This window comes from Helianthus annuus, chromosome 1 (genome assembly GCF_002127325.2).
Source record: "Helianthus annuus cultivar XRQ/B chromosome 1, HanXRQr2.0-SUNRISE, whole genome shotgun sequence".
NCBI classification, from domain to species: Eukaryota; Viridiplantae; Streptophyta; class Magnoliopsida; order Asterales; family Asteraceae; genus Helianthus; species Helianthus annuus.
This window is the reverse complement of record NC_035433.2, coordinates 57,865,524-58,009,702: the sequence shown is the minus strand read 5'-3', so window position 1 is coordinate 58,009,702 and position 144,179 is coordinate 57,865,524. Positions and strand designations below refer to the sequence as shown.

Sequence of the window (144,179 nt, the reverse complement as noted above, 5' to 3'; positions counted from 1 at the left end):
TAGAATCAAATCTTCTCTACAAGCGCCAAAAAAAAAAAAAGAAATTGTTCTTATTGCAAGAAACCTAGTCATTACATCAGTGGATGTCAAAAAAAGAAGGTATGTTTTTATATTTATTGATAATTACTAGTTGTCAGTGTAATACTTTTTTAACATCTAAAATTTGTGTTATAGCAGGCAGATGAGGCGGCATTACAAGAAAAGGAAGGATGACATGAGATTGTGTAGGTCGTAGCTTGTCCAATGTATTCAAACAGTAGAGATTTTCTTATTTTGATTGTTAGATTTGAAGACGTTAGACACACTAATGAAAATGAGATATGTTGCTGTCTTTTGATCAATTTTGGGTTAATTATATGTTGTGATGTGCCAAAATATATGGCGAATTAAAGTTAAACGGGTCAAACGTGCGAAAGTATCACGAATTAAAGTTAAACGGGTGGGTCAAAATATAGCGTCGTAAAAAGAAACGGGTCAAACGTGCGAAAGTGTGGTGAATTAAAGTTAACCGGATCAAAAAATAGCATTGTAAAAAGAAACAGGTCAAACGTGCGAAAATGTGGCGAATTAAAGTTAATGGGTGGGTTAAAAAATAGCATCGTAAAAAGAAACGGGTCAAACGTGCGAAAGTGTGGCGAATTAAAGTTAAATGGGTCAAAATATAGCATCGTAAAAAGAAACGGGTCAAACGTGCGAAAGGGTGGCGAATTAAAGTTAAACGGGTCAAAATATAACGACGTAAAAAGAAACGGGTCAAACGTGCTAAAGTGTGGCGAATTATAGTTAATCGGGTCAAAAAAATAGCATCGTAAAAAGAAACGCATCAAATGTGCGAAAATGTGGCGAATTAAAGTTAACTGGATCAAAAAATAGCATCGTAAAAAGAAACGGGTCAAACGTGCGAATAATCAACCCACATGTGTCTCAACAGCAACTACAAGAAAAATCAACGAACCTTAGTTTTTTGAATGAAATAAGGGAGCATTTTATTATTCCAAACAACACCCAAGCTCCCAAGCAAGGTGCTTTAGGGGGCTGGGCTACAACAGCAAAACAGTAGCATACATAAATAAAGCTAAGTTACATTGCAAGCCTTAAGACTACATTCAAGCTAAACATTGACATAATCTAGGGTAACGGTGCTTTAGGAGGCTCCAGCTGTTGTGCGATACTTTAGGCATTCTCGTGATACTTCTTTAACCTCTTCTACTATCTTAAAGACTGAATGAACCACACCTTTGAAAACCTTTTTGCTCTGAGCTTTCCACAATACCCAGCATGTCAATATAAAGACTACATGAATCATTCTTTCTCTAAAGAGAGCAGCCAAAACCATTCGCCAACTGGATAATCTATGTTTTTTTTTGCACTGATGAAACACTGGTTAACACCAAGGTTAACTAGCTGGGTCGTTTCTTATGTGGGTTCAATCTCCTTCTCTGCTCGCCTAAGACTGAGATCCTTCAAAAAAGCAACACCGTTAGCTCGTTAAGAGGGGAATATGGGGGTTTCCCTCTTAACCGGGCTCCGGCATGAGAATAAGTACTGTTCTGAGGAGAAAATAGTGTGTTATAGGTGAAATGTAAGGAGAACAGAATGTTTAACCTGAATGATGAAGGGTCCTATTTATAGTCGGAGGGTGAAAGAGGGAGGAGAGACCTTGCCAGCTGCTATTGGGCGCCAGCTGTCCGACCAAGGGGAATATCCTCTTGGTCTCCTCTGCTGTGGTCAGGATAGTGGTCCACGTGGTGCGCCGTCATTTGTCCATCCAGGAGAATTCATACTGCAGCTGTCGGTCTGCCCCCAGGTTGTGTCGCAGGTCTACATGGCATTCGATTAGTGGTGACACATGTTGTCCTTTTTGTCTGGAGGAGCATCTTCGGTGCCACCTTGACGTCTTCCAGAAGCTTCTAGAAGCTTCTGGATTTGCTTGCTGATGTAGGCGCCATGTAGGACAAGGAAAGTGGTGTGGTCCCTGCCACGTGTGCATGGAATTGGGACCATACCTCTTCAAGTCCCCCAGTCCAGTGTGCCTTCTAGTTGAGTTGATCGTCTAGGAGGGATTCTGGACCTATAAGGGTAGTGGTCTTTGTTGTTTGTCTTTGTAAGGCGCATGATAGTGGCCTTGCGAAGTTAAGCCAAAACAGCGCATGGCGCATGATGGCCGCCTTGCGAAGATGAGCCAAAACGGCGCATGGCGCATGATGGCAGCCTTGCAAGGTTGAGTCAAAACGGCGCATAGCGCATGATGGCAGTCTTGCGAAGTTGAGCCAAAATGACGTATGGCGTATGATGGCCGCCTTGCGAAGTTGAGCCAAAACGGCGCATGCCGCATGATGGCAGTCTTGCGAAGTTGAGCCAAAACGGCGTATGGCGTATGATGGTCGCCTTGGGAAGTTGAGCCAAAACGGTGCATGGCGCATGATGGCAATCTTGCGAAGTTGAGCCAAAACGGCATATGGCGTATGATGGCAACTTTACTTTTTGGCAGTTTCTTCTAAGGGAAGCTTCTTTATTGGGATAAGAACAACTGACATGACTGGCGTGCCGTCTGAGGTGGCTGTCTTTTCGGAGATGAACAGTTGCTTTTTTTGAACCGTCAGGCACGTTTTCGCCGTCTGTCAGGCGCGTGGTGGCCACGCGCCCTAAAACCAAGGTGACGGTTACTCTCTCTCCTGACATGTCAGTTCCCTGTTGGACGTCGTTCTGCCTTCCTGACGGTCCACTACCCATCACATTAAATGCGATGGGTATAAATACATGGCGGTTATCATCTTTCCAATACTTCTTCTTCATTTTTCAAATTTCAAACTCCTTTTTTCTCTCTTCATCTTCCATTGTTTTCTTCTTTTTCATCTTCTTCCTTCTTCCATAATTATGTCTACTGGTGCAAAACCTAGTACCAAAAAGAGGAAATACAGGCCCAGGAATCCTCCAGGTCCGGACCAAGCAGAGATTAACTAGAAAGAAGAAGAACTCCAGAATCTTCCTCAAGACCTTGGTTTCCAATCTGACTGGGTGTTCAATTTCCGCTCCCAAAATCTACCGCGTTGGATGCTCCTCCGGGGTATATGACGTTGTATGCCGACTTTTTTTGAGAAGGGAACTTTCGTCTCCCGATGTCAAAGTTTGTTGGAGAAGTGCTTACCGGTTATGGCTTACATATTTCGCAAATAAGTGCCTTGGGTTTGCCTCGGGTTACTCACTTCGAATTCATATGTAGGGCTAACCGTGTTGAACCTACCTTTGAGAAGTTTAATGTGTTTTATTTCGTTAGTTATACTGGCAGTTTCTATTCCTTTAACTCTAGTACAAGTGGGGTTAGTCCCTGTAGCAGTCACCCACCAAAAAGTCTTCATGTTTGGAAGCAAAAGTTTTTCTATATCCGCTGTGGGGTAATCCCTATTGATATGCATTATAGGGCCGAGAGTGAAGGGGTTCCTCGTGTCAATGTCTCAATGGATTTTGTTGCACAGGATTGGTATAAAGTTCTGACCAAAAAAGTTACCCCTATTATTCAGCTAGAAGAGAGAGCTTTGGTGGCTGCGGGAATGAGTATGCTATGGGCTTCCCCAAACCCTAGGAGTTTCCCGATTTACGGATACCAAGGGAAAGGTATCATTGTTGTTATTACTTCTTTGGTTTGTCCTTTGTTCTTGTTATGTGTCCGTTCATATCTTGTTATATTTTACAGCAGGATACAGTCTGATGAACGTTTTTGACCCTAAGGTCGGTGGTGCCATGGTTGTCGCAATATTACCTGAAGGGAGGCCTTTGTGGCTCGACCAGATAAGGAATAACTTCTTGCACCCTACCAGTGAAAGCATGGCTGCTTATGCCAATGCTGTTTTAGGTGAAGACGGTGGGGACGATATTGACGATGATATTGGCGTTGAGCCTACTCCTACTAGAGGGGGGGTTATCATCCTTTCGAGTGAGGAGTCTGATGAATCACATCCAGGTCTAATCCATCATTCCGCGCATGCAGGTCCGCCACGAGGGACTGTTCACGAACCTGCTGCTGATGATGTTGATCCACCTGCTGCTGATGATGTTGATCCACCTGTTGTGAATCCTCAGGGTGAGGCTGCTGAAGGGGTGGAAACCCGGAAAAATAGGAAAGGAGACAAGAATGAGGAGGAGAAGGCTGAGGCACTAGTGGCGGAGAAACCTCGTAAGCGTCCTTCTAACTCCCCTTTCTTGGACTATGTTATCGTATCTGATACGCTATCTGGTTTAGACGCATGAGGAAAACGGTCGGAGCGCGATCCCGATGATGACACTACTTTGACCGAAATAATGAAGAAGAAGAAAATCCTTGAAGACAAGAAGAAAGAACTCGATGAGCAGGCTGCTACTGCACTTGCAGAGAAAAAGTCCAAACTTCAGAAAGAGACTACTACTGCACCTTCAGAGTCAGAGGTTAACTTGGGTGTTTTTAGTGCAAAAGCTGGTAACCTTCTGGAAAAGATGCATAAGTCAGCTTCTGGTTCTCGAGGTAAAATTCTTTTCGTTTGTGTATGTCTTGTAATTTGCATTCCTTCTTGCTTTTGACTATTATACCTGACCTGTAACAGGTCTGAAACCAAGGGCGTTCGTAAAGTTGATGTGTCCAAGATTACACCTCCTACCTCTCCATCTTCTAGAACCTTTCAATTTGTCTCCTCCACGTGTTGACCCAGACGGAAAAAGGAAAAAGGATGATGTCGAGGTTGAGCAGGTTGGAGAGGGTGGTGCTGCTGGTGGTAGCGAGGGTCGTGGTGGAGGTGCTGATACTGAGGTGGAATCAAGTGAGGCTACTCCTCGCCACACCATTTACACTAAACGTGTACGGAGTTCTGGGGAGGGTGGTGCTTCCGGGACTCGCCAAAGTCCAGAGTATCAACATGTTCAAGGTGGGTCCTAGGATACCCATAATCCTGCTTGCAACGATCTTCCGCATGCGCTGCACTAGAACTTAACTCAGGGTTCTAGGATGAACGATATCGTCAACTGTCGTGAGTTCTACTCTTTATCTCTCCCCCCTGCTGAGAGGATGTTTCAGAAAAAGCGTAACCGACTGGATCTTTTAGACGATCATATCCATGCTGGCGTTAATTTTTACGCTACTTGCCAAGAGATTATGAGAGAGTGGCAGTTGATGGGGGAGGATACCTTAGAGTTTGAGGCTGCCAAGAAAGAGTTGGCTGAAGAGAGGGAGAAATTCAATGCTGAAAAGAAAGGTTTGGCATGGAGGGTGGCGGACGCTGAAGACAAACTTGCTAAGGAAAAACAGTTTAACGATAGCAAACAGAAAGAATGGGAGACTACCTACGAACGAACCAACCGAGAAATGCAAACCGCTCGTGATCAGATTGTCAAGCTGAGAGGAGAGAAAACCAAAATAAGTGATGAGGCCGAGCAAGAGCGTGCTTCGCACCAGAAGAGAGAAAGCGAATATCTTCAACGGATTGCCAAGTTGGAACAACTTGTTACTGAAAGATCTACGGAGAGTCGGGCCTCTGAGATCATAACGGAAGAGGCTAGCGCTGACAGCAAGTGGTTGCTTGCGCGTGGCGTTCCGTTGGTATGTTTTCTTTCGCTTTTTTGGTATATTTCTCTTTGCTTCCTATTTTGTATGCTCATTTTGTTTTCTCCAGATTGCTGATCGCATTGTGAAATCTGAGGAGCTTGCCAAATATATGTTCGAGTTTGGTAAAGCCGCGTATGATCATGGTCGCAAGGATGGTTATGGCGAAGGTAGAGCGGCTGCTGACGCGAAGGAGGCGGTGAGTCATTTCGACTTGTATAAAACTGACTGTGCAGCTCGTTATGCTGAGAAACGGCAAGAATATGAATTTCTCGAATTCGCCATTATCAAAGCTATTGGAAAAGTATCTCAAAAACCTGATGGAGTTGAGTTATTGAAGAAAGCTCTTGGTGATCAAGACCCTGAAGCTGAGGGTACGGACCTAGTCGACAAGGTTGAAGACTTCCGGCTTGCATGCCGTGTAATGGCCTAATGGCCTTGTAGTCATCTGACAATTTCCTGTTGTTCGTGCTTGTGAACAATTTACTTTTACTCTGCTTATGGTTGCTGACACATTTTGACACTATTTTGAGATATATATATGATGTTGATGGCAGGTTGTTAAATTGTGAATTTTGTTTCTGTTACAATATGCGCATGTGCAATTACTTTGATTAGGTATCACGAATGAATGATGGCTGTGACAGGTTGTATTGTGTTAGTCGCCTTGGCTTCGCACTGTGTTGTGTTATGCCTGGGTGACCCTGCAATGTTTTATTTGTTGTTATGCGCATAATTTTATTCGTTTATACGAAGTGATCGCTTTAAGAGGTTATTGTGTTGACCCGGCTGTGTTCAGCTTTGGAGATCTTACATTGTTCGTTTTACCATGCTTACGATGTTTTCGTGTGTAGGTGGGCACGAAGTGGCATTTGGCTTGATAGGCTTTGGTTGTGTGTACTTGACCTGGCTGTGCGCTTAGTTGCGACGAGCCTTGGAGGTCTACAACGTTTCCTATGTCTAAGCCATTGATGTTTTCGTGTATGCCCGAAGTAATATATGCAGTTGTAACAAAAATTCGCAGGAGATATGATAGCCAACACTTCTTGTATTAAAGTTAACTGTGTTGGGCGCGTGGCCATTCAATACAAGGAAAAATAAAAACTATGGCCGACTACATATAGCATTTCCTTAACTGCCGGGCATTCCAAGTCCTGGGGACTTCTTTGTTTTTGAGCGTGCGCAGCTTGTATGCTCCTTTCCCGAGGACTTCATCTATGACATAAGGTCCCTCCCACTTGGGAGCCAGTTTTCCCAGTCTTTCGGTGTTGGACGCCTCGTTGTCTCTCAAGACGTAGTCTCCGCGGTTGAATGTGCAGATTCTGACCTTGCTGTTGTAGTATTTTTCCAGTTTGGTTTTGTATTCTGCCTCGTTGATTGCTGCCATCTCTCTTCTTTCTTCTAGAAGGTCCAGATCCAACCTTCTTTCTTCTTCGTTATTGACAGCATTCATTGACAGCATCCTTGGAGATGGCAGGCCGATCTCCGCGGGTATCACGGCTTCAGACACATAGACTAGACTGAACGGTGTTTCGCCGTTGCTTGTCTTCAGCATAATACTATGGGCCCACAGTATGCTAGGAAACTCGTCAACCCATCCCCTTCGCTGCGTCCCGAGCCTCGCTTTAATACCATCCATGATACTTTTGTTTACCGCTTCCACTTAGCCATTTCCTTGTGGGTGTGCTAACGAGGAAAAGGTATGTTCGATGTTCAGATCTTTAAACCAATTCTGGAGGTCTTCAGCAGCGAAGTTTGTTCCGTTGTCGGTTATGATTCTCAGAGGTAGCCCGAAACGACAAATTATTTGTTCCCAGATGAACCTTCGCACCACTGTAGATGTGGTTGATGCTAGCGCCTTCGCTTCCACCCACTTGGTGAAATAGTCTACTGCGACTATGATAAACTTCACCGCTCCTGGGGCTTCTGGAAAAGGACCAACCATGTCTATTCCCCACTGCTGGAACGGCCATGCCGTTGTTACGGGGACTAGTTCATTCTTTGGGCGCATTGTCTTTGGGGCGTGTCTCTGACAACCACTGCATTTCCTCAAAACCTTGACTGCATCCAGATGCATCCCTGGCCAGTAATAACCCGCGTTCATTACTTTTGCTACCACCATTCTTGGTCCGGCATGAATGCCACAAATGCCCTCATGTACTTCGCGAATTAAATAATTGGCATCTTCTGGATCTACACATCGCAGTAACGGTCCGAGGTACGAATTCCTATTCAGGATGCCATCAGACATTTGGTAATGTTCAGACTTGTACTGAATCTTTCTTGCTTCGGCTTTGTTCTCTGGCAGTATTCCGGACTGGAGATACATGATGATCGGAGTCATCCAGGATGTTGCCCCAAGTTGGATGACGTTTACTTGCCTTAATGGTACCGATGGGTTGCTTAGAACTTCAATGTGCACGCCTTTGGCCAGATGCTGGAAGCTGGTTGATGCGAGTTTGCTCAGTGCATCTGCTGGCTTGTTTTCGCTCCTGTTGATGTGATGCACCTTGTAAGAATTAAAGCTTTGAAGTACAATGCCATGACGTCTCCTTTGGCGTCATACTGACCATTGATCTGTCCTGCTACGAGAATGGAGTCTACGTGCGCTTCTATGTGTTTGACTCCTATCTTGATTGCTAACCGCAACCCAACAAGAAAAGCTTCATACTCGGCCTCATTATTTGTGCTCTTGAAGTCTAACCGGATGGCGTATGTGAACTCATTTTTTTCCGGACTTACCAACCTAAGTCCTGCGCTTGCGCCATCTTCGTTAGATGCGCCATCCGTATACAGCAGCCATGGTTCTTCTGAATGTTGCTTTTCGGCTTTCTCCATTGCCTTGCATTCTCTGTCTTTGTCATCAGGCACCTCTGTCAGGAAATCTGCCAACACCTGTCCTTTGATTGCTGGCCTTGGTCTAAAAACCACGTTATGGCCTCCCAGTTCTATAGCCCACTTTGCTAACCTTTCGAATATCTCATGTCTTGCGAGGATGTTGCCGATGTTGTAATTCGTCAGAACATGAATGACATGGTTAGCAAAGTATCTGCGCAATCGTCAGGACGCGTGAATTAGTGCGAGGACCAGCTTTTCCATTATGGCATATCTTGTTTCTGGGTCATTCAAGGTGCGAGATACGTAATATACTGGCGTCTGCACGCCTTGTCGATCGACCAGTAGAACTGCTCCTACCGCTTTTTCTGAGGCTGACAGGTACATGACCAGCAGTTCACCTTTCATTGGTGCTGTCAGCGTTGGTAATCGTATGAGACAGTCTTTCATTTCCCGGAATGCGTGCTCGGCTTCCGGAGTCCATTGGAACTGGTTCTTCTTTACACAGTTGCGGAGGGTTTTGATAAATGGAAAAGATTTTGCTGTTTGATTGGCAAGGAAGCGGTTGAGTGCTGCTAACCGTCCAGCCAACTTCTGCATTTCTTTTATCGTTGATGGTGAAGGCATCCGCTCTATCGCTTGCACTTTTTCAGGATTGACCTTAAACCCATCCTTGGTAACAATGAAACCCAGGAACTTCCCTTCTTCCATCCCAAATGAGCACTTCGTTGGATTCAATTTAATATTTACCCCGCGCAACGTATCAAACGTTTTTTGGATGTTCACCAACATCATATTTTCTTCCTTACTCATGATGACCAGGTCATCCATGTATACTTTGATGTATTTACCAATGGCGTCGTTGAATGTTTCGTTCATCAATCTCTGATAAGTTGCGCCTGCATTCTTTAGACCAAAGGGCGTTTTATATAACAATACAACCCTGTTGGTGTGCGAAATGCAGTTTTGTCTTCATCTTGGATAGCCATCTGCACCTGATGGTATCCTTCATAACAATCAAGGAAACATTTCCATCTGAAAGACGCTAGTGAATCGATTTTCTCGTCAATCTCTGGTAGGGTATAACAATCGCATGGACATGCTTTTTTCAAATCTTTATAATCCACGCACATTCTCCAACCGCCGTTTCCTTTAGGGACCATCACTGGGCTGGCTACCCAGGTTTGATAACGAACTTCTCTAATGATACCAGCGTTTAGTAATTCTGTGATCTGTTCTTGCATGGCATCGTGCTTTATGTCTCCCAAATGACGTTTCCTGTGTACCACTGGTTTGGCATTTTCAGAGACACTCAGTCTGTGTTCTGCTATGTGCCGTGGAACGCCAACCATATCGGCCGATGTCCAGGCAAACACATCCATGTTCTCGAAGAGCAGCTTCTATAGCGCCGCGTGCGTGAGATCGGACATTGCTGGGCCCAAGGTGACAATTTGCTCTGGATACTTGTTGTTTAGTATCCATTTTTCAGGTTCTGCGCGCGGTGTGGGCTTGCTTGTATTTGCTGGTCTGATTTCATCGGTCGCGAGAACCTCTTTGCTTGCATAAATTATGGCTATCCCTGTTTCTGTTGGAAAACCAACAGCTGAATGTGGCCCTGAACAAATCATGCTAAAATCTCCTTGGGACTCCCTTCCCAAAAGGATATCATGTCTTGAATTTGCTGGTAACACCATGAATGTGACTTCTTCCATTCTTGAATTCTTTCCTTCGGAGAGCAGCACCAGGAACGATATCTGACCAAGAGGGAAAACAGCCTCGTTGTAGAAACCAGTGAGTGGGTAATCCACTGGCTCTAGACGCGCTTTGTCTTCTTGGTCGAGTTGGTTAAAACATTGTTCATAAATGATATCCGCGGTGCTTCCCGGATCTATAAAGATGTAGTCAGTTTGGTAATGGCCGAATACCCCAGGAATGACTATAGGTCTTCGCTCTCTTGGTCCTCCTCGTACCACAGGAAAGACGACTTGCCTTTCGCACCAAGAATCATCTTGGGTGCGCTTGTTGTAGTTCTTCCGTGGTCTTCTTTGACCTCCTTGGATCATGTGAGTTTCCAGCTTTCGGAGCTTTTTGTTATTTTTGTTATTTGGGCCTTCTTCCCTTCTTTGGATCTGACGATTGTCTCTTTTTCCACCTTTTACTAGATGTGTGAGCTTGCCATTTTTCAAAGAGCGTTCTATTTTCTATCTGAGGCTGATGCAGTCATCTGTGAGGTGACCTGTGTCCTTATGGAACTCACAGAAGAGTTTGGGTCTTGCCCCCTCTTATTTCTCATTTGCAAAGGAGGTTTGAATTGATGATTTTCTGTTGACAGGACCTCGGAAGGGGTTTTTGTCAAAAGTGTCCATTGCTTTTCTCTATTCTCTTTTTTAGCTTCTTTGCGATGACTGATCTGATTTATCGTGGCGTGCGCGTCCTCAGCTGGCGGGCTTCGTTCTCTATAACTAGATCTTTTCCAAGGCTGACCCTTGCCCTTCTTATTTCGTCTATCATGCTGGTTATAATTGTACTGACGGCTATCATCGCTGGTCAGTTGTTTGTCAGTTCTTGCAATTGTTTTTGCTGCTTCGATGAAAGTATCCCAATCTTTGGGACCTCCATATCTTCCTTTAACTCTTTTGATCAGATCGTCGCATTTTACAGCCCTTATAAAGTGTGCGCGCTTCATGTTCTCCCCTACATCTCCGATTTCTAGGCACTCCTCATTGTATCTGGTGATGAAGTCTTCAACGCTTTCATGATCTTTCCTCCAGATGTTCAGACAATCTGCTGGGTCTCTGGTGTGCCTGCGCTGTTAGGAGAAATGTGCGAGAAACTTGTGTCAAAAATCCATCCAGGATTTGATTCTTCCTTCAGGTAGGCTGTCAAACCAGACGTGTGCCGCGCCGACAAAGGTCTGCGCGAAAAGATGACACCAAGTGGGTAATGTCCAACCACCTACTAACCCCGCGCCGTTGAAGACTTGGAGGTGGTCATCAGGATTTGTTAAGCCATTGTATTTGCCCACATTGTATGGCAGTTTTGTCTTGTCGATATCAGCTGTTGCGATCTCTCTGATGAACTTTGATTTTTCAGCTATGCCTTCTGGGTGATAGCTTAACGAATAATCATGTTCCGCATTTGGATTGTATCCTGCGCGCTTGTGGGGTTTATACACCTCATGGTTTGGTGGTAATCTGCTGAAAACCGTGCTTTCTCTCTTATACGTCGTGTCATCATCTTCATTGTAACAGTCCCATTCATCGTTTATATTGCGCGGGCCCAGACTGCTGTGTACCGATTTCTTCTGTTGGTGAGTGTGTTGCACATAGTTACTTTCAGTTTCACCATAAGTGTCGCGCGTGTCATGCACGCTTTGTCTTCATATGCTAGGTATTTTCTCATGTTGCTGGTTCCGCGCATGTGTTTGCTGAGGGATATGAGTGCTTGGTGGCTTTTATGGTGTAGTAACAAAGGCAGACTAATTAGCTTGCGCTTGGAGCAAAGCTTGCTGTGCGCTGAGTTGCGCATAGACAAGGTTCAGGGACGCTATTTGCTTGGCATACCAGGAGGCCAGAGTTTCTCCTTTAGGTAGCCCTAAGAGTGCTGAGAAATTCAACTGTGCTTGGCCTGATGGTGCTGAAGGACCAGCCCCATTGTTTGGTGTTGGAACTTCTGGAGGTGGTTGGTTAACTATTCCAGGTGGTGTTTGGAAAGCAGCTCCGTTTGTGGTTTGGTTGATAACTCTGGAAGTGCTTCCAAAGATATCAGGCATTTTGTTGGTCACTTGTCCTTCTTTGATGGGCCCGTTCCCTTGGTGCCTTTGGACGTGCGCCGTGTCCGTAAGCAGCTCAAAGGAAGAGCTTTCTCTGTCCACTTGAGGAGAAGGGTTTGGTTCAGTCATTTAGAAAGTGTTTTTTTGAAGAAAAAGGAGATGAAAATGGTTTGCAAAAGATGCGGTGGACGCCAATGATGAAACACTGGTTAACACCAAGGTTAACTAGTTGGGTCGTCTCTTATGTGGGTTCAATCTCCTTCTCTACTCGCCTAAGACTGAGATCCTGCGAAACAGCAACACCGTTAGCTCGTTAAGAGCGGAATACGGGGGGTTTCCCTCGTAACCGGGATCCGGCGTGAGAATAAGTACTGTTCTGAGGAGAAAATAGTGTGTGTTGTAGGTGAAATGTAAGGAGAACAGAATGTTTAACCTGAATGATGAAGGGTCCTATTTATAGCCGGAGGGTGAAAGAGGGAGGAAAGACCTTGCCAGCTGCTATTGGGCGCCAGCTGTCCGACCAAGGGGAATATCCTCTTGGTCTCCTCTGTTGTGGTCAGGATAGTGTTCCACGTGGCGCGCCGTCATTTGTCCATGCAGGAGAATTCGTACTGCAGCTGTCGGTCTGCCCCCAGGTTGTGTCGCAGGTCTACATGGAATCCGATTAGTGGTGACACGTGTTGTCCTTTTTGTCTGGAGGAGCATCTTCGGTGCCACCTTGACATCTTCTAGAAGCTTCTGGATTTGCTTGCTGATGTAGGCGCCATGTAGGACGAGGAAAGTGGTGTGGTCCCTGCCATGTGTGCATAGAATTGGGACCATACCTCTTCATGCACTCTCCCGTGTAAGTTGTATCTGTAGACAACAAAAAATACAGAGAATAATTAATATCCTACATACCTAACATAAAATATGAAAAGTATTTTTAACAACCTGGTTATACCGTAACAACTATGCCGTAACAACTATGCCGAAAAGTACCAGGACATTTTTGGATGTTTCAGACCAGTTTTAGGCTGATTCGAGGACGTTTTCCCTGAGCACGCCTGGTCGCACCGTGACAACTATGCCGAAAAGTACCAAAATTATATCCGGATATTATCAGTATTTATACTTCAAATACCTAAAATGAGCAACAACCAAAGAAGAGTCTTTAACTTTGAATCAATTCTTGGCAACTAGAGTTTTTTTTTTTCCGGATGCAAGCTATGTTTTATCTCAATCGGATCATTTTAAAAAGTTAAGCAAATAAATGACACTTTCTCTTAAAAACATAAACACTTGAGCTGGAGCAAACGAATGTTATAACAAAAAGAAAAAAAATGACAGCCTAGCAGTACATGTGCAAGTGAAAAAATAACAAAAGTCTGCCTCTGCTTGGATGATCTATGTTCGATGGTCTTAATATTAAGTAGAATATTTGGTTGACCTCCACTTGGTATCCCCAAATTTCAAGGTATGCACTATGCATACTCGACATAACCCTAGAATCCGAATAAAATAATCAAGCCTCAGAGTTTGTCCAATACAAAATCTCTACCTATCGAGATACTGGATAGGATCACTAGATTAGGGAGAAATACGAATGAACCTGCACCACTTTTGAATCATATCCGCTAGATTAGGAGAAATATGAACTCACCCTAGAGTTACGGTTTGGATCGCGCCAGGTTAGGGAAAATGAACCTACACCAGTTTTAAATCATATCCGCTTTCAACTTGCAACACATCAGATCGGCTTAGGAGAAGAAAATGAATTTAAAGATGAACATGATGGAGATCGATTGGGCATAGCTTTAGAATGAGAGCAGGAACCAATTTTTGACATAACTGATGGAGCCATATGAAGTTTGGAAAGGATTTTTAACAAAACTACATAATTTTAGATGGTTTCACATCTAAGCTTAGATGTGAAATAGCCACATATTCACAATTTGATGCCCAAATAGAAAACAAGAGTTTGTAGATGCAAAATTGCAAATATGTATCACAAAAACTAAATTGACAATTTGATGCCACAAAACAGAAAACAAGAGTTTGTAGATGCAAAATTGCAAAAATGAATCACAAGAACTAAATTGACAATTTGATGCCACAAAACCCCGTTCATTTAAGGGGGGATGGGACACTCCGTGGTGAAGGAAGGATCATTCGTGGAAGGCCGTGAAACACCACGGTCGCTGCATTCCATAATGCGTGAAAAGTTGTAGAATATGAGGGAAATTGTTGGGTTGTGAGGGAAATTGTTGGGTGTGGTGAGTGATGGGTATTTCCATTAAAATCCATCACTAGTATAATGCTTGGCGAAACATGATTGGATGTTGTGAGTGATAGAACTCCATCACTAGTGGAGTGCCCCTACCCCCTAATACCCTTTTGTTTTTAGGTTCCAAACAACCCGCATAACATTCCCAAAACAGCGTGTCCATTTGTTGCATAAATGATTTTGAGTAATCTAATAATTTTGCTAATGCGATTTGGTTACTTTCATTACTTCTATCCAAAATCTTTCTTTTTTTGTTTTTTTTTTCTATCTTTAACCAAGTCTTCATGTTATTTTACCATTGAATGGTTGTATGTGTTTTTTAACTGGAGCTTTGACTACAAGGTTTAGTATCTGGGTTCTGCTTTTACAATCCATTTTGGTTTTATGTAGGTTTTTTATTTTCTATTTGTTTTCAGTTACATGCCTCTATTTCCGTAGTGTTCACTCTTACGAGATTTGTTGTTAAAAATATGCATACACTTATAGCCTAAAAATTAGTGGGCTATTGGATTGAAATAACCTCAATTTTCAACTTACTTCCCTCTGGCACTCCCAAACTAACTGAATCCTAATCTAGATAATTTTTTTATTGATGTGTCGCTTGTTTAGTGATCCTCTGGCACTCCCAAATAACTGAACCCTAATCTAGATAATTTTTTATTTATGTGTCGCTTGTTTAGTGACGTGGCAGATGAGTGGCACATATATAGTTATGTGGCATGTGACATGGTTTTTTTAATAACATGGCATTTGATGTTAGCTAACTGGGTTAGAGTTCAGATAGTTTGGGATTAGGAGAAGAAAATAAGTTGAAAGTGTAGGATCAGTTTTGACCTCTCGAGTGAGTCAATCAGAGCTAGTGCTTACTGAAAATGTGGCGGAAACACATTTTCAGCATGATACAAAGAAAAACGTAACAGAATGGAGTAGAAACAGAGAATTCACACTTAAAACACTTTTTCTTCACTTGATAATGCTTGCCGTACGGACAGCAGTTTGACGTGGAATTCCAGACAACGTTTTTAATGAAGACTACACAGGGGGTATTTATAGACTCGGTGGTCCGCTCATGTGACATGTCCACAAGAGCGGTCCTGCTAACTTGGCTGGTTCACTTTTGTGGACACTTGACACAAAAGCGGACCTACAACATAAACTTCATAAATTTACACTTAAACCCCCTGAACTTATACAAAATAACCTATCTAGACCCTATACATTAATCTAGCATTACAAAGACGCATGCTTTAGACATTGTGCATCAACAAACTCCCCCTTGGATGAAGCCGCAGTCTTTGTCTTGAATGTAGGTCTTCAGATAGCTTTGAATTTCTCTTCCTTCGGTTTTGGCTTTCTTCCCAACGCAACTCTGATCTTTTCATTCTCTTTCTTCCTCGCTTTCTCTTCTTTTTCTTGTTGCTTCATAAACTTTCCTCTATTTTCTTCCATCTTTTGATTCTCACGTTCACGTTCACGCTTTGCTTTCTTTTTCATCTTCTCGTCTAAAGACCACCACGAGGATTTCCACTTGTTGTCAGAGTTGATACCTTTCTGAACACACAAAGAAACAACACGTTGAAACTGAAGAGCTTGCTCTTTATCTGCTGGCGAGTAGTGAATCTTGTGAATGAATAGACATTCGATGTCTTTCGCTGAGCAATTAACTAACCACATCGGGTCGTAAACATGTATATCCCTCAGCTCTCCACCAGCTCTGTACGTGATTATTGCTTCGGTCATTCTGCAACTGTAAACCCAATCAATAAATCCTTTATAAAATTCCTGTTCCATTTCTGGCATCGGAATTGTCTTCATTGTACGCGGAGGCTTCACATTCAGAATAATTTATACAGCTCCAGTTTCCGGATCAACTCTTTGAACACGCCTAGGACGATGAGGCTTCCACTTTCGAAATCGCTTTAATTGTTCATACTTGATGTAGCCCCACATCGCGGTATCATTCTTTCTCACCTTGTACTCCAAGACTCTCACCTTTGCTAATTCATCAACGTCCCACCACGGTAATGACATTATGTCATATAAACATGCAAAGTACTGGACGCCATATTCTCTTCGAATAGCATAAGCATTAACTTGCGGAAGAAAACCCCAACTAATAATATCGCCAAGCGAAACATTTCGATCTCGTTGGAAGTACTTCAGCGGCCTCTTGAATTTTCTTTCATGAGAATCTTTAAACCATTTAGAACGATCAATTTCTTCAACATTCGATTGACCTTCTTTATCAACATTAGATTGGCCTTCCTGCTCAGCTTCTTTCCTCAAACATTCAAATACATTATCATTCACTGCTTCAGTCACCTTTTGACGTAATTCATCTCTATTCTCAGCAGCGAAGAACTCCATTAATGTTGGAAGTTTCGAAGTATCTTCAGGAACCTCTTCATTATCCGAACCTTCTTCAACCTCAACTCTATCGTAGATATCAGCATCTTCAACATAATCATACTTATAATCTTGCTGTTTATTGATATCAAACGATTCTAAGTCCTCTTCGAAATCGAAGGGAATTTCAGGGTTTACATCTTTAAGCATCTCTTTATACGCATCTAGACTCATAAACAAAGGCTCATGATGCTCTACAATCTGTGTCTTACTCGACTCCCCCTTATCTTCAGCTTCACCACTTTCTTCATTGATTGTGTCGTTCAACAGATCTTCAACGACTTTTTCATTTGAGGTTTCAGTCACTCTAACACCTGAACCTCCTGCAGCGTCATCATCATCATCACCTTTAGAACTGTGACTGCTAGCAGAATATACAAACTCATCCTCATCATCATCTTCATCATCCTCTTCATCTTCGCCACCAATTAATTTAGGCGTTGGAATTTCTTCTTCGACTATGCCAGGAACTGCAGATATAGGCTCAGGATTATCTATCACCATCGAAGGTACAATAGACATTTCAGAACTTCCTTCCACCCCTTTACCCTTATCTTTCATTTGCCTTTCTAATTCTGCTTGACGTTCTGCACGAAGGTCTTCTAGCTTCAACTCTTCATATTTTTGTTCCACTGATGTCTCTAACATGCTTATCACAACTATATTCAGCATGTAGAACTTATGTTCATGTAGTGCTTTAGCAGCCATAAGTTCTCTATTCTTCAACTTATAGTATTCATTTTCACTCTCTCGACGATTCTTCTCTTCTTCTAATTCAGACACTCGAACTTTCAAAACATCGATTTCCGTCTGATCAACTTCAATTTTCAGTGTCAACACTTTGTTTTCACCTTCCAACCTCTGCACTCTACCAGCAAGAGTCTTTTCTCTATCAGCAATCTTTTTGCTTTCAGCCACCATCTTTTTATTCTCTGCTATCACATCCTCAATTCTCTTTTCCAATTTCAACACTTGCGAATTGTTAGCAAAGTCGAAATCAACGTCTAGCAAATTATCTTGCGGTATCGGAAGACCTCTACTCGAAGAACCAGGTTGTACTTGGGTGAGTGGAGATGTGCCAAAGAGATCTTGCGAAGTATAATATGGTTGTTGTGGAGGTGGTGTTGATTGAAAAATAGGAGATGGTTGTCGTTGTGGAGTAGGTTGTCTGGGTGGTGTTGAGTGTGATGGAGGAGTAGGTGGTCTTGGTGATTGTTGTGGTGTTGGTTGTCTGGGAGGAGATTGATGAAATGGAGATTGTGGAGGTGTTGGTTAACGTGGAGGTGTTGGTTGACGTGGTGGTGTAGAATGCGTTTGCTTGATCTTCTGAGGGCGCTTTGACACTTTAATCTTTGGTGTAGTTCTCTTTCGACCAGCAACTTTCTTTTTACCTCTCGGAGTAGATTGTGACGCTGAAACGTGCTCCGGAGAAGGTCCATAAGGTGCATCTTCTTTCTCTTCCCTCTTCCTCTTTCTAATCAACTTCTCCTGTTCTACCTCTTCTCTCATTCGTCTTTCACGTTCTTTAGCATCTATCACTTCATATTCAGACGAACTAGAAGAACTAGTAGTGTCTTTATCAACGTCGTCACCTTCAACATCATTTAACACCTTCTCTTTTTCTTTTTGAACATCAGAAGTAACCGTTTCCACAACATTATCCACAAAATATGCTTCTGTTGTAAACAAATCTGTCTCACTTACAATGTTTTCAGCACCAGTCGTCTCTTGTTCATTTTCAACATTCATCTCAGAGATATCTTCATCAGATTCATCTACTAACACTGTTGGCGCTTTCTTCTTTTGTTTCTTCTTCGGCTTTGAAGAAGAACCTTCACCTTCAGCTACAGGAGTTGCAAATCTACGTCTGCGTCCTGACTCCTTTACATACCACTCATTCTTGGTTGCTTTGAAACTCTGAAGTATTTTCAACTCTACAGCATACAACGCCTCTTTCATTTCCTCTTGATTTCTCCAATTCTGATGATTTTCCGGATCAGGATCCACATAGTTCACATCTCTAAGCAATCCGAAGTTTTCAATCACTAGATCAGGCTCTGGATGATTAGGATGATACTTGACCAGGTTCTTCAAAGTGTTATTAGACATGTGAGCTTGAACAAGAAGATCACCCTGAATGTTTCTATCAATTCCAGGGTATGCACGATCAATCATCATTTGTACAAAACGCGGATACCTCCAGGTTCTAACATCTGACGTGAGATTCTCCACCATATAATGAAAAACTACGTGCGAAAAGTTGTATTTCTTATTCAACACTAATGCTGTCAACATGTTCATTTGGTAATCCCTCATCTGGTCGAAACTACCCTTTGTATGGCTCAATGTAATCAGAATACAATGAATTAGGAACTTGAAAGATTTTTGAAACTTCGACTTCAAGTAGTTCCCGGTGTTCAAAGCACCTCTGTATCCCATTCTCAGCATACATCCCTTCACCAAATGTTCAGGAAATCTTGTGGGATAGTTGGCCTCGTCAGGAAAATTCATCACTTCACGAACTAACGCTTCAGTCACCAGAATAGTCTCCAACTTTCCATCCACTTCCACCACTGATGATATCACCTTGCTTGCCTCGTCATACTTTTCATTTATCCAAAATCGACTAATATGAGATCTGTACAACGGCCTCTGGTCAGTCATCGCCTTCTTCACTGGAATACGATTCATGTAGTCCAAAATACTGCTAAATTCTGACAGTAACGGACACTTCTCCACATCTAAATCAATGCAGCTGTTGTGTACTGGATCGAATAACACGTTTGGTGATGCCTGCACAACAACAACAGAAACCAAGACTTAGAAAAAATTCACATTTTGAACACTTGACCAAAAAGCGAACCAACATTTTACAGTAAAAGCGAACCTACACTGTGCTACCATAAAAGCGAACCAAACACTTTGCAACCCTATAGGCGAACCACTGTAATGACTAAAAAGCGGACCTACTTAGAAAATACACAAAAAGCGAACCGTCCCTAGCCACATAAGCGAATCAACCCTTTACAGCCTTAAAAGCGGACCTGATATGGTACATATGGGCGGACCTGAAAGTGTTCCTAAAGGCGGACCTAAAATGGTAACAATGAGCGGTCCTACAGATGACTTATGAGCGGTCCTATAGATGACATATGAGCGGTTCAACAGATGACATATGAGCGGTTCAAAATTATCTGTTCGTAAAAGCGATCCAAATTCAAAACCTGTAAAAACTGCTTTAACCCTAAAATTGATTCCAAAATCATAGTCTTCACAACTTTCCGAGACTAGAGGTATCTTTGATTTCTACAAAACATGCCTAAAGAACCCTAGATCTGAAACTGAAACTATGCATCATCGACAAAACACATCAAACACTCAAATTACAGCAATTAACATGTAATACAACTCCTAATATCATCAGACGACACTGAAACAACGATCATTTCAAACAAATATGACATTCAAAGGCTTAAAACGCGATCCGTTTATACGAACATACCGACTGACATGATTTCACTTCAAAAGAGATAAAATTTCAAGAAAAACTTACCTTGCCCATGGTATAATCAGTGGAAGTCTATCAAAATCAAGTGAAAACAGGGCTCAAACAGCAGAAAATCACGAAGAACACGAAGGATCGCTCGAAATCGCCTCAGAGACAACGACGTAAAAGCGGACCAAGAAATGACAGAAAAAGCGGACCCCTGTACCTTTTATATGGGGTCTGGACCGCTTATTCGACATGTTCTCATGAGCGGACCATCTTGTTACTCATGACAGAAAAGCGGACCACAAGATGCCATAAAAGCGAACCTGTCTCCAATTTTTTAGAAATTTATTTTTTTAATCATTTTTCCAACTTTTTCGATTTCACACGCTGACACCCAGTTGACCAAGTCCAAGTTAATGACCTTGGACAACTGTTTGACCTACCAAGTCCAAGTTAATAGCCCTGGATGATCAGTTTTATGAAGTACTCTGTCATTTTGTTTCAAAAACAGTTCAAATTAATGAACTTTTCAACGTTTCAAACAATTTCACATTTTATCTTTCAAACATCATACCAGATCTTTGTTTGCAATCACAGCTTATCCAACCCACATCAGACACTGACATGATCTACACACGGGCTTTGAACTTCCAATCCCCAGTATCAGTTGTCGAAAATAAAATGAGAAAAGAAAATCTTTTTGGGTTTTAAGCTGTACAAACTGAAATATATACACAATATTTTTGCGAGCGTGTTAGGGGATCATATCAGCTGCCGACAGAACACAAGCACCGTTAAGCTTATTTCATTTTAAGCATTAAGCAATTCGCGTTGATTGTCGGTATATTGATCCATTTTAAATTCTCATAAAATTTTCAACCTGTTCGGGATACGTGATTAGTGTTTTAAAGACTTAAACGTTAACGTGTGTTCCCACCTCAGTATATACTCCCGTATCCGGATCCCAGTATTCAGTCTTACAGGTGAATATACCACGGCTGATATCTGTTGGGGGTAGATGCGAAACCGTGAGAGCTCAGGTCAGAACTTCCGTTCAGCAGAGAGATGACGGCTCGACTTTTCGGTGGGTCCCCTTTAGAGGATCTTTTGCATTTCAACAGCAGCGACTATCAATTTTATTGTTTCATCAGCATGCTGAGGGTGAAGCTTATGTTTCAAAGCTTTTTGCGTAAAGTATTATCCGGGGACTAGATCAGTATTTCCATACAGCAGAAGTCCCAGGATAATACCCCAGATATCACCGAGCATAAAGACCTAGTATCTCAGAATACGGGACCTTTCAAAGAGGATTTCAGGGGTTACCTATATATCCTGGAGGTGTTCCCCACGAAAACGCAAGTTAAATTTAGTTTATATCCCAAACTGATTTACTAATTCTGTAAGAACCTACCGGCACATCTTTAGCGAGACTGCTTAATTGCATTTTTACATTACAATTCTTTAGCGTACTGTGCCCGTCTAGCTGATGTACTATCATTTCCCCTATACTACACAGCTCTTTTTGCATTTTTTAATGTTTTTGGATTTTTATGATTTTATCATGTTTTTGTATTTTTCTGCGAATATCTCCCCCTAAAACTAAAACATATTTTTGTGTTTTTGTTTTTAACGAAAAGCAAAAAAAAATACAACTGTACAAACAAAAGTTGACAACTCGATACGGTTCAAGTCAGATCGCCGCCCAGCTCGGCTTCACACTCGATTACCCTCCCAGATTGCAGATTTTTCATCCCATTTAACCTTAAAAGATAATAAAATCTCTTTTTATCAAACGGTTTCGTGTAAAAATCAGCTTTCTGATCATCGGTGCCCACATGTTCAATCCGTATTAATTTCTTTTCGTGACAATCTCGAATAAAATGGTGACGGATTTCAATGTGTTTTGTTTTCGAATGATGAACCGGATTTTTAGTAACATTTATGGCCGCTTCATTGTCCACAAATATCGGAGTATCCAAGAATTGCAGACCGAAGTCGCGCATCTGCTGTTGGATCCAGAGGATCTGCGAGCAACAGCTAGAGGCTGAGACGTACTCAGCCTCACACGTGGAGAGCGCAACTGCAGTTTGCTTCTTGCACTGCCAGGTAACGAGCCAAGTTCCGAAGAACTGGCACCCAGCAGTGGTGGACTTTGCGTTCTGTTTACAGCTACCAAAATCTAAATCAGCGAAACCGGATAAGGTAAAATCACCCGAACGAGGGTACCACAAGCCGATGCTTGGGCAACCCTTCAAATACCATAAGATGCGTTTGACGATCGTCAGGTGTGATTGCTTCGGATTCGACTGATATCGTGCACACAGACATGTCGGGTACATGATGTCGGGACGGGAAGCTGTGAGATACATTAAAGACCCAATGATCGATCGGTATAACGTTTCATCCATCTTCACTCCCAGTTCATCCGGACAAATACCATGATTCTGTTCGAGGGGGGTTGATGCAGGACTGCAATCTGTCATATCAAACTTGTCTAGCACGTCCTTTACATACTTTGATTGGTGAATGAAGATTCCATCGGGCATTTGTTCTACCTGCAGCCCGAGGAAGAACTTCATCTCCCCCATTGAACTCATTTCAAACTTCTTCTTCATTACTCTCTCAAACTCTTTACACAAATCGTCGTTGGTGGAACCAAAAATGATGTCATCAACGTAGATCTGCACGATCAGCAAGTGGCCTTCTTTTTCTTTTGTGAACAAGGTGCTATCTACTGTTCCTCTTGTGAACCCGTTGTCCAGCAAGTAGGTTGAGAGAGTCTCGTACCAGGCTCTCGGGGCCTGGTGTAGACCGTATAATGCTTTATCCAATAAGTACACCTTGTCTTTCTTTAGTGGATCTGCAAACCCCGGTGGTTGCCCCACGTAAACTTCTTCTCGAATCTTGCCATACAGGAATGCTGATTTAACATCGAGTTGATAGACTTTGAAATCTTTCCATGATGCAAAGGCTAGAAATATGCGAATTGCTTCAAGCCTTGCAACTGGTGCGTAAACCTCCTCATAGTCTATTCCCTCATGCTGGCTGAAGCCTTGGACCACTAGACGTGCTTTGTTCCTCACCACGACTCCTCTATCGTCACGTTTACATTTAAACACCCATTTTGTCTTTATCAACTTCTGATTCTTTGGCAGATCAACAAGTCTCCAGACGCCCAACTTCTCAAACTGTTGCAGTTCCTCCTGCATAGCTTTCACCCAACTGTCTTCGGTCAATGCTTCTTTGTAAGTCCTGGGCTCTATCTGCGAAATAAAACATTTGAGTGAGACTTCTTTCTGCATATCAGCAATATCTGAATAAAAACATGTAAAAGCTTGGTCTATCTGATGTCTCGTCCTGACACCACTCTGTAGATCGCCGATAATTTGTTCTGAAGGATGGTAAGACAGTGTCCGTGGCATCACAGTATCAGGCACCACAACTTCCGACTCCAGATTCGATATGTCAAGATCAACGGTTTGATCAACAGCATCCTCTGATATCTCATTTGGTTCCTCGTCAAAGGTAGGAGCGGGTTCCTCCTCTGAGTCGTCAGAAACGTCAAATGACGGAGCTGGTTCCTCTGGTTCCTCTGGCGGTATATGTACGGTTCCACTCGGTCCTGCTTCATCATCGTGAGTACCCACGGTGGGCGAAGGAACATCTAGCGGTCTAGATTCCGGCTCTTGCATCTGACTTTGCTGATACAAGTACATGAGAGCAAGTTCCTCCTCACTCGGCTCGGACGGCAAATGAAATGATTCCCAGAGTTTGTCATAGTCGAACAGGAATCTTTGTCCGGGAAGTTGTTGCGACGGCGTGTGCTTCTGACAATCCACATGATGGACCTGAATCACTTTCCCCAGACACGGTACAAACACCCTTTTTAACGGGCTGGCGTAACCTACGAAAAATCCTTCATTCGCTTTTGCTCCGAATTTACCATCAGCATCTATGAAAGTACACGGAGAGCCAAAAGTTTCTAGGAACTCAAGATTTGGCTTATAGCGATGCAGCAACTCGAAACAAGTCTTTTTATATTTCTTCACTGTCAGAACTCTATTCAATGTATAGCAAGCCGCTGACACTGCTTCAGTCCAGAAGAAAATCGGAAGCTTTGAATCGGCCAACATAGTACGTGCAGTCTCGATCAGGGTTCTATTCTTTCGTTCAGCCACGCCGTTCTGTTGTGGTGTGTACGGCGCACTGAATTCATGTAGTATCCCCTTCTCGTTGCAGAACTCGTACATTTTGTTATTCTTGAACTCCGTTCCGTTATCACTCCGAATTCTTCTGATCGGCAGCTTGTACACCGTTTCCATCTTTTTGAATAAAACCATTAAAGCATCGAATGTTTCGTCCTTCTTCTCCAAACAAACAACCCATGAAAACCTTGTATAATCATCTGTAACCACCAAACAGTAAGAATCTCCACTGATGCTTTTGACGTTAACCGGCCCGAAGAGATCCATATGCAGTCTCTCGAGAGGTAACCGGATGGTGTTGAGCATCTTTGGTGGATGAGACTTCCGTACCTGTTTACCTTTCTTACACGCAACACAATCGTCAGGTAAATGAAAATTCTTAACATTTACACCTTCTACCAAATCGTTGTGCACAAGAAAATTCATTTTACGAACGTGTATATGACCCATTTTTCTGTGCCACATAATCGACTCTTTCTCAGTTGCTTTAGACTTTGTCACAAAACATTGTTTTTGAGGAGTTGTTGGTGTTGCAGTGCTCATGTCTAAAATGTAAAGATCATTAACCCTAGGAGCACGCAACAGCACCAACTCATCAGGGACTTTAAACCCTGGCTTTAAAACTAAACACTCTGTTTTTGTAAAATGTACGCTAAAGTCTTTGTTGCAAATTTGTGAAATACTTAACAAATTGTTCGTCAATTCAACAATATAATTCACTTTGTCAAAAGATATGATGCCGTTTGTGAGCTTTCCCTGACCAACAATCCTGCCACCTTGGTTACCAGCAAATCCAACGTAGCTTCCATTAATTGATTTGACATCATATAATAGAGCTAAGGATCCCGTCATATGTCTCGACGCTCCGCTGTCCATTATCCACCTGGATAGCACATACTTGGGCAGCTCCTGCAATCAACACACAAACACATCAGTTAAACAATGATGCCCACGACTTTTTAACTTCCGACACTGAACCAAAAACTACATTGCATTTCTCAGTTGTTTTCGGAAAGTTAAATGTGACATTTGACTCAATTTCCTTTTTATCCTGTTTCACTTTGTTATGAAGTTTGGGAAATTCCGACAAAAACTGATCAATTTCAGACTCAAACACAGCAACATCATCTTTCACAAACCGTGACTCATTTTTCAACACACTTTCCATCTTTTTGATCTCACCAGATGGTTTAGATTTCGCTACCCATGACTGATTTTCAAAAGTTTTTGCTTTAGGATAAAATTTCGAAGTCTTGAGAGACTTAGAAGACTCGCCAATCTCGAAAGTCGATTTTGGCTTATCCTCCGACTTCAACTTTTCACCCCGTTTAAGAATTCGGATCGGCGAAACCAACACTTGTTTATCTTTTGCAACGACCGGTGATTTTGGTCGAGGTTTTTGAATGATTTGTTTTGAAACATTTTTGTTTTCAACCTTAGGTTTTTCAACCTTCGATTTCTCAACCATTTGTTTGTTAACAGCTTTTACCACAACCGGTTTTTCAATCACTTTCTTACACTGCTTCGCCATGTGGCCGACTTCATTGCAGCGATAACACACACGCTTATCATATTCTACAAAAGTGGTTGTGACAGTTTCCACTTTTAGCTTTTGCGCTGCATTGAAGTCGTCCATAACCTTTTGACTAAAGATATAATCTTTTTCAACATCAGTGCTAGGACCAGCGACAAACACATCATCAATTCTATCTTTCGGTTTGACTACCTGCTTAGTCATTTTCTTCTCAAAACCAATACCTTTATTCTTTAACTGATTTTTCTTGTTTTGGCTTTTACCCACCCCATCTAACTTATCTGAACTAGTGGGACGTGAAGAACCAACTGATTTTTTCAGTTTCGAAAAGAAATCATTTTTCTTGATTTCGTTAACACTCAGTTCAACCAACTTAAAAACTTTCTCAACATTCTCGAATTTGACGTTCTGAAGCGGAAACTCGGTGTTGGAGTAAAGTTTGTCAGACCGAACCATAGTGTAAGCTGTGACAACACGCAATTCGAACCTATTTTGTGTAACGATACATGCTTATGTGAACTTTTATAATTATTGATTATTATGATTTTGTGTTGTGCGTAATGGAATGTTATTTTGTATGTGTTGCATTATGATTATGTGATTATGTTACTTGACCCGAAACCGCACAACATGAACCAATCGCACAACACTACACACAACTACACAAGCCGATTGGGTTTTGCACTAGTAATCGGACAAGGGGCAGCCCAAGTGAGGGCCGGCCCACTTCTCTTGTACGTACAAACACCCAGCTCTAGGGTTGTTCTCCCATTTTGTTACAACACTCATTCACACAAAACCCTAGTGCTTATTCTCTCTCTCACGCTCAAACCGACGGCCACCACCTCGAAGATCTCTTGTTCGTGGTACGGATCATATACTTCCAATCGGTTAGTGTTGAATGATTAATGATGTTATTTTATGTATGATGTATTAATCTTGTATGACAATCTAGGGTCCTAGTTAGCATGATTTATTTTGATGATTAATTGATAATCGGCCGCTATGATATATGTTACGGATTGTTGATCATGTGAAAAGGTGCTAGCCAAACGAATATGTTATTGATTGTTGATTTTCGGTTACCATGATTTGTTGTTAGGATTGAGCATGTAACTGGCCGAATACTCATGAAATCGGATCATGTTGATATACTTGGGTGCTAGGAATGTTGTTTATGATATTGATATATGTTATGACGGATTAGGGTTCATGAGAATTAGAATGTAAAAACCCTCATTTGATCGAGTAGGGGCATGATTTGAAATAGATTAGTTGTTAATTGATAGATGATAAACTTGGAAACTATTGATTGGCATGATTAATGATTGTAACCGATTGGCAAGATAATCGGATGTTCAAAACTGATCGCACAAGACTTCTTGATCATACAAGAAGTCTAATCGCACAAGACGATCCAGTCGCACAAGGTTCACTGGATCGCACAAACTGCAATGATTGGGCCGGATGTATGTTTGGGCTGGTCTGGTCCGATCGCACAACCCATTGGATCGCACAAGTCTTGTCAGTCACACAAGGTGCTCTCACTCGCACAAGGAATTACTGGACCGCACATGTGTTAATGTTGTTAACTGTTGGGCCGGGTGAGTAGAATTGGGCTGGGTAATAAAGCTGATCGCACAAGGAGTAGTTAGTCGGATTGGGCCGGACAAGCCCAAGTCACATCGCACAACCCACCCAGCCGCACAAGATTGTTATTCGTTCATTCGTTATTGGGCCGATATGTTAATTGAACTTGTTATTGTTATTTGGGCCGAAGTGTAGGGGTCGCACAACATGCTGTGGATCGCACAAGGTTGTGCTGATCGCACAACATGTTGGGCCGATTACCAGTGGGCTTATCTAATCGCACATTGTTTGATTGTTAAAGTGTTGCCATGACCTATACGTGTTTGTAACGTGTTAACTTTGTGTGAAACATACGTGCTTTACCTGAACCAAACCTGACTTATACGATAATCCTGTTAGGACGTGATTGACTACTTTTAATTCAAGTAACTTTTGGTATAATCTGCCGAGCAAACCAAGGTGAGTTCATTGCATTTTCTCAAGCATGCGTCCCGGTGGTTTGGGACAACTGGTAAACATTTGGAAGGGAAACATTGGGTAAACAACTTAATCGGTTTTGGTTATTGCCTGGAGGGCAATGGGGGTAATTAGTTGATAGCGCTATTAGGTGGGAAACCTCACACCGGGCCGTAAGGACGGGGGTGAACTAATTATCTGGGTTTCACTATGGTTGTTAAGAGGCACACTCCTCGGTTACGTAAGGGCGTTTTCCCTAGGGTAACTAGCGTGAACAACATAGTGGGTTGCTAAGAGGCACACTCCTCGGTTACGTAAGGGCGTAGTCCCTAGGGTAACTAACATGAGCAACATCGTAACACAACATTGAATCGCATTAACATATATCTGGTAACACAACACGTTAACGAAACCTTGAACTCACCAGCGTAGTCTGACACACTTGTTTGCATGCTTGTAGGTTGTTAAACTTGGAACATGGACTTGCTATCTGGGAATGCTGGAGTGGTCATGGATCGAAGCTATTGGATTACTTACAAATTGATACATTGGTCTTGTGTTTATTTTGAACAATTGCTAAACGACTTATCATATGCTTCCGCTACATAACTTTTTGTGAATTAATATTGTGTTTGACATTTAACCTTGGCCATTAATGACATGTTTTATTTAAGTATTTACTATTGGTTCAATGTGATTGGTGGCTCAGACTCTGATGTGTAACACGCCTCGCGGGGTTTCCGCAGGTGGTATTTTGGGGGTGTTACAGTTTGGTATCAGAGCCACTGGTTATAGTGAACTAGGTTTTAAAACGTTTTGTAAAACCAGACTATAACCGAACAACTTCGAAAATCGATCATGACACTCAGCTCCAGATTGCAAGGTTCGTCTCTCTCTCATTTTATACATTACTTGCTTAGCAGTCACACACTCACAACGTATATGAACTGAAACATTAAACACCATAGTGACTTGATAGTGTGACCCTACTCTTCGACTTATGCGAACCATAGACCTGTGATACCATCTGTTATGTTGTTTGAACGGGGGAAACTTCGAGCGTAAGTTAAGAGGCACTGAGATAAGTATGCAAATTGCCTTATTATTATGGGTGCACACTTAATAATAACGTAAGGTGCATGCAAGTCCCAGTGAGGCTTATCGAGCGTGAGAAGGGTTCTGCCTTATTATGTGTGAACTTGGTAGTACGTAGATATCAACCTGATACTTGATACCCATCTCGTTTCGATTTCCTGAGTTGGTTCATCTCTAAATATAGAATCATGAGTGGACGAGGACACGGACGTGGCAACATCAACATGACTCAGGCTGAGTTGACTGACTTAATCAATACCCGTGTGGCTGAGGCTCTAGCAGCCTATCAAGCTGGTACGGAATGTACCAAGTGCTCTTATACCACGTACACGTCTTTTCATTCCTATAATGTGTTTCCTTCCGTCATTTAGGTCAGCAAGCGCAACCTCAACCTAACCAGCCTGCGTGCACATTCAAAATGTTTATGGACTGTAAGCCACAGACCTTCACCGGGACTGAAGGGGCTGTGGGACTCCTAAGATGGTTCGAAAAAGCAGAGTCTGTGTTTGCTATCTGTAACTGTCCCGCTGGGGACAGGGTTAAATATGCTGCGGGTACCTTGGCTGATGGTGCCCTAACGTGGTGGAACGCCCAGGTACAGTTGTTGGGCATCGAGGCAGCGAATGCCACAACCTGGGAAGACTTTAAGGAACTGATCAGGGAGGAGTACTGTCCTCGGGATGAAGTCCAGAAGTTGGAAAACGAGTACTACGACTTGAAGATGGTTGGATCTGAAGTCGAAGCGTATGTGAAGCGATCGTCTGAACTGGCCGACATGTGCCCGAACTTGTCCCGGCCTATGTCTCGCAGGATTGAGTTATTCATCAAAGGGTTGCCTCCGCGTGTGAAGAGCTTGGTCACTGCAGCCCATCTCAATGATTTGACACAGATCGTTCGTCTGACTCATAAGATTGTGGACCAAGATGTGGAAAGCAATTCGTTACCCCCGCGTATTTCGGCCACTACTGCTGCTACACCCACTGCCACTGCGTCCGCTAATGATAACAAGCGGAAGTGGAGTGATTATGACAAAGCATCCAGTGCTGACCAGACTCAGAAAAGGCCAGACAACAGCAACCGCAACATCAGCCAGTCGTCTTCTGTCAATCAAGGCCAGGGAAGTGGCCACAGCCAGGGTTCGTATGCAGGGAGAAAGCCACGGTGTAACAGGTGTGGCTATCATCATTGGGGGCCGTGTGGTCGGACGTGTAACAAGTGTGGTAAGCCGGGCCATGAGGCCAGGGATTGTAGGACCTCACAACCCAAACACCAGCAACAACAGAACCAGCAAAACCAAAGACAACAGGGGCAACCACCTCAACAGAACCAGGGTTTTAGGAAGGGGTGCTATCAGTGTGGTGATGAGGGCCACTTTAAGCGGGATTGCCCTCAGTTAAACCAGAACGCTAACGACAACAACCGCCCGAATAATAACAATGCTGGAAACAACACCAACAACGGCAACAACGGGGGTAATGGTGCTCGAGGCAGAGTGTTCCAGCTTGGAGCAGGGGATGCCAGGAATGACGGCAACGTTGTAACTGGTACGTTTCCTGTTAACAATCGTATTGCTTCTGTATTATTTGATTCGGGTGCCGATTGGAGTTATGTGTCCCTAGAGTTTAGTCAACGATTAGGGATAAACCCAACACCTTTAGAAGTTAAACAAGTAGTAGAACTAGCAGATGGTAAAACGATAGAAGCCTCGAATGTCCTTTTTGGATGCAAACTAGATCTCGTGGGTCAGGTGTTTGACATTGACCTCCTTCCCGTTACACTCGGTAGTTTTGACATAGTAGTAGGGATGGATTGGTTGTCTAAGCACCAAGCAGAAATTTTGTGTAAAGAGAAGATCGTGCGTATTCCTCTCCCTGATGGGGAGTCACTGTTAGTTCAAGGGCATCGTAGTGGGACGATGGTTGGGATTATCACGGCCATGCGTGCACAGCAGTATCTACAAAAGGGGTATCCAGCAATGTTAGCGTTAGTTACCAACGCTCAGTCTGAAGAAAGTAAGATCGAGGATCTACCAGTGGTGCGAGAATTCGCTGATGTGTTTCCAGAGGAGCTACCAGGGTTACCTCCTCACCGTCAAGTAGAATTTCAGATTGATCTTGCACCGGGAGCGGCTCCAATTGCTCGAGCTCCTTACCGGTTAGCACCAGGAGAGTTACAGGAGCTGTCCAATCAGCTACAGGAGTTGTTGGATAGGGGTTTCATTCGACCCAGTTCTTCGCCTTGGGGAGCCCCAGTTCTGTTCGTAAAGAAGAAAGACGGGTCATTCCGTATGTGTATCGACTATCGAGAACTCAACAAGGTGACCATTAAGAACCGCTATCCGTTACCACGCATCGACGACTTGTTTGACCAGTTGCAAGGGTCAAGTTACTATTCAAAGATCGACTTAAGATCAGGTTATCACCAGGTAAGGGTTAGGGAAGAGGATGTTCCCAAGACGGCTTTTCGAACGCGCTACGGACACTATGAGTTTTTGGTCATGCCGTTTGGATTGACCAATGCACCAGCGGTTTTCATGGATCTCATGAACCGCGTATGTACGCCATATCTCGACGAATTTGTTATAGTGTTTATTGACGACATATTGGTTTATTCCAAGAACAAGGAAGATCACGAGCGTCACCTACGTCTCATCTTGGAACTTTTGAGAAGGGAACAGTTGTATGCGAAATTTTCTAAGTGCGACTTTTGGATTCGAGAAGTGCACTTCCTTGGGCACGTTGTTAACGAGAAAGGGATACATGTGGATCCTGCGAAGGTGGATGCAGTTAAGAATTGGGCGGCACCAAAGACTCCGTCTGAGGTGCGACAATTTCTTGGTCTCGCAGGGTATTATCGAAGGTTCATTAAGGATTTCTCGAAAATCGCGCAACCTCTCACCTCGCTGACACAGAAGAACACAACGTACTCTTGGGGAACGAAGCAGGAAGAGGCCTTCCAAGTTCTGAAGCAGAAACTTTGCAGTGCACCGATCTTGTCCTTACCAGAGGGCACCGAAGATTTTGTGGTATATTGTGACGCGTCAATTCAGGGTCTCGGTTGCGTGTTGATGCAACGCGAGAAGGTGATAGCTTATGTTTCTCGTCAGCTGAAGGTGCACGAGAAGAACTACACGACACACGACTTGGAGTTAGGAGCGGTGGTATTTGCGTTGAAGATTTGGAGGCACTATCTGTACGGTACCAAATGCACCATCTACACCGACCATAGGAGTCTTCAGCACATCTTCGACCAGAAAGAATTGAATATGCGACAACGACGATGGGTGGAATTATTGAACGATTATGAATGTGCCATCAAGTATCATCCGGGCAAGGCAAACGTCGTAGCCGACGCCCTCAGCAGAAAGGATAATGCACCTAGGCGCGTGCGAGCATTGCAACTCACGATCCAGTCCAATCTCCCTTCCCAGATACGAGACGCTCAGTTAGAAGCGTTGAAACCAGAGAACGTTCGAGCTGAAGCCTTACGTGGCTCGAGACAACGACTAGAACAAAAGGGAGACGGTGCTTACTACGTAACCGGACGCATCTGGGTTCCACTCTATGGTGACTTACGGGAACTTGTAATGGATGAAGCACATAAGTCACGTTACTCTGTACATCCTGGATCAGATAAGATGTATCACGACTTGAAAACTACATACTGGTGGCCTAGCATGAAAGCTCACATAGCAACCTACGTCAGCAAATGTTTGACTTGTGCTAAAGTCAAAGCAGAACATCAAAAGCCCTCAGGTCTACTGCAGCAACCAGAGATACCCACATGGAAGTGGGAACAGATCGCTATGGATTTTGTGACAGGATTACCCAGAACTCAGGCCGGGAACGATACCATTTGGGTGATTGTTGATCGCCTCACGAAGTCAGCACACTTCTTAGCAATCAAGGAAACAGACAAGTTTTCTCAATTGGCAGCAATCTACCTTAAGGAAGTGGTTTCTAGGCATGGGGTGCCAACTTCTATCATTTCAGACCGAGATCCGCGTTTCACTTCAGAGTTATGGCAGTCAATGCATAAGTCATTCGGTTCCCAACTCGACATGAGTACCGCTTATCACCCGCAGACGGATGGTCAAAGCGAGCGCACCATCCAGACACTTGAAGACATGCTTCGGGCATGCGTACTCGACTTTGGGAAAGGATGGGAGAAGCACCTACCGCTGATAGAATTCTCCTACAACAACAGCTACCATTCAAGTATTAAGGCAGCTCCGTTCGAAGCACTGTACGGACGGAAATGTCGTTCACCTCTCTGTTGGCATGAGGTGGGTGATAGTCAGATCACAGGCCCTGAGTTTGTTCTCGAGGCATCAGAAAGCATTGTGCAGATCCGAAACCGTATGGCCGCAGCTCGCGATCGTCAGAAAAGCTACGCTGACAAGCGTAGTAAACCGCTGGAATTTGAAGTTAATGACCGCGTTATGTTAAAGGTTTCACCCTGGAAGGGTGTGGTGCGTTTTGGGAAACGCGGCAAACTAAACCCTCGTTATGTAGGACCATTCAAAATTCTGGAACGAATTGGAAAGGTGGCCTACAGGTTGGAATTACCTGCTGAGTTGGGTAATGTCCATGATGTATTTCACGTATCACAGCTAAAGAAGTGTTTGGTTGATGAAACACTGGTAGTACCATTTCAAGAGCTGAAGATAGACGACAAATTGCAGTTTGTCGAAGAACCAATTGAAATTATGGATCGGGAAGTTAAAGTTCGTAAGCACAGCCGCATACCGATTGTGAGAGTTTGTTGGAACTCAAGGCGTGGTCCAGAGTTCACGTGGGAACGCGCGGACCAGATGAAACTTAAGTATCCACATTTGTTCCCCACAGATCAGGCAGAACCTAGCAAACTTAATGTTGATGCAACTAGTGAATTTCGGGACGAAATTCCCATTCAAGTGGGGGATGATGTGACACCCAGGAAAACTAGTGAACAATATAGCTTACGTTAGTGAGTGCATACCAAATTTCGGGACGAAATTTCTTTTTAGTTGGGGATACTGTGACAACACGCAATTCGAACCTATTTTGTGTAACGATACATGCTTATGTGAACTTTTATAATTATTGATTATTATGATTTTGTGTTGTGCGTAATGGAATGTTATTTTGTATGTGTTGCATTATGATTATGTGATTATGTTACTTGACCCGAAACCGCACAACATGAACCAATCGCACAACACTACACACAACTACACAAGCCGATTGGGCTTTGCACTAGTAATCGGACAAGGGGCAGCCCAAGTGAGGGCCGGCCCACTTCTCTTGTACGTACAAACACCCAGCTCTAGGGTTGTTCTCCCATTTTGTTACAACACTCATTCACACAAAACCCTAGTGCTTATTCTCTCTCTCACGCTCAAACCGACGGCCACCACCTCGAAGATCTCTTGTTCGTGGTACGGATCATATACTTCCAATCGGTTAGTGTTGAATGATTAATGATGTTATTTTATGTATGATGTATTAATCTTGTATGACAATCTAGGGTCCTAGTTAGCATGATTTATTATGATGATTAATTGATAATCGGCCGCTATGATATATGTTACGGATTGTTGATCATGTGAAAAGGTGCTAGCCAAACGAATATGTTATTGATTGTTGATTTTCGGTTACCATGATTTGTTGTTAGGATTGAGCATGTAACTGGCCGAATACTCATGAAATCGGATCATGTTGATATACTTGGGTGCTAGGAATGTTGTTTATGATCTTGATATATGTTATGACGGATTAGGGTTCATGAGAATTAGAATGTAAAAACCCTCATTTGATCGAGTAGGGGCATGATTTGAAATAGATTAGTTGTTAATTGATAGATGATAAACTTGGAAACTATTGATTGGCATGATTAATGATTGTAACCGATTGGCAAGATAATCGGATGTTCAAAACTGATCGCACAAGACTTCTTGATCATACAAGAAGTCTAATCGCACAAGACGATCCAGTCGCACAAGGTTCACTGGATCGCACAAACTGCAATGATTGGGCCGGATGTATGTTTGGGCTGGTCTGGTCCGATCGCACAACCCATTGGATCGCACAAGTCTTGTCAGTCGCACAAGGTGCTCTCACTCGCACAAGGAATTACTGGACCGCACATGTGTTAATGTTGTTAACTGTTGGGCCGGGTGAGTAGAATTGGGCTGGGTAATAAAGCTGATCGCACAAGGAGTAGTTAGTCGGATTGGGCCGGACAAGCCCAAGTCACATCGCACAACCCACCCAGCCGCACAAGATTGTTATTCGTTCATTCGTTATTGGGCCGATATGTTAATTGAACTTGTTATTGTTATTTGGGCCGAAGTGTAGGGGTCGCACAACATGCTGTGGATCGCACAAGGTTGTGCTGATCGCACAACATGTTGGGCCGATTACCAGTGGGCTTATCTAATCGCACATTGTTTGATTGTTAAAGTGTTGCCATGACCTATACGTGTTTGTAACGTGTTAACTTTGTGTGAAACATACGTGCTTTACCTGAACCAAACCTGACTTATACGATAATCCTGTTAGGACGTGATTGACTACTTTTAATTCAAGTAACTTTTGGTATAATCTGCCGAGCAAACCAAGGTGAGTTCATTGCATTTTCTCAAGCATGCGTCCCGGTGGTTTGGGACAACTGGTAAACATTTGGAAGGGAAACATTGGGTAAACAACTTAATCGGTTTTGGTTATTGCCTGGAGGGCAATGGGGGTAATTAGTTGATAGCGCTATTAGGTGGGAAACCTCACACCGGGCCGTAAGGACGGGGGTGAACTAATTATCTGGGTTTCACTATGGTTGTTAAGAGGCACACTCCTCGGTTACATAAGGGCGTTTTCCCTAGGGTAACTAGCGTGAACAACATAGTGGGTTGCTAAGAGGCACACTCCTCGGTTACGTAAGGGCGTAGTCCCTAGGGTAACTAACATGAGCAACATCGTAACACAACATTGAATCGCATTAACATATATCTGGTAACACAACACGTTAACGAAACCTTGAACTCACCAGCGTAGTCTGACACACTTGTTTGCATGCTTGTAGGTTGTTAAACTTGGAACATGGACTTGCTATCTGGGAATGCTGGAGTGGTCATGGATCGAAGCTATTGAATTACTTACAAATTGATACATTGGTCTTGTGTTTATTTTGAACAATTGCTAAACGACTTATCATATGCTTCCGCTACATAACTTTTTGTGAATTAATATTGTGTTTGACATTTAACCTTGGCCATTAATGACATGTTTTATTTAAGTATTTACTATTGGTTCAATGTGATTGGTGGCTCAGACTCTGATGTGTAACACGCCTCACGGGGTTTCCGCAGGTGGTATTTTGGGGGTGTTAAGCCACCATAATCGAATCATCATCCGCACTTTTATCCGTTTTTAACAAATAACGATCTAAAAAGTTTCCGTCCTCCTCATAATCACTACCGAACTCCACTGATTTTGCCTTCTCAGATTTCTCACTCTTATCGTCCAACACCTGATCAATAACATTTTTGATAACCTGGGATTCGTTATCAGTGTCAGACGCAGTGAAAGTGATATCAATATTATCAGGCAAATCACTTTCAATAGTTTTCAATTTAACCTTTAAGGCAGCTTCCACCCCATCTAGATATTTCTGTGTATAATGCTTCCACATTGGGGGTGGAACACTGTTGAAGGCAGGTGAAGCATGTGGCTGTTGTGGCACTATTTGCTCTAACACATACGATGACGCCACATAAGTCATCAATTTCTGATCAATTCGGTCATTTTCAATTTTAATCAATTCAAGTTCTTTTCTTAAAGATGCGATCGTGTCAAGATGAAAATTAACTTCTCTTTGTTTATCATACAATGTGGATTAAGCCAACTTTGTTGCTTTATCATTTTCAAGACTCTCTTTTTGTATCATTTTTATTGACCTAGACAATGTGTCGTATGCCTCTTTTACTTGCTCTAAGTCAAACTTCACCAAATCTGCATGTTGTTTCAATTCCTGATACTTAGTGTCTTTTTCAAGACACCCCGTGCATGGTTGTGAACAACTTAGACACGGTGTATCGGGGATTGAAATTTTTTTCAACTTTAATCTCATCCTCACAAACAATTTTACCAACAAGATCTGACTCCGACTCAGACGACTTGACCACGTTGACCTCTATGACTCCAGTTTCCTCTCCTAGACCTGACACTTTATCAACTGACTCCTGGACGTCCGAATCTACCTCTTTTAACTTGCTCATCAGCGCTTTATCTGCAATCTCCTTTAGAGCTTCTTCAGTCATCTCTTTGGAAACGTCGATCACCTCCTCGACTGCTTCTTTCTCTGCTTCAAATCTCGGACACGTTCCAGTTCTTGGCTCTTCAAAATAATCTGCAAAAGAATCAAAGACGTTAGGAGGCAAAATAGATTTCATTGTATAAACAAATTCTTCCTGCCGTGATTGAAAGTTGAGAACTTCAGTCACTGATTCCTCAGCTTTTGCAGAACTATCTGTAGACACCTCTTTAACAACCTCCGGAACCACCTGATCAGCAGCTTCCATAACCTTTTCGATCACAATTTCAGTAACAGAATCAACCATCTTAGTAACTACTTCCTCAACCACCTCAGAATCAGACTCAACAACACTCTCAGAAACTATTTCACCGACATTCTCAGTAACCACCTCATCGCTAACCTTCGACTCTGCAACTGTCTCGGTAATTTCAACTACCTCAGCCATCATTACTCGATCATCCTTTCCTGGAACATACTTGTCCCAACTAAACCCAGACGCAACTTTTTCATCATCTTGGTTTACGATAAGTGCCTTCTCTGGTTTGTTCTCAATCTGAGGCCTTTGAACAGCAGATTGTTGATTTGGTCGATGATATATAGCTTGTCTGTAGTAATCATTTGTGAACGGATTCTGATGATTCTGTACTTCACGATTCGGACACTCACGCTTGAAATGACCTCGTTCTTTGCACTTAAAACAGGTAACTTTTGTCTTATCGAACCCTAATTTCTGATCAGGACCTGACAGACTGCTTCTACCCGTGATCTCCATAAAGCGTTGAGCTCTTCTAACCAGACTCGCCATGCACCACTTTATATCTATCAGTTCCAGTTCTTCGGGATCGATCTGATCGTAATCCTCTTTAGTCATATCGGGATTACCGATCCTACCAGCAACCAAACCTTCATAAGCTTCCAGAACTGATGCTAGTAACGCGATGTGCTGCTTGGCTGCATTCTCGGTGATTTCATTTCCATTCTTGATGTTAACCGCAATGTTACACTGCACACCGGACACAAACGTCTGTTGATTTGACCCTGTAGAACTTTGAGGAGAATTCTGCTCTGAAACTTTGACATTTGGCTCGTAGTTGGCAAATGGAGTCGACTGACTCGACTGATAGGCATTTGGAGCAGCAGATGAAGTGTTGTCTGCACTGAACCCGGTTTGAATCTTCGAACTCTGAACATTAGTAGCTGCTGGACTATTCTTGTAATACAAAGACATCCTGTGGCATATTCGCTGAATTCATCTTCTTGATTTTTACCAACTCCAACTCATGAGCTTCAATTTTCTCTATAAACACGCTCAAACTATAGTTCACGAAATCTGAACTATTTTTCAACATCATCAAGTACGTTCCCCATTCTTCATAGGGAAGTGCATCACATAACTTGTCTATCCACTCCTCATTCGTCTTCTCGATGTTCAACCTTCTCATCTCTACCACCAGGTGACAATACCTCTCGATAAGCTGTTTTGTCGATTCACCTTTAATTCCCGTGAATATATCAAATTCTTTCTTTATCAGTGCCTTTTTACTCTTAATCATCGACGCACTGCCTTTGAATTTCTGTTCTAAAGCTTGCCATATCGACTGTGCACTATCATCGTGCTGTAGCAGAACTAGAATATCCTCTTTTATCGCTTGCTGCGGAATGCTAACCATCTTCTTTTCTGCTTTGAACTCGACCTGTTCCGCCTCTGTAAGACTTGCGATGGTCTTCAACATATTCAACCCGTCTACCGGAGGAACATACTTCCTTTCGATTTTTATCCAGCACTCTAGATGGTTGGCCTGCACCCAGTTTTTGAATCTCTCGGACCATCCTGAATATTCATCCAAACTCATCAATTTAGGAGGTTTCTGCATCGTTCCAAGCTCGTTTTCCAGATTCACATTCTGTATGATGCTAGCAGGACTCTAAGTAACTCCACCACTACCCGCAAACATGTTGTAAAAATCTTGGCTTTCCATTTTCAGTCATAACGAAGAAAGTTTTCAAACAGTTCTGAATAAGCGAACCACGCTGGCTGAATAAGAGAACCACAGTGGCTAAATAAGCGAACCACAGAAGTAACAATGAGCGAACCACCACTGAACTTTGGAGCGGACCAGAATGTTGCCCTTGGAGCGGACCAGGAAACTGACTTTCGAGCGAACCACAAATGTATTCTGGAGCGGACCAGAAATTGTACTTCGAGCGGACCAGAAAATATGTCGTTCAAGCGGACCAGACGAGCGAACCAGCAACGAAAATAGTCATTTCGAGCGGACCAGAACTAAAAACAAGAGCGAACCAGCTTAAACTGTACGTTGGAGCGGTCCAGAAAAGCGAACCAAGAACATGACGTAAGCGCGAACCTATTTCACGAGGGTTTTTGAGTCACTTTTAGGCCGTATTTTGATCTGAATCTTTCGAGGGTTTGTTATTAGTGTATTTCACACCTGTTGTCCAAATTTCAGTCCATTTCCACCGTTCAAACAGTCCAAATCTACAAAAGTCTGTGTAAAAAGCTTCGTATCTAGCAAACTAACTCGCAACTGGCTCTGATACCAATTGTAGGATCAGTTTTGACCTCTCGAGTGAGACAATCAGAGCTAGTGCTTACTGAAAATGTGGCGGAAACACATTTTCAGCATGATACAAAGAAAAACGTAACAGAATGGAGTAGAAACAGAGAATTCACACTTAAAACACTTTTTCTTCACTTGATAATGCTTGCCGTACGGACAACAGTTTGACGTGGAGTTCCAGACAACATTTTTAATGAAGACTACAAAGGGGGTATTTATAGACTCGGTGGTCTGCTCATGTGACATGTCCACAAGAGCGGTCCTGCTAACTTGGCTGGTTCGCTTTTGTGGACACTTGACACAAAAGCGGACCTACAACATAAACTTCATAAATTTACACTTAAACCCCCTGAACTTATACAAAATAACCTATCTGGACCCTATACATTAATCTAGCATTACAAAAACGCAGGCTTTAGACATTGTGCATCAACAGAAAGTTTGGAGTGGCGTGGTACATTTTGTAAGTTGGAAGTTCTACCGTCCATGTCCACGTTGAGACTATTTAAATCCAATAACCCAAAATTAATAGAAAGAGATAGATTGGAAAGGCAAAGACCAAGTTAGAAAAAAGGTAATCAATGCAAGCTTTTACGCATGCAAAATTACCATATGCGTTATGTTTCAACCATCAGTAAGGAAAGGTAGGTGGCTTGATCACGTGATTCAAACTACGATGCTGAAGGTTCCTCATCTAATCTTGTCTTTTACATAGGTCGTCAAATAGTTGCTCAATCGACATATCGCTCATCACATCTTCAGTCAACGAAGCATCTATTTGCTATTGCATGCGGGACAGTAAGGGAGAAAGGGGCTATAGCATCTATTTTAGGAGACTTTAAACTTCATTCTCAAAAAAAAAAAAGTCGTGCGTGGGTTGGCTAATTACGTAAAGGGTAGTTTTAGACACAGGTCAAAAAAGGTGAGTCAAGTCAGTTGACTCGCCAATATTTTGTTTTTTGATCAAGTGCTTTAATAAGTAGTTAATCTCTTAAATATAGTCACAGTAGCTTAACTATAAAAAACAATACACAATTTTTAGTTTTTCTTCCATTACTCCTTATGAGGCGAGGATTGGCATCGAATGACTTCACTTGAGACATAAACTTTTTGTAGGTCCATGGCCGGTCCTGAGAATTTAGGTGCCCTGTCTAAGGCTGGAAAAATGTGTCGCTTAGGCTTTAAAGAAATAGATAATGTAAACTATTTTTTTTTGTTTTTTTGCTGCTCGTTGTTATTATTTCTTTAAACTAAAATCAGTATTAGGCTAATACCTAAGGGGCTTAAGTTTTAAATTTTGAGATTGATAGTTTTCGATAAGCCTTAGATATAATTTACTGTTTTATATGGTTTTCTATTTAAAAAATTTATGTATAACCTAGGTTGTCAAAAACGCAAGGAGTATAGGCCTCGCCCAGAGCCTATGCACAAAGTCCTTGCCTAAGAAAAAAATGGTACATATAAAAGAAAAATAATTGAAAAATATATTATGCTATGGAAATTAATATTGTTCTAAAAATTAATAAAGCTAACAACATTAGAAATTACAACCATGTAACCAATATCAAAAGTTTTGAAAACATTTTAAAGAAATAAGATTGAACTTTAACATAGTAAGATGTATATCTTTTAAAAACATTTTTAAAAAGATTCATTTTAGCCACCTACCAAAAAGAAATTTCTAACACAAAATAAAGAAAGCCTGCAAAAATTGATGAGAAAGACAAAAACGAGAGGAATGCAGTGAAGCTTTTCTACAGCCTTTTCATCAACATGTGTTGTCACTATACTATTGTTGAAAGATTTATTGACTCTTAAATTGTCTTAACCCTATAATGTTTATTAAGGGTACAAAAGTCTCATTTTCTTTCTAGCTATTTTCTCTCAAGTTTTTTTTTTCTTTTCTGCCTCTATCTCTCTTTGCAAAAATGCATAACTTCATATACTTTCAAACTTCAGCTTCATCTTCTTTCTATCTTCAACATATATGCATATATAGGATTTATTAAATGTGCTCCCGGATAAAATGTGCCTTGGCTGGTGGTCCTCCCCTCCCACCCTAGGGCCGACTTAAGTCCCATGGAGATGTTAACGTCCTGGTTTCCTCAAAAGGGCCGAGATCGAGGCATTGTGAGTTAGGGAGCTATAGCCGGGGTTGTTACGAGTTTTTTAATCTCTTTGATCACCCTTGCATTGGGTAGAATGCCTCATCTACTCAAAACTGGTCTGTTTCTAGTATATTTAAAATTGATTTGTCATACTTATTTTTAATTTTATTCATATGTATACTTATTTTTTATTTTATTCATGTAAAAGAGTTAAGTAAAAAATAATTTAGTTATATTAATGTGAAACTTAATAGCAAGTCTAATGGGAAATAAAAACTTTCACCACATGGGCAAGATATTTATTTATTATAATATATATGTTACCACAATAAGGTAAAATTCAATTTTTATAGACAAAGTTCGTTAAAAAAAATATGTTTTTTAAGAACACCCTTAATTTTAACATATATTTTAACGAACGTTATCTTTTTGGACTGAGTTGGCACGTTTCAAAAATGTTGAAGACAGAACTAGCGCAAAATTCTTTTTGGACTAATATGACATTTTCCATCAAACCTAAGTGAAACTAATGAATGTGCCCAAATGTTATGCTTGGGCCCATAATCTAGATATAAAGTCTTAATACCTTAAAAAGTTTCCTTAAACAAACCCTAAATCGTCGCACACAATAAAAAAGATGGCCATCAAGAAAAACCAGATGTTTAAAATCCGATCTGCGCTAAAAGCCGCCCAAGCGGCAGCGGTAGCCGCACAGGCTGCTGCGGAGAAAGTCGCCGCACAGGCGGTGGCGGACAAAGCCGCTGCGACGGCGGCGGTGGCGGAGCTTAAAGCGAAAGTTGAAGGCGGAATAATCACCATGACATTGAGCGGCGGTAAACCTGAGGATTTGAAGAGGTTTCAAGTCACTCAGGGAAAGTCAGCATCTGCCGAAATTGTTTCCGGTGTATCGTGGGCGAGTGCTATGGCCTCTTTGAATTTCATCGCTAACAAGATCCCTTCATGGATCCGCCGCAAGCCAGTGCCCGAAGTCAGCAAAGAAAAACCCTACGGGGTTAAAACCAATGGTGGGGCTGTAGGGGAAACGGTGGTGGTGGAGGTGCCAAAGAAAATGGTAACGGTGGTGCGGGAGGTGGAAAAGAAGGTGGGAACGGTGGCGTGGTAGGCGGCAATGGTGGTAAGGGAGGCGTCAATGGTGGTGGGGAATAGTTGTTATGCGGCGGTAGGTGTTGTTAATTTTGTGATTAACGTTTTTTTCATTTCCAGAAAGGTGTTTTCAACAATTAACTTAGAAATTTTTGTTTTCACCAATGATCTTTGTTATATATGGAAAGATATTATTATATTAGTTTCTTATGATTATGATGTTTGGATATCATTATATATATATGGAAAGATATTATTATATTAGTTTCTTATGATGTTTGGATATCATTATATTAGTTCTTGTGAGATTTGTTTCACTTTTTGTTGAACAAGGTAAATCTTTTTAGTGAAGTCTCATACTCAAATCATTTACATTATTCCCATCTCGGAGGGATGATGGGGATCTTAGTGCCAAATTGCCAACAATGGAGAGAATATGAAAGAACAAACAACTTGTAAATTTCAATAAACAAAATCAACCGACTGTTCCAATTACAAAACCCATCTTAAATAGAAAATAGAGTACTCAAAAATAAGGAAATAAAAAAAGGCAATAAGTGAAAATTAGTTATGATTGCAATCTGGGCGTTGAATGTCAAGGAAGCGGTGTTATCCCATGATGCCCCGAAGAGTCCAATTGAGCTCGATTTGAGTGGGCCAGATCCGTAGTGATCGACTAAGAATGATTGACTTTATGTGTTTTTGCTATAATTGTGAATGATTCTTAGGAGGTGATTTGATTATGTGAAATCCTAAAATTTTAGGTAAATCCTAACCATTAAATGTTAAAAGACTTAGCCAATTGCGTAGATACGTAATAGAACGTGCCTAGGACGCGAATTAGTAAACCGAAGTGCATTACCAAGCAAACTGAGGATAAGCATATGACAAAAACCATGTATGAGTAGGAGATTGCTAAGCCGATTAAGTATCTAATGGTTATTGCATCCATAATGGGAGAATACGTTTCTTCATAGTCAATCCCTTGCCTTTGTGAAAAACCTTGAGCTACAAGTCTTGCTTTATATCTTGAAACCTCATTTCGTTTCCGTACAAAAATCCATTTATGCCCTACAGGCTTTAAAGCCTTAGGTGTAACAACAATAGACCCAAAAACCTTTCGTTTGTTAAGTGAATCTAATTCAACTTGCATAACGCCTTTCCATTTATCCCAGTCATGTCTATTTTGACAATTATTGACAAGTTTTAGTTCAGGATCATCATCTCCACCCATGATGTCACTTGCTATAAAATAAGAAAATATCTTATCAATATTTTCCATTTCATATCGGTTCCATATGATATATGTATGACCATAGTTGATTGATATCTCTTTGCTAGTGTCATCAACATCTTCCTCATGAGAAGTTTCGGTATTCATTGTTTTATCAAGATCATTCTCTTTGTGGTCAATTTCCTTTACAAGTGCTTTTCTTTTTTTTAGGATTCTTATCCTTTGAGCCGATTAGCCTTCCACGTTTCAAACGTTTTTGAGATTCATGAGTTATCTTATTAGCTATTGCCTTACTTTGGATCTCAACTTGAGGTGGAGCATTAGCAGCTGAAGATCTAGAATTTAAATGCAAAATATCACCCCTATCTCTATCCTATTTATAATCATTGTTTGTTGTAGGGATGACCCTCGCTGACGTAAGCTTGCAACGAATATATCTCCAAGTAACGGCTAGTCCGCATTTCGCTGAAACATGACTATCCGATTGAATTTCAACTAGTCATGTTTGGGGGCAATTGTTAGGGATAGAATTTTAATGATTATGGATCACGGATCCTCAGCTCAACCTGGATCAAGGATCCTCAGAAAATGTTGCAGGAAGACTAAGGATCCAGGATCCTCTTTGATATTCTAGAACTAACAATTATTTCCATCACCTTTTAGCTTGTTTTGCAGGTGTATTTCGAAGGAGACTTATTCCAACCGAGATTCCATGGGAATATGCTCTTTGTTACGGCGCGTGCATGAGATGGTGACCGTTGTGGTGATTGTGGATGGCAAGCACAATTTTCGGATAGTTAGTTATCTAGATATTTTTCATTCTAAAAGGGGATAACAAGGTATTTTTAGGAACACAATTGCTCGCATTCGAACTCTCAGAAAAACTCATTGGCGAATACACACACAAACACACTAGAAATCATTGTATTGAGCTTGTTATCATCCAAAGTTGTAACCTTTATTGTTCAATATAGTTGATAGTGATAGTTTTCACTATCCGAGGTTTTTTATGCCGAAGATCATTCATTGATCAAGGGCTTTTTCCTCGTATAAATCCTTGTGTTCATTACCATTTTCATCCAATTCTTGTTTACACATTTGTTCATTTAACCAAGTATCCAACCTCACAAAAATCAGATTTGGTAACATTATCCTTATGTGATTTTTGACCAAAACAATGGGTGTCTTAAATTAACTTTTCAGAATATTTAAAAAAATTAAGATTAACCCAACAAGGCAACAAATTGTGTGACTTTAAGGGTGTACGGGGTGGTCGCGGCAAAGGGTGCGGCAAGTCCCTTTGCCGCTCGGCATACACCGCCGCCAACAAGGTTTGCTTCATGGGGGGGGGGGGGGAGTCTTCTCGGGGAAAGGTTGCCGCATGGGGAATTCAATTTTTGACCTTTGGGACTTGAATCAAACAGCTATATAGCCGTTAGTTATAAAAAAAGGTTTTTTTTTAATAAATCTATTTAAACTACATCCATTTTAAACAAATTCACATCAACTCTTACATTCTCATTTCTCCAAATATATAAAATCTCTCCCCTTATTTTATTCAAAAAATGATGGAAGAAATACCTATTTTATTCCCACCCGATAGCAGTGATTCAACCGATGGTCGCATAAGTTTTTTTCAAAAACTCATCGACGAAGCCGAACTACAAGACACAGACACATCTAATAAGAAACATTATGTTCATCGTGGTCGTGAGGGTGGCCAATATATGAGAGAAGATCACTGTTACCCTATGTTATGCTCGAAGCGGTGGCCTCTCAAGATTTGTGGGTTTGGAATGCTTTTTGCGGTCCACCAGGTGCACAAAAAGACATTAATGTGCTTCAACAATCTCCATTATTTTTTACTGAACGAAATGCAACGGCCCCAAAAATTAGGTCCGTGGTGTATACGTGTATTATTTTACATAACAAGATTTTAAAAGACGACGGAAACGCAATAGCACCGGTACACATTCGGGATCCTCCGGTCGAGCCCGCAATCGATGATAGTGTCTTAGACGAGCTTATGAATGAAGATACGCATTGGACACTAAAGAATGATCTCGTTGAGCATCTCTAAAGAATGGAATTACCCCACCTATTGGTGGAATTCGACGAAGAGTAGTTAATTTAGTTAGTTTAATCTAGGTTATTTTTAAGTATTTTTAATTAATGTAATGTTTTTTTTTATTTTTAATTAATGTAATGTTTTTTTTTACTTTTAATTTAATGTAACGGCTTTTTTATTCTTTATTTATGGTTTTATTATTTATTATACTTTTATTAATTAAGTATTTAAAAAAATAGTTTGTCTAATCTCCCATTTAGACACGCACCCCTTATATTTTTCAGGTATTAGGCAAAAATGAGCGGGGAAATACATGGCACAGTATGATTGGATGGGGGAAGGTTTGCCTAATCTCATTAGCCATACACCACTTACACCCTAAGGCTGGAGGGTGTGGGGGGCTCCATCGTGCCACCTCATCACCTATAGCGCCACCCGGTGCCATACACCCACACCCACCGATTCAACAAGGGGAACTATAGGAGGGGGCTCCATCATGTTAACGCCAAGAATGAGATGTTCAGGTGGGGCCCACTTGATTGAATCCAATGAAATCTTTTTTTTTTAATTTTGTTTAACAGGGGGCTTCATCCCACACCCTGAAAGTTAAAGGGGGCGTGATAAAACTCCTTGGCTGACGTGGATCCTACGTCTCGCTTACGTGTCCTGATAAAGCCTTTAGGGGGCTCCATCTCACACCCTCCTGCCTAAGTGAATGAATTTAATATTGAGCAATGATTTATAATGAAAAAGAAGTCATACCTATGTGATTGACCACTGTTAATGAGTAGAGGTGTTAAACGAGATAAATGATCAATTATAAGACTAATAATTTTTAAAGGGGGTGAAATTTGTAATGTTTTAGAGTAGTATTTTTGTATTGGATGTATGAAAATTAAAAAAATAGGTGCATTTAGCCTACCTCTATATGGAACAGACTGTTGGGCTATCAAGAAGACATGAGCGCGCAAGATGGAGGTAGCAGAGATGAGGATGCTGAGGTGGATGTGTGGTCACACGAGGTTAGATCGTATAAGAAATGAGGTTTTTAGGAAAAGATTAGGGGTGGCTAGTATATCAGATAAGATTAAGGAGGGGAGATTGAGATGGTTTGGGCATGTGAAGCGGAGACAAACGACGGCACCAGTTAGAGTAGTGGAAACTCTTACTGTGGAGGGGAGGAGAGGAAGCGGCAGACCCAAACTGACATGGGATGAGCATATTAGGCATGATTTACTAGAGTTGCATCTTTCTGAGGACATGGTCCAAGATAGGACTGCGTGGAGACGTAGGATTAGGGTTAAGGACTTTTAGGGGATATTGCAGTAAGGTCTTAGGTGTATTTTAGGGACGTAGGTTTTCTTATTCTTTAAGTGACCTTACCGGTGATTGCATTCCTGTGTTCATGCCCAAATGTTGTATGATATTATACATGATTTACATTATATTGTGTCACTCTGATAACTTTCTTGGTATTGGTATGATGTTATTATATTGTATTGATATTATACATGATTTACATTATATTGCTGACTTCTTATTGCTATGTTCTTTGACTTGGTGTGTTGGTATGATGTTTGTTTTGGAGCCGAGGGTCTCTCTGGAAGCAGTATCTCTATCCCTAGGGATAGAGGCAAGGTCTGTCTACATTCCACCCTCCCCAGACCCTATAAGTAGCTTTGCTATTTGTAGGATTTACTGGGTATGGTTGTTGTTGTTATTTAGCCTACCTCTAAAATAAAATAAGCAATTGTCAGTCAAAAAAATGTTACGTTGATGACGCTCCTGGTGGTCCGTAGGATGTGTAACAACTACGTGGTGGAGTAAGACGTGGACGTTGATTTCGCAGGGTGTTTCGTTTCACTTTTTGTTCATTTGTTTTTTCATTCATCTATTTCAACTTTCCTAAAAACTTCTTAAGTATATTTTCCTTTTTTTGTTGACATTGCATCATTAAAAAACTCTAATTAATTTTAACTTTTGATATGTCTATAAAAAGCATGTATTTATAGTTTCATACACCACAATAATATAATTTACAAACTTATTACATTCTCACTCAACTTTTATTCTGGAACAATTATTAATATAGTTTACAAACTTATTACATTCTCACTCAACTTTTATTCCGGAACAATTATAAGACTTACTGAAATCATAAACATTTTTTTCTAACAATAGAGTATTCAAACCTGTGTGACCCAATTTGTCACAATCAATCAGTTAGTACGAGATCCAAACCATCAAACTTTTCTTTCGTAATTTGATCCAACGTCTCACTCATTTCGGTTGTTAGATGTTTCCTCCAGTCTCCAACTTTTCCTTCCCTAAAGAAAGCATAATTCGGTATACCGATACTTAAACTCCCATGTTTATTAACTTTGCTTAAGTTATCAAAACTACATAAACTCACAATATCTTCCACCATACCTTTGGCCTCTTCCTCCTCTGTGAAAGGGTATCCCAAGAACTTTGCGAGGCGCCTCAAATACTTTGGTGTGTCCATTTTCATGTCCTCATATGTTAAAAACATAATCTTTGTTGGTTGTTCCAAACCGATTTTGTAGTACCCTTTCACATGATCCCAATATGGTCCATTTGGTATAACACCTTTAGTAAACATTTCAAAAGCCTCCTCGAATGTCATTACATTCTGAGATTTTCCTCTCAAATTATTTGCAAAGTGAAACAAAGAGACTAACACATCTTTAGGATTTCTACACATATAAACTATGCGACAACGAGAATCAAGAATGGATTGGGGCAATGAAGTGTAAGGCATATGGGTAGCAAAGAGACGGGGTAAATATGCATCAACATAAGTAGGGCTGGTTTTTAAAACTTCACACTCAACAAAAGGCAAACAATTATGAGGGTTAGAAGTTTGTAGCGGATGAGATGATAGAGGCTTGTTTTTGTACATGTTTCTGTTCACAGTAGAAAACACAAGGGCTTTTAGCCATGTTGTGCCTGATTTCGGCAGTGTGGCTAAGTAGATGTCGGTTGGAAGAGCTTGGAAAGTGTCTTGCGTAGCCATCACAGTTTCAACTGAGACAACGTTTTTCGATTGGTGCCAAAAGCCTTGATACTTGTATAGCTCTTCGGTCATCCAACCTTTCTCTTTTGGGAAAGTTGTGAATTTATCCTTGTATTTATCAAAGATCAGGGCCAGATTGGCCTCTTCTTGATAGTCTTCTAAACCAGGTGTAGTTACAAATGACATTAGCAAGATTTTCTTTACTAAAGGATTGCAGTTCTTTGATTCCACGCTACCTACACACATATATATAGGAAAAACAATTTCTATATTAAGCTGGAAAATAACGTTTACACTAATATATATCGTATCTTTAGAACAAAATTTAACACATTGATCACAAATCTATAATCCATTGAAGATATCTTATTTTATAATACCTTAAATTGACCGCACAACAACCACCAATTATTTATTTTGATGTAATTGTTATCATGTCTCATTTTAGTGAATGTTTTCATTAATATAGTGTCAAAATACAAATTTTCTTTCAGATACAAATGAGTCATAACATGAGAAGTAAATCAACATTTTTCTTTTTTACTTTTTTGAAATTGTTTATTCCATTTACTTAAACATGATATTTAGTTGTAAAATATAGTAAAAATCATGTATTTATAGAGTAATAATTACTCTAATAGAGTAAATAGACATTTTTTTTAAATTATAGAACTAAAATACGTGCTTAACAAGATCAGAAAAAAAAAATTAAAAAAGAAATCACTCCTTCTCTTCTCATGTTTTGTATGTTAAGTCATTTTGTGCAAATAAGCTTAACATACTAAACATCATGAGAAGTGAATGAGAGGGATTTTTTTTTTTTTGATCTTTTTTCTCGTCTTGTTAAACATGTATTTTAGTCTTGAAATATAAAAAAATCGTGTACCTACACTAGTAGAGTAATTATGTAATCACTCTAATATAATTGCACATAATTACCCTACTAGAATAAATACACGAAAAAAAAAACATTATTTTTTTTTTACATTTTCAACTAAACATCAGGCTTAACTAGATGGACAAAAAACTTCGAAAAATAATCTCCTTTCATATATCATGTTTATTATGTTAAGACCCATTTGTACTTGATATTATATATATATATATATATATATATATATAGAGAGAGAGAGAGAGAGAGAAAGTATAATGTACAAAACAGCTTAACCTACATTAACGTACGCGACCAAAATAGAACGTGCGTAATTATGATCCATGCGTGATTATCACCAAGTTTTGATCAACTGAACGTGCGTAATAATGTCCCCATGCGTGTTTATCTTCCAAAATCTGATCCCATGCGTAATAATGTTATCAATGCGTGATTTTTGCCCTGATCCTACGGTTACGCGCGTCGCGTACATGAAGTAGGATTAGCCTTTTTGTATGTTAACCTTCCTCTCTCTCTCTCTCTCTCTATATATATATATATATATATATATAGAGAGAGAGAGAGAGAGAGATAGAGAGGTATGGTCAAATAAAAATTTTAATTTTGCTTAAATAGGTTAATGAGGCATTTTAACATTTTATTTTTTAAATCAATGAATAAGATGGAATGTAGAAAAAAAAAGAGTGCAATGGTACTTTTAGAATAGTCAATTAAGTTAATTTTTTTTAATCCTCTGACTTTTAAATATTTATAATTTTTTATATGACATTATTTTAAAAATAAATAAAATTGCACCATAAAATCGAGTACTAAATTGCTATATAAAAATGACAATTAAAAAACCCTAAAAATTGTGTTGTATTTCTTTATTGTATAACATTTTTATGCGTGTTTTTTTGTACTAGATTTTTGTGTTACATTTTTTGTATTAGAATTTTTTGTACTATATGTTTTATGTTAGATTTTTTCTTTTACTAAAATTTTTGGCTAATTTCTTTTGTACAAGATTTTTTGCGTTGTATTTTGAGAAAACCAAAGAGTGAGAGTTTTTGTTTTAGAATGAAAATACTTTTTTAAGCCTACTTACAAGAAGTGTGTGAGATAGAGACCCCACCCACACTCCCGGGTGTGTATATGTGTGTGACATAGAGACCGTAAAAATGATATGGAGCAACTTTGAAAATAAAAAAATATAACACCAAAAATAGTGGATCTTAAGAAGGTAAATTAGATTTAAATAATGCCGGTTTTCTTAATTTTGACCGATAATAATTTCAACTTAGTTATTGGCCGATAATAATCTGAACTGGTACACTTTTGGCCGATAATAATCCGCCGTTAAAAATAGCTTAACGGAGTTAAACTTTTTTTCGAGTTACAAACTGAAGTTTTATGGATTTTGATCAGAACGAGGATACGAGTCGATTTATGAAAAACTTACATCGAAACGATGCTTCAAACGACTTGATTTTTGTTAATTGGAAGTTTAAACACCCGAATTGAAGCACCGTTTTGGTCGTTTGGGGCAGTATTTCGAGGTAACTTTTACATCAATCAACTCATATCCTCGTTCTAATCAAAAGCCCTAAAACATCAGTTTGTAATTCGGAAAAAAACTTAACTCCGCTAAGCTATATTTAACGCAGACTATTATCGGCCAAAAGTGGACCAGTTCGGATTATTATCGGCCATTAACTGAGTTGGGATTATTATCGGCCAAAATGAGAAAGTTGTGATTATTTAAATCCAATTTACCTCTTAAAAACATAGTTGCGTAACATGCCCACGCTCCCGGGATTTTGCCCCTCGGCTCTCTCCCTGTCAAAATCAACTTTAAAAACGTCTACAAAACGTGTGCATTCTCTCTTCCCACTCGCATATAAGTTTCTCACTAGGAATGTTCATCTTCCCTCTCTACTTCGCTTCATCCTCCCTCTTTAAAAACTCTTAAAATCAACTTATGATTCACTTATGATTTAAAATGGTTAGTCGCTCAACATATGTTTCAATGGTCTTCTCATTACTTAACAAATAACGACATATACACTTCGGTACTATTTTTTTCTGGAGTAAAGAAAATTAAAAAAATGCCCTTCCATCTATAATCTATAATAAAACATAAATATACATCATAGTTTGACATTTTGACCATGGTGTTTTGATCAGAATACTTTCATTTAGGTTCTCATTATTAATCATGTTGTGAAAAAAACATCTTTATTTATATGATTTTAGAACGAAAACTTTCTTGTATTAGGCTATCGCACTCTTTAAATTGGAGAGTCACGTTCCTCCACTCCAGTGGCGAAGTATTGTGGGTGCCCGGGGGTGCACCCGCCCACCCCAATGTTTCGGTTAGAAATGTATAATTCTGATTTTTCGTCCAAAAAATTTTAAATTATATAGGATCGCCCTTCAGATTATTTTTCCTAAATTGTATATCCTAAATATTTATAAACTTTGTATATAAGTGATGGGTAGTTTGCTAAATATACACTTTGTTTTATTGGGAATTATTATTATTTGACCGGACTTGAATCGAATAACCAACTCGGCCTGACCCAAAATATAACGATAGGAAAAAAAAAAATTGGGCCCATCACTTTAAGCCTATTCGAAACTTTTGGTCAAGCTCCGCCACTACTCCACTCTCACTAGTACAAAAATATTCAAAAGAGACGGTTCCTAAAATGCTTTTATGTCACTTTGTATGAGGACCGTCATATTTTATATTTTTGTTTTCCAAATTAAAAAAAGTAAAATGTATTGAAACGTTGTATTAGATAAAACCGTCTTTTTTGGTCAAAAATTCAACCGTCTTTTTTGTTTAAAAATTCAACCGTCTTTTTACGTACCCTTTTTTTCACAAATTACAAGCACTTTTTTGATAGGGCTTTAATTAAAACCACCTTTTTTCATTAATTCTTATTTTGATTTTTTTACCTAGGATATATCTTTTTGAAACTAAACCAAATAATTTCTAAGTCAACTCCACACCACTTGATGTGATAATTTAATTAATTCTCATTTTTTAACTCGTCTAATTTGTAATCTATATTGGTTTATTAATGTCTAATGGGGTGGTGGTTCATTGGTAAAGTCAAAGCCTGAAACACCTATGTTGTGAATGAGAAGTTCTTGAGTTTAAGTTCCACAGACGACAGATGATGCAAAGTCGTCATTTTTAGTTTGGGGCAAAAGGAAAAATTTATTTTGAACTGGGGCCAAAAATGTAATTGTAATCTGGGGATAAAATCATAATTTTGTACTTAGGAGGAAACCGTAATTTTAAAACGAATATAAAACAATAAAATGGTTGGTCAAATAAGGAAGTGCCACGCAGCTGCGTGGCACTATTCCCTTAACTTACTTTTGTATACGTAGAAAATTATGTTTGTTAGCGGTAACAATGTATCAATATATCTGCTATTTTTCTTTTTTTTTTTGAAATTTAAACACATATATCATATATCTTACTTTAGTACAAGAAAACTTTTGAAATTACAAATATAAGGATGTTTATCGAATAAACAAAATGTTTCGTAACAAGCTAACAAGCTTATATATTCATATTGCTTAATATTATTTCACAACAACATAGTTCATGGTCATCGTTCACCTACAACAATATTCTTCATTCGGTGTTATATTATATGAATCTTCAACAAGGTAAGGTTATCATAATTAGGTAGATGATCCTGTAAAAAGTGCTCAAAGTGTGAGAAATGTATTATAACACTATATATAATACTATATAACACCATATAAACACCGTATAACAATATGTAACACCATATAATACCATATAACACTATGTAACACTATATAACATTATATAACAAATATAATAATATAGTTTGTCTGATAGCATGTCTATGATAGATATATAGTGTTATATTTGTTATATAATGATATATAGTGTTACATAGTGTTATATGGTATTATATGGTGTTACATATTATACGATGTTTATATAGTGTTATATAGTATTATATATAGTGTCATAATACACTTCTCACACTTTAGGCCATTTTTACACTATCCTTACCCATCATAATTATATGTTTTTAATTTAATTTAAATTAGAGTAAATTACAAAAATCGTCCTTTATGTTTACACCAAATTGCAAACTATATTCTTTGTCTTCAAAAAGTATAAAAAACGTACTTGATGTTTGAAACCCCTGCACGTTATGTCCTTTAGCCACAACTTAGTTCGTTTTCATGGTTAGATATGACAAAGTGGACCCCATATGAGGGTATTTTGGTCATTTTATTGTATATATTTTAATAAATAAACAAAAATAAAAATCACAAACACTCTCTCTCTCTCTCTCCAAAGTATCTCTCTTTCTCTCTCTACAAACTCCCTCTCTACAATCTGGTTATGCAACACCTCCGTCAAATCACCACCACCACCGCAAAACCACCGCCATCACACCACCACCACCACCACCATCATCGCCATCACATCACCACCGCCATCACTACACCACTCTCTCTATAAATTGTCTCTCTCTACAAGATCTAGTAAGTATTCAGATCTAATTCTCTCAAATTGAACTACACATAGATTCAAAATCAAATCTGAATACGAACAACACACATATTCATCGATGTCTGGACAACCTCTGCGTTGTTCGTTCATGACGTTAGAAGTTCCAAAGTTGTGGTGTTACGACGCTGGTGGTGATAAGAAGATTTTTAGGGGTTTTAGGTTGTGTGGGGTGGCAGGTTGTGGTGGTGGTGGGTAGGTAGTGGTGGTTGGGGGTGGTATTGTTTGGTGGTTGTAATAGAAAGAGATAATGTGTGTTTCCCGTAAACCATTTTTTTAAATGCATGATTGGTTAAATACTAGTGGGCCCCACCTTTACACCCTCTCCCGTTCCCCACATGCGACAAGTCTTCACCGCTCAAGCTCCACCCAAACCCTTCCCCGCGCGGCAAAACTTCACGGCGGCACCCTCCACTCGTGGAAGAACTCCTCCCCGCTTCCTTTGCCACATCGACCCTGGACACCCTCATGTTAAAGTAGATGAGAAAAAAAAATTCTAAAATATAAAAAACAAAAATATATTGTTTTAGGGATGGACAAATAGTACCGGGTACCGGTTTCGAACCGGTACCCATACCGAATTTACCAAATCGGGTACGTTTTCGGTACCGGTTTTTATTCTCAAATACCGGTACCGAATCGTACCATACCGGGTATATTCGGTACCGATACCAGTACCCACTTTTGAGGATTTTTATTACCGGTTTAGTACCAAGCTCATCTCTATATTGTTTCACTTCTCATGTTATTATGTCATGACTCATTTGTATTGATCTATACCCTACATGTTATTTTTTAAATATATTATAAGTTGTTAAAAGTTGAAATACTAGCAAGTAACAAAGTAACAATGATTTTAGTTCCCTCCCAAACCCCCTGAATTTCTTCCGCCTAAACCTATCCCCAAATTTAAAACTTGCAACACCAAATTTCTTTTCCACCCTAATTTTGTAGTGCCTCCAGATTTCTACAAAAAAATAACAATATCATATTAAATCCAAACCTTTTCTACGCCATAACCCATTACAAGCTTTTCATCACACATCGTTGATGAAGACGGCGATCGTTGATGGAAACTATTTAGAGGTCAAATACACAATTGATTTAGAGATCTATGATGGATGTAAACGACAAGTTGATTCAGAAATCGTAAGTGCGTCTTTTTTCTGAAGGTTATCTCGGATTGCTTTCTAATCAAGTATGGTATGTCAATTTCCGAGTTTTGACTACTTGTTATGTTTAGATCGGTTGGTGTCATTGTCAATAATGTTTACATTAAGGCTAGTTTTTCAACTGTTTATTGGTACCTTGCAGTAGGGAGGGCAAAAAGCTTAATTTTGTAATGGAATTAGGAATTTCGATTAATTTTTAAGCAACTGATATAGAAACTGATGATTATTTGATTGAGTTACATATTATTCACATCACTTTTGCAACTAACTTTCTATTATCTGGGCAAAATGGATTCTTTAATGACATAAGCTTAGTGCATGCCAGGTGTTTGATGTTTTGTCAAATGAAAACTGATGATTCAACATGATCATACCAATTTGACATATAATATTCACCAGTACCACTAGTTTATAAAAAAAAAACAATCTGAGTCTAGAGAATACCGAAAATCGAATATGGGTAGTTTACTCATACTATAGAGCAAGATAAATATAATTTGGAACAGTTAGGCTTCTTACTATAATTATGTGGATTTAATTATCTTTTTTCTTGTCAACTGTTATCGTAAAACATAGATTCCATATAGTAAAGAGCTGCATTATAAGCTATTTTCTAAATCCAATGCCACACATTTAGTTTCTAAACTTCTAGTTTAATTTATATCAAACATTTGGTGAAGCATTCTCCATGTCGTATGCTTATGCTTCTACTAAGGTTGCTGTTACAGAGGTAACTAGGAAGGGATGCCAGCATGGGGACGTACACACTTATTCTCGGATGTGACTGGTCTTACAAAATGCTTATTTTTGGAATTAAAAACAAAGAGAAAGAAGAGCGAGGTTGTAAAGACTCAGACAACGTTAGGGAAAGCCCTGGTGCATTCGATAGTTTGTACAGCGAACTACCAGAAATCTTGGTAACATACTGTCAAAGTTTGTTTATTATTTTTAAAAATATATTAACTAAAAACTACCGTTTGCAGTTTATTCAAAGATGTGAACTTCTATGTCCTGATAGCCAAGGTGCTCCTACGGTTAGGGGTATAGGCCGTGTTTATCCTACTACTGAGAGGATTATGCATAATTGCCTGATGATAGATGGTTTTGTCAAAGTTCAAGTAGAGTTGAAGAAGGTTGCGGATTGAACCGTCTCTTGCCTGATTCATGTAGTAGACTGTTTGGAAGATGCAAAAGAATGCTTTATTTGCTGGTCTGTTAAATCAATAAAGGTATACTTATATAAATAATAATTGTATAATTATATCATTTATTAATATACTAATATTTTTTTAACCCACAGAGTTTAAACAAAGATTCTCCTCAAAGTGTAGAACCATCTCACCATTCTATGGGTACACTTTATAGACTGCAAGTCGTTTTTAATATATATCATTATTTTTATAAAAAACAATCTGTTTTGCTAATGTTGTTTGAGACAACATCTGCTCACCAACAACAAACGATTCCAGATGAAAGAATTGGGTATCAAATATACTCGTATGCATTACAAGAGGAGGAGGCTTTTAATTGATTGGTAAACACATTATTTGTATATAATTGTGTGTGTGTTTACTAATAGTGTCGTTATTGGTTAATGTAGCTCGCTGATAAACAATTTTCTCATAATACAACCAAGCATGTTCCTTTTGGTAAACTTACCGAGCCGGTCAATGGTTTGTTTAACTACAATGTATATTGTAATCTAATTTTTATCTATCTTTATATTTTAGTTGGGAAATAAAACCTCAATGGTTCGTCAAAGTGAAATTGACGAGTTTGTAGAGTGTACTTTAAAGGCGTCTATTTCAGTTTTGGTGGTTGGAAGGACGACAAGGATGAATGGAGGTAAGTATAGTATGCTACTCTTTTATAATTAATTCTTTTTCATTTTTATAAATATTTGGCTACACTCGAGTGAGCCTTGGAATACAATCGTTATATTCAATATTTTATCAGTTATTACACGGATGGTTAAGTCACTTTGACTTGTTCGCTCATTTGACCCAATGGCCTAGGCGTGCCAAAGGGCTTTTGACAACATAGATCATATATATTATTAGGGGTTCTTAGGAGCGCCAAAGGGCTTTGTATCAATGTTGACTCTAGTTGGCATGACTTATGCATTTCAATTTCCTCCTGATTCCAAACAAGGGGATCTTGCTTGATTTTAATTTTTAATGGTAGCTAATAGACATTTTTCTATGTGTTTTGATTAGTGGCAAAGGAATTCAAGCCAGTGAGTGCTGTTGAGAGCTTTGTGGTTATTGGGGTGGATAAAGGAGGTTGCACAAAGTCAAGGAGTTTTTTGGATGGTTGATTTTATTTGTGCTAAACTGAATGATAGGATGTTTTTTCTATGTTAAATTGAATGTTTTAGACTAATGGGTTAACATGGATGCTTTAGCTATTTATAACATGGTTCATTGTTTGTTATATTGCTTTTATTTATTATTTTTTATATGATTCCGAATAAAATGAATTGAATTTAATAAAATGGTGAATTAATCAAATTAATGGATCTGGTGAAATATATGTTTGACAGCAACCGTCTTATTAGGCAACACATCTAATCCATAAAACCGTCTTATTAGCTACACCAAAACCGCCTTATTAGGCTTGAAAATGACGGTCTTAGCTACACCACAAAACCGCCTTATTAGGATTAAAAATGACGGATGTAACCGTCTTAAAAGGTGAATGATCAAAAATGACGCTATGTTTTATGTCGCTTCCTAAACCGTCATATTTGGTTGTAAAAACGTCATATTAGCTTGTCTTTTTTGTACTAGTGTCTAACTAGACTATGTTATCTTAACCGGGCCCATGCTGGTTTCAGAGTTGGCATGGGCGTTCCTCCGGGAAACCATACCACTGATTGTAATTTGATAGTCGTTGTGTCACCACAAGAGTTGAACACTCTCTGGCGTAACACACGGTAAGACGAAAACCCGGGTGGACTCAAGAAAGAACCTGACACCTCTACAAGGAGGCTATGTTCTATCTATCATTTTCTAATCTATAAAAGTAACACAAGTGAAGATTCAACTTAGATCTCCATTAAAATACGCAAGCCTCCCTACCATATTATGCCAAAATGGTGGATATATTCTCCTATATATTAATAGTACAATGCTTTGAACAGTAAAACCTATAATAGTTTTATTATTTCCTATATATGCTTTGAGCAGTAAAACTTATATAAGTTTTTTTTAATAGTTTTATTATCTTCTTTACTTTTTAAGTTAGATAAGCTTTTGTCAACCAGTACTTGGTATCGAAAATACGAGTACGGTTATCACTACATAAAGGTAAAAACCGACACTAGCCTGATACAGAAAACACTAAATGTCGGTATCGAATTGATTTTGAAAATCTTTTAGTTCGGGAAACTCGGTACTGCTACCCGGTACCATTTGCTTATCCCTGATCATGGGTGTCGTATGAACAACAACGGTATCGTGCAACTTTTTTTTTATTTTCTTCAACTTTTAATGATTTCTTTTTTTAGTTTCAGGGGTAGAGATGAGCTCGGTGCCAACCAATATCGAATCGGTACTGGTACCGAAACTACCAATTACGGTACCTGTATATGAAGGTAAAAAACGGTAGCGAACCGGTACCAGGAACGCCAAAAGTCGTACCGAATTGGTACTTAAGATTTTTCGGTTCGGGAAATTCGGTACCGGTACCCAGTATCATTTGTTCATCTCTAACCACAGGTTTCATACGAACAACATTATTACCATACAACTTTTTTGGTTGATTTTCTTTTGGTTATCTTTTAGTATTTTTTTATATTTTCTTTTTATTCTTGTCAGCAGTTTCCGTGCGCAACGCACTCGTAATGAGACATATGAATAACCTTTTCTTTATAGTGTATTATGTATATATTTATTTTTAATTCGTTCAATAATAGAGAAACCAAACTATATAATATTTTACTATTTGTAGTGTATCTAAAGTAAGTAATAGGTAATAGGTAATCTTATCTCGGTGTTGTTGCAAATCACATCTCTTTAATATAATAACTAGGTTATCACCCGTGAATACTCACGGGTTGTTAATCTATCTTTGTTAACAAAAAACATATATACCAAACGCACATCAAATGTAATGAATGGGTTTAATTTAAAAGCAAAACCAATAGTAGTTGAAATCAGTGCATAAAAAGTGCTAATACCAGCGAATTGCACACTCTTGAAAAATCACATGTTTGTCCTTCTTATGTAGATGATTTAGGTTACATAAAAAAATGATATGAGAACAAAATTTTAATGACAATCGGATTTTAAAATACATCCACTTATCCAATATAGAGTACGGTAGGCGGTACTCCTCTCATCTACACATGAGATCAAAAAAAAGTTCTCGTATTCGGTTACAAAATACTTTTTTACATTGATTGTTTGCAAAAAAAAAAAAAACAAAAAAAAAAAACAAAATCAAATGTTAGTGCAAAATCTAAGAAAATAAAAACTGAAAAAAAAAGAATTAATAAAAATATCTGTTACTTTATTATGTTAACAATTTACCTACACTCATTCATATCCCTTTCTCAAATACACCCTTTTATGTCAAAGCCCTAAGTTCATTCCCAAATCGATTTCAAAGTCGGAAATTCAACCAGAAATCCATTTCACAGTCGGAGAATTCAACCAGAAATCAATAACAGGGTATTATTCCAACTGAAATTCTCACATCATCTACATTTTTAAAACTTAATGTATTATAAAGTTGTAAACTTGAATCGCATAAGAGATTAGGTCGGTCCTAAGGTCGCTCTTCAATTTCGTTTGGTATACTTGATTCGTTTACTTTGTTTAACAGATTTTGTACTGATTTTTGATATTTTATTGTTTTTATAGCTTGAATTTAAGTTTCAGATTGTGTGGATTTTGTTTATAATGTGTTATGATAATAAGGGGATGAAGAAGACTTAATATAAACTTGTATGGTTTTATAGGATAAAAGCTCTGATGTGCGTTGTTAAACTTGTATTAGCGTCATTAGGTTTATTGATATTTCATTCGGTGTGTTTTAGGAGTAGTTTATTTAAAATGTTTAGTTTATTTTTGAGGTTAGTACCTGATCTTGCTGGTTAGTTATGACACACTGTTTATAGGAAAGTTATCCATATACAAACCGTTTCATCATGTATTCACAGGGTTAGTTATATATATGTCACAGATTATTATTTATACCCCTATGTTTTGCTGGTTACTTATGACACACACTTAATAGGAAAGTTATCCATATACAAACCGGTTAATCATGTATTTACAGGGTGTTGTTTATGAATAATGTAATATTTGTGTTAGTGTATAGGTTTTAGAACTCCAGATTCAATTTCAGATTTGTGAATATTGCATCAGAGTTACATATTGGCGATCTTAAATTCGGGGTTTTCTGTAGTGTGATAATAAACATCTAATATTTATCAAAATAATAATATGTAGTCAATGGCAAGTGGTTCAAATCAGCGAAAGAAACAAAAGAAAGAAAAGGAAGTGATGATGGTAACAGATTCGGACTCAGAAGAACCTTTCACTTCGGAATCAATTGACTGGGACGCACCAGAACCAAATATCATTTGGATGCCGTCCTCTTGTTCACGCTTTGTAAGTAATTACTTAGATTATTTGTAACTAACTTAAATATTGGTGTTCTATGGTGTCATTATTCTCTTTATCATTAGAGTCTAAATATACTTTTTGGGCCTTTTTAGCGGATATCGGTAAAGGTCGCAAAAGCCATGGGAATCGATCGCTGCCGTACAGTGACCATTCAAAATATGCGTGGTGTCGAAACCACTTTGAACGTCTCTGCTGAACCAAAAAGAGGAAAAAAGAAAAACAGGTTTACTGTATTGGGATGGGCAGCATGGGTTCGTGAAAACAACATCAAAATTGGTAAACTTTGCGTTTTAGAGTGGTATGAGGATATACCTACACTCTTTGTTAGGGATGTAATCAAAGAATAATGGGGTTAGTACCATAGATGAAAACCATTCAACCATTTTATATGGTAATTTTGGCTAACAAACGGTTTTCGGTATAAGTAGATAAGTAAGTAGCAATGGTTTTTTTGGAACATGTTTAAATATTTTGGTTTATCTTGGATGTTGGAATAGTACTTGATAACCTTTTTTGGTTTATGTTAACTGTTTAAATGTTGTGGTATATTTTACTTGTTTGAATATTTATTAAATTTGAATACTCATGTACAAAATATGACATCAGTTTACGATTATCAGTATTGTTACCTGTTGCAATACTACTTGACAACATGTTGGTTGCAAAAGTTGAAGGTACATGCAGATTATGAGATCTCCAAGAAGCGAAGTATAATTTTCGTTTTCTACGTCTATCTTTTGCCTCATTTTGCATGGTTTTCGGAATAGAAAACTCTAAAAGTTAATAACTATTGAATGAATGTTAGATGTATAAAGGTTAATTAAATAAATATAGATATCACCGCTTGTGATAATATCAGATGGAAGGTGATTATAATATGGTAAACAACCAACACAAATCATTGGATTTCAAACCAAACACATGTGATAATTAAAAAAAATAAAACATTGTTTATTCATAATCAATCAACCGATATAGTGTTCAAAAAAGTAATTTAACACCAATCAAGAAGTAGTACGTAGAAGAAATAACGTTAAAAAGACTAAGTAATATCGAAGTACATAAAAAGGATGATACTTCATCTTAGAGTATCTAGTGTTTTTAAAAGATGTTAGGTATGACGTCCGAAATCAACAAAACTCCATTATTCCTTTCGTAACGAAGCACATACGCACGATCACTAACCAGACCAACTTGACGCATAAATCTCTCCCAGCCTCTGAAAGCATACCTTGTAGCTCCACGTGAACGCTCAGAACGAATTTCCAAAACAACATTAACACCATTCATAGTCTGAACGTTCATCGATTCAACATTATCTAACGGGACATTCTCAACAAAACGCTGTGGGAAACGCTACATCAAGTTTTAAAAAAATACATATCAGTGACAATAAATAAAGTTAAGCAGTAAAATCAACTTATGTTAGAGTACCACTGACTTACAAATCGATAAGTAAGGACCCACTCAATCTCATATACATCGTTGACGGGTAGAGGCGGGTTTCCGTCAACAGGCAGCTCTTCATCATCATATACTTGATTGTCAACATTAACATCATTGTGATAATTAATATCTTCAATCGGAATTTGATCCTCAGTCTGGCTGTGTTGATCACCGACTTCAATATCATTTTCTGCTTGATACTCTGGTTCAGGTATCGATTTTAGTTCAGGCAGTGGAATTCCAATTTCAGCAACTAAAGAACCATCACCGAGTAGACGGAAAACTATGACACTAAATGTGTAAGTTTCAACTCTATGAAACACAAGGAAATCCCACTTAACCAACGACAAATCAGTTGAAATCTGTGAGAAGTCAAGGATGTAGTAATGAATATCCCATAACTTTTTAATCCTTACAGTCCTTTCTTGATTAGGAGCATAACGAATCGTGACATTATTTTCGAGAATATCATCATTGAAATTATGTTCCATGAATTTTTTTGGCAACCACTGCAAACAATTATAAAATATCTCAAATAATTTTTTAACATAAACCTGATAAAATATATAATAAACATAACACAATGGTGTAATATTTTGAAAAACATACCAGATTTTTCGCTTCAGGAAACATCATTACATGGTAAAAACTATCCTTCACATTCAAATCACTGTCAATCTTGAAATGGTATATATGAAATGCGTTTGCAGAAAGGACCTCAAAAAAAATAAAATCTGTCTTTTCAATTCCAAGATCCGAAAAAACTTTTGACCATCCATCAGTGATAAAGCATCCGTTAGTCGTCGCTTTGATGTAAACATGCCAGAATTGAGAACCTGTACTCAACCTGACATGGCCAACAGGAAAGCCAAAGTTTCGAACGGCATCATTGTAAAAAGCAGGCAACGGCTGTAATATTTAAGAAAAATAAGTTGTCGGAAAAAAAACATTAATACAAATAAATTTAAATAAAAATTTTACCAGAGATGACGGTGAAGCATCATAAATAATCTTCACAAACGCTGGAGCCATGACTGTATAAACAATACAATAACAAAGCGAGCAAGTAAAAGCAACTTACATTATAAAAAGCAATTTCAAACATGTTTACATTCATAATTTTTAGCTATTACAATTTCAATCTTTTCATGTAAACTTGAGTTCTATTAAGTGAATACAAAAACGGCTATTCAATCAAAAACATAGTCACAAAAACCACAAAAATTTGCTACAGCTTAAAGACCAGATGAACATGCATACATATTCAACAATCGTACCTTTAAATAAACCTTCACAATACGATTGACTGCCAATTCGTGGTGAACAAAAATATATTGATTGATAAATCGATTAACGACCGAATCGATGTAAGAAAACTTGAAGAACAGGTATGGATTTATACATCTAGGGTTTAAACATCTAGGGTTCATATTTTGGGTGCTGATTATCAAGAGATATGAAAAATTGGATATATGGTGGTATTAATAAAAAAATTAACAGATTTATAAAATCTGGTTACTAAATAGTAAATATCTATTTATGTATAATAGTTAATTAAAAAATGACTGAGAAAAATCTTAAAGTAATATAATATAATAAACAGATATATATAAAATTAAAATATCAATGTTTAAATATTAAAAGTAAAAAACCGAATGCAATTATCATATATCAACTAATCAACTGACAACTGCTTACCATCTTCAATCAAAAGTCACAACCATCAAGAAAGTTGCAAACGGCGGTGGAAGAAGAAAAATTGGTAAAGTTACTTTCCGACCTATTTTCCGATCATCTTTCCGGTAAGCTTCGCTTTGATTTACAAAGTAATTATCCAATCAGTTGAACACCAAATTTGAGTTTCAGTTATTTGACAGACTTTTTTCCGGCGAATATTTTAAAATTACACGTGAAATCAGTTCTTAGGTTTTGTCTGAAAATAAATGTTCTGTAGGTTATGTGTATACAAATAATATTAGATTGCATTGCATGTCTTTCAAAGTTTACAGTTTCGGTTAATTAGATTATTTGTCTGATATTATGTAGATCTTTATTTTAAAATGAAAAACTCCTTCATGAACATTCTTATTTTGATGTTTTAATAGGTTATAACAAAAAAAATAGGCTTAAAATTGTTTTCTCTTGAATTATAATGTCTTTGTATGCGGCTACTAAATTATTAAAACTGATATATGATATAGGTTTTTATAAAATTGATTGTTGTTAATGTTATGTGTATCTAATAAAGATTAGATTGTATTGTATGTATTTCAAATTATACAATTTTGGTTAATAAAGTTATGTAGTTAATATATTTTGTGTCACTTTTTTTGAAGAAAAATATGTTTATTTGAGATAATATTGTTATTTGGATGATTGAATACTTTATAATGATAACTAAAAATAACAGTTATCTTCTTATAAATTGAAGAACAAAATATATGTTTTTTTTAGTTGTAATCCAATACATTGATACGATAACAGTTAATTTGTTATTTTCATATGTATATTGTATATTGTATTATTCAAGTTCAATACTAAATGTTTGTAACAGTTATTCTTATGATACAGGTATATAAAAATGAGTTTATCATGTGTAGCTGTGTTAGATGATGATTCGTCGTTAAAAGTGGTATGCAACAAATGTTATAAATAAGTATATATAAATTTAGTTACATATGATTTTTTTGACATAAATTTATACACAGGTCATGCCAACTGAGTTTGTTAAAACTGTGTATGGTGTTTATTGGCAACGAAGAAAATTACTGATACATCATGAAAGTCAAAAAGCTTGGCCAGTTTCTTTGAGAAGTGTGAGCGGGGAATCGGTTATCACTGACGGATGGAGTGAAGTGGTAAGGGATCTTCAGTTGAGAAAGCAAACGTTATTGCGCTTTAGGATAATCGAAGATAAAAATATGCAAATGGATTGTTTCGTGGATAACATTTGTGGTCAGTCCTTCATAACAGTAAACCGTTACGGCGTTTTAAAGATAATAGTAAGTATACTAATATGTATGAATCACTCTTTTTATAGTTGAAAAAATAATGGTATACATATATACTTAACAATAAAATACTACTTAACTTTTCAGGTGATTCCTGAAGCGTATGTTACAAAAAATTACTCTTATACGCCAGTCAACGATTCATACAACATAACAGCAGCAGGTCAGATTTGGAAAGTTGAGACGCACAAGATCAATGATATCTATGTTTTTACAAAAGGTTGTCCAAAGTTATTTGATGATCTTACCATACAAGATGATGATATACTACTTTTGATGAAGACGGACATGAACACATTTGAGTTAACAGTTTATCGTCGAGGAGTTGAGGTTGTTTTGTCAAACAAAGAAGAAAGTGAAGATGATTCATTGTTGGAAATACCTAAAGACACATACTACAAAAACGTCCAGTTTGTAAGTATTTTGACCTAAACTATAACGGGTTACTAATAAATATGAATTATTTATGTATCTTATTATATAACAGACATTTTGTGATGATGATGACTGCATGGATGATACGCTTTCTGAGGTAATAAGTTTACGTTTATGTAAAATAAAATATATTACAATGAGATTTTGTAATATTATTAATTATGATTATGATACACAGAATGATGAAGGTAGTAACAAAGAGGATGTGAATACAAAAAGCATTGCTGGAAAACAAAAGTGGAAGGAAGAAAGTTCTACTTCAATGAGAGAAGAGATAAAGCAATCAACAAAAGATGATGTAATTATGTAAAACATAATAATAGATGATCAGTTTCATTAATATATGTAGACATATTTACTTAATACTCATTCCTTATTGTTATTTATAATTAGTGTTTCTCTTAACAGGTTAAGAAGAAACGAAAACAGGTTGACGAATATGGTAATGCGGACGACATTAATGAGCTGATATGTGGGACAGAAATTGAAATGACAAAAGTCTCAACAGTTGGACAGAGAACTCGAAACCGGTTGGTAAGTATATGATATGATCACAACATTGATTTTTCAGTATTTATTATAAATTATGATGTTAGTGGGAATATAATGTATTTGTTATAAAATAAGGTAAACGAAAAGAGAAAGAGAAATGATAAGACTTTGAAGAAACCGGATGATGAACGAAAAGATGTTGGAAGACTGACCATTGTTGAGGGAACTGGTAAATGTGATTTCACAACAAAGGGAGGAAACCGCATGGTATGTTATCTTTAACAAAGTCAATAGCAAACGGAAATAATGTAACATGCACCAGTTCATTTACTTTTGACTTATGTTAATTATGCAGAGAATGCCTGTAGATGTTGTAAGATTTGCCGGGTTCAAAAATAAGGTGCATGAGTTACAAGTAATAAACTTGAATGGAGAAACAATCACTATGAATCTTAGGCGACAGAAGAATGGAGATGATGTAAGGTTTGCAATCGAAGGTTGGCCGAAGTTCATGAAGGAGAATGGACTTCGTTTGGGTGACAAATTGCATTTCACATTCGAAAGTGCAGGAAATGTGACGGTCTTAACACATGTGGAAAGTGTTAATGCAGACTAACAAATACTTTAATGATGAAGGTGTTAATGTCGGACAAATCATGACTCTTTTATGCTACTTATTTTATGTTAACTTTGTTTTGAACACGTAAACAGTGGTTATGATGTTTTATTTTGTTACTTGGTGTTTTAAGTTTAAATAGAACTACTTTTTTATAATCCGCATTTCTATCTTATTTTAGTATGTAAGTAACATTGGTATTTTCTTAAAACGTTTGGTCATTATGATTGTTTAAGTAGATACATTTACATAATAAGTTGCTGATGTTTATATGTAATACTCTATTTGAAAATATATGTTGAAATATATATTTACATTTTAACTTTTTATTACTTATACCTTACGCTTGTTATTGCAATCGTTTGTAAAATTGCTGGATATAAAGTTGTATTACAATTACAAACCAAAGATTAAAAGAATGTGTTAAGTACGTAAACAGATATTAAACACTTTTAATATACATAAGCGAAAATAGGAAAATTTAAATAATTATAAATTAGCAGTGGGTGTCTAAAAAAATGGTAAAATTTGTATACTCTATAGAATTAAAAAATAGATAGTTTGAATATATTTTTGTATTGTTAACTACATAAACAGATATTATAATTTTATATATATAGAAAGTTTCTATTATTTTAAACTTATATATTAGTAAAATAGTATATCACCAAATATATGTGATTTATTAAGTTAATTTACTTTATATTAAATAATCATAAATGGAAAATTGATAATACATGGTAACATACAATGCTAAAGTAATCGTAAATTCAGTTTAAAAAAGATAAATGTGAAATGCAAAATAACTGAATTTAATAATACATAAATTATGTCATTTATAATATCTATAAAGAAATTCATCATTACACTACATTTACCTACAAAACTACTGCATCATATCCTTCTTTTATCTTCACATTGCTCAAGATCCTTCTTTTATCTTCACATTGATCAAGAATAACCCAAAAGGAGTTTCAAGAAATTAGTAAAGGTAAATTTCCAATTTCATCTCCTTCATCTTATAAACAAACTGTTATGTTGTTAATCTCTACAAGAAATTGCCTTATTTCTTCAAAATAACACATATGATGTTTTTAATAGCGATTAATGAGTAAGTACATAAGTAATCGGAGTGTCTTTATTTGTTAAGAAAAATCTATATTAGTTTGTGATGTCGATTTAAAATTTTTTATATGTATTGGATTTTATATGGAAGTTTACTTTTTTGGTTATATAATGATATATTGTTTAAATTTTCTGTTGGAAATTTTTTAAAAAAATGGATTTTATTGGTTTATAGTTTGATTTGGATAATTAAATGTATTTGGTTGTTGCATAACTAAATTACGATTTAGATTATTTTGTCTTCATCGGATTATGACATTAGATTTTAATAAATTTATGTATTTTTTTTATCATGAATTACAATAGGTATATTTCTGCATATTAATAAATGAGTCATTGTTTATTTGTAATTTTGGATAATAAAAGATGTAAGAACAAAGACGTTTAAGATAATTTTGTTTATTTCTATGTAATTTTGTTTTTTTATCATGAATTACAACTGAAACTAAAGTAAGTGTAATACAATATACATGAATCATCAAAACACATTTACGTACTTAACGTATGCATGTCACTGATTAAAAGTAATAAATGTATGCTGCATTATTTGTTATACTCTGATATTGTATTTTAAACGGATTAAAGTTTTATATCTCTCATAGAATGGCTGGAGTTGAAAACGATGTTATCGTCGTATCGGATTCTGAAGATTCTTCGGACGACTCGGAGGATTTTGATGATGATGATATTGGTCCGCTGACATTTATTGTGCCATACACGAAACGATTTGTAAGTTCAAACAACACAACTATGTTAATTACCATCAAATATGTTTACATATATTGGTTAACTTTTCTATTTTTTTAAAGACCATCAAAATGGAAATTATTATTATGTCTTGTAAATTATAGCGGATACCAGTGGAAGTAGCAAGGATAACAGGAATTGACGAAACCTTGAAAGTTAGAATAGCAAACAGGCAAAATGTGGAGACGAAACATGATGTTAGGGCAGAAACAAATAAAAACAGTATAAAATATGTGGTGAAAGGCTGGGCGAAATGGCTAAAAGATAACAACATACAAGAAGGTGATCATTGCAAGTTCCAGTACTTTGAAGATATTTGTGTTTTCTTCTTTGCCGGCGTTATCGGCTAAAGGTGATGTTTGAAATTATGAAACAGGGTATAAACATAATATATAGTAATTTTGGGAAACGTTTTTATAATTAATGTAAGTTATGTAGTGTTATAAGTGGTTTTCTAGTAGGTTAATATGTTTAATAGTTAAGATAATCATGTACTTTGGACTTTTATTATGTAGGAATGTCTATAAATATCTACATGTTGTAGTTTTTGTTTATATGTTATATTTAATACATAGTAATAACATCTTCTATTGATATAACAATGAAATACCATACAAAAAATTAAAACAAATTACATAGTCTTTAAATAAGTAACATGAGGACATGGAATTGAAAACACCCAACATACAATAAAACCATACAAAAAAACAGAACATCTTGCCATATTACACGTCTTAATACAAATTTTAAACTACAATTTCCCAAATATTTCTTTGTAAACAACGTTTGCAGTTTTATTTGTTGGCCTCCCATTTTTGTCGAATATTAAAACCTTAACGCCATCCTTAGTCTTTACCCTGGACAACGCAACATAAAGCTGACCATGTGAGAACACGGGGTCTCTGAGGTATATACCAACTCTAGATAGAGATTGTCCTTGACTTTTGTTAATAGTCATCGCAAAACATACGGTTATTGGAAATTGCCTTCTTTGAAATTTGAACGGTATTTTCTTGTCAGATGGTATCATGCTGATTCTTGGGATGAAAGTTCTTGATCCAACATTACTTCCTGATAATATCTCTGCTTCAATAACACGTTTACCAAGACGTGTGATTTGAAGACGCGTACCATTGCACAAACCGTTTTGCTGATCAATATTCCTCAAAAGCATAACCGGAACACCCAATTTTAATACCAATCTATGATTTGGTAACCCTGATACTTTTACACTATTTAACACATCTGGATTATACAAATCTTGATGTAACGGATCGTTGATTTGCTCAGTCGGACATAAACTATCAGAGCTAAGATACTCTACTTCTTCACCGGGAAACAAATCAAGCAAACGGTCATTTATATCATGAACAACTTCATTCTTAGGAGCGAGTATAGCTCTCTCAGAAAAGTAGTCACGCTCTTTATAACGATGAAGAACTGAAGGATATACAAAGTCAATCAAACCTTGAATTGGATCATTCTCATCAGTTATTAAGAGATGAGCAGGTATTTCAATCGTTCCATCACCGTCGATAGAATCACCAACATTACCTTCGCCGATGTCAAGAAGCCATTTACCAAATTCGTTTATCTCCATAACGTTTGAGCTACTTGATCCAACCGACAAACGCATGTTGATTGTCAATTTCAACACCTTGCAAGTGGACCAGATGTGGGATGAACATAATGAGGCGTTTACGATATCTTGCCTGCTTCCATTTTGTACAACTGGTAGGATTTGTCTAAAGTCACCACCAAATACAATAGTTTTCCCACCAAATGGAAGTTCTGAATTTTGTGAATCAAAAACACTCAAAACATCCTTCAATGTACGATCAAGAGCCTCGAAAGCATGTTTGTGTATCATCGGTGCCTCGTCCCAAATAATCAACTTTGCTTCATATAAAAGATTCGCGATTTCAGTATTAGGCTTTATATGGCATACCGAATCTTCATTGAGATTAATTGGAATATGAAATCGCGAGTGAGCGGTACGACCGCGTGATAACAACAAAGATGCAATACCACTTGAAGCAACATTAATAACAATCTGTCCATTGCATCTAATAGAAGCACCTAAAGTTTTCCACAGAAAAGTCTTGCCCGTACCACCATAACCGTACACAAAAAACACACCACCCTTACCAATCCGAACAGCATCCATAATTTCATTATACACGGCTCTTTGATCGCCGTTTAGACAGCTGTGAAGATTATTGAACTCAGCCGTAACTTCATCAATGTCAAAAGAAAGCTCCTCATTTATCAAACGGTTGCTCTCCGACATCAGATAGTCATCATCAGGATAAGGCATTGGTGAAAACCTGTGCAAGCTGGATCCATTACGAAGAAGGAATTTTTCGATTTTCGACAACGTAATATTCTTTAAACGTTCCTCAGAAACAACGAAATCTACAATGACAAGAAAAATTACTAAATATATAGAAAATACTTGAAAATTTAACATCACAAAATATAACAAAAGGATAAGAAAGATACCGCTCATGCCAGAATCCTTCCGCATATTGTATAAAATGTCCTCGGACAATAGCTCCCACGTTTTCTCCCAAACAACTTCAGGTCTAGATAGCGTATTAGACAATAGAAGTGTTGCAAACAAAGAACGAAGATAATGACCGTTTCCTGTGAAACTGGATTCTTTAATACACTCGATATATTCATTGTCATCATCTAACAGGCCACGTGCATAACACGCATCCCGAAATGTAGGATAAACAACACCATCATATGTTCTTATTTCTTCAAATGATCGTGGGCCTTTAACCTTAGTAAGAAGAATTCGTAGGTAATAAGCCTCACCAAGAGATGGAGACGCAGAATAAATTCTTCCAATAACAACATAATTTTGGCGTTGCTGCCAGCAACGATCTTTTAACTTCCACACATATTTTGTGGGAAACTCAACATAAGTAAGTTGTCTTGCTTCAGGCTTAGAATTGTTCATCTTCATCCATTCCAAGAAAATAGAGGAATTTACTGGAGGTTTGTTTAGGACATCCTCAATATCATCGTCACAACTAAAAACAACATTTTGTTGTCCTGGAAGATGAAATGGTAACCTCATAACAGATGGATACCGATAATGAACATCATTGCCAAATATTCTCCAGCTGGCTTCACATGCGGAAACATATCTAGCTTCGTAGTACTCTTTAATTTCATCTTTTGGAATTTCCTCATCGGGGCCTCTGTCTGAATCAAAAACAGCAACAGTGGCTCGATCAGGTCCTTTATTAATGTATTTAAACAAATACTTTATTGAGCCAGCCTGATTGCACCATTCCACGTTAATATGTGCCTGATATCTTTTGAGTAGGTTTTTGTTGTACGGAACTACACTCCTATTGTCTAAAGTAACGCCCTTCTTGACAACTGTGTGACCAGAATCTCTTCTCCTATAAACTGGAAAACCATCAGAATCAATGGAAGTGGAATCCAAAAACCTCTTCGGAAAATTCTTTGAACAACGGTTGCCAACCATGCATGGACATTTCATGTTCGCATATCCACAAGGACCATGAATCATAAAGTCACTCACAAGAGAATACAATTCAGGATCCTCATTCTTATCAGGAATTTCAGCTGATATAAAGGGATCGATGTGTTCAACCGTAGGAAGCTTATGATCAGCTTTCATAAATAAGCAAATATGCGCATGTGGCAAACCACGTTTTTGAAACTCAACGGTATAAACAACTACAAAACAAAAAAAATTTAAAGATAAGTATAAAACTAAAATATAATGTATGGAAAGACCAAATAATTGTATAAATTGAAAGTAGCTGATGTATTGACATACCTGCATTAATATTGCCAAATTTTTTTTTGCTTCATATCTTTTATCAATTCATCAAGTTTCATCTTAAACAATCGACAAAGTATGTCAGGTCTGTCTTCAGGCTTAATTGAAGAGTCACCTAGAAATCTTACAATCTCAGGCCATTTCGGATTACATGTGATTGTGATAAAGAAATCAGGATAACCATACTTCCGACATAACGCCATAGCATCTAAGTAATTTTGCATCATGTATCGAGAACCACCCGTAAAAGATGAAGGTAATATAACAGGTTGTCCCGTATGACTCAAATCACTCTGAACAACGTCTTGAACATTTTTAAGACTGTTTAGCGAATCAGATCGAAGTTTGATTTGCTGAAAACGTATGTAGTTTAGCCTCTCACTCTCAATCATTGTGTAGGCATCGACTAAAAACTGCTGAAACAACCTTCTTGCATTAAGAATTAGAGAAAACTTGTTATGCCTATCCTGAATTCTATACGCAAAGAACTCCCTCATAGTACAAGTTGGTCTTGTCTTCTTTGAATTAGGACCAAATTCTCTATGAGGAATGTTAATCCTATATCCATCGTCTCCATACGGAAAAAGAATTGGATACTGTAGAGCAAGATAAGAAGGATGTAACTCGCTAATACGCTTTAGTTCTCCAGAACGCATTTCAACAATAATATCACGGCTTTCAATCTGGAGATCAGGTTCATCAACTATCAAAGCAGCAACTTCAGAACACGTAGGTAAATTGTAAGTCCTACCGTCTCTATCCCTCTGTGAGATTATACGAAGTTTAAGAGTAACATTAGGATTGTCATGGAGATGGTCTCGTACCATCCTGTAAGTTTTAACCAACATATTCGTAGAATCTAACATGTTCGTAATATACTTTATAAACTTCACATCAAGTTCCTTTGCCCTAATCGAAGCTTTGCTTGAAGAATCACTGTAAGAAAATAAACAGTATTAAATAATAGTTTCAAACTATGAAATGGAAAACATATAAGTATAATTTGTAAGTTAACATTAACATAATGATAAGTAAAAAAAGGAAACAAATACCTAAATAACAACTCCCTATTAGTAAGCTCATTCTCAGTATCATAGATATAAAGCTGTGAAAATTTTGGCTGGGCTCCATGCTTAGGAAGAAGACTACCCATACTATGTGCATTCTGGCCACTGATTCTATAAACAAATGGAGCATTACCTTTGTTTATTTTAGTATCAACTTTTCCTCCCATCGAAGTAAAGGAAAACATAGAATTGTAACGTCTTATGTTCTTTAAGAAATATTTGCTTTCCTGATCTAAACCGCGAAAAAGCATCTGATAAGATGGATCAGAATCTTTATATTCAGGCAAATCAACTTTACCATATCCACAACATAAGCTATATGTTTGCTTTTGAAGTGTAATGCGACCCTTTCCACCTTCGGTTGGCCATAAGTTTGCAAAGCATAAACCACACGTAAGAGTTTGGTCACCATGGTCAACGTAATCTGAAGATTTAACATAAAATAAATAATACAGTACGAAAAAAAATAATATGAAACAACAATGAATAACATTAATCAGTTACCTTTAGAAACGCTTTTTGTGGCGTCTAACACAACCTCGTTAACGTGATTTTCATCATCAGAGTCAAGAGCAGCCATTGGTATGGGTTGTATTTCAATTGGTTTATGAATAAGTCTACGCTTTCCAGAAGACATCTTTTTTATCGAGCTTAATTCAGATGACAAAAATGTTGTGTTACGTTTATTGGATATTCTAGGATGAAGAGAAAAGCAATCATTCAATGGTAACGTTGATGAGCTTGCAATATTGTCTGAAAAAACAAAATAATTTTTTCATAAAGTTTTTAAATTAAATAATTAAAAATGTATGTAATAATATAAATATGAAATTTACCAGAGGATATACGATTCAAAGAAGACATAGCATTAGAAAACTGCGGTTCAATTTGAACTTGAGAACGTATGTTTGTAACACACGAAGTTGGTGTTATGTTTTCTTTGTTTGACCTCGTAATTCGTCGTGTTGAGGTAGAAGAGTCATGAATAACATTTGTCTTTCTATTATGATTTGAAAAAGCTCCAGATGAATATGCTACATTAGGGAATTAATTACAAATAAGTATTTTGCATATAATTTGTTCAAACATTATATGTAGTAAAAACAATTAAAAATATGAAACTTCAGCAAGTAATGATTATTTGATTTTGTATTACAAACCTGGCATTGTGTTTGATAGGTTTGCAAGTGGTGTACGGATGGGTGTTGAAAACTGATCGTGTAGTACATTTCCTTTCTTCTTGAAAGTTGATTGTGTAATAACGGATGATCTTACATTAAAGGACGAATTTAAATGATTACCTAATAAAATATAAACAGTAATTATAAAAAAATGTAATATAATCGAAGTGAAGTTGAGGAACAAAATTAGTAATGATTAATATACATAACATTACGAAACATAAATGTAAACTTACTTGTCCCAAAAGCAGTTGAAGATTCGGTAGGAAAGGTGATGTTTGAAATATTGGGAGTAAAATTCTCTTTGTTATTTAACCGGATTGGTGTTGATGATGACAATGTTGAAGTACCACCTCTAGAAATTAATTTCTTTGTAACATTTGATCTCTTACGATCAAGGTATAATTTTCTTAACTTGCGCCTGTGTTTAGCCTCTAAAGCTAAAAGTAATAAAAAAAATTAAGAATTTAAATATATGACATATGTAAAATCAAACATTAACAATAATAAAAAAATATAAGTTATATAAATATTACCTCTGACAACATATTCCGGAAAAGCAGCTGCATTTGATCTCTTATTATCAATATATAGCTTTCTTAACGAACGCCTACATTTAGCTTGCTCAGCTATAATGAGAAAAACAATACACCAAAATAAAAAAAAATAAACGAAATGAATAATTTAGAACATATACACTTTTGAAAAAAATAAATTGAAGAATATTATAACTTTTGACCATAAACAGGAACAAAAAACTTACATTTATTTTCAAGGTCAATATGTGGACGTTCTGAATAATACGACTTAAGTTGTTCAAACCTATTATGCATTTTTAAAACAATAGAAAGAACTACACAAAAAAACAAAAATACCTTTAGAATGAAAACCAAACGAAAGAATTAAAAGATTTATAACAAACTACATACAAAAATTACTGGAAATGTAAATAATAATGAAAAAAGTTATTCAAAAGCATAAGGAAGCTAAGAATGCAAACTCAGAAAACCATGATGATGTTTCACAAGTATGAAAAGTATATGAATTTATAGACCTAAGCTAAAAGTTATTTATGGAATTCAAATTATACATTACCAAAATGAATTTTAACAAAATTAATGATCATAAATATAAAAGAAATCTATATTTATAAGTTTCGATATTTTAAGAAACTGCGTCATTTTATAAAAATAGATTTGCTAAAGTTAGAAACTTTAAAAAGAAGATGTTTATAAACGTAACTGAATAATATAAATTGACATGATTAGCATATTTCTTAAAATTATTTTTGGAGTTGTAAGTGAATTGTTAATACTAAAATTATTAGTAAATAGTAAATCGATATATATCTATAGATCTATAGATAGATGAGAACTAATACCGTAAAAGTTTTACATTTTACCAATATTTACATTATGGCATATTATTAGATTACAAATGTAAAATCAGTAATCAAAGTAGTATCATAAAATAATCGTACAGCATACCATCATACAATAAACAATAAAACCAAACATAACTCTCAACCAAAAATATTGTAGGATAACTTAAAAGGTAACAATATATAGGAAAAAGTTAAATTGTCTTGAAACATGAACAAATGTTACGAATAAACCAACATTCAAATATTGAAATACCAAAAAAATAGTTCTTATTATTCAAATCAACCTCTCCTATATCTCCTTTAAGCTTCCTTCTCAACACACATGCGAGGCTTACTTGCTGAGGATGCCAATCCAACTTCATTCAAATAAACATCATCAAGGTTACGCTTCATGTCAGAGGATGATTGTTTCAAGTCAACCGCATAATCCTTTGAAATAGGTGTGGTGTTATCCCCAGTGTAAGAATCGGCATCCTTACAAAAAATAAACAAATTATAATTAAGGCAAGTATTAAAGTTATATATATCTTAATTTTTTAATATATACCTTCAAACCTTCAGCACCAGAAGTTTGGAACTCAGACTGACTCATACCAAAAGTTTCATAAGCATCAATCTGTAAAAACATGAAAAGCAAACAACAAAAACTTCAACTTAGATTAAAAGGTTATCGAAAGTGGTAATATATATATATATATATTACAAAAAATCACTTACTTGATCTATTTTAAATTTTTTGTTGAGCTTATCCAAGATGTCATCATCAGTTGTAACAACTGATATTCCATAATTCTCGACACCATTTGCAATATTAAAGTCAGTTACTTTAATCACAAAAGCACACTTTTGATTAAGCAACTCTTCAAATTCAACGGGATATTCTCTTGGGAAATCATTAGTTTGCAATAACTATATTAAAAAAAATATAATGTGTCATTACAATAAATATAAAAACATGTGATTTTAATAAATGTAAAGTATAACTAAACATAACCTCGTCCTGAATTTGAATAAGCTCCTTTGCAGTTTTCCGAACAAACTTCATCGCCTCATGGTCAAATAATGTAAGCGTCACAGTTCCAGTTGAATCTTGAACGCGAACCGGTATTTTGAACCTTATAAACGATTTTTAAATAATGAACAAATACATGATAATAGATCATATAGACGAACTACGTCGTTGTTGTGGAACGAAAAATAACATAAAGTATTACTAACAAACGGTATACCTGGACATCGGGAAAACCTCTTTTCCATTACAATCCTTGTTAGAACATTGATACAACTGCGTATCTCTAACATCACTTGTTCCATCATCTTTATCATAGGTTTCAAACTTTTTCTCAACTTTTGACTTGCAATAGTTACAACCATCATAATACCACATCTTATCAGAAACGATTGCCACAATAGTTCCAACAACAACAACTTTCTTTGGCTGTTTATTATTACAAAGGTAGTCAAAAAATGCAGGTTCAATTTTTTTTTAAAATATAAAATATAAAAGAATAAATGTTTAGGAAAACCTCTAAGATTGATGGAAGGTAAGCAAGTGGTGAAAAAACATCATTCTTTAAAAATTCATCTTCGACAGAACACATCATATATGACCCAGCATGGCTACTTGACTCACTTGAAGCAGAAAGTTTAGCAAGAAACCTATAATATATTTTGAATAAATAAAAATGTTCAATAAAAAAATATTAATACATAAAACATACGAAAAAATTGATAAAATTTTTAAAATATTGTTAAAATAAGAAAACTTACTTTTGCTTGAACAATAGCATGTCATCAAAGTTGTCGTTAATGAAAACTCTTGAACCATCAAAGTTATTGGATAATCCCCATTTGCCTATTGTTAGATAAAGATAATATAAGAAATACAAAAAAAAGGTAACAATTCTATTTAAATGAATTGTTAATAAATATGCAATATGAATTAAATACCTTTGTATGATTTAACTGCACCGAAATGGACAACAACGACAACATGTGCTTCACGCTTTTCGCTAATCATGTAAGAATACATGTCCTTAGCGTGATCGTCCCAAAGAGTTAAATCAATCTGAACATCTCTACAGTATAATATAAGAAGATACTAAGTTTAAAAACATTTTGAATATTTAAATGCATAAAATGGAAAATAAACAAATAAAAGTCATAGTTGTTTCGTATATTACTCAAGATCTTGAAGCTTAAGAGTAAGACGTTTCCCTTTGCTACCATCCTTCTTGTTAGTATCCTCAATGTTATAACAAACACCAACATAGCCAATGAAATCTACAAAAAAATCAAATAATGAGATAACATCATATACAAAAAAAAATCTATATATAAAGTAAACAAATATTATCGTATATAAAGATTGGAAATATAAAAAAAACAACATACCTACTGTCGTACCCTCTTTTATTTTCATTGAAAGAACATCATTAAACTCAACAAAATTGAAAACGTATTGCGGACCGTCCCATACATTGCACTTTTCGACAAAGGTATGATAATAAAAAGTTAGCTTCTGGTTGTTAGGAACAATCTTGAAAGATGCTGTGTTAGCAGCAAGAGATGGCCGTTTAATGATAAGGCATTCATCAACATTAAGATGCCTCTCAAATTTTGAAAATAGCTTGTGCATGCAAGAAGCTTGAATTTTGCTACCCTATGTATACATAAAGAATAACATGAAAAGGATATGTTAAAAGTCTAACAACATCAAATAAAAATAAAAAACAAACAAAAATTTCATTAGCTTACCTTTTCATCCATCAGTATCATATCTATCCGATATGTCTCCCTTTCATTATCCCTCATTTTCTTCCTCCACAAACTAACAATTTTAACCTTGATAGTGTAGTTTGTGGTAAGAACATCAATATCGTTTAGCAATGTGATCCGATCAACGTTTTCCATGATATGTAATAACCAATCGACTGTTGGACAAGTACTACTTGTTTGCTTACCGTTCGTTAACAAAATGATCAATTTATATAAAATTCATAAACTCCTAATTTTAAGAAATATATTTTCATTATTTCTACTAAAAATAATAGTCTTTATATCATGGCATAAGTAAGGAAACGATATAATTTATAATTACATACTAACAATTAACATAAATTCAAATTTGTAAAATTGGAAACTGTATATATTAAGAATATTAATCCGGGTTTACATTAAGAATTTAAATGTTATTTAAAATTATTTAAGTAATTTAAGTAAAATCTTATATTGGAAACCTATTAATAAAATTGACAACCTTTAATAAAATATTTAAAATATTTTTGTGTATCTTTATATGAATAATAAGTTTCCAAAATTATAATATACAAACTGTAAACTAAGATTAAACTATTCGAAAATAAAGACTAAATTTTGAATTTGTTATATACTAAGATCGAGTTGACTTTCTATAATTATAATGTTTATAATAATTGTTAGTTTTGAAAAATGTTATATAAAAAAATTAGAATGAAAGTTGGGAAACATAAGATTCAAGCTGACCAAATGATAATCAGAGTGTAATCTATGTATTATATATGTAGTACTAAAGATTCATAATACTATGTTATAATAATAAGAACTATATACTATATGTAGATGTAGATTAATTTTAAAGATTAAAGCAAGAATGGGATACAAAATTAATTAAAATCATGTTAAATGATTAATTAATTAAAATAAAATTGTTTTACATATAATTTTTGAATAAATTTGTAACATCATTAGCAATATACAACGATTTATAACATTTAAGTAATTAGTATTTAACACAGATATTAAACTTTCAAGACATGCCAAATGAGTGGTTAAACAAAAAGAAACAGTACGGAATAAATGTAATTAATTGAAATTAGAAGCAGACAAAGGTTTTTTAATTTGTAACATATAGAAGCATCAGACAAGTCTTTATAAAATTTAAAAAATTACTGTTTAACATAAAAACCATAACGACTGTCAAAACCAAAAAATACAATATATAGAGTTAAAATCTAACATATGAAAGGCAAAAAAATTTCCATCACTGTGATTTAACTAATTAGTACGGCTATCGTAAGGTTCAACTCGTTCAACACTCAACACCTGCTCATTCTCATCAAAAGAATAGTGAACCGTGTCAAGGACGTTAATTCTAGCAGCTTTCATGAACTTCTTCCAACCGGTCAGCGCGTATCGCCAACCTCCTCCTGTTTTTTTTTTCCCGTCTTGTACCATTGGTAAATTGCTTAGGTGGATCGAGATGCATAAGCCTAACAGTGATATCTTTTAAACCTTCATGAAGTCTAGCCATCCGTGAAACAGGATCCGGAATCCTCTGTATATATGTAAAAATAAAAATAATAATAAATATGAAAGAAAAATAACAATGTATATTAAGTAACAAAAAAATGCAAATCATGTTTAGAAATGTGGAAAAATTGATATTAAAACTTACAAAATAACGTTCACCAGCCATACGTCTAAAACGACGAACAGAACCATGTATTTGTACTTCACCTTCATTTTCAGCATCGATAGGTGCAACTTCAGGCTGCAAATTAAGGCATATAATTTGTATAACATTAACATATAAAAGCTTATGAAGTAACGAAATTAAACTTACCACTTCGATGTCTATATCAGAAAAATCGACTTCAAGTCCGTTTTCTCCAAAAACTTTTAAAAGGAAAAAATTGCCAAAACCTTTTGTAATTAACAAAATACAATCAACCTTCAGATGTAACATACTGACCATTACGTCAAAACCAACGGTAAATCCAACTTTACCGTCAGATGTTTCAATGGCAACCTTAAAAATTTTGTTACCCAACATTACAGTAGATATTACATCATTTGATGAATATTGATCAACTTTTGGCAGGATGCTTTCAGGAATGACCTGTGGGAATAAGAAACAAAGAAAAAAAATCTATTCAGAATATAAGTATTTGATCATACATACAATAAGAAAAAATAAATAATAAATCTTACATAAAAATGCGATGATGGAGGTAGCAAATACGTCCAAAAAGAGCCACGACTAACGCCATCAACGTAAGATGTTAATTTAAAAGTAGTAGACGAAATGGGATTAAATACTACCAAACAACCTTTCGTTAGACTCAAATGTTCTACAACATTGGACCAACCATGGAAGAGGAATAACTTTCCTTTAGCACCGCTTAAAGAAACATTAAACTCTCGGCCATCTTCAGTGTGTATCATAACATTGGTAGGACCTTTATAAACACCCCATAGTTTGCAAACAGCATCATCTGGAATGCACTAACAAAACAAAAAAAAAACAATTACAATATCATTAAATTTATATATAACACAATTATAATAAACTGTATTTAATATGAAGAAAACAAAAATTATGTAATAAATTGTCACTTACCAAAATAACTGTATCTGCTACATTCATTAACCTTAAGAACCATGGTAGACTGAAAATGATTTAAAAAATAAGATGTTAATGGTAGTGTAAATAAGAAAAAAATAAAAACAACAGAGATTGAACGTAGATGATATGTTACATAAAGTAACAAAAACGAACAATAAAATACCTTGATGAACCTTCAGACATAGCAATAATCTACAAACAACAAAAAAAAAAAATTTAACAACATATTATACTAACATTAAAAACGTTAAAAACATCAAAATATATATCTTGTATTACATAATCTATAACAAAATTAGGCAACGGATGATATAAATAAAATGATATCACATTAAAAATTAACAAATTAACATCACATTTCACATAAAACAAAACATAAGATTAAAAAAGTGACATATAAGAATAGAATTGGAGTCGGGGTTTACTATAAACATCATATTCCGCAAGAGATTACATAAACATAGTAGATAAACAACTTACATGTTTACAAAATAAACATAGTAAATAAACATAAACATAGTTTACAAACATTAAATACAATGAAGAGCACATGAATAATGATTAATGAATGAATTAAACATAACGAACTTACATGTTTGTAGAGCGATATGTAAACCTCAGATATGGATTGAATAAAAAGTAGATGTAGATGGACAATGTGAGGAATGTAAAACAATCTATATATATAGATCCGTTGAAGAAATAAATTGTAATATGGAAACCGATGGTATTCTTGGAAGAAGATTGGAGGGAAGTTGAAGAGTTGACTGGAACCATAACTGCAAAGGACATAAAATCTTTAAAAAAAAAACGTAAACATAAATATAGAAACAATTACTACTTAGACAACCAAAATTTATTCCTTTAGTTTCCAAAATTAAGGTTAAGAACATTACTCTGTTTTAAAAAAAATTTAAATTTAACTAATATTATAAATTTATGTCTATAATTATTTTTTAAAATTTATAACATATTAGTTATAATTAATATTAAAAATTTGCTTGCATAACATAAAAACATAATAAAAATATAGATGGTAAATTTATAAAAGTTAAAAAACAAAATTAAAAGATTTAATTAACCTTCTTGCTTGCAGAAAGATGGGATTCCGATTGTTATGCCAGAGTTCGGGGATGACATGAATACAAAAATCAAATAAAAATCGTTAAATGCGATAAATATATTTGGATGTACAAAAATGAGAATAGTATAAATCAATATGTAGGTAATGAATAACCAGCATACCTTCAAGATTTATGGTCAGAGATACAGAAATCAGACCAAAACAAATGTGATTTATGGTGGGATCTACAAAAATCAGACCAAAAAAAAACAGATAATGGTGGGATAAAGGATTATAAGTCATACCTTAAAGATGTACGGTTGGATCTACAAAAATCAATAACAAAACAAATGTTAAAATCAAAGTCTGTTCTTGATACAAAACATATAATATCAAAAATTTAGGTTCAAATAAGTGTATTTACCGTTGATGTTGACCTAATTTTTGTAAAATGGGTGAGAAGATAACCGAATCAAGAAGAAAAGAAGGAGATTATGGTGGGATCTACAAAAAATCAGACCAAAGTAAATCAGATTATGGTGGGATAAAGGAATAAACAACATACCTTAAAGATCTACGGTTGGATCTACAAAAATCAAAACAAAACAAATGTTAAAATCAAACCCTGTTCTTGATACAAAACTTATAATAACATAAATTTAGGTTCAAATCAGTGTATTTACCTTTGATGTTGACCTAATTTTTGGTAAAATGGGAGAGAAGATAACCGAATCAAGAAGAAAAGAAGGAGATTACATAGTAAAATGAGATTTCAATTAGGTTATAAATGATCCGAATATAATAGCTGGTTGTTTTCGGAGCACACATAACCCGACCCAAGAAAATTCGGATGCCGCGTACATTGTCTTTGGATTTGCGAATTTACAAAGGAATGGGATTTCCCTCCTAAATCACATTGCCACATCATCCTAGATGGCCAAAGACAAATGCCACATTGCCCAAATCCATCTCATTTATATATATATATATATATATTAACGATCATTGATAGGTTTCTTTTATCCCTTTAACTAGGTTAGAACCCCGTGTATTACACGAAATGAATAAATGCAATTTTATATACCAAATAACAAAAAAATATATCTTTAAAAATCTCGTTTATTACGCGGGTCGAATAAATGCAATTTTATATACCAAATAAATAAACAATATATATTTAAAAATCTCGTTTATTACATTGGTTGAATATATGTAATTTTATATATTAAATAATAAAAAAGTTATATCTTTAAGAACCTCGTGTATTGTACGGGTTGAGTAAATTTAATTTTATATATTAAATAATAAAAAGTTACATTTTTAAGAACCTCGTCGAGCTGAGGAGGGAGACTAAGTTCGACCGTTAGGGAGACTAAAGCGGGAGCCAGTGTTATACGGGTTGAACACGTGTAATTGTATATACCAAACAATAAAAAGTTATATCTTTATAAATCCTATGTATTATATGTATTGAATAAATCTAATGTTTTATACTACATAATAAAAAAAGTTATATTTTTAAAACCTCGAGTATTACACGAGTTGCATAAATGTAATTTTGTATAGTAAAAAATAAAAAAATGTTATATCTTTAAAAAACCTCGTTTATTACACGGGTTGAATGAATCTAATAAAAATTTATATCTTAAAAAAACTAACGGATATACTCGATATACGATAGATGGGGTGATTGCGGTGATTGTTCTTATAAATGTCACGTAAACATAGTGATTACCGTATTTAAGTTGAGAATTGAACACGAAAATATAACTATAGAAGCAATAAATACCTTTTAAACATTTTTTAAATATATTCTACTCTTACCTATTTTAGTTTAATAACATAAATAAATCATTTAAATTAACTGAGTTAGGGCTAAAGGACATAACTTGCAAGGGTTTGCAAACATCGAGTACGTTTTCTGTAATTATTGAAGAAAAAAGACACAGTTTGAAATAAGTGACATATATAAAGGACGATTTTTATAATTTACTCTATTTTAAAATATTATATATATTATCTCCTATATGAATTGTTTAAATTTATATTAAATTTAATTATATAATTATCTTTTAGTTGATATTAATTATCTATAAAAATAGATGGCTTCAATGAATGACACGTATCCAAAACTTGGTTTCTTTTATTATATAGTATAGATTAAACAACTATGGTATGAACAGAGAAACAACCACAACATAGGATATAGTGATAAAATGTGACCAAAATCTTTTAACCCAAATCAGAAAACTTTCCACCACAAATCCTAAATATTGCAACTCTCAGGTCTACAATGAACAAATGTTCAACAAGATCAACTTATTACAATACATCAACATACAAAGGAAACCATGATCTCAGCAATTCACTTTTATATCTGCTCCTATCATAAATTACAACCAGAACCTTCATAAAAGCCCATAGATGATCGTATTCCTCATATTCTTTTGACTTGTACACATAAGCCCCTCAGATCCTCATAACTTTCATATTAAACCTCCAACTTATAAGACTCGCAAGTATTTAACCTGCATGTACACTTGTTGCACCTTTTAGTAACACTTAACCAATAAACAACATATTAACATATGAATGTTTTATTACACTATCATTTTAACATCCCCCTTCATTCATATGTCCAAACATATTAACCAACCCTAATTTCTCACAGAATGCCTCATGCTGAGACACACTTAATCCTTTTGTAAAAATATCAACAACCTGTATTTGGTGTCAATTTTCATTAGATTTATAACTCCAGCAGCAACTTTTTCCCTTAAAAAATGCAAATCAATTTCAAAGTATTTTGTTCTTTCATGAAAAACAGGGTTGGATGCTATAGATATAACAGCCTTACTATCACAATATAGATTAACCGGTAAAGAACATGTAATTCCAAGTTCTTTTAACACATTCGAAATCCACATAACTTCACAAGTAAAAGAACACATAGCTCTATATTCTGCTTCACCTATAGACCAAGAAATAGTACTCTGTTTCTAACTTTTCCAGGATATCAAGGATGATCCCAGAAAAATACAAAAGCCAGTTACAGATTTCATGGTTTATAAACATTTGGCCCAGTCAGAATCCACATATCCAACTAGATCAAATAACCTACTTCTCTTAAACCAAATACCCTTTCCAGAACACATTTTAAAATATCTAAGAAGTCTTAAAGCAACTTGAAGATGAGAATAATTTGGACTATGCATAAATTGACTCAAGAACTGAACAACATATCTAATATTAAGTCTAGTTAAAGACAGATAAATCAACTTCCTGATTAAGTTTTGATAACCAGTTACATTATTTAATATTTCATGATTCTTATCAGTTTTATGTGGACACAATAAAACATTATTCTATAGGTGTATTAACAGGCTTACAGCCTAAATAGCCAAACTCATTTAACAACTCAAGACAACATTTCCTTTGATTTAGACACACGCCTCCTGTATCATATAACACTTCAATACCAAGAAATTATTTAAGAATACCAAAGTCTTTAATTTTGGCAATTAGCATTTGAAACTTGTTTAACTCTATCAATTTCTACTATACTATTACCTGCTATAACTATGTCATCAACATAGACAAGTAGTATAACAACAACATAACTTTTAGATAATACAAACAAGGAATAGTCACATACACTTTGCACAAATCCAATTTTAAGAAACACATTTGACGAATTTTCATTCCACTTTCTTGGTGCTTGCTTTAAACCATTTAAAGATTTTACCAACTTACACACCTTTATTTCGTTTTTAGAGTAATAATCAGGTGGTAAAGACATATAAACATCCTTATTTATAGACCCACATAAAAAAGCATTATTTACATCTAATTGGAACAAAGACCAATTATTTGAACTGCCAAACTAATAACACATCTAACAGTAACCATTTTCATAACAGGTGATAATGTTTCACCAAAATCTATGCCCTCTCTTTGGTTATAACCCTTGGCAACTAATCTAGCTTTAGATCTTTTAACCTCACCACTTGACTTGTATTGTACTTTATATACCCATTTACACCCAATAGGTTTTCTACCATGAGGTAAATCTTCAAGAACCCAAGTGTTGTTCCTAAACAAGGCTTCCATTTCAGAGTTCATATCCTCAATCCACTTAGGATCCTTTGAAGCCTCATCATAGGAACTTGGTTCCACGGTTTTATTCAGATTACTAACAAAGAAAAGATTCTCAACAGGCAAACAAGCATAATTAACAACCTTTTCTATGCCATATTTTACTTTACCATCTAAAACAAACTCATCAATTTTTAGGAACAAATGTATTTCTAGAAGACCTTCTAAGACCAGCTAAGGTTCCCTCAGATGGGTTGGTCTCAGCACCGGACACTTCTGTGTCTTCAGCCCTACCAAGTTCCTCTCTACTACTACTTTCTACACCAGACCCTAAGTTTTGACTAGACTCAGTCTGACCAGGAGTGGCATATGTAGAGGGAACTGGTTGTTGATCATCACTAGAAGTGTCATGAGATCCAACAATACCCTCTTCATCATTGGGAGTGAAAGAAACTTCAGGACTATAAAATCTTTTTCTCATCTAAACTCCACAACTTGTAACCTTTTTTAATATTGGAATAACCAATGAGTACACACTTATTAGCATGATAAGCAAACTTATCAGGCTCATTTAACACAGTACGAAAACACACACACCCAACGTTTCTTAAATGAGATCATGAGGGTTTAAAACCAAACATAAATACATAAGGACTCTTCCCTATTAACACAGAGGATGGATCCCTGTTTATTAAATAAACAACACTTAGAACACAATCACTCCAAAATCTCAGAGGTAGACCACCCTGAAACATCAGAGCTCTGACTATATTCAAAAGATGTCTATGCTTCCTTTCAACTACACCATTTTGTTGTGGTGTATATGAACAGGAAGTTTGATGTATAATACCTTAGTTTTTACAAAAAAAAAAAAAAGAGAAAAGAAAAGAAACTATTCATTTGGTTATTTACAAACTCACTCCATTTATCACTTCTAAACATCTTAACCTTCCTTTTAAACTGAGTTAATACCAATTCATAAAAGACTTTTAAATTTTCGAAGACCTCCATCTTATTCTTAAGAAAATAACACCACACAGACCTAGAATAATCATCAACCACAGTTAAAAATTATTTATAACCCTCATAACTAGTTATCTTTTAAGGACCCCACAAGCCTAAGTGTATTAGATCACCAACACTCTTAGACTTATGATCATTCAGTAGAAAAGGAACTTTAACTTGTTTAGACTTATAACAAACTTCACAAGGACCATGTTCAACAGAATTAATACCCAAACTATCTTTCAAAATAGCCAGAACCTTATCAAATGGGTGCCCTAACCTACTGCGCAACATATTAGATTTAAATACACTATTAAAACACATATTCACAGAATTACCATTTTTACCAATAAAATACAGACCATTATCCTGACTACCAATCACCAGGATTTTCTTTGATTTCAAATCCTTTAACATACAATTTTCCTTATTAAACAACACTGTGATCTTGTTATCTTTAGCAAGTTTATGAACATATAACAGATTAACATTATAATCGAGAACATAGAACACATCTTTTAAAACAGCATCATTTATTAGTTTTAACTCTCCAAACTTTAAAACCTTAACATTTATTCCATTTGGATGACTAACTTTTAACCCACATTCAGAAACATTAATATAATTAAACATGTCCTTGTCAGAATATCTTGATTAGCACTAGAATCAACAATCCAATAATAATCATGATCAAAACTAACATTACTAGAGCAATTAACAAAGTTATTAACAAACCTATACATGTCGGATGACTCACCTCCCATATTAGCCTTTAATTGTTCTCCCCCAGTTTTATCACCAACCAGACATAACAACCTAGAAATCTACTCAGAAGTGAATGGTAAAGCTGTAAAAACAAAACTAGAAGAACCAATAGACATATTAAACTTATTATTATAACCAATATTATTTTTAACAAACTGTCCTACTGGGCTTCTTTTCATACTAGGGGGATATCCAATTATTTCAAAACAACAATCAACTATATGCTCTAACATATTACAATGAGTACATTTTAAATTTGGGTTAGGACCTCTAAAGACTATTCTCCTAGGATCAACAGACTGATTCGACTTAGATATAAAAGACACACTTTGTCCTTTTGATCCACTATTAGCTATCCTACATGATTCTTCTCTAGAAATTAAAGCAAAAGCAGCTTTAACAGAAGGGAATGGTTCTCTTGTCAATAGATTTGTTCTTACAGGTTAATAAACATCATCAAGACCCATAAGAAACTGCATAAGTTTTATTAAAGTTGTAAAATCATTATAATCCTTAGTTGCTTGACAAAAACAAGAAGGCAAATGAACCATAGCATCAAATTGCTTCCACATTGTTGTTAATTTATTATAATATTCAGCAACAGAACTACCATTTGAGAGATACAATTAATTTTCTTATAAAGATCATAGACAACAGAACCATCCACCTTATCATATGTCTCTTTTAAATCATTCCAAACCGTAGAGGCAAGTTTGGAAAAAAAACATGTCCTAGTTCTTCAGACACATAATTCAACAACCAAGTTAGAACCACAGAGTTACATCTATCCCATTGACTAGCTGATACCTTATCATCATTATATTTTTCACATTTACCATCAATAAAGCCATATTTATTCTTAGCTTCTAATGCAAGCTTCATTGCACTAGATCAGACAACATAATTTCCAGTACCCTCAAGCTTTATACTAACTATGGTCAGGGCACTTGAATAACTAGGGTGTAAATACAGACGGTCCCCAATATCAAGTTTTCTAATAAAGGTTGTAGAAGAACCAAAACCATCACCCATTTTAACACTAATATCAACAAATCAGGAACAAACAGAACAAATAACAACACATATCAGACAAGAACAACAAGCAACTAAAGACAAACAACAAACCCTAAGGCGAAACTGTGTCAGGGGCTAGATTCCAGGATCGCCACTAATGGTGCCTGGACAAGTCTTAAAACAGGAGCCAAGAACTAGACAACTACAAGAACTACTAAGGAATAATATGCAAATCAACAACAAAAAACACAATAATGACAATACAATGCACAAACAACACCAAGACTCAATTACACCGATCCATACTACCCTGGCAACAAGAATGCCTAGACACAACTGATCAAGTGTAATAAAGAAAAAAAGAGAAGGATCGATCTTACAACAACGTTTAACTCCCTCCTTAAGCAGATCTGAACTGTAACCTTTTAGGGTTACAAGATCAGATCAGATTAGAAGGCAAATCCAATCCAACAAACCCTAAGTTTGAGTTTCTAGATCTTGAACAAGTGTGATTCCCAAGAACGCTCCGATCTACCCCACAGATGGTTTCTTGAGTACAGAAACCCTAAATAGCTTAAAGACGAACACACCAGAGATAATACCCAGCGGAAACACACTGACCAAGAGCTAAATAGCTCTAACACCACTATGGTATGAACAGAGATACAATCACAACACACGATATAATGACAACACGTGACCAAAATCTTATTAATCCAAACCAGGAAACTTTACCCTAGAAACCCTAGATCTTACAACTGTAAGATCTACAATGAACAAATGTTCAATAAGATTAACTTATTACAATATCAATTGATCATCAACGTATAAAGGAAACCATGATCTCACAGGATCAAAAACTCTCTAACAAACCCTAACAATAACAAAAGAGAAACTGAAAGTATAACAGACTCAACAACTGAGAGAATGAGCACAGTGAACCTTAGGGTCCACTTTTATATCTACTCCTATCATAAATTACAACCAGAACCTTCATAAAAGCCCATAGGTGATCGCAGTCCTCATATTCTTTAGACTTGTACACATAAGCCCCTCAGATCCTCATAACGTTCATATCAAAACTCCAACTTATAAGACTTGCAAGTATTTAACCTGCACGTACACTTGGCACGCCTTTTAGTAACACTTAACCAATAAACAACATATTAACATATGAATGATTTATTATACCATCATTTTAATACAGAAATATTGGATTTTAATAATCCCAACTATGTGTCGTTGGCCGCTAACAGTCCCAACTTCAAAAATAACTATTGGCATTTGGCAGTAGCAACTATTGACACATTGGCCACTAATGGACCCTGATTAACAGAACCGTAAAGACGTTAGTCTCCGGTCGCCGGAAAATCATTTTTGGAGACATCGATTAGATTAGTCTCATAGATTAATAAGACCCACGCGCGTTGCGATGACGGGTGGTCCGTAAGACAACCCTTAAGTGCCTTAAAAAGATTAAAATCCCATGCTTTACACGTTTAATTGTTTGAACTTAGTAACTACTAGTTGTTTCGACGTGCAGGTGCAAATGGAGCTTAAAAGAGAAGTAATTTGGAGCATCAATGAAAAAATCAATTTTTGGAATTGAAGAATAAAGAGGATAGCATGATAGAGGACGAAATTACGAGAATGTAGGCGAAAACGATGAAGAAAACGGAGTTGAAACGAAAAAGTTATGCTGAAAACAAGTTTTCATGTTGAAGCATGCCGTAAGCTACGGCAAGGGCCGTAGCTTACGGCGCTGACTGGCACTTTTTGTCACCGTATGACAGTTTAAAGCCACCGTAAGCCATTCCAAGCCACCGTAAGCTACGGTGGCCACCGTAGCTTACGGCGCCGACTGTTCTAAAATTGTAACTCATGCATTAATGGGCCACTAGATGATGTTTTATGCTCTCCTATCATGGGTTTTCGGTAACACAACATTGGGAGACGAATTTTGGCTAACTTTTGGAGCTTGAAGACTATCTCTTTCATTGTTTTTCATGTTCTTAACTTGGTTGAAGATTAAAACTTGGTTTATGATGATGATTCAAGCCATGAGTGGCTAAATACTTTGTGACTATCTTTGGTTGAAGGTTTGTATAAGACTTTATGTTTGATTTCTTATTTCTAGAATAACAATCTTTGTCTTTATTGAATTGCTTGTTATGGTGTGTGATTGATTGTTAGTAAATTGTTGATTCTTATGTTAAACTAATGAGAAACCATACGTTCTTGGTGCCGTTGGCAATTGAGATATCATGGGTATAGTTAGGCTTGGGTAAGGGTTGATTGATCATCGTGTAACAACCTCACGTTCTAGGAATCTGAGTACTTAGTTCCCTTTCATCACTACAAGTAATCACACATGAACTATGTCTATGTAGTTCTTTCTAGTGGAATGATAGCATAAATGTCAAAGCAAACCAGAAACCAAAGATGGTCATTTGTCTCTAATTTGTTTACAACCAACACTTTCATGTTGCAATTAGAATAGTAATATTAGTTTTCCAAATCAAATCAATCAAATCAACTCTTGAACTTTATTTTCTTGCAATTAGCTTAATTTAGTTAAATTAGATACACTTTCAAATAGCACATTTTTCACAAACTCCCTGTGTTCGATACCCACTTACCGCTAGCTATTTAGTAGTAATTGGATTAAATTTGATTATGACCACGACATTTGGCCGTAAGCTACGGTACTAACAACCAATCACACATCATAACAACAAATCATAAAGATAAAAATTGTTATTCTAGAAATTAGAAAAATCAAACAAGAAATGTCTCAACCAAACCTTCAATCTAGGACAATCATCAAATGTTTAGCCACTCATGGCTTGAAGTGACAACATCATGCAAAAGTAAAAGAGAATAATGTTCACAAAGTTCACCAACAAGAACTAGATAGAGATTAAGTGTAACTTCCACCTTTTAATGTGGATTTATGATGCCCTTTCAAGTCCAATCAATCCCATTCGGTTACACACACTTTAGAGACGATTTTTGGTTGTTCTTGGGAGCTTGAAGACATCTTTAATCATTGTTCTTATGTTTCTAACTTATTTTGAAGATCACGACTTTGTTATGATGTTTGTTAAAGCCATGAGTGGCTAAACTTGTTATGATTGTCTTTAGTTGAAGGTTTGTAAGACTTTATGCTTTGATTTCCTAATTTCTAGAATAACAATCTTTATCTTTATGATTTGTTTGTTATGGTGTGTGATTGCTTTGTTGTAAATTGTTGATTCTTATGTTAATCTAGTTTGAAATCATACGTTCTTGGTGTCGTTGGCAATCGAGATATCATGGGTAAAATTAGACTTGGGTAAGGGTTAATTGATCATCGGGTAACAACCTCACGTTCTAGGAATCTGAGTACTTAGTTCCCTTTCATCACTACAAGTAATCACACATGAACTATGTCTATGTAGTTCTTTCTAGTGGAATGATAACATAAATGTCAAAGCAAACCAGAAACCAAAGATGGTCATTTGTCTCTAATTTGTTTACAACCAACACTTTCATGTTGCAATTAGAATAGTAATATTAGTTTTCCAAATCAAATCAATCAAATCAACTCTTGAACTTTATTTTCTTGCAATTAGCTTAATTTAGTTAAATTAGATACATTTTCAAATAACACATTTTCCACAAACTCCCTGTGTTCGATACCCACTTACCGCTAGCTATTTAGTAGTAATTGGATTAAATTTGATTGTAACCACGACATCACGTCAAATTTTGGCGCCGTTGCCGGGGAGTAGTGCGCAATGTGTGTTATCTTGTGTATTAGTTAAAAAAATAAAATAAAAAAATAAAATAAAAAAATTTAAAAAATCCCAAAAAGATTTTCTTTGATGTTCGTGATTTACACTTGGTAGTTGAGTGGTGTTGTGCAGGATGACAGTGCATTACACAGATTTCAGCTTCTCTACGTGTAGACTGTGCGGGGTCCACGTCATCCGTGTATCGGTTGCCATGAGGCCCACTACAGGAGGGCACATGGAAAACCGGTGTCTTATGTTTCACAGCTTCCACCTCCATCATACGTTGATGATTATGAATCAGAAATGGAGGATGATTATTACTCGGATGGATATGATCGGGACGAGGATGTTTACTATGAGACAAGGACGGATAGTCTATGTTTTTGTTGCGGTCGCGATCACACTTATGATTATGATGTGTGCACGGTGTATTCAGAAAACCCAAAGTATTGGAATAAAAAATGATGGATGTGCGCATCTTAAGACCGTATCAGGGATATCGACAATATCATCCCGAAGAGTATTCTGAGCCCGAAGGTGTTTACACTTATCAGACCGAGGAGGAGAAAGAGCTTGGTATATTGGAAGTGACTTTGTCTAAACTCGAGCAATATTTAGCAACACCCAACCTGTCCGATGAAGATCGAATCAGCTGTTTAGTTTCTAAGTGTCATAATTTAAAAATGAAGATAGAGATAGAACAACGCCTCTCACCATTACCTGATGATATTAGAGATTATTCTCACATGAAGGAGGAGGTTGTGGAGGATAACACCACACCAATGAGTCCTTTATCTGATGAAGAGTCACTGGTGGATCAGATGCTGTGTGCAGATGATGAGGCAGAACAGTCTGAGGAGATGAATATGTGTACCAAACCTCTTCCCATATCAATCATTCAAAATAACAAGTGTGGGGAAGAGGGTTCGAGGAAGAAGATGAGAAGGGTGAAACCACAAGACATCACGGTATACATCATGAAGTGGATTAGTGAAACCCGCAGGTGCAGTCTTAACATGCCAATTATACTGACAAATCTATGGAGATGGCATGTAAATTTCCGGGCATTCGTTGGAAATGTTTTGGGTAAGTGTGCATTGAGACCACCATAACACATATCAGGTATGGTCTGGCTGAAGACCTTTAAACTTAGCGCTCTCGGGAGGCAACCCGGGGATGTAGAGTATTGTATTCTTGTTTTATATTTTGTTTTGTTTTGTTTTGTTTTGGTGTTGTGTTTGTGTTTTTGCAGGTTACTATGTTTCAATCCTCGTGGATGCAATGATTCAAGTGTGGGGATGTTTGGCAACATCCCCGTTGAGATATCAGCGAATCCAAGAGATGTTTATGTTCCTGTCCGATTACTACAGCTGCATCATTACCAACACTACTGATTTACAGATCGGGTCGTGTCTTTTTCTCATTGTGTGCACCTTTGTATATATTCATGTTTTTGTTCAGGGTTGGGCGGATGGGTGGTGTTTTGATGTGATTAGTTTATGGGTTGTGAAGGATTGGTGGTGTTCCTAATAATTAAAATAAAAAGAAATAAAAAAAATAAAAAGAAATTTGGGATTTGAGAGTATTAGCGAAAGCTAATGTTGTTGGTTAAAAGCGATCTTTTCCTCAAAACCATACATTGGGACAATGTATCCCAAGTGTGGGGATGATGGGGGGAATTTTTGAGAATTTTAAAAATTTTTGTGAAGCCAAGCGAAAATTGTCAAAATTTGAAACCTTGATATTGTTCCACTTGACACACCGACACCCATTTCTAGTCCTTTATTGGTGAGAGTTTGAGCCACATATGATTATTAATGATGCTTTCTTTGTTTTGAGTGGCGGTGTGTTTATTGTGTTAATAGAACTTGTGTACGAAATCTTGTTAAATCCTAGAGTTAGCATGCTTGTGAAAATGATAGGGGACTTTTAGGTAGCTTCGTCTAGATGTGTGAGAGTGTGGGAATTGGGGGTTGGTCCTCATACATTACATATATGAGCTTGGTATTGTGAGGGGTGGGGGTTTGGTCTTTAGAAAGCCACGTTTGAGCCTTATACCATTCGGTTGTGACCCAAACCTACTTCTTACAAAAAACTTTACCTATTGAGATGACCCGGTTTAGGAGATTTAGTATGTAATGTTGATGTCCTTGTATATATTGTTGAGCTTTTATGTCTTATCTTTGTTAAAAAAAAAGAAAAAAAAAGAGAAAAATATGAGAAAAATACAAAAAGAAGTATTTAGTTGCAATAGAAGTTGAGAAGTTGATGATGTTTTGTATATAGTTGATGTTTGCGTTGTTTAGTGGTAGAAATAAAAACCGGGTCAAATCAATTAGCTACTTGCATATATATTCCACCATTTTCCTACCTTTACACATAGCCCCGTTACAACCCGAATGTCCTTTTGATTCATAAGCATGCTAGGTATTTGATAGGAGGAAACTTGATTTGTATACAGGGTTATTGTCGCACAATCACACACTTGCATTGAGCGTGTTAGCATAATGTTGCTAATATTACTTGTCACCGAGAGTTGTTGTGAGGGGTGTGTCTTGTGGTATGATAAAAAGTTTGTAAAAGGACGGTACATTTTAGCTTGGTTTGCATGTTGATCGCTTGTGGTTTTGAAATGGTTAATGAATGAGCTGCTTGGGACAAGCAACGGTTAAGTGTGGGGATGTGACGGGTGGTCCGTAGGACAACCCTTAAGTGCCTTAAAAAGATTAAAATCCCATGCTTTACAAGGTTTACTGTTTGAACTTGGTAACTACTAGTTGTTTGGACGTGCAGGTGCAAATGGAGCTTAAAAGGGAAGTAATTTGGAGCATCAATGAAAAAATCAATTTTTAGAATTGAAGAATAAAGAGGATAGCATGATAGAGGACGAAATTACGAGAACGTAGGTGAAAACGGTGAAGAAAACGGAGTTGAAACGAAAAAGTTATGCTGAAAACTAGTTTTCATGTTGAAGCCTGCCGTAAGCTACGGCATGGTCCAGTCAGCACCGTAAGCTATGGCCCATTTAAACTGTCATACGGTGAAAAAAAGTGCCAGTCAGCGCCGTAAGCTACGGCCCATGCCGTAGCTTACGGCAGGCTTCAACATGAAAACTTGTTTTCAGCATAACTTTTTCGTTTCAACTCCGTTTTCTTCACCGTTTTCACCTACGTTCTCGTAATTTCGTCCTCTATCATGCTATCCTCTTTATTCTTCAATTCTAAAAATTGATTTTTTCATTGATGCTCCAAATTACTTCCCTTTTAAGCTCCATTTGCACCTGCACGTCCAAACAACTAGTAGTTGCCAAGTTCAAACAATTAAACGTGTAAAGCATGGGATTTTAATCTTTTTAAGGCACTTAAGGGTTGTCCTACGGACCACCCGTCACATCCCCACACTTACCCGTTGCTTGTCCCAAGCAACTCATTCATTAACCATTTCAAAACCACAAGCGATCAACATGCAAACCAAGCTAAAATGTACCGTCCTTTTACAAACTTTTTATCATACCACAAGACACACCCCTCACAACAACTCTCGGTGACAAGTAATATTAGCAACATTATGCTAACACGCTCAATGCAAGTGTGTGATTGTGCGACAATAACCTTGTATACAAATCAAGTTTCCTCCTATCAAATACCTAGCATGCTTATGAATCAAAAGGACATTCGGGTTGTAACGGGGCTATGTGTAAAGGTAGGAAAATGGTGGAATATATATGCAAGTAGCTAATTGATTTGACCCGGTTTTTATTTCTACCACTAAACAACGCAAACATCAACTATATACAAAACATCATCAACTTCTCAACTTCTATTGCAACTAAATACTTCTTTTTGTATTTTTCTCATATTTTTCTCTTTTTTTTCTTTTTTTTTAACAAAGATAAGACATAAAAGCTCAACAATATATACAAGGACATCAACATTACATACTAAATCTCCTAAACCGGGTCATCTCAATAGGTAAAGTTTTTTGTAAGAAGTAGGTTTGGGTCACAACCGAATGGTATAAGGCTCAAACGTGGCTTTCTAAAGACCAAACCCCCACCCCTCACAATACCAAGCTCATATATGTAATGTATGAGGACCAACCCCCAATTCCCACACTCTCACACATCCAGACGAAGCTACCTAAAAGTCCCCTATCATTTTCACAAGCATGCTAACTCTAGGATTTAACAAGATTTCGTACATAAGTTCTATTAACACAATAAACGCACCGCCACTCAAAACAAAGAAAGCATCATTAATAATCATATGTGGCTCAAACTCTCACCAATAAAGGACTAGAAATGGGTGTCGGTGTGTCAAGTGGAACAATATCAAGTTTTCAAATTTTGACAATTTTCGCTTGGCTTCACAAAAATTTTTAAAATTCTCAAAAATTCCCCCCATCATCCCCACACTTGGGATACATTGTCCCAATGTATGGTTTTGAGGAAGAGATCGCTTTTAACCAACAACATTAGCTTTCGCTAATACTCTCAAATTCCAAATTTCTTTTTATTCTAATTATTAAGAACACCACCAATCCTTCACAACCCATAAACTAAACACATCAAAACACCACCCATCCGCCCAACCATGAACAAAAACATGAATATATACAAAGGTGCACACAATGAGAAAAAGACACGACCTGATCTGTAAATCAGTAGTGTTGGTAATGATGCAGCTGTAGTAATCGGACAGGAACATAAACATCTCTTGGATTCGCTGATATCTCAACGGGGATGTTGCCAAACATCCCCACACTTGAATCATTGCATCCACGAGGATTGAAACATAGTAACCTGCAAAAACACAAACACAACACCAAAACAAAACAAAACAAAACAAAACAAAATACACAACACGAATACAATACTCCACATCCTCGGGTTGCCTCCCGAGAGCGCTAAGTTTAAAGGTCTTCAGCCAGACCGTACCATATATGTGTTATGGTGGTCTCAATGCACACTTACCCAAAACATTTCCAACGAATGCCGGGAAATTTACATGCCATCTCCATAGATTTGTCAGTATAATTGGCATGTTAAGACTGCACCTGCGGGTTTCACTAATCCACTTCATGATGTATACCATGATGTCTTGTGGTTTCACCCTTCTCATCTTCTTCCTCGAACCCTCTTCCCCACACTTGTTATTTTGAATGATTGATATGGGAAGAGGTTCGGTACACATATTCATCTCCTCAGACTGTTCTGCCTCATCATCTGCACACACCATCTGATCCACCAGTGACTCTTCATCAGATAAAGGACTCATTGGTGTGGTGTTATCCACCACAGCCTCCTCCTTCATGTGAGAATAATCTCTAATATCATCAGGTAATGGTGAGAGGCGTTGTTCTATCTCTATCTTCATTTTTAAATTATGACACTTAGAAACTAAACAGTTGATTCGACCTTCATCGGGCAGGTTGGGTGTTGCTAAATATTGCTCGAGTTTAGACAAAGTCACTTCCAATATAGCAAGCTCTTTCTCCTCCTCGGTCTGATAAGTATAAACACCTTCGGGCTCAGAATACTCTTCAGGATGATATTGTCGATATCCCTGATACGGTCTTAAGATGCGCGCATCCATCATTTTTTTATTCCAATACTTTGGGTTTTCTGAATACACCGTGCACACATCATAATCATAAGTGTGATCGCGACCGCAACAAAAACATAGACTATCCGTCCTTGTCTCATAGTAAACATCCTCGTCCCAATCATATCCATCCGAGTAATAATCATCCTCCATTTCTGATTCATAATCATCAACGTATAATGGAGGTGGAAGCTGTGAAACATAAGACACCGGTTTTCCATGTGCCCTCCTGTAGTGGGCCTCATGGCAACTGATACACGGATGAGGTCGACCCCCGCACAGTCTACACGTAGAGAAGCTGAAATCTGTCTAATGCACTGTCATCCTGCACAACACCACTCAACAACCAAGTGTAAATCACGAACATCAAAGAAAATCTTTCTGGAATTTTTTTAATTTTTTTTTATTTTATTATTTTTTATTTTATTTTTTTTTTTAACTAATACACAAGATAACACACATTGCGCACTACTCCTCGGCAACGGCGCCAAAATTTGACGTGATGTCGTGGTCAGAATCAAATTTAATCCAATTACTACTAAATAGCTAGCGGTAAGTGGGTATCGAACACAGGGAGTTTGTGGAAAATGTGTTATTTGAAAGTGTATCTAATTTAACTAAATTAAGCTAATTGCAAGAAAATAAAGTTCAAGAGTTGATTTGATTGATTTGATTTGGAAAACTAATATTACTATTCTAATTGCAACATGAAAGTGGTGGTTGTAAACAAATTAGAGACAAATGACCATCTTTGGTTTCTGGTTTGCTTTGACATTTATGCTATCATTCCACTAGAAAGAACTACATAGACATAGTTTATGTGTGATTAATTGCAGTGATGAAAGGGAACTAAGTACTCAGATTCCTAGAACGTGAGGTTGTTACCCGATGATCAATCAACCCTTACCCAAGCCTAACTATACCCATGATATCTCGATTGCCAACGACACCAAGAACGTATGGTTTCTAATTAGTTTAACATAAGAATCAACAATTTACTAACAATCAATCACACACCATAACAAGCAATTCAATAAAGATAAAGATTGTTATTCTAGAAATAAGAAATCAAACATAAAGTCTTATACAAACCTTCAACCAAAGATAGTCACAAAGTATTTAGCCACTCATGGCTTGAATCATCATCATAAACCAAGTTTTAATCTTCAACCAAGTTAAGAACATGAAAAACAATGAAAGAGATAGTCTTCAAGCTCCAAAAGTTAGCCAAAATTCGTCTCCCAATGTTGTGTAACCGAAAACCCATGATAGGAGAGCATAAAACATCATCAAGTGGCCCATTAATGCATGAGTTACAATTTTAGAACAGTCGGCGTCGTAAGCTACGGTGGCCACCGTAGCTTACGGTGGCTTGGAATGGCTTACGGTGGCTTTAAACTGTCATACGGTGAAAAAAAGTGCCAGTCAGCGCTGTAAGCTACGGCCCATGTCGTAGCTTACGGCAGGCTTCAACATGAAAACTTGTTTTCAGCATAACTTTTTCGTTTCAACTCCGTTTTCTTCACCGTTTTCACCTACGTTCTCGTAATTTCGTCCTCTATCATGCTCTCCTCTTTATTCTTCAATTCTAAAAATTGATTTTTTTTCATTGATGCTCCAAATTACTTCCCTTTTAAGCTCCATTTGCACCTGCACGTCCAAACAACTAGTAGTTACCAAGTTCAAACAATTAAACGTGTAAAGCATGGGATTTTAATCTTTTTAAGGCACTTAAGGGTTGTCCTACGGACCACCCGTCATGCGACACGGTACATCGCAAACATCGAATAAATTAGTCCAAACGTTATGTGATGCATTAACCATATGAAAACATGCGTTTCGACATATCTGATTGAACTCAACGGGAAAAAACAGACGGAAAAACGTTAAACCCCACACGCATGTTGCTGCGTGTTGACTCGCAAAATTTCAAACGAAACATAAAACGAAAAACTTGCGAAAGATGAAAAGTAGGGGGCCCAAAATTGAAAATAAAAAAGTGTTGGGGTTAAATTGAAAGATTGAAAAGCTTTGGGTTAAAACTAAAAAAGTCAAAGCGGTTAAATTGCGAAAATAAAAACCACTTTGGATTAAAATTGAAAAACGCAATTTTTTTTAAAAACTCCCAATACATAAACTACAACTACATAAAGCAACAAAATGTTGCTAATTTATAGTTTGGAAATATCAGATCATTTACTTGATACTCCAAACATTTTAATTTTTGTAAACTGAATTTTTAGGGATTTGATTTTCCATATTTCCTCAATATATATTATTCAATCAATTATCAAAGAGTTAACTGCCATTTTCGTCCCTGTGGTTTGGTCACTTTGGCCATTTCAGTCCATTTTTCAAAAATGCGCCATTTTCGTCCCCCACGTTCTGGAAAGGTGCCATTTCAGTCCAAAAATCATAACCCAGTTAAGTCAGTTAGTAAATAAGGACTGATTGTGTAAATTTGTAACATAAAGGACCATTTAAGTAAATATTAAACACCACCGCCACTAGCCCTGCCACCACCACCACTCCGCTGCCACCACCACCGCCACCACAGCCCTGCCACCACCACTCTAACAGATCGTAAACAACTCCCCACGCTTTGTAATTGTTCAATAAGCATGCTCGACACCACGTGAAATCGGAGTTTTTATAAAAAATTCAAAGTGGAATTAATCCACAGAAGTTTGTCGATTAAGTGTCAAATTGTTGTGTTATTTAGAGTCCCTGAACCCATACGAAACTCTCACACCCTTCAAAATCCTTTACCCCTTCGAAAATACCCTCTGTTCATCGTCTGCAAGTCTCGCCGGAATACCCGTCGCCGGAGACTGTCGCCACGCCGTTGCACGCGATACCGGATCGGTTTTAATTACCCAATCGGTATGTTTATACTTGTACAATGTTTCTGCAAGTTTAATTTGAATATTATCCGGTATTGATCGAGAATTAGGCCGTTTGACTTCTGTTGACCGTTTTGGGGAAGACGATGAACAGTAGCATGGTCACCGACGCCGCCGCCGGAACCACCACCATCAACGTCATCATCGTCATCATCTGGGGAAGGCAGCCCCACCGTCGCCGGTTCTCTCTCCCGCCTCTTATCTCTCTCCCTCTCTCTCTCCGACTTTCTCCCTCTCTCGTCTGATATGATGATGAACCGGCTGTGGTGGCGGTGGTGGCAGGGCTGTGGTGGTGGTGGCAGGGCTGTGGTGGTGGTGGCAGGGCTGTGGTGGCGGTGGTGGTGGTGGTGGTGGCAGCGGAGTGGTGGTGGTGGCAGGGCTGTGGTGGCGGTGGTGGTGGCAGGGGAGTGGTGGTGGTGGCAGGGCTAGTGGTGGTGGTGTTTAATATTTACTTAAATGGTCCTTTATGTTACAAATTTACACAATCAGTCCTTATTTACTAACTGACTTAACTGGGTTATGATTTTTGGACTGAAATGGCACCTTTCCAGAACGTGAGGGACGAAAATGGCGCATTTTTGAAAAATGGACTGAAATGGCCAAAGTGACCGAACCACAGGGACGAAAACGGCAGTTAACTCATTATCAAATAAAACATCACAAAAGTGTTGTTTTGGCTGCTAATTCTTATAAGAAACTTGATCACGCAACTGTATGGTCTTATGAATGCTAGACTTATGAAAGGTTGATGATGCAATTTCTAATCGATGGATCAAATGCTTTTAAATTTACAAACTCGGCGAACATCGCACATTTTAATCATACAGAACATAAAATTTATTTGGACATTTGTAAAGCATATCAAAATATTGTTTTATATTTATTAAACCTTCGTCACTATCTATTTGATTTTTCTTTATTTGGTTTACAGAGATATAAAACTGTTACTAACGATCTGGTTCGTGGTTTGACTTAAAAACCATGAAAACCGGGCTGTGAACACTGGACCTAGTTAGAAGTAAATCCTTTCAAGATTCATTTTCAATATCAAGAAACAAAACTTCTACGATTTAGTTTTCGATTTATTCTGTTACAAGTTACGTTAAACCGTTGTTGACCGGAGTTTCTTGATCGAGCACTAAATTATGAAAGCTTGATAACGCCGTTGTAACTAATCGCCATGACAAGCCACGACGGTTGTTTATAGTTCTTTGTAATTGAACGATTTTTTATAACCCGCGCGTTGCAGCAGAACCCTTAAACTAAACAAAAAATAGACGTAAAAATGTTGAACCACGTGCGTGCATTGAGCAGTGTTAACTCGCCAAATTCAGACCGTAAAACATTCCCGTGAAAAAGAATAGCTAAGTCGAAATTATAACTAAACCAAATTAAATAATCAATAGAATAATTAGACTCACAAGACTACTCGAGCTTGATAAGTAAAGACCAAGTTCGGACTTATTTGTCAAATGGGCTTATTTTTAGGCTTGAACTTATGTTCATTAGCTTGATTTACACCTTAATTCCTAATAGTCTATATTCAACTTTAATATAAAAAAAAAACAATATATTCAAAACGTATGGGTATATTATTTTTAGTATGTATTAATAGTAATATTGACACTTTCTTATTAATGAAATAACTATTTATTTATAATCAGTTTCATATCAATGGCACATGATTTTTCTCAAGACAAAAACAATTCGATTAAATACACATGAGTTATTGAAAAGTTATATAAGTTTTTGAAAAGTTATATGTTTGAAATGTAAAGTCAAATCTGCAGAATCCAATAACTCACCAATATGCATGGTAACCATACGATAACTAAATCAGCTAACCGAAAAGAGTATATCGAAATCAAACATAGTTTCGGTTCACCAATTGATTCGTAAAACAAAAAAAAGGGAAAAAACTAAGGCCATGTGTAGTCATAACGCCCTTTTGGGGGCGTTATGCGACACGTGTCGTGCCACGTCAGCAAGGGGCTTTATGGGGCGTTATGCAATTTGAGGCCGTAGTCATAAAGCCCCTACCCATCATTACCTATTTAATAATTTTAAGTTTTATTATTTAATATAAAAAACTCTTCTATTTTTTGATTGGCCAAATGATTAACCAAACAAAAAGTAACGCCGCGAAAAATCTGGCGCCCTCCCTCAATTTTTGAAACATAGCGCCCAGGGGGGTGGTGTGCCCGGCGCCATAGCGGCGCTATGGTGGGCTATACCGCCCCACTACGTTCAACCTAAGAGTATATCGAAATCAAACAACTTCACTCATAATGAAAATAGACTATAATTTATTACACTCGATATTGTTTCTAATACCACATCTCAACCAGAGATAGAAACTTATTCTTAACTACGTGAATAAACCTTATGAACTTAGATCGGGAATGATATATCCAAACCCTTAAACTTTTCCTCGGTGATTTCATCTAAATTACGACTCATTTCATCTGTTAGATAGTTCTTCCAATCTCCAACTTTACCTTCCCTAAAGAACACGTTATTAAGTCCATGCTTATTAACTTCACTTAAATTCTTGAAACCACAAAGTTTAACAATTTCATTCACCGTGCCTTCAGCCTCTTCCTTCTCTGTGAAAGGGTAGCCCAAGAAGTTCGCAAGTCGCTTCACAACATCTACGATGTCCACTGACATCTCCTCATACGTTAAGAAGAAAACATTTTCCGGGTGTTCTAAACTAGCCTTACGGTACCCTTTCACATGGTCCCAATACGGTCCATTCGGCATGACACCTTTACTAAACAACTGATATGCCTCTTCAAATGTCATTAGACCAAGAGATTTATCCCTCAACTTATTTGCAAAATGAAACAAAGAGACCAAAACATCTTTAGGGTTTCTGCATAAGTAAACTAAACGACAACCCGAATCAAGAATGGATTGAGATAATAAAGGGTAGGGTATATGGGTAGCAAAAAGTCGTGGTGAATCTCCCTCTGCATAAAAAGGAGTGTTCCTAAAAATTTCTATTGTAATGCCAGGCAAACAAACATGGGGGTTGGAGACAAGTAGAGGGTGAGTTGACTTAGTGTTATTTTTATAGTGATGTCTCTTTACCAAAGCAAATACGAGTGCCTTGAGCCATGTTGTACCAGATTTTGGCATTGTGGCCAAGTAGATATCGGTTGGATGAGCTTTGAACGTGTCTTGTATGGCCATCAAAGCTTCAATCGAGTTTACACGACCCGGTTGATGCCAAAAGCCTTGGTACATGTATAGATCTTTTGTCACCCAACCTTTCTCCTTTGGAAGCGTTGCAATCTTCTCTTTGTATCTATTAAGGGCTGCATTTATCTTTTCTTCATCATCATGATCAGTATATGGAGCTTTAGGAGGAGGAGAGGAAGAATGCGAAGCTATAGACATCGACATTTTTAGGTTATTTGTGTGTAATCAAATGATATGATTTCTTATTTATAGACCAAAATAATTTGCTTTTATTTTTATTTTTTCAAATTTTAATTTTACGCATGGATGACATATACATTCATGAAAAAGAAAATCTTACAAAATCAAGGGGTAAGATTGTACGTGAAGTCATTATCTCACTATATTAAAAAAAAAAGAAGTTGGAAGGTATTTTTACTCTTATTGGTACACGTTACAAATTCAATATCTATATATTTGATCGAGTCTTTTTTTTACAATTTTTTGTGTCCTCTAGTGGTTTGGCTGCACTAGCTGATTCTTAGAATTCTTAAAGTTTTTCCTTTTTTTATTAAACAGGGTCCTTATCGGTAGCCCACTGGGTTTACTTGAAGCAGCAAACCAATGCTTTTAGAACCGGACCGGACGTCGATCCGGTCGTCTTACGGGGCCAAAGGTCAGACCAGTTCGATCAGATTTAAGACCTGATTAAATTTTATGATATAATAAATATAAAAGGAAAAAGAAACTAAAAACATATGATTCACATATATAGTTGTATCCAGACTTGCAAAATTAATGTAATATAATATCACTCATCATAATTCAACATTGAGAATTGCAAAATTAAAGTTGCATGTAAACTTTTAATATTACAAATCCCTAGAAAAGTAAATGGCTCAAATGTCCACGCAAAATAAATATATAGAGTTGAATAGTTGAAGAGTAATTTACAACACTATGTTTTCTTTATATATTACACAAATTGTGACTTAAAAAAAATAAATACATATTAGATCCAAAAATACTATTTATGTAACATTCTTAGTCCTTTTAACCTACCTGAGTTAGTTACCTTAATTAGTTTAAATTAAGGTAAGGACAATATTGTCCTTTCACATAACATAAAAGGCACAAAACATAATATTATAATATATTTAGTTAGTTATCATTACGAACAGAAAATGTAATTTACTCTAAAAGCGTTTTTGTATTTTAGTTAATATTATTATTACATTATTACACTAAAAAGAACTTTTTTGTGCATTAGGAGTTGTACCTCAAGCTTGAGGAGTTTTTCAAAAAAAAAAAAAAAAAAAAACCCTTGTTTTTTCACTTTTAACCCAAACATTTCATGTTTTTATTTTAACCCCTTTTAATTTTTTTACTTAAAAAACGTGATTTTTCACTTTTAATCCAAACATTTCATATTTTGTATTTTAACCCTTTTAATTTTTTTTACTTTTAACCCAAAGTTTTCCATCTTTTATAATTTAGCACAACACTTTATTATTCACAACTTTGGTCCCCCATACTTTTTATCTTTCGCAAGTTTTTCGTTTTACGTTTCGTTTTAAATTTTGCGAGTTAACATGTTGTAGCGTGCATGTGAGGTTCAACGTTTTTTGCTCGATTTTTCCATATTTGATAGACCCGTCGCAACGCGTCTATTTTTTCACTTTTGAAAAGTTCAACGGGCGGGTCCTAGATCGACAAAGTTATTATTTTCTACGTTTTACGTTTCTAGTTAATTTGCATTAGGAGTTGTACCTCAAGCTTGGGGAGTTTTTCAAAAAAAAAAAAAAAAAAAAAAAAACTTGATTTTTGACTTTTAACCCAAACATTTCATATTTTGTATTTTAACCCCTTTTAATTTCTTACTTTTAACCCAAAGTTTTCCATCTTTTATAATTTAACACAACACTTTATTATTTAAAACTTTGGTCCCCTATACTTTTTATCTTTCGCAAGTTTTTCATTTTACGTTTCGTTCTAAATTTTGCAAGTTAACATGTCGTAGCGTGCATGTGAGGTTCAACGTTTTTTGCTCTATTTTTCGTCACAACGCGTCCATTTTTTCCCTTTTGAAAAGTTCACCGCAACGGGCGGGTCCTAGATCGACTAAGTTATTATTTTCTACGTTTTACGTTTCTGATTAATTTCTTCGCATTAACACACTGTAATGGGTGCGCGTGGTTCAACGATTTTAGTCTGCTTTTCGTTCAGTGTAATTTTTACCATTTTATCTATGTTATTTTACGATGTTGAGTGTCGATGTCGTTGTGGCATTGGTGCTACTTGGCACGGTTTTACGAATTTTTTTAACCTATTAAATTTTTTTACTAATATTTTGTTTCGGTTTACCCCTATACTTCTTTTACTTAAAAACTATTTTTTACGTGCATATTTTATGTACGGGTATGTATAAATATGATTTGTTCTAGATTCCGACGTAAAATTTTTATATAGACGAGTCAGTTCAAATATAATACTTTTTCGTTTAAAGAAACCATTTTTACGTGCATATTTTTATGTACATTTTGGTATAAATTCAAGTTGTTCTACGTTTCGACGTAAACTTTTTTGGGAAATGATTCAGGTTAAATATAATATGTTTTCGTGTTTATTTTATGCATGTTTCGTAAAGTTTGTTTCGAACCGAGTGAACTCAAATTATGATTTCTTTTTCTCCCCTTTTTTGAAAGCTCTAATTAATCCCTTTCAATTATATGTGCATATTTTCCTTCATACCCGTTACGTGTTCTATGTACGAGTTGGGTCACGTATAATATGTTATGATTGTTCGATATGAATTTGATTTACTTTACGTTTGATCCAATCACAATGCTTATACAGGTTACATTGAGTTCAACCGGATACGTCGAAATGTGTGTTTTCATATGGTTAATGCATCATATAACGTTTGGACTAATCCATTCAATGTTTACGATGTACCCGTGCCGCAACGCGGACGGGTCTTAACACTAGTTAAAAATAAAAAAAACTAAAAATATAATTATTTCTTATTCATACACACATATATATAAATATGTTGTATAAACCAAATACGACTTAGTTTTTATAAACGTTTATATAATATATATATATATATATATATATATATATATATATATATATATATAATTTACAGGAATTTGTATTATATTAATTTGAGTCATATTATATTTATTTTTAAAATATGACTTAAATTCCTTTAAATTTTATATATAGAAAGTTAAATTATTTAATAATAATTCATATATATATATATATATATATATATTGTTTTAGAGTTAAATGCTCGTATAGTCCCTGTGGTTTGCCCTTTTTTCACCTTTAGTCCCTAATTTTCTAAAATTACTGTTATAGTCCCCAATTTTTCAATTTTCGTTCTCGGATAGTCTCTGTGTCTAACATCAGTTAGTTTTCTCAGTTAAGAGAGTGTGAAATGACAAAATACCCTTTCCTTAAAACATTAAAAGAAATATAGTATTTATTTATTTAATCAAGTGGGGTCCACCATCTTTATCTTCATCAACCCAACCCACCCCACCCCACCCATTTTATCTTCTCCACTCCTCACCATCTCCACCTCTCACCACCACCATCCACCTTTCACCACCATATCATCACCACTTGATTAAATAAATAAATAAATAATATATTTACAATTACCTGTGGGTTGAGAACATCAATCCATTTATATTCAGCCATGAATTCTTACAGATCCTCAACAAAACCCACATCTCCATATTCCACGTTCACTAGATTCTTCCGTCGATTATTATCCTCCCCATCCACGAAACCCCCATCTTTCTCAGCACCAATTTCTTGCAACTCCGATGACATTCATCAGGTTTTCAACTACTTTGATGAGAATGGGGACGTTATGATATCAGCAACGGAGCTGCAGAACAGGCTGAGGAAGGTGGGAGGGGAGGAGGTGCAGTTGTCGGACTAGGAGGCGGAGATGGCGGTGAGGTCGTCAGATGCTGAAGGAGATGGGGTGTTTGGGTTGGATTTTGCGAAGATGATGGAGGGGATGAGGAGTTGAAAGGGGCGTTTGGGATGTATTCGGGTCGAGACGGGCGTGTGATTACACCGAAAAGTTTGAATAAGATGATGCGGCGGTTGGGGCAGTCGACGACAGTGAACGAGCGTAAGGAGATGGTTGGAAGATTTGATGTTAATGGTGACGGGTTGATTAAATGAATAATATATTTTTTTAATGTTTTAAGAAAATGGTATTTATGTCATTTCACACCCTTTTAACTAAAAAAACTAACTGATGTTAGGCCTAGGGACTATCTGGGAACGAAAATTGAAAAGTTGGGGACTATAGCTGTAATTTTAGAAAGTTATGGACTAAAGGTGAAAAAATGACAAACCACAGGGACTATCCGGGCATTTAACTCATTGTTTTATATAAACACTTATAAAAACTAAGTCGTGTTTGGTTTATAAAAATATTTATAAAATATGACTCAAATTCCTATAAATTAGTTAATATTAAAAATAAAAAAAAACTAAAGGTTTAATTATTCATTATTATTTCATATATAAACACTTATAAAATCTAAGTCGTTTTTTATTTATAAAAATATTTATAAAATATGACATAAATTCCTATGAATAATTTGATTAGGTTTTATAGTAAAAATAATTAATTCAATTAACTATTTAAAATTTAGGAATTTATTTAGAACAATTAACTAAAACAAATCGAATACGACTTAGTTTTTATAAGTGTTTATATTAACCATATATATATATATATATATATTAATGAATAATTAAGCTTTTAGTTTTTTACTTTTAGTCTATATTTTCTGTAAAAGTGCAAATGCTGCTGACATAAGAAAAACTGAGGTGACAGTCATAGACACTGTCCAACAATGTCTTTCTTATGCTATTGTTGCATCATAAATCTTAATATATAAAATCAGTTTAAAATACATTTAAACCTTTGGCATCATAACTTCTTCCCATATTCATCTATACAAAATTCAAACCTCTGCTATCACAACCTCTACCCATATTCAAAATTCAAAATTCAAAATTCAAACCATATACATATATAACATACATGATTCTAGCTCCACATTCAAATTTCAACTCATCTTTCTCACTCATATCTGCGAGCAATCCCCCCCCCTCTCTCTCTCTCTCTCAAATGCAGAGCTCCCATGATTCAGCTGGTTAATATCCGATTACAGAGCTTTGTTCGAACATTTACTGATTCTGTTTACACATCATCGTTTCAACATCATCGTTTTAACATCATCGATTCAACATCATTGTTCCAATATCGTCGTTCCAACAAAGCTTCCAATCACATATCAACGTTTTAACGTCGTTGTTGCAACATCATTGTTCCAACATCGTTGAAAGTATGTTTTTTTTTTGTAATTTTGAGTTTTTAATTTTGAACCGATCTACTCTAATTCTAGCTTTATATTTCAGTCTGTATTTTCTATTGGAACTCTGTAACTTTAATAATCCTCCAGAGAGTAAAGAAGAACCCATATCAGAGTTGTTTGAAATTCATACCACCGTCTGCGGTGGATCATGTACTAGCTTCTTTGATGGGAGAGTTGCATTTTAGGTTTGTGGGTTATTTTTTAACTGTAGTTATACTTATCTAATTTGATTATGAAGAAACAATTGTTGATAATGTCGATAAGTTTTATTAACACTCAGATTTTAGAATGTGGAGCCAGTTGATATTGATAGTATTAAATTAAATACAAAGAAATATTAAATAATAAATATGCATAAAATATTACACACTACAATGAACACTTGCTAGGATTTCGTAGACTCTCGCCTTCTTCCATGCGATTTCATTCTCTCTTTTGTTTTGCAGATCGGCTAGCATGTCACAGATTTTTTGATCCTGTTTTAGCAGTTGTGTGATAAACTCTTCTGCATTGTTCTTGAAATCTGATGTAGGAGAGTGGAGGACTTCATCAAGAAATTTGATGTTGCTCCAGGTTTTCTTGTAACTTTTATCAGTGATGATGCCGACTTTTCTATTTAGTTCTTCATCTGCTCTCTTTTCTTTGAGCGACCAGATAGAGATTTGTGTTTTAACATTGCTGGTGTTTGAAAAGTGGTAGAAGCATCTGTTTGCCATCTAGAGTATTGTTGGTGTTGGTGTTGCTGATTTTGATTTGTTTTTTTGACAGACAGTTTTTTAAAAGATAATTGTTGATGTTTTGAATCAAATTAATCATTAGTTTTTTATAGTGTTTAAAATGCATCTTATATGGTAAATGAAGAAGTTAATCGTAATTATGATAACCTGTTTTTTTTTAAGGTTTCAAATTTGTTTTTTTTGGGTTTCTTGATATTTAATTTTATAGTTTTCCCATGAAAACTTACTTTTGAAAGGTTTTGCATTAAAAGGCTGTTGTTTTTAAATATAAATTTATATGTGGAACCCAAATTCGTCCCATGAGGTATAAGGTTCCATCTTCCTTTGGCACTAATTGTTTCTCCATGCCTCGGAGTAATTCCGCTTGAATATATTCTTCCTTGAGTGCCTCTTGTTGCGCGTTATGAATCCGAGTGGTGAGGCCATTTCTAATGCTCGAACCCTTAATGTTTTAACTCTTTCTTTGCGACTCAAGGCATCAGCTACAACGTTCGCCTTGCCAGGATGGTACTTGATTTCACAAACATAGTCGTTCAACAATTCAACCTAACGTTGTTGACGCATATTTAATTCTTTTTTATTCAATATATCTTGAGGACTTTTGTGATCCAAGAAGATAGTACACTAAGTATCATATAAATAACGTCGCCATATCTTCAAAGTGAATACCACCGCGCCTAATTCTAGGTCTTGAGTGGTGTAGTTCTTCTGGTGAACTTTCAGTTGGAGTGATGCATACGCGATGACTTTTTCTCGTTGCATAAGAACGCAACCTAATCCTTGACTCGATGCATCACAGTACACCACAAAGTCATCGGTACCATCAGGGAGTGATAATATCGGTGCATCACACAGTTTATCCTTGAGGAGGTGGAATGCTTCTTCTTGTTTTTTGCCCCAATCGAACTTCTTGTCTTTTTGCGTGCGGGAGGTTAGCGGTTGAGCAACTTTAGAAAATTTCTCAATGAATCTCCGATAGTAGTCTACTAATCCTAGAAATTGGCGCATTTCGTTTAGAGTTTTGGGTGCTTCCCAATTCTTAATCGCCTCAATCTTTGATGGGTCTACATGTGTGTCCTTCTCGTTCACTACATGCCTAAGAAATTGCACCTTGCGAATCCAAAATTCGCACTTAGAAAACCTTGTGTAAAGTTTCTCTTTCCTTGGTAGCTTCAGAATGGTCCTCAAGTGTTGTTCGTGCTCATCCTTTGATCGTGAATATATTAGTGTATCATCCATAAACACTATCACGAATTTGTCGCGATAACTCTTACATTTCAGAAGGTGCTAAACGATACGGATGCTTGGCCACGGGTGCGATTCCAGGCACCAAGTCGATGTGAAACTCGACTTGTCGTTGTGACGGTAATCTCGGAAAGTCTTCTGGAAAGACTTCGGGGAATTCGTTCACAACGGGAATATCCTCAAGCTTCGGCTCCTCCGCTTTCTTGTTGACTATGTGTGCCAGAAAGGCTGTACAACTTTTGGTAGGCACTTTTGGGCCTTCATGCAGTTTATGATTCGTTGATGGACATTGATGTGTATGAGCCATAGTCACCATCTAGTCACCTACTATGCTCACAATTATATTTCTAATCTAATAATTTGATGGTGTAGTAATAATTGTTATCAAGTGTCCAAAAGAAAAAGGTAAAAACTATTGTCGTCAAATCCAGAAATCTGAAATGTATATTGTTCCATCGACTTTTATGAATTATTATATACTAGTCTTAATCCCTGCGTTGCGGGCAAAGGCGTAAAACCGTGTTACCAGCGTTGCGGGATGCGGGGCGTGAGGCGTAAAACCGTGCTAAGTAGCAACCAAACGACAATAAGAATTCAGAAAAAGCGTAAAACAAAATCACAAATTTCAAACATCGGGTGATTCACATGACGTAAAAATTTGAGGGAGTAAGAAAAATATGAGGGACTAAATGTGATCACCAAACATCGCTGTAAGTAAAAACTGAACGATGACCAAACCCAAGAAATAGCGTAAAAAAACTAATTCAAAAAGCTAAACTTATTTGAGTTTTGTGGTAAAATTATAACATCAAAGTTTTATTAAAAAATATTAATGTTTACTATGTATGAAAAAAAAAAGAGTCATAAAGAACAAAACAAAAAAGCCACTTTTCCTCAAGCTGTTTAGAATTAATAGATATGAAAAATATATACAATTTGCCATTAAAAAATAGAAGTAAAAATAAAAATTAATTGTGGAGACATTTATTTTTTGCAGCCTAACTACTAAGTCTATTCCCACTATATTTTTGTATATACTATAAACAGACATTTATGTTTATACCAGATTGCAAAGTTTGTCCTTTATCTTTAAAAATGATAGAAAACATACTTTATGTTTGTAAAATCTTGCACGGTTGATCCTTTACCCTAAACCCAGTTTATTTTCATGATTAAATTTGATCAAATTGACCCTATCTGAGGGCAAATTAGACATTTTGCCTGTTTATTTATATACAACATTTTATTAATACATAAAACAAGAAAAGATATAATAATTTTTTTTAAAAACATATTGTCCTACCTCCCTCTTCAATTCTCTCTCTTCCCTCTCTCTCACTCACCCACCAGGCCACCACCCACGATGTAACACTCCAACCCGGAACGGGCTGACATGTCACTATTACAGATATCAAAAACCAAAAAATTTCAATAAAAGATAGAAACCTAAGAAACAAAAGTCTCGAATCCACCAGAAAACCTAAGTCTTATATTATTCAATTACTGAAATAAAAAGAAAACGAAAAACTTAAATAACTTGAACTTCATATTCCTCTCACTCATCCTTGTTTCCCCTGATTACCTGTAAATACATAAGACAAACACCAGAAAGAAAATACGGCTGAGCCAAAAAGTTGCCCAGTAACGGAGAAATCAACAGTAAAAGTAAGGCAGACATGCGGACAGAAACATGAACGGTACTGACGTTAAGCAAGTCTAGATTTTGGCACTGAAACAAATACGTATATAACTTGAATCCCAAAACTTATACTGAACAGATAACAGATACTGAACATAAACAGAAGCATATAGTCATATCAAACATATCATAACAGAGACAAGACATACGTGACAACATATAACAGTAAAACAAGTCACGTAATATAGAAGCACCCACGAGCCTAAACAGAGGCATACATGGCCATAGTCCATGCGCCGAGGTGGTGCATGTAGGCGTACACACATTATTCCATCTCAACAGGAGTCAGGAGTCAAAACTAAAATCGATCTATTCACCTCTAGGGGCCATGTGCTACATAAGCACAAACTAGAAACGCCGTGAACTTTAGTTACACACCGTCACGATGAGTGCCATGTCGTTGACGCCCCAACGACAAGTCTAAACGTATAATTGCTCGGGTGACAGAGTACAAAGCGTATCAGAAATAAAAGTATCTTGCCATAAGTCTAAAGGGAACATGCAATAATGAGCACAAAATCTAAGGTTTATTGCATGCTACAACAAATACTAATCATATAACATTACGAACTGAAACATCTAACGAAAATATCCGTACTGCAAAGTAACGGACTCGAATAAAAATACTATGATGTCAAGAAAAGGAATCCGTACCAACGAGTGACGAAAAATAAAAGTATACTATGATGTAAAAGAAATAGAATCTGTACCTTTTAGCAAGCAAGTAAGACCAAATAATCAAGCCGGTCTCGAAAATCAAGAACCTATAGTCCCGTTACAACCCAAATTAGTTTTATGAACATTACTTGATTTGTTTATTAAGAAAATTCCCGACGACCAAGATCCGAATTTTAATAATTACACCTGGAGCCTAACTATGAATAAAACACTATTTATTTTACTAAAGCCTTTTTTATTACTGGACTTCCATATATGCTATGTAACTTACGTGGAGCATAAGAGAACAACCCAAAACTCATTTTTCAAACCCATAATATATAGCATATGTTATTACAAGTAAACATAATTATATTATTTAAATAACATACAATATAGTGATATACTATGTCATGTAGATGCAACGGAACTAATTATATAACTAGTGATTGTGGCTTAAATCGAACAATAGCGGACAAGCATAAAAACTCAGTCTGAACATGCAAATTTTTAACCCAACGTATAGCTAATTCAGTTTTTATTTTAGTCGTCGGGAGAAACGAAAGAAATCCAAAAATTCGTATATCTAATTTGAATCCGAAGAGGCTTCGATCAAGGTACCTGAACAGTGCGGTGGTTGTCAACGTGAACGGAGAGGAGACAACAGATGAATATGGCAACCACGGCGGCTAGCTTCGAACAATGGTGCAGTGGCGAACGGCTCTTGGCGGTAAGGTTGTGCGGCGGTGCGGACAATCGGATTTGGGGGGGTATGGTGGCTGATCGAGATTGGAGAATTACAACGACGGGACCGGTGGCGCCGAACGGAGATAACCAGAGACGCACAATAAGCGCTTCGGACGGTCGTGCGGAACGGAACTAAGGTGTGCGGCAGTGGTGGTGCGGCGGTATAGCTAGAACAGAGGGTTAGTAAATCGGAAGTGAATGAGAGTTTGTGGCTTAAGAAGGATTCGATAGCGTTTAAAAGAGTAGTAGTCGGTTTGTTTGTTTAAGAGGATGACCATGTATATTTTGAAATTTGTAGATAACTAGTTGGATGCCCCGCCCGCGTTGCGGGGCGCTAAGCGGAATATTTCTTAGTTTAATAACATGTACGTATGTATTTTAGTTACTTGTGCATACTACTACTCATAACACAATCTCAAAAAAAATGATATTGATGCGTGTTAGGTGTAATATATATTAGATGTATATTTTAAGCCCTTTTTACACTTTTAGCCAAGTTTTAAATTTATAAAACACGATATTTACTAACACTAAACACACTTATGGGCAAGTGCACCCATCGTGGACGTAGTATAGTGTTGGTAAGATACCGAGGTCGTCCAAGTACACAAGAGCTTTTAGTACCGGTTTTCCTCAACGTCTAATCAAATCAAAATGTTAGAAAAAAGGTTTTTAAACTAAGAAAATAAAACTATCTAAAATGCTGAAAATAAAAATAAAAATAAAAACAGATAGACAAGATAAATCACTTGGATCCAACTCGTGTGTTAGTGTAACCTTTGATTATTTTCGCACTTTTGCACTTATTTAAGAGATTATCTTAGTTATTGCAGTAGGCCCCTCTTTTGAAGGCGACGTTACCCTCAACCCAGTAGTTTGAGTCAGCAAGGATACAATCCTAAAGGGTCGGATTATTGAAAGATAATTAATTAAGTTATTAATGCATAATGTGGCAGGCCCCTCTTTTGAAGGCGACGTTACCCTCAGCTAAGTAGTCTGAGTCAGCAGGGATACAGTCCTAAGTAGCTGGGTTAAAGTTTTAATAGTAGTTTAACTTATGAGGGGATCAAAGAGTTTGGACCCCCGCCATCCAATACCTTTGGGTATTGAAGGAGGTCCTACTAAATTTGACCCAGATCCTTTGCAGGATATATACACTGAACAATGGCAAGACTCTTACCAAACCGTTCCCTTAACCCCCGACCATGTAGCCAACATACCTCCATATAGACCGTGGAGATATGAATGGTGAAAATCTTTTATTTTATATAGACAGTAAAATAATGCCAATACACCACGGACAAACGATAAGGAAGAATCACCTTCAACATAAGAAACTAGTAATTAAAGTCATTAATACAAAACCAATTAAAAAGTGCAAAAGATTAAAAATATAAAGTATTACACTAAACACTTGTCTTCACCAAGTGATGTAAGAGACTTAGGCAAACATGGCCTTTGACAGTCGAGAACTCTTACGATCAATCTTGGATCCCGAGACGACTCACACACTCTATGATGGACAATGGATGATGGTGGTGGATGATGGTGTTATGGTGGTGGTGGGTGGTGGGTGAAGTGTGAGAGAGGTGGTGTGCCAAGGGATGAGTTGAAATGGCTCCAAACATTCCTATTTATAGGCTGAACAGAAGCTCGGGCACGGCCCCGTGTCCGCTGGGCACGGCCCCGTGTCCATCCTCGTCTCACTCTTCATTAATTGTAATTCGCAATTACAATAAATGCGCCTGCAGGAAGTTGACCACGCCCCCGTGTCCGCTGGGCACGGCCCCGTGGTGGGCAGTAGAAGCTTCTAAAGGTTTGTCTTTTCTGCTGCTACTTGGGCACGGCCCCGTGCTCGCTAAGCACGGGGCGTGTTCAGTCTTCTGTTTTCTTAGTTTTGCTTGGGAAGATGCAGTCGAGGGGTCTGGCATTCCACTTTTGTTCCTTTTCTTGTATTTATGTTAGATTTAGCTGTCTTTTTGCTTCTTTTGCTAATTTGAGCTCATTTAATCCTAAAAATACAAAAGGGAGACAAAAGTACACTTTTTCCAACATTAGTACTAAAAAAGGGTTAGTTTTATGCCACAATTGATATAATTTATATGTTGCATTTTGTGCATATCAAATACCCCCACACTTGAATCTTTGCTTGTCCTCAAGCAAAACTCTTTATAATGTGGCTTTATTCACTCCCAAATGGAATGGGTAGAAGAGAAGGTTTTTGGGCTTGTCATAGAGTGTCGGGATTTCCAAGATTCTTTATTGAGGTTTTATTTTTATTTATTTACAATCCTATTCGGCATGATTTATTAAGAACGTTTGTTAAGATAAATTACTTATTAGGGCATAATATACCTTTTTAAAATCTTATTTATATACAAGTTCACATACCTCATGGGGGATCACTCAACACTCGGCCGAAGGTGTATTTTTAGTGAATCACTCGAGAGCGGCATGGAACTTACTCCTACCATAAGCTTGCCAAGCAATCAGTCCTCCCCCTTTTTAACTATATACCTTTGTAAATATCAAGAGGACTTTATGGGTGAAGGGTTAGGCTTGGGCTAAAGGCGGGTGGTTGGGTTAGTAATTAGTAAAAAGGGCGAAAGGCGTAACAAACGTTGGTTTGAAAGACTTTTATTTTTTTTTTCATATTTTTATTTTATTTTGATGAATTGTTCAAACAAAGTTATTTTTGATAAACCTTGTTTGTTTGTTTGGTTTCATCAAGATAAAATAATATATATATATATATATATATATATATATTTGGAAGTCATAAGAGAACCGAACGTTGTTTACTAAAAAAAGGGGTTAAAAATAAAAAAGGGTTTAGGTGGGTAAAAAGGGTTGTTTTGGGTTAAGAAATGAAAAGGTTTAGGCTCAAAGGGGTTAACTAGGGGGATTTTGGGTATATGGTAAAAAAAATGAAAAATAATGGTGTAGAATGAAAAAGAGTTAGTCCTAATGCCTCCATCATTTACTTACTCGGGTTTAAGTTGGTAAGGACCAGGAATGTATTGTTGTGGCAAGTTCTAGAGTCGTACGAACCAAGCGGCTATTCACACAAGAAACGAAAAATGAGCATTTAGTGTAAAGATATATATTTGTATGCTCATTAAAGGCTCAAAACTCACTTTTGTAGGAAAAGAGTTTTTTTAATGTGATCAAGTATATATAATCAAATTTTAACTAAGTTTGTCATTCCTTTTCATAATTTTCTTATGTTGGTTCTTTTTATCACGACGCTATTGGTTGTAAATTTGTAAAAATATAACCTTGTTAAGACTTGAATTCCCAACTTGAACTTAGACAAGTAAAAAAAATGAAAATTTTTGGAAAAAATTTGGGGTGATTAGCGGTTCCAATAGAGTTTTGTGTAAGGCTTGTTATTAGACTTGCAAAATTCAAGGTTTTAGCATCCCCCCCCCACACTTAAACTACACATTGTCCTCAATGTGTCCCCAAAAATAAGTTTTTAGATTGATTGAATGTGTAAAATGGTGTTAAAAGCAAAATTTTATGTTACTGGCAGTCTGGACACGGCCCCGTGGGGACCGGGCACGGCCCCGTGTTCAGGTGCCAGCGACAAAAATTTAAGAAAAGAAACAGAAGCCTGGGCACGGGGGCGTGTTCAGTGAACACGACCCCGTGTCCAGTTACCTGAACTGGGCGATTTTCTGCAGACTGTGCAGCACGGGGCCGTGTTAGGTGAACAAGGCCCATGCTGAGCCTACTGTAATGGAGAGATCGGTGTCGGATTGCCCTGTTTTCGTGCATGGAGCTATGTTTCTCATTTCCCTTGTTATCCTTCACCATCCCGAGTATGTTTTATTTCTTATAACACCATCCAAACCTTAAAACCATCATTTCATTAAAAACCATAGAGAGATACATAGTCCTAAAATGCTACTAAGTTAGATAAGCAAGCACAAGAAGCATAAACCATGGAGTTCTAGCCTACAAGTTATTTTAATTAGCAAAATTTCCAAGAAGCTAATAGTCTTGGTTGGATGTGGCTTCATAGAACTCCTTCTTCCGGGCATGGATTCCTCATATGTCGGCGAGCCACTCCTCTATCTCCCTTGGGAGGAGAAAAGAGGGCTCGTTAGCGTCAGTTTGAGGAGGTGCAACTTCCACCGGGGCTTCTTGTAGGTCTTCAAGGGGAGGTTCCGCTGGAATGTCATCCCATCTGGTCGGGTTGTTGACTCCAAGTGCTAGGTTCCAATCCTCTTGAGGGAGGACGAGTTCCATCGGAGGTGTTACAAGAATATTTAACCTCTGTTGCAAGAGGTTAATTTCTTGAAAACTATTTTCCAGCCCCACCGTAAGATAGTTTATACGGTCAATTAGGATTTCCTCTACCGAAGTCATCTCATCGAGAGCTTCCCGAAGTGCCATGACGTAGTGTACAAGGGTAACTTCAATGGAAGGCCTCCTTCCTCTTCTACTGTTTGTTGAATGCACGGAAGATGTTCCACTGTTTTCACTCGACATTCTACGAAAATAAACCGAAAACAGCTTATTTTTATGAAACAGTATCTTGAACACGGCCCCGTGCTCATTGAGCACGGCCCCGTGTTCATCTTTCTGCAGAATTTTGTAACAAGAAATCTTGAAGTTTTAAGTTATTCCTCTGACTTGTGAAGCCTGTTTGAGCAATATTAACTTAAAACAATGTTGTTCAACTTATTTTTAACAAGATTTCTTGAACAAAACTCATTAATCCCTTCATCAAGGCTTGAAACCTTAAGCTTTAATGGAGGTTTTTGGAGAAAGATGAAGAAGAAGGAAATGGATAAAAGAGGAAAGGATAAGATGGTTGTTGGAACCTTCTTTTAGAACATACCTAGGATGGTAGGAGAGAAGATCCCTTCAAATCTCTGTCCCTAGATGGTCCAAATGTGCAGAATTCTTGGCTGCATTTATAGAAAACGACAGCGTGCTGGACACGGCCCCGTGTGCAGACAGAATCCTGACACAGTTTGTCCGTATTCTGACGTAAAAGTCAGAAGGGAATCTTTTGGTGGACACGGGGGCGTGTTGGCTGGACACGGCCCCGTGTCGAGGGGCTGATTATGAAGTTTGTCTATTTCTAAGGAACCTATCCGGATCAGGTGGTTCCTTACTGGATGGAACAACCCCAAAGTGCCTAAGATACCTTAATTGATCTAGGTTAAGACGAGAACAACCCCAAAGTGCCTAAGATACAATAATGAGGAGTTTTGGCATTATCTGTTCCAGGGGGAGATTGTTGGGATTGAACCCTATCAGAGGAACAGATAATTAAAGCCAAAACTGGATCAGAGCAGTGGATCCAGAATAAGCAGATGTTTACATACAAGTCTCTCCCCTTGAAAGTGATTACAACAACTGATGACCTCCTATCTGCTGATCTTGCAAAGTGCTGACCTACAACTGCTGCTCAAGTAAAAGATCTGATGGAAGACTAAAATCTTGCTGATTCAATCTACTGCTTTGAGTCAAGCACTGCTAATCCGGACAAGTGCTGCTGGGTTCACAACAGTAGAAGGTTGCAGCAGTTGTTCTAAAATCTGTTTTGTAATAGAATGTATAAGCAGTAGTTAACATAAGCAGTGTCTGTATAGATCAGAGGTTAGAGTTTGTTAGAAGGTTAGATGTCATTTTCATGGTGACGTCAGCTAAGATGCTCAGTAGTTTGCAAGTGCCTATAAATAGTTCAGTACTTTGTACTGTTCTATTAGCTCTTTTGCATCATTCGTCTTCTTTGCACGAACAAACAACTGAGCTTTGGCTGAGGGGGAGTTTGCATTCATTCATCAATCATTGTAATCGTTGTTGAAATAAATTCAATCTTTCGGTTCATTGTGTAAAGATGTTTGATCAAAGTATTACTCTCGTTTGATTGTATGCAAAGTTTGTTTTCATCTTAATTTCGCTGCACACTCATCCACTTTCATCTTAATTTCAAACACAAAATACAATCAAAATCAAACTCAGATCCAACAATTGGTATCAGAGCTAGAACAGTCAAATTTGATTTAACAATCATTTTGACGTAAATAGTTCAGCTCAAAACAATTGATACTGATCGTTTGTTCGTCGTTGAAAAACAGAGTAAGGATTAATCACCATTAAAGTTGATTTCTCAGTATCTGTAAAACAACAAGAATGACGTGACAATCTCAGGACGAAAAAAAACAACATCGGCTCGCTTTTTAAACCACCTATGCTAAAAATAAATGAGTACAACATCTGGCAGAGGAGGATGGGTCACATCCTCGCTCAACAAAGCACAGGTTGTTGGAGGTCTGTCGTCTTTGGTCCCCATGTTCCTACAGTGCCAAGCGCTGAAGATGCCAAAGCATCTGTTCCAAAACCTATTGAAAATTATACCGAAACCGATTTTCAAAGGATTGAACTAGATGCCAAAGCATTTAGCATCATAGCATCAGCACTGCCTAATGAAATATATGCTGGACTGTTACATTGTAACAGTGCCAAAGAATTGTGGGACGCGCTTAAGGAACAGTTTGGGGGTACCGAAGAAGTCATAGAAAACAATAGGGAAATCCTGAACCAACAGTATGAAACATTTTGTCATGTTAAAGGTGAATCACTGACGCAACAATTTGAGCGTTTCAGTTGTCTCATCAGTGAACTAAGGCTTGTTAAAACCACTTTTACAAACTCAACTCAAAATAGCAGGTTCCTCAGGTCACTGCCAGAAAAATGGGACACCATAGCTTTTGTCACCCGAAATTCACCTAAGTTCAAGGATCTGACCTTGACCCAACTCCATGGTCGACTCCTGACCTACGAAAGGGAGTTGAACCAGAAAAGGAAGTTACAAGAGTCAGGAAAAACCGTTGATGATTATACATTCGGTAACACTGCTCTTTTAGGTCAAGAAGAATCTGGGAGTAGTGGTAAGGATCAGGGTTATGATCACTTCATTGACATAACTGCTGGTGCAAATTTTAACAACCCTGATCCTCACTCTACAAGTTATGCATTCACTGCAAACGAAAACCAGATGTCAGACAATCTAAGCTTTGAACTCAATGATCTACAGCATTTTGACCCCACTAATTTAGAGGAAATGGACATCCTGCATCAACTGGCCTTGCTAAGTGTTAGAACTAGCAAGTTTTATAAAAGAACAGGGCGAAAATTCCCAGGGTTGCATGGGAATCTAAGGGTTGGGTTGGATAAATCGAAAATCAAGTGCTACAAGTGTAATAGGTTAGGACACTCTGCTAGGGAATGTAGGAGTCAAACTGTTGGCCCCATAATCACTCATCCTAGTTCAAACCCTAGACCTCAAAATCAAAACACTGTGCACTATGCCCAATGTAGGATCGTGTTTGGACCTCAATGAGTCGTTCAGAGGAGTTTTGTCAATCGCAGGTGCGGAAAACAAGCAATTAACGTAGGAACAGCTAGTATTACACTTTAAACACTCTATTGCATTAAGATATAACAGATTACAGGCTAATCTCGATCCGGCAGCACCTCGGTATGAGTTTCTCCAAAAGTTACACATGATCCGCCCATGAGGAATATATATAGGCTAGCTGGTCCGCTCCAAGGTACCATGTCCGAATAAGCGGACCGACCTTGGACGTATAAGCGGACCATACTATTTGACAAATAAGCGATCCTAACTTGTCCAAATAAGCGAACCTACTCCTAAAAACCTATACAATCTTCTATTTTCTCGTACTACGTGCCCTGATCTAACATTCTAATACTATGACTCGATCCAAAACGAAGTCAACAGATGAAATGCACCAACAGACTCCCCCTCAGATGTTGACGGAGTGCCATCGAACGGAGTGTCATCGAGTCATATCACACTGTCTTCAATCTTCTGTCTTGATCAGCCACTGGGCTTTTCTCTATCTTCGTCTCTTTCTCTTCTATCATCAACAGACTCTCCTTCACAAAGCTTTAACAACTTTTGAGTTTGTTCAGACCAACTGATACTCCCCCTCGAGTGTTACATATTCTCTCTCAGATGTTAACTTTCCTGCAAAAACTCTACCACAAACATAAGATTTATGACAACATTTAAACATATAAACAAGCACCAACTCAGACTCCCTCATATGCACCAACTAACACTCTCCCTCAAATCTCTTTCTCTATGATGAACCATTTGAAAAAGGTTAGATTATGAAAACATTTTAATTTTACACACACACTCCTCCTCAAATATTGCTCATCATGTTTAGCACTTCGAATTTTGAAAATCAGTTTTTCAACACCAGTTGTCGAAACTCTTTTTGTATTTTCAAAAATTTATGCTAAAACACATTCAAAATCTTTTTGGAATTTTCTGAAAGAAAATGAAAATGCAGAAATAAACTATTTACAGACAATATTTTTGTGAGCTCGTGCAAGAGGATCATATCAGTATTGAGACATATCACTAACACCGTTAAGCTTTAAACATACTCAGTTCTAAACAATTTACCTAGATTGTCAGTATGTTTGTCCACTTAAATTTTCACACAGACTTCAATTGATTCGAGATATGATATTAATGATTTAAAGACTTAAACTTAATTGTGTATCACTCCACTTGAATATACTCTTGTATCCAAATCCCAAATATTCAGTCTTACAGGTGAGTATACCATAGATGATATCTGTAAAGGGGTAGATGCGAAACCGTGAGAGCTCAGGTCAGAACTTCCGTTCAGCAGAGAGATGACGGCTCGACTTTTGGTGGGTCCCCTTTAGAGGATCTTTTTTACAACAGCAGTGACTATCAATTTTATTGTTTCATCGGCTTGCTGAGGGCGATGCTATGTTTCAAGCATTTTGCGAAAAGCATTATCCGGGGACTAGGTCAGAACTTCCATTTAGCAGAAGTCCCGGTATAATACCCCATATATCACTGAGTATAAAGACCTAGTATCTCAGAATATGGGACCTTTCAAACAAGATTTCGGGGGTTACCCATATATCCAAGAATAGTTACCCACAAATCAAGCAAGTTTGATTTAGGTTTATATCTCGTTTCAATTTACTAAATGTGCGAAAATCTACTGACACATCTGCAGTAAGATCGTTTATCACATTTTGACTTTCCAATTCTTTAGCATGTTGTGATAGTCCACTGATGTACTATCATTTCCTCTTTTATGCAACAAAAACTCATTTTTGATTTTATCACGTTTTTGGATTTTTCTAATTTTCTAATGTTTTTGGATTTTCTGAAATTTTCTTACTCCACCTAAAATGCAAACACATTAACGAAAATATGAAAACAAACTGTATAGAAACATGACAACCGATATCAAATCACCTCAAATCGCCATTCACTAGGCATAAACAATCAGAACTTCCCCTATCAACAAACTATTTTCCCATTTAGATTTCAAAACACTTAAGTTTGTTTTAATCAAAATGGTTTTTCCGGAAAATAAGTTTGATTGATTTTACCAATTGTAGGTTACCATTTGTAGGAATATCCAACAAATGTTCGGGGTTATGGTTCATCATCTTGTCTTTCAACCATATATAGGAAAATCCAAGTACAAGTTAATGTCCTTGTTTTACCATTTGCAGTTCAGAAACCTCTGTACCACTTATAAGAAATACACAAACAAACCTCTTAACCGTTTAAATGAATGACGTTACCGAATTAAATTCAAGAAAGATGCCGATTCATGCTCCACGCTTACCAATCTGGGAGCTCCGGCAAGTCCTGAGACTTACTGTTCATAATATGTACCATCCCAGTCACAAACCAGGGATGGTTCAACCTTTTCTTTCGTAGTTTTCTTCTCATAAAATTCCTTAACCCCTTTGACTTTTCGATCAATCATCTTGCCAAAGATGTGTTTTACCTTGGGGTTAAAGACCTTCTCAGCATCAAATTCCTGTTCATCATGATAAAATTGGTTAGAAATTTCAACTTTACCAATTTTCTTTTTATAATTCTCAGCCCGAAGTAATGGAAACTCCTCATCATTAACAATCGGAACTGATTTTTCAACTTTTATATCGGCTTCACATTTTGAAACAACTTGTGGCTCAACTGACTTTGTGGAATCAGTTTCATCGCCCGAAGATAGCTCCTCTGATTTTGATCCATCAGAATCATTGCTAGAGCTTTCACCAACCTTCTTAACAACCCATTTCTGGTTGTCAGATTTGTCTTTCTTCTTGTAAAACTTGTTCGAACTCTCACCTATTTCAAAAATAGAATTTTTAAACAGTTTGGTTCGATCAATTGGTGGCTCAAACTCAACCACTTGTTCTTTGAGTTTACGAGATACTCCCTGTTTTGATTGTATTGCCTTAGAACAATCTTTGGCAATATGTCCAACATTGTTGCACTTGAAACAGGTTCTCGAGTCTCTCTTCTGCTCAGCTATCTTCTTCAACTCAACTTGCTTCTTCGTCAGAAACTCACTTTTTGATTCTTTCCAGAAGTTTGTCTTTTCTTCTTCATCAGTTGATGTACCTGAAACAAATGACATTTTGGATTTAAAATCACGAACATATTTTTCATTTTTCTGTTTTTCTGTAGGAATAAACCCTAAACCTTTCTTTTTGAAATTACCGTTATGGTTTGATCTCTTTTGGAAATCTGAACCAGAACTGTAACTCTTTTTCTTGTTTAATCTATGTTGAACTCTTGAGGTGTAATATCTTGTTTTTTCATTAAGACATAAGCCTTTTATTTCAGAAATATTAATTTCTGTGAGTACGAAAACCTTATTTATCAATTCAGTTTTAACACCTCTTATTGGAAACTCTTCATCAGAATATAATTTGTCAGAATCATTCAAAGTGTAAGCCACTTTAAACAATCCATCATTCAAATTAGATTTTGACAACAAAAACTTTATATCATAAACTAATTTGCCCTGTTTTTCTGTTTGACTCTGTGTGCATGACCCAGACTTTGACTCTTCCACATCATCACTCTCTAACACATGATCCACGACTTTCTTCATTAATTGAGACTGTTGATCAGTGTCAGATGATGTAAACATAACATCAATACTTTCTGGAAAATTTACTGACGACTCTGACTCCCACTGTAAATTTGTGGCCTTTTTGACTCTTTCATCGTTTGGATATCTAGGCAAATATCCATTTTCCAGCGGGGGTGGACACTTATTGTAACTGACACCTTTCTTCTTACCAGATGAAGCCTTTTCAGTGTCCTTTTTCTGATCACCCTTCTTCTTGTCAGCAATCTTTTCACTAGCAACAGCTCTAGCTGCTTTTTCTTCAGTTATCTCATCTTCTTCCCATACCTTCATGCTCTCAACCATAGGATAAATCCTGTCAATCACATTGGAAGTACATGAGTAACTTTTTAATAAACGATTAACTCTTTCCGTTTCAATTCGTTGCAGCTCAAGCTTCTGTTCTAAAGCAGCACACTTTTCAATGTAATTGTTTACAACTTTTTGTTTTGTCATAAACGCTCCCTGAAGTGTCTTCATAGCAACAGCTTGCTCTTCACTAGTTTGATTGTACTGATTCATTGTCTTGTTCAGCACATCATACGACTCCTTCAGACTGTTCAAGTTGTAAATCAAAGTGCTATTCTGCTTCTTCACAGCTTCGCAATTTTCACACTTTACAGAAACTTCTTTTGCATCAATCTGTTCTTCAACTTTAAACTTAGGCACTTCTGTCACCTTTTGCCTTCTCACCACCGGCACCTCTTCATCATCACTACTCACCGGCGTTTTGATCTTCTTTTTCTTCTTCTTGATTTTTTCATCTTCACTATCACTTTCAGCAACCAACTTCATATCTTCTCTATATTTTCTAGCCCAATATTCCGAATCATCATCACTATCATCTACAACCTTTGCCGTAAAAGCAGTGTAAGCTGTGGTTTGATCAGGGATATAATCATCCCAAGTGAAATTTGCCCAGCTAAAACCCTCTGCTAGCTTTTCATCTTCTTGATCAATCAAACAAGCTTTTCCATTATCTGGAATATATTTATCCCAGTTAAACAACTGCTTTCCGTCTTGATTTACCACACATGCTCTCTTTCCTGAATCTTCAATCACATCCCTTCCATGTGCAGTTTGAGCTTGATGTTTTTGTTGTTGAGATGATTGACCAACTTGGTGATAGATGGCTTTTCGATAATAATCATTGTTGTTGTTGAACGGATTTTGAGCTCCGCTTGCTTCTCGGTTTGTGCACTCTCTCTTGAAGTGTCCTTTTTCCCTGCACCGAAAACAAGTAACTTTAGATTTATCGAAACTTAAAGTAGAAACATTCGCATCACGAAGATCATCTCTCCCCGTGATCTGTTTGAACTTCTCAGCTCTCCGTAAAACACTAGCCAGACACCATTTTATGTCCATCAGCTCCATCTCTTCTGCATCTATATGGTCGTAATCTTCTTTAGTTAACATTGGATTGCCGATACGACCTGCAACAAAACAAGTGTAAGATTCCAAAACCATTCCTAATAAAGACATTTGGTTTTTGGCAATTTCTTCAGAATAATCTTGATCATTCTCAAGATTTAACACTATGTTGCATTGTAACTTTCTCCCATTTTTAGTTGCAGAGATGTTTGGATCATATGATGAAAACGACGTAAAGCTGGTTTTGCTGTTGGACCCCGATGATGGACTTCCAGATGAGTTCTTGGCGCTGTAGGCAGTCTCAACCTTCGGAGATAAATTTGAAGACTTCTTCTCATTCACCCCTGCCTTATAATACAGCCCGATGTCCTGTTCCCCATCGAAATCTTTCATTCTGATCACTTTTCTCTGTTCCATCTCCTGAGCCTCTATTTTTTCGATGAACTTACTGAGCGTCAGGTTGCTAAAACCTTTCTTGTTTCTGAGCATCATCAAATATGTGCCCCAAGTCTCATACGGCAATGCATCAACAAGTTTTTCTATCAGCTCATCAGTACTCTTTTCAATACTCAACCTTTTCATGTTGGCAAGCAGATTACAATAACGTTCAATAATTTCTCTCGTACTCTCATTCTTCAACCCTCTGAACAAATCGAACTCTTTCTTCAGAAGTGATTTTTTACTCTTAACCATCTCCTCACTTCCTCTAAACTTCGATCGCAACGCTTTCCAAATTGAGTACGAAGTTCCATTATGCTGTAGAAGAACCATGATATCCTCTTTGACTGCCTGTTGAAGAAGACTAAGCATCATTTTCTCATCTTTGTACTTCTTCCGAGCATCAGTAGATAAATCTTTGATTGGAATGGGTTCTTCATCATCGTTCAATGGTCGAACATACTTAGTTTTTACGCATTCCCAAGCGTCAAGATAATTCGCTTGCACCCAATTCTCGAACCTACCTTCCCAATTTTTGTATTCCTCAATGTTCATCAGCCTAGGTGGTTTTTGCATTGTCCCCGTTTCATTCTCGAGCATCATGTTTTGCGCCAAAGTGTTCGTCGTTGAAAAACAAAGTAAGGATTAATCACCATTAAAGTTGATTTCTCAGTATCTGTAAAACAACAAGAATGACCTGACAATCTCAGGACGAAAAAAACAACATCGGCTTGCTTTTTAAACCACTTATGCTAAAAAGAAATGAGTACAACATCTGGCAGAGGAGGATGGGTCACATCCTCGCTCAATAAAGCACAGGTTGTTGGAGGTCTGTCGTCTTTGGTCCCCATGTTCCTACAGTGCCAAGCGCTGAAGATGCCAAAGCATCTGTTCCAAAATCTATTGAAAATTATACCGAAACCGATTTTCAAAGGATTGAACTAGATGCCAAAGCATTTAGCATCATATCATCAGCACTGCCTAATGAAATATATGCTGGACTGTTACATTGTAACAGTGCCAAAGAATTGTGGGACGCGCTTAAGGAACAGTTTGGGGGTACCGAAGAAGTCATAGAAAACAATAGGGAAATCCTGAACCAACAGTATGAAACATTTTGTCATGTTAAAGGTGAATCACTGACGCAACAATTTGAGCGTTTCAGTTGTCTCATCAGTGAACTAAGGCTTGTTAAAACCACTTTTACAAACTCAACTCAAAATAGCAGGTTCCTCAGGTCACTGCCAGAAAAATGGGACACCATAGCTTTTGTCACCCGAAATTCACCTAAGTTCAAGGATCTGACCTTGACCCAACTCCATGGTCGACTCCTGACCTACGAAAGGGAGTTGAACCAGAAAAGGAAGTTACAAGAGTCAGGAAAAACCGTTGATGATTATACATTCGGTAACACTGCTCTTTTAGGTCAAGAAGAATCTGGGAGTAGTGGTAAGGATCAGGGTTATGATCACTTCATTGACATAACTGCTGGTGCAAATTTTAACAACCCTGATCCTCACTCTACAAGTTATGCATTCACTGCAAACGAAAACCAGATGTCAGACAATCTAAGCTTTGAACTCAATGATCTACAGCATTTTGACCCCACTGATTTAGAGGAAATGGACATCCTGCATCAACTGGCCTTGCTAAGTGTTAGAACTAGCAAGTTTTATAAAAGAACAGGGCGAAAATTCCCAGGGTTGCATGGGAATCTAAGGGTTGGGTTGGATAAATCGAAAATCAAGTGCTACAAGTGTAATAGGTTAGGACACTTTGCTAGGGAATGTAGGAGTCAAACTGCTGGCCCCATAATCACTCATCCTAGTTCAAACCCTAGACCTCAAAATCAAAACACTGTGCACTATGCCCAATGTAGGATCGTGTTTCGACCTCAATGAGTCGTTCAGAGGAGTTTTGTCAATCGCAGGTGCGGAAAACAAGCAATTAACGTAGGAACAGCTAGTATTACACTTTAAACACTCTATCGCATTAAGATATAACAGATTACAGGCTAATCTCGATCCGACAGCACTCGGTATGAGTTTCTCCAAAAGTTACACATGATCCGCTCATGAGGACTATATATAGGCTAGCTGGTCCGCTCCAAGGTACCATGTCCGAATAAGCGGACCGACCTTGGACGTATAAGCGGACCATACTGTTTGACAAATAAGCGATCCTAACTTGTCCAAATAAGCGAACCTACTCCTAAAAACCTATACAATCTTCTATTTTCTCGTACTACGTGCCCTGATCTAACATTCTAATACTATGACTCGATCCAAAACGAAGTCAACAGATGAAATGCACCAACACCCAATATGCCCCAGCAGCACAAGTGAACACTGCTCACTATGTTGTTGCCCTTGTGCCAGTACATTATGTCCAAACAGCTGCTCCACAAATCCAATATGTTCAAACCCCTGTCCCTCAGGCACAAGTGCAACCTGCACCTCAAACCACTGCTCCAGCAGCAGTACAACCAGATCAACAAAGCTTTTTCACTCAAGGGTTTGTTGACTGGAGCAGTATGCCTGAAGACCTTAGTGATGAAAATTTTGCACTCTATGCTTCCAATGTTTCTTCTCATGATGAATTTTGTTTAATGGCATTAGAGTCAATACAGGAGGGTGTTGAATCTGAAGAGGAACAGCTGGTTTCTGAAACAGTGGATGAGGAGATTGAAGCAGTGGTTACTGCTGTGGATGATGAAGTACTGTTGGGAGAAAGTTCAGGCACCCTGATTGAACCACTGACAGATCCATGGTTAGAAGAAGAAAAGGCAGGTGAGAAAGAAGAAAGAGCCGAAGATGAGGAAAATCCTCAATGTGATTATGCAATGATGGCTGCTGCCAAGTTATCACCTCAAGTTCTTGAAAAACTGTGTTCTGACAATTGCATTATTACTTTTAGTAACATCAAAGAGGTGAATGAAAACCTTCGTGATAAAATCTTATCTGTTGAAGTCAAATTTGAAAGATCTCTAAAAGAACTAAAAAACAAATTGGCTGAAAAAGAGAAAGAGATTTACAGCATGAAAGAAGAGCAAAGCATAACCAAAACCCAACTTCAAACCTTGGTAGAAAAATACCAAGGTTGCAAAAAGGAGTTAGAATCCACCCAGATCACATGTGAGAGATGGGTGGAAACATGCAAAGGGTATGAGGTTATGCTTGAGAAACAGATAAAAAGCAATCTGAACTTTGGGGTTGGCTATAGAAAACATGATGATGAAAACATTGCTTTTGGAAAATTTGTCTCAACCACTGATGGGACTGCTGAGTTCATTCCCACAAACAAGAATGGCCAAGAAGTGAAGATCACTGACAAACTTGGTAACAAAATCACACTTGTCAGACCAATGGGTCCCTCTGTTTTTGAGGAGATTGAAAATCATCAGTTTAAACCAAAATGGTCTGATGAATGTGATATTCTTGAAAATTTCAAGCCAATGGACTTTACATCAACTGATGGTGTTAAAGCTCCAAAAGCTAAAGTTATTCCTCTCAAGGACATCCCAGCAGTGGTTAAAACCTCTGCTGCAAAGGAGTTTGAAAAGAGAAAGAAGAAAGAAAAAATTGATAACTTGTTTTGTGAATTCTGTGAGAAAAGGAATCATCTAACAAAAGACTGCTTCCACTTAAAAGCTTATGATTTAAACAAAACAAGTGTCATTACTTCAGCTGAAAGTTGCAGTATTTGTGGTAAAACAAACCATAAAACTCAAGCATGTGTGTATCTCAAAAACTTTGATGTGAAGAAGAATGAGTACATTGCTAAAACATCCTTGAGTTCATCAGCATCATCACCATCTGTCAAATTCACCAAGAAACAACCACTGTTTGTGCCAGTTCAAACAGCTGAACCAAACATCTGTCAAAAGAGATGTTCAGGTTACTGATGCACCTCCTGCCAATCAGTTCAGAAAAGGCAAGGAAAAACAGTCTTACCAAATGATTCCACACGTTTATGAGGTCTACAAAAAGCCCTCTAAACCCAGAGTGAACAGGCATCCTTTTGGTTATCAGCAGGTGATTGGTCAAGACCCCCAACAGTGGTTAGCTAGAAACAGTACTAAAACTGTCCAAACCCCTAACTTAACCACTGTCCATCACACTGCATCCATACCAGACACTGTTGAGACTCCATCCAAAGCCTTGTTGGCTTTGGAGTCCTTAATGAACTAATCCTTTTACTTCATGTGCAGGGAGCTTCTGCATGCTTTGATAGTCTTTGGTATGTAGATAGTGGAGGCTCCAGGCACATGACAGGATGTAAAGCCCTCCTCAAAGACTTTAAAATCCATGGAGGGGGTGATATATCCTTTGGGAATAATAGTAAAGGGAAAGTTCTGGGGTCTGGTACAGTGCAATCTGGAAATGTAAAATTTGAAAATGTCAATCTAATAGACAATCTGAAATTCAACCTTCTGAGTGTATCTCAAATGAGTGACAAAGGGTTTGGGTCATTCTTCACAAAAGATTGGTGTAGGATTGTTGGACCAGACATGGTCAAAAAGATTGAAGCAATAATCAAAACTGGTCAAACTAAACTTGTTGCTCAAAGAAGTGGCAATGTTTATGTTGTTGATATGTCAAAAGAGTGTCCCAGAGCTGATGCCTGTCTGTTCTCAGCTGCAACTAACAAAGAGACAGAACTCTGGCACAGAAGGTTGGGGCACACAAATCTTAAGACAATCACAGAAATTTCAAAAAATGGTTTGGTGAGAGGCCTACCACAAAAATTGTTTTCTTGCTCTGAACATTGCATTTCCTGTTTAAAAGGAAAACAGCATAAAAGTTCTTATAAGTCCATTGAAGAGTCCAAAACAACCCAGTGTTTGCAAATGCTGCACATGGATTTGTTTGGCCCAGTTCAAGTCATGAGCCTCAAAAAGAAAAGATATTGTTTGGTTATTGTGGATGACTTTTCTAGGTTTACATGGACTTTCTTTTTACACTCAAAAGATGAGACTGCAGGCATTTTGCAAGACTTTGTGACACAGGTTGAAAAGCAATTTGACCTTCCAATGAAAAGCTTCAGGAGTGACAATGGCACAGAATTTAAAAATAAGGAGTTGGATGCCTTCTGTGTGAAGAAAGGGATTGTAAGGCAGTACAGCATCCCTAGAACACCAGAGCAAAATGGGGTCGTGGAAAGAAAGAACAGAACTTTGATTGAGGCTGCCAGAACTATGCTTGCAGATTCAGGTTTGCCATTAACTTTCTGGGCAGAGGCAGTAAACACTGCTTGCTATGTCCAGAACAGAGTTTTAATAAACCCCAGGCACAAAAAGAATGCCTATGAAATTCTGTATAAAATCAAACCACTGATCTCATACTTCAAGGTGTTTGGCTGGCCATGCTTTATTTTGAACTTAAAAGATTCCATTTCAAAATTTGCAGCCAAAATTGATTGTGGTTATCATCTGGGATACTCAGCCACTGCCAAGGCCTACAAAGTGTTCAATACACGGACCAAGGCAGTGGAAGAGACTATGAATGTAAAGTTTAATGAACTTTCCTCAATGAAAATCCCAACAAATCCTGCTGATCTGTTTGATCTTGAAAAGTTTACTTTTGAAAATACTGTTGTCAAGACTAACAATGCAGGTCCAACAGAGGATACAACACCAGACTATGGGTATGAAATCATCATCCCTCAAAGGTCTGCCACAAAGGGAGAAGCATCAGTTGTTCAAAACATCTGTCAAAGCTCAACCACTGCTACATCAACAGTTGTTGACCAAAGTAGCCCATTCACCACTGCTTCCACATCCTCAAACACTGCTGACAAAAGTCCTCAAACAGTGGATAAAAGTCAGCAGTTGTCCACTTCACTACCTCCCATTCCACCACCTTTTGAAGCCACTGCTGGGTCATCAAAGTCACCAGCAGTGGTTAGCTCAGATGATACACATTTGCAGCCTTCACCAACAAATGCCATCATACCATACCAAGGAGATTTAATCTTCTTGAGATCTCATCCACCTGATCAAATCATTGGCAACATCAATGAAGGGGTGCTCACAAGAAGCCAAACCCAAAACATTTGTCTTTTTGCTGGTTTTCTATCACTCCATCAGCCAGTCAAGTACCAAGAGGCACTAAAAGACAACAGCTAGGTAGAAGCCATGCAAGAGGAACTCCAACAGTTTAAAAGACAACAAGTATGGGAGCTTGTACCACTGCCAGAAGAGGTTAGTCCCATTGGCACAAAGTGGGTCTTCAAGAACAAAACAGATGAAAGGGGCATTGTTGTCAAGAACAAAGCCAGGCTTGTGGTTCAAGGTTACAGACAGGAAGAGGGGATTGATTACGATGAAGCATTCGCCCCTGTTGCAAGATTGGAAGCTATTAGACTGTTCCTGGCCTTTGCTGTCAACCACAACATGAAGGTGTTTCAGATGGATATCAAAAGTGCTTTCCTCTATGGTACATTGCATGAAGAGGTGTATGTATGTCAACCTCCAGGTTTTGAGGATCCATTTTATCCTGATCATGTCTACAGGCTAAACAAAGCCTTGTATGGCTTGAAACAAGCACCAAGGGCCTGGTATGAAACTCTTTCCAACTTTCTACTCTCAAATGGTTTCAAAAGAGGTACCATTGATAAAACACTGTTTCTTAAATGGAGAGGGAAAGATTTAATGATTGTCCAAATTTATGTGGATGACATTATTTTTGGAAGCACATGTACCAAAATGTGTGAAGAGTTTAGAGAGCTCATGACAGCTGAGTTTGAAATGAGTGCAATGGGTGAGCTGCAATGCTTTCTTGGTCTCCAAGTACAGCAATTGCAAAATGGAACTTTCATTCATCAAAGCAAATATGCTAAAGAACTTTTAACCAAATTTGATATGAATGATTGTAAACCATGCAGCACACCCATGGCAACAAATAAGCTGGTCATGTCTGATGAAAAGGATGAGCTGATTGACCAAACACTTTATAGAAGCATGATTGGGTCTTTATTGTACCTAACTGCATCTAGACCAGACATCATGTTTGCAACATGTGTCTGTGCAAGAAGTCAATCAGCTCCTAGAAAATCAAATCTCATTGCTGTAAAAAGGATTCTCAGATACATAAAAGGTGCTCCCACACTTGGTATCTGGTATCCAGCTAATGGGAATATCAAGCTTTCAGGTTTTTCAGACAGTGACTTTGCTGGATGTCACACCACAAGGAAGTCCACTTCAGGAGGGTGCCAGTTTCTAGGTGATTGCTTAGTTTCTTGGCAAAGCAAAAAGCAAGCAGCAATTTCAACATCCACTGCTGAGGCTGAATACATTGCTGCTGCAAGCTGTACAGCCCAACTCCTGTGGCTTCAAAATCAGTTACTGGATTTTGGTCTCACTGCCTTAAAGACACCACTCATGTTGGACAGCCAGGCAGCAGAAAATATCATCAAAAATCCAGTTTCCCACTCTACCACAAAGCACATCGACATCAGACATTACTTTGTGCGGGATTGCTATGAAAAAGGTTTGATTTCTCTGCATCATGTCCCAACTAAAGACCAGCTGGCAGATGTGCTCACAAAAGCACTTGATACAGCCACTTTTGAAAGTCTAGTCTCTAGGATTGGGATGCTAAACATGGAATAACAAGCAACATCTTGTTTTTCTATGAATAAAAGCAACAAAATGTTTTCAGAAAATCAAAAAACCATCCTTAAAAATAGGTAAAAATGAAAATTTCATTAAAATCCTTAAAAGTCTGCCATAACCACTGATTATTCAAAAGTCTGCTCTACTTCAAAAAACCTGCCCACTGCTGAAAGGCAACCTCTGTTTTCTCATTTCTTGATAACCTCTGTTGTTCAAAAGCAGTGTCTTATCCACTGATATGCTATCCACTGATAGTGAAAATCATCCACTGCTTTCTTACCACTGCCTTCATCAGTTGCTTTCATCAAAGTACTGTCCTTCAATTTTCACCAGGGGTTGTCACGTGGGCAGTACATAGCAGTCAGACCTTTTGTAACGGCTGCCACGTCAGCATTCACTTTTCTTCCCCATAAAATCCCCCACTCACCATCAAAACAGGGTTTTACTGTCGAATTGAATTCTTAAAAATTCTCTTCTCAAAGTAGTTTTTCTTCTCATTTCTCACAAATTTCTTCGATCATTCATTTCAAAAATGACAAAATCGAAGCCATCTGCAAAACCCTCATCCAAATCATCATAGAAAACAGCCTCTCAAAAGGCAACTTCCACTGAAATTCCATACAAATCATCTCACAATCTCCTGGGTCTTCTAACAAAACCAGGAACCACCGATGTTTTCGATTCCATCATCAACATCATGGCAAAATCAAAGTACAAAACATTGTTCACCGCCGATGCACCAATTTATTTGGCGACCCAAAGGGAGTTTTGGAAGAATGCAACCCTTGAAAAACAAGGAGACATTGCAACCACCATACACTCTTCTATAAAGGGTAAAAAGGTCCAAATCACGCCACAATCCATTTCCGAAGTCTTCCAACTCGATGATCAGGTAGGTAAAACTTCCTTCACTAAAAACGAGTTGCACATTGACTTCATTGAACGAGGGTATGAAGCCACAATGATGAAGAAACTTACCTTAGAAAAAGGTTATTTTCCTCCTGCAACCAGATTCCTATTTCATACCCTCCTACTGTGTGTTTCAAATAAAACCACTTATTTTAATGAGATCCCTATAAAGATTCAAAATCTGGGATATGCAATTCTTCAAGAAGAAAATTTTAACTATTCTCGGGAAATCTTTAAAGATTTGGTTCATAATGTTGAAACCAAATCATTCTTACTGTTTCCAAGGTTTTTAAGTTACTATTTTGAAAAGAAATTCAGTAAGGATAATTTAGCTTTAATAAACCAAGGTGAAATAACTGTAATAAACTGCCTAACATCTGAAACTTTTTCACGAATGTTAGCACCTTGCAAAACACAAGCAGGGGTGCCTGAGCAGAATTTAGTAGTTACCACTGCTCCTCAGGTATCTGCTGCTGAGCCTACTGCTCTAGGTGATCAAAGCAGCAGACCAATTGTTTTGAAACCCACACCTACCAATCCCAAAAAGCAAAACAAAAAGAAAAATCCAAAACCCCCCAAACCAATCAAAACGGCAACTCTGGAGGATGAGATACCAGAGTTAATGTCTGTGACAACACAAATGTCACAAGAAACCACTGCTGCTTCTTCCTCACAGCAGTTGGTACAAATATCTCAACCCATAACCATAACTCCTCCTGCTTCTTCACAAAAAGAACAGGTTGTACACAAAGGGCCACCACATTATGATGCTCTGGATACCACTCGTTTCCATCATCCACAGCTCAATGCCCGGGGCAAATCCGCCTTCTACACCCACCATCACATCCACAATTCCACCAAAAACACAACTACTGTTGGATGCAATCGATTTGAACCAGGCATTACCCAGTCCTTCTCAATCACCTGTTAATGAGAATATACCTCAACAATTGACTGAGCCTGATGTATCATTCTTTGCTAACCCACCAACACAACCTGAGGAGGTTAATCCCCTTGAGTTACAAGTAACTCTTGGTGGTAATCCAAGTGAAGCAGCCACTACAACTGTTGAACCCACTAGTTTACAGTTGGACAGTGGTTACATCAATAAGTCTTCCTTGGAGGCAATTCCTTTTATAGCACCTCTGCCAACCACCAGTGGATTTATTTATCCTACTGGCACCATCAAAAGGTTGTCAAGTGTTGAAGGAAAAGACCCCAGTACCAAGAAAAAGGGGCATCAGTGGTTAATGTTTGGAGTAAACTCCCTACTTCAACCACTGATAAAACCACTGTTAGTGGGAAATCAGATGATCCCATTAAATTGGGTGATGGTTTCAAGTACCAGAAATTGACGGCTCGTGTTGAAAAACTTGATAACTCTGTTGCAGAACTCAAAGATATGCTACAACAGTTGTTACAAGCACAAAAGGTACAATCCACTGCTATTCCATCTCCAGCACCTGCTCCACAACAGGCATCTGCTACCAAAGAGCTCTGGAATCTATTTCAACCTTTTCTCCATCAACAAGCAAAAATAGCAGATCAGCAACATGAAAAACATGTTCAACAGCTGCGAAATGCAATGGAGTCAAGGTTCAAAAACACCCAGGCAGATCTAAAGGCTCTCAAATCTCAGATCCTGCACACCACTGGCACTGCTCCTCCCCCAGTTTTCTTCATTGATAAACTCTCCGAAGATAATGCCAAAAAGGGGGAGAAAATTCAGGAATGGAGAAGAAAGGGAATAGAGGATGGTCTCTACATTGCACCAGAAAATTCAAATATGACCAAAAAGATCCCTCTGCCAGATGGGAGCAAGAAAATTGATGTGACTACAAATGCACTTGCAGAAGCAGTTGCATGTGTAAAAAGGGATAGAGAGGCCAAAAAGAAAGCCAGGGTTGATTATCCGGATCAGGGTACTTCAGGGTCAAGAGATGATGAAAATCTTATTGATGAAAAGAAAAAGCCTACAAGAAGAATCAGGCTACCCAAATCCATTCCAACCAGACGTTCAAAGTCTGCTCCAAAACCACCACCTAAAACAGCTGTCGTAACTCCTGCTGTATCCACTACTGTTGGTACATCAGTGGTTTCAACATCTACTCCCATTTCAACACACACCACTTCAACACACACTACATCCACTGTTTTACCACCATCACCACCAAAAACAAAATCACCTCCTGCCAAAAGGCAGAAGACAGCAGCTGTTATAACATCTGCTGTAAAGACAACAGTGGTTGGAACACCAATTGTTTCAACAACTGTTAGTCTATCACAAACCACTGCCACTACAACCACCATTCCATCCAAAACATCATCAGTCCCTCCTCAAATAAAGAGGAGAAGACTAATTCTTAAAGATGATGTCGCTTCACCATCCCAAACTTCTTCAAAATCTTCAGCTCTTGTCACAATACCAAAACCAGTTCCTCTTTCGTCAGTTCCAATGCACAAGCCCTTACCTCCTGCAGGTGTTCAATTTCCTCTTGAACTAGAAGCTGTTAGAGAAGAAATAAAATCTTTTTATTATGAGGATGACCCTGCCAAAAGGAGTTTGCCATCAATCAAAGGATATCCCTGGCCCAAAAATGTTGATGAATATTTGAAGATAAAGGCCAAGCAAGCAGAGGATATCTCAAAAAGAAACACACAAGGGAAATCTGACAAAGAAATTTCTAGATACTACCAATATCTGCTCACACAAGTCAGTTTCCTAGAAAGTTTTGTAAAGAATGTCAGTCAACAAATTTCAAAAAGAGCAGTTGAAACTTTGAAGAAAGACTACATTGAAAGCATTATGATTCACAAAAGATACAAAGGAGAGAGACACATGTACAAAGAGTGGACTGTTCCTGAGCTTGAAATTGAAGCAGCAAGAATTCAAGACATGATAAAAAGGAAAGTCACTCACACTCCTCCTGATTGGGCAAAGTTTAGAAAAAATGTACCTGACAAACAGGTAGAACTGAAAAGAATGAGAGAAGAACTGGTTGCTGCTGAATATGGTATCAAAAGACAAGTTGCAAGATGGAAAGAAGATGTGGTCAGGACAACCTACAAAAGGTTGGAGGAATTAAGAAAGAAAGATCCAAAAGTTCCTCAAAAACTTGACTATCCTGAAGCAGCGGTTTCAAAAAGACCATCAAAATTGCAAATCAGGAGAGCCACTGCTCCAACTGGTACTGCCATCTACAAAAGAAGGAGACAAAACCAGTTAGGTGCTGAAACAGTTCAAGAAATTCTTACTGGAAATGCCGTTGTGAAAGAAGGCTTGTTGAGAAAGTTTAAAGAAGAATTTGAACTGGAAAACTCTGCTAACACTGTTCAGCCAGTGATGAATAGGCCAGCCTCACCAAATACTTCTGCTAATAAACATCTCCCAAGAAACCCACCAGGCTCAAAAATACAAAAGTGGGAAACTGACAAACAGACCTGCGTATTGACTTTGCTCAGGTCTGGTGGAGAAGTGAAGAAAATATCAAGGGAACAAGCTCTTGCCCTGAGTCTTGAAGATTTGCAGGATCTCCTTGATCTTCCACTTAGCAGGGATGATGAAGACACAAATGCCCTTGACTTTGAATTACAATTTAAAGGTCAGATAAGGGAGCTGTTAATGAGGCAATAAAATGTACACAATAATGAGGAGTTGTGGCATTATCTGTTCCAGGGGGAGATTGTTGGGATTGAACCCTATCAGAGGAACAGATAATTAAAGCCAAAACTGGATCAGAGCAGTGGATCCAGAATAAGCAGATGTTTACATATAAGTCTCCCCCCTTGAAAGTGATTACAACAACTGATGACCTCCTATCTGCTGATCTTGCAAAGTGCTGACCTACAACTGCTGCTCAAGTAAAAGATCTGATGGAAGACTAAAGTCCTGCTGATTCAATCTACTGCTTTGAGTCAAGCACTGCTAATCCGGACAAGTGTTGCTGGGTTCACAACAGTAGAAGGTTGCAGCAGTTGTTCTAAAGTCTGTTTTGTAATAGAATGTATAAGTAGTAGTTAACACAAGCAGTGTCTGTATAGATCAGAGGTTAGAGTTTGTTAGGAGGTTAGATGTCACTTTCATGGTGACGTCAGCTAAGATGCTCAGTAGTTTGCAAGTGCTTATAAATAGTTCAGTACTTTGTACTGTTCTATTAGCTCTTTTGCATCATTCGTCTTCTTTGCACGAACAAACAACTGAGCTCTGGCTGAGGGGGAGTTTGCATTCATTCATCAATCATTGTTATCGTTGTTGAAATAAATTCAATCTTTCGGTTCATTGTGTAAAGATGTTTGATCAAAGTATTACTCTCGTTTGATTGTATGCAAAGTTTGTTTTCATCTTAATTCCGCTGCACACTCATCCACTTTCATCTTAATTTCAAACACAAAATATAATCAAAATCAAACTCAGATCCAACATATACCTTTGTAAATATCAAGAGGACTTTATGGGTGAAGGGTTAGGCTTGGGCTAAAGGCGGGTGGTTGGGTTAGTGGTTAGTAAAAAGGGCGAAAGCCGTAACAAACGTTGGTTTGAAAGACTTTTATTTTTTTTCATATTTTTATTTTATTTTGATGAATTGTTCAAACAAAGTTATTTTTGATAAACCTTGTTTGTTTGTTTGGTTTCATCAAGATAAAATAATAATTATATATATATATTTTTGGAAGTCATAAGAGAACCGAACGTTGTTTACTAAAAAAAGGGTTAAAAATAAAAAAAAAGGGTTTAGGTGGGTAAAAAGGGTTGTTTTGGGTTAAGAAATGAAAAGACTTAGGCTCAAAGGGGTTAACTAGGGGGATTTTGGGTATGTGGTAAAAAAAATGAAAAATAATGGTGTAGAATGAAAAAGGGTTACTCCTAATGCCTCCATCATTTACTTACTCGGGTTTAAGTTGGTAAGGACCGGGAATGTATTGTTGTGGCAAGTTCTAGAGTCGTACGAACCAAGCGGCTATTCACACAAGAAACGAAAAATGAGCATTTAGTGTAAAGATATATATTTGTATGCTCGTTAAAGGCTCAAAACTCACTTTTGTGGGAAAAGGGTTTTTTTATGTGATCAAGTATATATAATCAAATTTTAACTAAGTTTGTCATTCCTTTTCATAATTTTCTTATGTTGGTTCTTTTTATTACGACGCTATTGGTTGTAAATTTGTAAAAATATAACCTTGTTAAGACTTGAATTCCCAACTTAAACTTAGACAAGTAAAAAAAAATGAAAATTTTTGGAAAACATTTGGGGTGATTAGCGGTTCCAATAGAGTTTTGTGTAAGGCTTGTTATTAGAACTTGCAAAATTCAAGGTTTTAGCATCCCCCCCCCCCCACACTTAAATTACACATTGTCCTCAACGTGTCCCCAAAAATAAGTTTTTAGATTGATTGAATGTGTAAAATGGTGTTAAAAGCAAAATTTTATGTTACTGGCAGTCTGGACACGGCCCCGTGGGGACCGGGCACGGCCCCGTGTTCAGGTGCCAGTGACAAAAATCTAAGAAAAGGAACAGAAGCCTGGGCACGGGGGCGTGTTCAGTGAACACGGCCCCGTGTCCAGTTACCTGAACTGGGCGATTTTCTGCAGACTGTGCAGCACGGGGCCGTGTTGGGTGAACAAGGCCCGTGCTGAGCCTACTGTAATGGAGAGATCGTTGTCGGATTGCCTTGTTTTCGTGCATGGAGCTATGTTTCTCATTTCCCTTGTTATCCTTCACCATCCTGAGTGTGTTTTATTTCTTATAACACCATCCAAACCTTAAAACCATCATTTCATTAAAAACCATAGAGAGATACATAGTCCTAAAATGCTACTAAGTTAGATAAGCAAGCACAAGAAGCATAAACCATGGAGTTCTAGCCTACAAGTTATTTTAATTAGCAAAATTTCCAAGAAGCTAATAGTCTTGGTTGGATGTGGCTTCATAGAACTCCTTCTTCCGGGCATGGATTCTTCATATGTCGGCGAGCCACTCCTCTATCTCCCTTGGGAGGAGAACCAAAATTTTGTTTTGAACGTGGAAAAAATCATAGTTTTGAACTAAGGGCAAAATCATAATTTTTAGCTGGGGACAAAAGCATAAATTTATTTTAAACTAAGGACAAAAGCGTAATTTTGAACTAAGCACGAAATCGTAATTTTTAAAAGGGGCAGTTATAATTATATTATATTATATTAACATTAATTAAATTAAAACTAAAAATGAAAAAAAGGGCAGCCGCCCATTTAACCCAATCAAAGGAAAGTCCTATTGACCCTCAGACCATGTGTAGTGGTTTAGCCAAATAATGCCCCCACCATGGGGCATTATTCGACACGTGGCAGTCCAGTCAGCATGGGGCGT

General features: G+C 37.2%; 6 protein-coding genes across 17 annotated transcripts; 1 reads left to right on the top strand and 5 right to left on the bottom strand.

Moving 5' to 3' along the window:
• Window positions 1-48,592: 48,592 nt before the first annotated feature.
• On the bottom strand, window positions 48,593-49,837 carry LOC110867059 (cytosolic sulfotransferase 15). Its single transcript, XM_022116203.2, has 2 exons — window positions 49,037-49,837; window positions 48,593-48,933 (listed from the first exon to the last, which is right to left on the bottom strand). The coding sequence occupies exons 1-2, from the start codon at window positions 49,827-49,829 to the stop codon at window positions 48,899-48,901; spliced, it is 828 nt and encodes a 275-aa protein (XP_021971895.1). The 5' UTR covers window positions 49,830-49,837; the 3' UTR covers window positions 48,593-48,898.
• A 6,112-nt stretch (window positions 49,838-55,949) lies between these two features.
• LOC110867066 lies at window positions 55,950-58,695 on the top strand. Of its 12 annotated transcripts, XR_004865017.1 has the most exons (7): window positions 55,950-57,179; window positions 57,246-57,491; window positions 57,563-57,614; window positions 57,732-57,796; window positions 57,863-57,911; window positions 57,993-58,107; window positions 58,479-58,695. XR_004865017.1 is itself a non-coding variant. In XM_035976630.1 (6 exons), exons 3-6 carry the CDS (start codon window positions 57,732-57,734, stop codon window positions 58,577-58,579), a joined length of 330 nt encoding a protein of 109 aa, XP_035832523.1. In that variant the 5' UTR covers window positions 55,950-57,179; window positions 57,246-57,491; window positions 57,563-57,731; the 3' UTR covers window positions 58,580-58,695. The 12 variants fall into 12 exon arrangements, 1 of the variants encoding a protein (XP_035832523.1); XR_004865022.1 differs by having other exon boundaries at window positions 55,950-56,239; window positions 56,991-57,179; window positions 57,563-57,911; XR_004865027.1 differs by having other exon boundaries at window positions 55,950-56,239; window positions 56,978-57,179; window positions 57,563-57,911.
• An 11,823-nt stretch (window positions 58,696-70,518) lies between these two features.
• On the bottom strand, window positions 70,519-80,138 carry LOC110893768. Its single transcript, XM_022140929.2, has 20 exons — window positions 79,983-80,138; window positions 79,620-79,887; window positions 79,409-79,508; window positions 79,176-79,303; window positions 78,996-79,080; window positions 78,752-78,884; window positions 78,455-78,663; window positions 78,220-78,340; window positions 77,943-78,134; window positions 77,773-77,841; window positions 77,561-77,699; window positions 76,605-76,694; window positions 76,378-76,470; window positions 76,078-76,281; window positions 75,821-75,961; window positions 75,165-75,413; window positions 74,646-75,084; window positions 73,709-74,529; window positions 72,270-73,487; window positions 70,519-72,182 (listed from the first exon to the last, which is right to left on the bottom strand). The coding sequence occupies exons 1-20, from the start codon at window positions 80,136-80,138 to the stop codon at window positions 70,519-70,521; spliced, it is 6,519 nt and encodes a 2,172-aa protein (XP_021996621.2).
• A 1,119-nt stretch (window positions 80,139-81,257) lies between these two features.
• Window positions 81,258-82,085, bottom strand: LOC110867083. The gene is made up of 3 exons (XM_022116225.2): window positions 81,829-82,085; window positions 81,661-81,756; window positions 81,258-81,540 (listed from the first exon to the last, which is right to left on the bottom strand). Exons 1-3 carry the CDS (start codon window positions 82,036-82,038, stop codon window positions 81,358-81,360), a joined length of 489 nt encoding a protein of 162 aa, XP_021971917.1. The 5' UTR covers window positions 82,039-82,085; the 3' UTR covers window positions 81,258-81,357.
• On the bottom strand, window positions 82,050-83,386 carry LOC118490210. The gene is made up of 5 exons (XM_035987603.1): window positions 83,204-83,386; window positions 82,775-82,803; window positions 82,606-82,654; window positions 82,168-82,490; window positions 82,050-82,104 (listed from the first exon to the last, which is right to left on the bottom strand). Exons 2-5 carry the CDS (start codon window positions 82,792-82,794, stop codon window positions 82,050-82,052), a joined length of 447 nt encoding a protein of 148 aa, XP_035843496.1. The 5' UTR covers window positions 82,795-82,803; window positions 83,204-83,386.
• A 21,840-nt stretch (window positions 83,387-105,226) lies between these two features.
• Window positions 105,227-106,243, bottom strand: LOC110893850 (flavonol 4'-sulfotransferase). Its single transcript, XM_022141028.1, has one exon. It carries the CDS (start codon window positions 106,241-106,243, stop codon window positions 105,227-105,229), a length of 1,017 nt encoding a protein of 338 aa, XP_021996720.1.
• Between the last annotated feature and the right edge of the window lie 37,936 nt (window positions 106,244-144,179).

Bases quoted from the DNA above. Each gene is read 5' to 3' on its own strand.
- LOC110867059 (XM_022116203.2), bottom strand. From the start codon at position 49,829: ATGTCATTTGTAACTACACCTGGTTTAGAAGACTATCAAGAAGAGGCC. The intron at 48,934-49,036 runs GTATGGTGGAAG...TGCTTTCTTTAG, and splicing joins AGAGGAGGAAGAGGCCAAAG to GGAAGGAAAAGTTGGAGACT.
- LOC110867066 (XM_035976630.1), top strand. From the start codon at position 57,732: ATGAAAGAATTGGGTATCAAATATACTCGTATGCATTACAAGAGGAGG. The intron at 57,797-57,862 runs GTAAACACATTA...TGGTTAATGTAG, and splicing joins AGGAGGCTTTTAATTGATTG to CTCGCTGATAAACAATTTTC. The intron at 58,108-58,478 runs GTAAGTATAGTA...TGTTTTGATTAG, and splicing joins GACGACAAGGATGAATGGAG to TGGCAAAGGAATTCAAGCCA.
- LOC110893768 (XM_022140929.2), bottom strand. From the start codon at position 80,138: ATGGAAAACGTTGATCGGATCACATTGCTAAACGATATTGATGTTCTT. The intron at 78,341-78,454 runs GTATACCGTTTG...ATCGTTTATAAG, and splicing joins GAGGTTTTCCCGATGTCCAG to GTTCAAAATACCGGTTCGCG. The intron at 76,695-77,560 runs GTAAGCCTCGCA...TTTTTTGTGTAG, and splicing joins TGGATTGGCATCCTCAGCAA to TTCTTTCTATTGTTTTAAAA.
- LOC110867083 (XM_022116225.2), bottom strand. From the start codon at position 82,038: ATGTTGGGTAACAAAATTTTTAAGGTTGCCATTGAAACATCTGACGGT. The intron at 81,757-81,828 runs GTAAGTTTAATT...CTTAATTTGCAG, and splicing joins CTGATATAGACATCGAAGTG to CCTGAAGTTGCACCTATCGA. The intron at 81,541-81,660 runs GTAAGTTTTAAT...ACATATATACAG, and splicing joins TGGCTGGTGAACGTTATTTT to AGGATTCCGGATCCTGTTTC.
- LOC118490210 (XM_035987603.1), bottom strand. From the start codon at position 82,794: ATGTCTGAAGGTTCATCAAG. The intron at 82,655-82,774 runs GTATTTTATTGT...AATCATTTTCAG, and splicing joins ATGTCTGAAGGTTCATCAAG to TCTACCATGGTTCTTAAGGT. The intron at 82,105-82,167 runs GTATGTATGATC...TTATTCCCACAG, and splicing joins ATTATTTATTTTTTCTTATT to GTCATTCCTGAAAGCATCCT.
- LOC110893850 (XM_022141028.1), bottom strand. From the start codon at position 106,243: ATGTCGATGTCTATAGCTTCGCATTCTTCCTCTCCTCCTCCTAAAGCT.